Here is a 144179-nt window from a genome sequence, read left to right as displayed (position 1 = left end):
ATGTGGAATCTTCAGCTGATAAGTTCTTCCAATTGATGAGATACTCCGAAATTGATTGATTTCGTAGCTATTGATTTCTTATTTCTGTGACTGCTTCCGGTTCAAATATGATTTTTCCTTCCTTGTCAAGTTCTGGCAATATTGTTTGAACTGGGAGCTTGTCACCTATAACCTTCTTTAAACATGAAACATGGAAAACTGGGTGAACTCGGGAAGCTGCAGGAAGCTCCAATTTGTATTCCATAGTACGAATCTTTTGCAACACCTTGTACGGACCATAATACTTTGGTGATAATTTATTATCCTTCTTAGCTTGCTTTAGGGACATTTGTTTATATGGTTGTAGCTGTAGGAATACCTAGTCACCTACATCAAAACTTCTTTCGTTGCGATGTTGATCTGCCTGTTGTTTCATTCTATTCTGTGCCAACGTGAGGTTATCCTTTAAGAGTTGGAGAACTTGTTGTTGATGCTCGATGTGATGTTCCACTGCTTGAACCTTAGAATTTTCTCTTAAATATGATGTGATGGATGGTGGATGATATCCATAAAGTGCCATAAATGGGGTCATTTTTGCTGCAATATGGAAGGAAGTGATATACCACCATTCAGCCAGAGGCAACCATTTGACCCATTGTGTATGTGTATCAGATACAAAGCAATGAAGATATCCTTCCAAGCATTTGTTTACTATCTCAGTTTTCCCATCAGATTGAGGATGATAAGATGAGCTATGAGCTAACTGATTACCGAGACAAGAAAATAATTATGTCCAAAAATTTCCAGTGAAAATGGGATCTCTGTCGCTTACAATAATCTTTGGGTTTCCATGTAGCTTTTGAATTGTTTCCATAAATACAGTAGAAACTGTACTGGCTTTAAATGGATGTGATAATGCACAAAAGTGTGCATACTTGGTAATTCTATCAACTACCATCATGATGAGACTCTTTCCTTCAGACTTGGGTAAACCTGTGATAAAATCCATTGAAACCTCCTCCCAACGTTGGCTTGGAATGGATAAAGGTTGTAATAGACCTGGGGTCTTAATTGTTTCAAATTTATTTTGTTGGCAAACCAAAAATTCCACCACAAAATTTTGAATATCTGATTTAAGGCCATCCCAAAAAAACTCCTTCTTAACCTTGTGGTAAGTTTTTAAAAATCTTGAGTTCCCTCCTAAGGGAGAAGTGTGAAATTCCATAAGAATCTTTTGTTTGAGTTGGGAATTCTTACATAGGTATAAGCGATCTTTGTACCATAACAAATCATTTTTCCAGCTAAATGTATCAGATGTACTGGGACCTTATTGTATCTTTCGAATGAGTGCCCACACTTCTTCGTCATTCTTCCATTCCTCCCTTGCTTCGTTTATCCAATCTAGTTGGATAATAGAAATGGCGCACAACATTGTTTCCACATCCTCATCCTTTCTTGAGAGTGCATCTGCCACAACATTTTTCTTCCCTTTTCTGTAGATGATTTCAAAGTAATAACCCAACATCTTTGTGACCGATTTTTGTTACTTTTCAGAGGATAATCTTTGTTCTAAAAAGTATTTAAGACTATCATGATCCATTTTTACCTTTAAGTGTCTTCCCATTAGGTAGGGTCGTCATTTCTTAAGTGCATGTAGTATTGCAAACATTTCCTTCTCATAAATAGATTTGTGTAAATACTTTCCCTTGATTGGACGACTTCCGAAAGAGATGGGTCTTTCATCTTGCATTAAAACAACACCAATTCCATTTCCTGAAGCATCACATTCCACAATAAAGGTTTTTGTGAAGTCCAGCGTAGCTAAGACCGGTGCTTGGCACATTGCCTCTTTAAGATGTTCGAAGGCCTTTGTTGCTTCTGGAGTCCATGAAAATGCATCTTTCTTCAATAATGTTGTTAGAGGTGTTGCTATTCTCCCATAATTCTTAACAAACTTGCGATAATACCTTGTCAACCAGAGAAATCCTCACAGATGCTTTATGGATGTGGGGATCTTCCTTTCCTTAATGGCTTTAATTTTTCTAGGGTCTACCTTAACACCTTCATGAGATACAATATGACCTAGATATTCCACCTCTTGTACTCCAAAGAAACATTTGAAGCTTTTTGCATATAATTGTTTCTCCTCCAATAGTTTGAGCACCCTGTCAACATGTTCAACATGATCCTTCCAAGACTTGTTGTAGATTAGTATATCATCAAAAAATACTAACACAAATTTTCTAAGGAAGGGTTTGAAAATGGAATTCATCAAACCTTGAAATGTAGAAGGTGCATTGGTAAGGCCAAAAGGCATGACCAAAAATTCATAATGACCCTCATGAGTTCTAAATGTTGTTTTCGGAATGTCTTCAGTCTTCATTTTGATTTGATGATATCCTGAATGAAGATCCAACTTGGTGAAGTAAATTGATCCATGCAATTCATCCAATAATTCATCAATGACGGGAATGGGAAATTTATCTATAATAGTGAGCTTGTTGCGCTCCCTATAATCCGGACACATGCGCCATGATCCATCCTTCTTGTGCACCAATATTGCTGGAGCAGAGAAAGAACTTTGACTAGGTTGAATTATACCAGCCTCTAGCATTTCTGCAACCTTATGTTCAATTTCACTCTTTTGGCCATAGGGATATTTGTACGGCCTGATGTTTGGAGGAACACTTCCAGGAATCAAATGAATAGCATGATCATGATCACGAATAGGTGGGATACCTTTGGGAGTCTCAAATACCTTGGAATGATTGTCCAAGACTTTTTGGAGATCTGGAGAAACAGATGATTTTAATGTGGGAACCTCTAGCAAACATAATTGTGCAATTACACCTCATTGTTCCTTCTTTAGAAGCTTTGTCATACCGTTAGAGCTGACTATCTTTCCCGATTTCCCTGCAATACCCCTTAATTCAACTTCCTTTCCTTGCGCACAAAATTTCATGAAAAGTTCTTGAAAATTAAAGGCTATTGTACCCAAGGATTGTAGCCATTGGACTCATAGTACAACATCAATACCACCCACTGGAATGGAAAGCATTGGGCTATTCAATACATATTATCCCATGGACAGATTGATATTATGGCACTTTCCAGAGCAATTTATGGTTCCTCCACTTGCAACCATCACTTGACACTTTGGTGTTGGATATAGGAAGCAATTCAATTGCTTTGCTATCTTACAATGAATAAAATTATGGGTACTTCCTGAATCAATCAACACTATTACCTTTTTCTTCTTGATATGTCCTTCTATCTTGATAGTTTGAGGAGTGGTAATTCCAACCAATGCATTACAAGATATGGTCAGATTCATTTCTTCTTTATCTAGGGTTTGTTCCTGGAATATATCCTCTTCTTTTGACATTTCTTGTTCCTTTTCTTCCTCCTCTTCACAATCTATGTAGAATAATTTCTTCTCGGCACACTTATGACCTTTAGTGTAGTTTCTATAACAACTGTAACAAAGCCCTTTTGCTCTTTTTTCTTCCAATTGTTGTGGTGTCAACCTTGTAGGTTGTGGAAGGCTAGGGGAAACAACACTTCCATCTTTATAGTTGTTAGTGGTAGGCTTCTTGGTTGCCATAATTTTGCTTTCCATTTTTCTTGCTAACCTGAAAGCCTTCTCCAATGAATCAGGTTCCCAAAGGCGAACATCATGTTGGATATTATCCTTTAAAGTCCCTATAAACACATCAATCCTATGCTCCTCTGGAATATATTTTACCCTTATGTTCAATTTTTGGAAGTCCTCAATGTGCTTCCTCATTGAACCCTTTTGTTCGAGATTTATCAATTGGATAAGAAAGGTGTTGCTTTTTGTATCCTCATAATGTGTTATCATTTCTTCCGTAAAAATTTCCCGAGTAACAATTTGTTTACGAGAGCAAAGCCATCGATACCATACAAACTGATTTGGTTCCAAATATAAAGTTGCAATACGTACCTTTTGTGTGTTTTGCACATTATGGAGATCAAAAAATTGCTCCATCTGTAGTATCCATGTTCCGGGATCCTTGCCATCAAACTTCCTCATATCGATTTTTGGAACATGGTGGGTCTTCAATCCAACATTAGAGTCTATGAAATCATGATTAACATTTCTTTTGTTCTCATCATGAGTTTCCTTTACTACCCTTTCACCATTAGTGACCATTTCTTGTAGCAACTTATTCAAATTTATCTTCAATTCTTCCATCTTATCATCCATGCCATTCATCTTAGCGTCCATTCCATTCATCTTAGCTTCCACGCCATTCATATTGGCTTCATTTACCTTTAGTGAGAGTGAAATTTGTTGTACTTGGTCTTGTAATTTTGATATATCATGTTGCATTTCTTCCTCTTCTTCATGAGTCATGCTAGATCTTTCAGGTTGCTTACTAGGTGTTTCCATTTTCTTTCTTCAGGGAATTAATTAATGCTAATAATTCTTCACTATTCCCTTTGAATTCCTTCAAACTAATTTTTCAAACCAATCTTATGCAAAATTTTAAAAAAACTACACACCTTTTTTTCACTTTGTAAGAGCTCGATATTGAATCTGTTGTATCTCTGTAACTGCGGATCTCGAATATCTGAAATCTCATCCTACGGTAGCCCTTTGAGTCCTCTTTCTAACCCTGCAAGTCTGATCAATATTGGATTCTCCAAGGAAGAGTTATGCCAAATCTCCCACGGTGACCTGATTATAGACTAGTTCAGTAGAGAGAACTTGTACGACGTGCCACGTGTCACTGTTTCGACCTTAGTACCTGAAATTGATACACAGAAAAATACAGGCCATCCTCTTTCTGAAACTTCTTACGGAATTTCAATATTATGCTCAAAATAGATGTTATGACGATTTTCCCCAAGTCACGTGTCTGGAATGTAATTCGAGAGTCTGCAAAAACCCTAAATTACTCAGATCAAATCTCCACAAATATAGCGAGAAAAGCTCTGAAATTTGGACCCGAAGTTCAGAACGTTTTCGGCTCAAATGGGTTTTTTTGTAGCTTCTGAAACATCGTAGAAAAAAAGTTATAGCGAAAATTCTATGATGACCTATTTGGAGCAGCGAAACCCTAGAATCCAAAGCTCTGATACCAAATGTTAGGGAACCAACTCACAAAAAGATAGAAAAGATAGATCAACGCCTTATAATTCAGCCTCTTCGAGGGGGAAACCTCCTTTACATTACACAAATGAATAATTCTTGGATGATACAAATGACTAAACCTCCCTTCTATATATAGGATTCTAAGGGATCACAATATAATCAAGCCGACATAACAGTAATAACATAAGGGCACAAAAATAACAATAGTGGATTTCTATGGGGCATACAAATAACAATATGGGGACAATAAGGGCACAATAATAACAATAAGGGATACAATGACAATAATAATGGGGGAATCACTAGTATTATAGGGGCCTAACAAAACCAGAGGTAGGGGAGGTCATAACTCTAAGGACCTTATCAATGGAAAGTTATCTGCCTTGAGCTACACCCAATCTAGCTTGGATTATAGCCTTTTAGATATAGGAATGTCTTCCTCTAGTAGGTTTGGTGGTTTTAGGAGAGGGAACAATGCCAATACTGCAACAATAATCTTATGAATATTTGACCAGGAATCGAAGGAGGTATGGATGACTCGGTCAAGAATCATTTGAAGTCTCAGAAGAGGGTGTAGTGATAGGGGCATCAAGGATGACAGGGGGGGTATCAGAGAATGTGGGAGGAAAGGATAAAAGGGAGAAGATAAGGGGGGAGTGAACAAATGCAGGAGTTGAGATGCAACATGATGAGAATAAGAAATAGAGGCAATAAAAAGAGGGAGAGAAGAGGAAGCATTACCCGAAGTGATGCCAGCCACAGTCGTACGTAATCTGGTGATGCGAGGAGAGGGTGGTCGAACAGGTTCCTTGTTCGGTCCATGCATCTTTGTTTTTGTCTTTGGGGGGCACCCAACAACCTTTATGGGCCTCTTATCCTGAGATCCCGATGGAATATATGCTGCATTGTTATCAGGCTGAGATATAGAAGCAGAGTTGGAGGCAAGTTGTGGATGATCCTTGTACATGTGTCCAATATTATGGCATCGGTGATATTTGTAGGGAACCCCCTCATAATCGAGAATCTATAGGTGACTAGTGTTCCTCCACTGTATATTTAGGTATTCCTTCAAACCTTCACGAGTATCCAGATGAACCAAGATACAAGACATAACCATGATTCCAATGATAATATAGGATTTATCATAGTCCAAAAAAGTCCCCAGTGCATTCCCGATGCGCTTAAATATGTCCTCGGACCATAAGTGTAGCGAAAGACCAGGCAGACAGGCCCAGATTGGGCCAACCCCCATATGTTCATGTTTCGGGTCAAAAAGAGGGCTCAATCTCTTAAGTAAGGTCGGAGCTAGTTCTATGTGCCAGAATTTAGATAAAACACAGGGTACATATTCAGGGCACTGAAAGCGGAGTGCGAACCATCCACGGGATAAAGTGACCACCAAAGGTAGATCTTCTATCACTTGTCCCCAAATCTCCAAAATCTGTTGCCTAAGACGGGCAACACTATAGGAACATCCCCGAACCCGATTAACTAGAACCATGTCTGTGGTGTCGAGCACGTCTCCCATCTGTAAGTCATCATCAAGTGTTAACGAAATATTTTTATTCCCAACCTTAATTCCCTTGTACTTCTTCACGGTCCGAGGCGCTTTTGCAATGGTAGGATTGATAGGATCATCAGAGGCAGTGCCTTGTTCTTCACGAACCATAGATACTTCTCCCAAGTTAGGTAACGATAGGGAGGAATCTTCAAAATAGCCAAATGTGATAAGGATGGACACCTGAGGTGGGGGGACGGGAGCAGATGGAGCCGATGAGTGAGTGCAGAGAGGGCCCAGATCTAGAGCGTTATATACGTAAGGAACCACAGAGGAGGGGGTACGCGAGAGATCTGGTGTATAAGTGGATGCAGATGGGTCCAAGCAGGTGGCAAGGAACTGAAGGGAAGTTAGAGAGGGAGGAGTATAGATGGAGCTTGCCAAGAAGAAGGATGCATCAGTGAGCCAAAAACTGACAAGGAGGAAGAAGAAGGTCCGACTGGCAGTGCAAAATTTTGATCTGGAGCACAAGGGTGAGAAAAAACGGATGTCAAGAAAACCCTAGGGTTGCCCGCCATAGTTGTAGGTACCTGCAGAGAGATCGAAGAGGTCGTGACTAGAAGATGAGGTGGAGATACCGTCTAGATGGGCACAGAGTTGAAGGGATCCTCAGAGTAGTCTACCATATCAACCTCCATCTCAGCTGACAGACAGCGATAAAATATGCGCAAGATATTCAGGTTGGCCGACAGTTGCCAAGACTTCAAAGAAAACTGCGTCGATGTAATCCTTAGGTGTTAGAAAACTGAAGGTGGCCAGAAAGTAGCTATAGTCACCATGGGTGGATGGAAACTATCTTAACTGCAATCACGAGAGAAGGGAACCCTAGCATTATGCAGTAGCAGTATGAATCTCATGGTTTACATCATACTTCATAACACAATGATCGCCAATGAAGTCACGCTAGGCTTTAAATATTCCAGGTTTAATATAATAATATTTTCTTATTTTTTTATTTAATTATATATGCCATTTTAGAATAATTTAGGTTGAATTATGTAACAATAACTATGATATAATGTTAAATGGAGTTTGTGGTGTTGTAATTTATAGTAACAATATTGTTGTTAATTATGTGATGTGAAAGTCAAAGGGATTACTTTGTTTTGAGCAAAATGAGAATTGAAATGCTCTAAAATTTATCTGAAAATTTATTAATTTTTTTTTTAATTTATAGGCATGGACTAAGTTTAGATAGATTTTTTCGGTATCTTATCAAGTGTAGTCTAACTAAGAGATGAAAGATGCTTTTCAGGTACTTTTTGGTCATTTTTACCAAAATTCGGCAATTTTTGCACTGAGAGGTGCTCTACAGCCTACTATAAGGGAGATGTGTAGGCATACTATAATGTAAGTATGTCAACATTTTTTAAAAGTTGGGGAAAAATGTGAGCTTCATATTTTTTAATTAATATTCAAATTAAAACATATATAGATGTAAAATGTAAAATGTAAGGTACAAAGCGACCAATTTGATGAGAAGAAATTGGTCTATCTATAATGTAAAGTTAACATACTATTGTTTATTTAACATATTATTTCTTTATACATTAGTATTGGTATAATAATCAATAATATTGATTATTATTATTCCAATATTTTATAATAATAATCATCTTCATTATAAGTATTATTATATTAGACCTTACATATATTATTGATTACACAAGGTGACGATTCTTGATCATATGGATAGAGAGGGGGTGGGGAGGGAAAAGTGAGAGAGAGAGAGGGTGCAAGATAGTGACAAAGCTAGAGGGTAGAGAGAGAGAGAGATGGAGTTGGAGGGGAAGAGAGATGGAGGGAAGAGAAAAGACAGAGAGAGATGGAGGTGGAGAGAGAGAGGGAGTGATAAGGGAGAGATGGAGAGAGGGTAGGAGGGAAGGGAGAGATAAGGAGGGAGACAAAGGGATAGAAGGGGAAGAGAGAGAGAGGGAGACATGGAGTGTTGGAAAATCAAAGGAAATGGAGATCGTGATTGATTTTCTTTACTTGGTAATTACTTTTGAGATTTAATCTTCTTCTTTTGTTATTTATTGTTCTTTCTTCATCAAGAAATTACATAAAATTATTCTTCCAAGATTACAAAGAAGCAAAGGCACACCAAAATTTAGGCTTTCAAGCCAAGGCAAAACCCCTCAAAGGGGAAAACTCAACAATCCTCTTCTTATTGAATCAAATCAAAATTAGATATTCAAAACCATATACAAGACAAGTTTTCCACCCACTGACCAAGTCGAATCCTCTTTCAAGTAACCTTAAGTGGTTCAAGTCAACACCTTCAAGTCACCTCAAACAATCAGAGTCAATGCTAGTCAATTTTGTCTTCAAACTATTTAATACTCACATATCTCAGATTTGTGATTAGGAGGCCGAAAAATGAGACTGTGGAACTTCATAAATTTTGTTCCTTGTCACAAAAAAACGCGAGCTTCTTCAGATTAAGGTTTGGTCATTCTTTTGGAGTATCCTTATGTTCCAGTTCTTCTCCTTTTAATATCTCTTCTACTTTGCTTAGCTTCAAATATTTATTTCTTCTTTGCTTAGTTTCAAATCTCTTTTCTTCTTTGCTAGATTAATTGTCTCAAGATAATTTTGAACTAGATGTATATATATACCTGTCAAAAGGATAACTACATGTCACTTGAAGGGTGAGGTCGACTTAAGGGTTGACTTGGTCAATCCTTGTGGACTTAAGACTTCAACAAGAAAAAAATATTTTCTTTCTTTTACAAATGTCAAAATAGGACATGACTTAAATATAATTTTTCTTTCTTATTGACCATGAAGAACATGTTTGATAAAAAATAAAATAATAACAACAAATACATAAACAATTATTTTTCATTATGAAGATTGACACTAGTTACATTTTCAACGCTCCCTATTAACTGGGGAGGTATTCATAATGACTCAACAAGACTATCTCAAGTTAAAATATTCATATAAGAAAGGATCCAGATTGATAAGCATAAATGATGATAGTGTCATCATAACTATCATTGTCACAATACAAAGGCCTTGATAGGTACATTGTATCTCTTCACAAGATCAGAGCACAATGTTGGGAGGCATTCCATGAGACAATGCACCGCCTCTCTGAGGTACATACTCCACCAAGGATACCCAGAGTGTATCCTCCATTAGACCATTTCTCGCAAGGAAATGTTTGTCCACCGAACCATTCTTTATCCAAGTCCATGTACTTGACTTAGGATCTCCATCCTAATCCATCACAATACATGACTCGAGAATGTTTGTCCAACATGCTTATCCAATCCACCATTCTCCTTATCCATGTCTATGTAGTTGCCTTAGGATATCAATCCCAATTTGCCATAGTACATGACACAAGGAAAACCGTGTGTCTTAACTCCCTCTCAACCTGAGAGGAGAAGTCCATGCTCACTTTCTTTCAAACATGGAGATTTAATCAACAAGCCTCAAATTCTGTCGAAAGTAGTCATACTTCCCTTACATCAACTACATGTTATTGTTGTAGCTTCCTCAACCAACCCTCTTATTACTTATTTTTCTCAACTTGTGTCGGAAGTACTCATACTTCCCTTACATCAGCTACATGTTATTGTTGTATCTTCCTCAACCAACCCTCTTATTACTGATTTTTTCCAACTTGCAACTTCTTCAACTAGGGCTCCAAATATGCCTCCTAATAGTTAATGATCATGCACCAGAGGTCTTCACCTATTGCATCCTATATTGTGTCCAACACTACTTCCTACCTTGAAGATAGTCCATCACACAGTTCCTTCAACTGATTGATCATCACAGTACCAAGATAGCCAATACACTTGTCCAATCAACCTTGAACACAATTTGGTTTTCCTTTCCAAATTGCAGTTCTTCAATCAACCTTCAACGTGGCTCAGTATACTCAAATAATTTTTCTCTCTAGTTGCTTCTCTTGTTCCTCCAAGATAGCCAACTATTAGGGACTTCACCAAACTACCCTTTAACATAGATAAGGATACTCCACTATCTCTCCTCTTAGGATCTTCTTTTTCTACCTTTTCACAATCACTTTGTTGCCTCAAATATGATTGTACACTAGTTCTTCAATTTGTCCTCGTACTCTTTCTTAGATGCTCCAAGAATGATAGACCTAGGGCTTCCACACTCAACCCTCTAAACAACCTCTCAACTGCTATGAAAGATTGTTTCTTAGGGTTTGCAAATCAACCCACACATCAATTTTATGCCTTCTTGCATCTGATGAACTTAGGGCTTGTCAACATGCTATGCAAAACACTTTAGGACAAACTTCTTGCAACAAACCATACCTCTACAAATTGTCTCACAATTATATAGAACTTAGGGCACATCAATAAGCCATATCATAAGGTCTATAAAGGTTTGATCTTGGGGAACATTTAATATTCCATTTAACAATGCTTTAACACCTAGTAGCACTGCAACTAGGGTTGTTATTCTCACTGTCTAAACCAAACTACATCACCTTAACATTCATTAACATAAGGAACAATCTACATATCTTTTCAAGGCTCCCAACATGGTCTAAAATTCTCAACCATGTGCAAGTATAACCCTGGGATTTTTTACCCTCCTTTAGGGCTTCTATAGTTGCTTCAAAATAGCCCTAACTTGGCCTGATATATATCCAATTGTTGAGTGTAACCTCCCTTGTAGGGCCTATTTCTTCTATGCATTATCACAAGGGAGTTTGATCTTCATATCAACACTCATCCACATCATTGTTTAGCTGATAAAGGGACTCCATCCTCCCTGATGCAACATATATAATTTAGCCTTAATCACAGAAGTACACCATATGCATATGCACCTAAATCATGCTCAAACATTCGTCCAACATACTCCCTAACTTTGCCAACCTAGAACATAGAAAAGAGACTCTAACTTGTCCTTCTTCACTTCCTACCTTGACTCCTTTATATGTATGCAACTATCTCAGGTTGTTTTCTTCTTTGATGAGTGCACTTGTGATGTATTTCTACTCCTTTTCAATGGTTCAGGAGTTAAATATCCTTCTAAACATGTCTTCAAATTTCTATTCACATATGCTTGACTATCTTCTAAGCTTTATGCTACAAACCTAGTGCATGATACACCAATCATCATCTTCATTATCTCTCAATAAATATCTCTAGGATCTTCCTTCTGGTTCTTTCAAGGTTCTTAATCCTCAACTGTTGACGCTTCATAACTTTCCTTCCTTTTATTGTTCTTAGGGATCCTAGGACAATCTGCTTTATATTGTCCATATTCATGACAACCAAAGCACTGGACTTTGGACATGTCTCTATTTTTGTTTTTCTTCTTCTTATCAAAATTCTTCTTTGATTTAGTTGCATAGGCTTGAGAGGCTTCATTGACAGGTTGAGTGTTACTTCTAGCCTTTATTTTGGATTCTTCTATTGAACATTGATCCCATAATTCTTCAAATGATGGAGCTTCTTTTCTTACACAGATGCTACTTGCAAAACCATCCACTCTTTAGGTACAACATTGATTGCCACTGTAATTAATTATGAATAAGATATTTTCTCACCAGCTTCTAGAAGTTGATCTTTAATTTTTTATAGCTTCATGAAATAATAAGCTATAGTGTCTTCTTTTGTCATTTTTTATTGATATAGTTGAGTTCTCAGGGCTATCATGTGACTTATTGTACTGACGGAGTATAATTTCACCAAGGTATCATAAACTTCTTTAGATGTAGATAATTCTGATACAAAAGTGATAAGGTGGTCTTTGATGGACTCAAAGAGAATTATTTGAGCCTTAATTTCCCCTTTTTCATATTTTTCCATCTCTTGAGCATCCTTCTCATTTGGTAATGGAAATTTCCCTTGAACGAATTTCATGACATCATTCTCTCTAAGGACTACGTCAATTCTCTTTTTCCATGCTTAGAAGTTGGATGCTCCTTCTAGCTTATTGTTCTCCTTGCATACAAAAGCCACTAAATTAGACACATAGGATTGGAAGAATGTTGCTATAAAGATGATCTTTTATATTTTTTCTAGTTATAGTGTCTCCTCTTCACCTTAGCTTTGATACCATGTTAGAAAATCAAAGGAAATGGAGATGATGATTGATTTCATTTACTTGGTAATTACTTGTGAGAGTTAATCTTCTTATTTTGTTATTTATTATTCTTTCTTCACCAAGAAATTCAACAAAACTATTCTTCCAAGATCACAAAGAAGTAAAGAGACACAAAAATTTAGGTTTTCAAGCTAGGGAAAAACCCCTCAAAGGGGAAAAACCAAAAATCATCTTCTTATTTAATCAATTCAAAATGAGATATCCAAAACCAGAGACAAGACAAGTGTGCCACCAATTGACCGTGTTGAATCCTCCTTCAAGTAACCTTAATAAGTCCAATTCAACACCTTCAAGTCACCTCAAACAATCAGAGTCAATGCTAGTCAATGTTGTCTTCAAATTGTTCAATACTCAGAGATCTCAGATCTATGATTAGGAGGACCAAAAACCAGACTGTGGCAGATTTAGAAGTTTTGTTCCTTTTCACAAACAAAAAATGTGAGCTTCTTCAGATTAGGGTTTAGTCAACCTTTTGGAGTATCCTTCTAATCTAGTTCTTCTCCTTTTGATCTTTGTTTTCCTTTGCTTAGCTTTAGATCTTTCTTTCTTCTTTGCTTAGTTTTAGATCTATGTTGTTCTTTGTTGGATTAATTGTCTTAGAATAAGGTCGAACTAGATGTATATATGTACCTGTCATAAGGCCGAGTATGTGTCACTTGAAGGGTTGAGGCCAACTTGAGGGGCGACTTGGTTATTCCATATGGACTTAAGACTTCAACAAGAAAAAAAAAAATTATTTCTTCTACAAATGTCCAAATAGGACATGACTTGAATACAACTTTTCTTTGACTCTTATTGAGCATGAAGAACGTGTTTGATAAAAAATAAAATAATAACAAATACATAAATAATTATTTTTCATTATGAAGACCGACACTAGTTACATTTTCAACATAGAGATGGAGGGGGGGGAGAGAATGAGAGAGGGAAGGAGATAGTGACAAAGTTGGAGGGCACGAAGAGAGAGAGAGAGATGGGGGGAGAGAAAGAGGGATATGGGAGATAAATGGAGAGTAAGGAAGGAAGAGAGAGAGAGGAGAGAGTGGGGAGGGAGAGATGGAGTTGGATAGGAGAGAGAGGGAGGGAAGAATAAACACATAGAGAGGAAAGTTGGAGAGAGAGAGGAAGAAAAGTGGGAGAGAGAGGGGGGGGGGAGATAAAGAGAGAGGAGAGGAAGAGGGAGGGAGAGACAAATAGTTATGGAGAGCGAGTATTTATGTTTCAAGGGTGAGATAGCGAGACAAAGGAGAGATGGAGGGAGACATAGATATAGATGGAGGGGGAGAGAGGGAAGAAGAGAGATAAAGGGAGAGGGAGGGAGGGAAAGATAGATAGATATGGAGAGAGAGAGAGAGAGAGAAAGAATTTGTGTTTGGGGGGTGAGATAGAGAGACAAAGAAAGATATGTGTGTGTGTGTGTCTGTGTAGAGAGAGAGAGAGAGAGAGAGATGGAGGGGAGAGAGAGGGAAGAAGAAAGAGACACATAGAGACAAATACATATGTTATATAATATTATATAATATTGAACATTATTAACCATAGAGGAAGAGGAAGTAAGGCTTTAACAAAAGGTAAGAAAAGTTGGATTTAGAAAGCCATGAATATTTTGGTTTTTCACTAAAATAGATGCATTTGTTTTAGTGTAGATATTGATTCCTAATCCTATTTGATTGATTGTATTGAATACATTGATTTCATTGTAGTTGTTTATTTCTAATGTTATTTGATTGCTTGCACTAGATGCATTGATTTAAGTGTAGATGTTGATTTATAATCCTATTTGATTTTTTGCACTGATATCCGTGTAGATGTTGATTTCTAATTCTATTTGATTGCTTGCACTAGATGCGTTGATTTTAGTGTAAGCACAAAAAAATTATTGATGATGTGCACTGATTTATGTGTTACACTAATTCAACCACATATTAAATACTTGATTTTTCATCTTAAATAAAATGTTCACTTACCTAAAATGTTTGCTTCATGAAAATTTAAACTATTTGTAATTGAATACATTCTTGTTATTCCCATTTTCCGTCATTCAATAATGTTAGTCACTTTGCGTTCAAACAAAGTAATAGAAAAAAACTACCATTGAAACTTGGGATTTAACACTCCATAAGTCACAATGATTGACTTTGGAGAAAGCTAATATTAACATTAGAGTGCAAGAGAGGCAAGGTATGACGTTTACTTCAATAGATCGAGTTAAAGCATTGAATGGTCTATTATTTCAACTACCCTTTTCATATGATCGATATGAAAAGATGGCAAAACTAACATGCATGACAATAAGAACAACATAAGCAAATAGTTTGAGATTAATCACAATGAAGACTATTTGTAATTGAATACATTCTTATTATTCACATTTTCTATCATTCAACACCGTTACATTCATTTTGCATTCAAAATTTGTGTTTCATCATTTTTCATGATTTAAGTTATTAACAGTCTCTATCTCAACAAATTGAGGTAACTAAGCAAATTTAAAATTAAAATTACCAGATTAATCTTAGACATTTTTAGCATTTTTTAAATGATTAGAATAATTAGATGTTCAACAAATTTTATGTGACCATGCATGACTGAAACTAACCTAGGTCCATCTTAACCCTGAATTTATCAAGCATCGAGAGGGATCGAATCTCTCGAGGTGCAAAGCTTTACTCAAGTTTTGCACTAAAAAAAGAGTTTTCACCTTGAAAGATTTGATCCCTCTCGATGCTTGATAGATCCGTGGTTAAGATGGATCTAGGCTGGTTTAAAATTCATAAGTTTAAGATGTTTAACCTACAAAGTTTGTGCTCCTTAGGGGTTTTCAGGGTGTTGAATCTATTTATGCATTTAATAGTGCTTTTTAAATAACAAGAAACTACAATATTGATCAAAATTGTATTGCCTAATTCCAATGGAAAAAACAATTTCATTTATTAATCAAATTGTGCCTATGAAAATTAAACAAAAATTAATTAAAAAAAATATAATAATTATATTTTATTCAATTTTAAAAATTTATAATAATTTTATTTTATTCTATTTTTTCCATAATAAAAATAAATTCCATTGTTCATTGAAAATAGAATTAGTTAAATATTGAGAGAAATCACAATTTCCACACTATCTTTTACATTCTATGTTTTAAACAAATATTTCAAATTAATTACTAGAAAATATAGAAATTATTTCAGTGTTCATTGAAAATAGAATTAGTTAAATATTGAGAGAAATCACAATTTCCACACTATCTTTTATATTCTACGTTTTAAACAAATATTTCAAATTAATTACTAGAAAATATAGAAATATTAATTTCTTTGAATTTTTTTTATGAAATAAATCAATTTACATTTTAAAACACTATTCACCATTCTACATTAATTATGTGTTTCTGTTTTAGAACAAAGCTTTTATAATTTTAATTTAATTATCAGGTGGATAACATCAAGTAAGCATAGACCAAGTGGTTGAGGTGGGTTGGTAACTCCCTCACCACCCAAGTTCGATTTCTCTAAATGACATGTTTAACCTATATTGATTAAGTTCAAGGAGTAGGTGGCATGAGGGAGTTTTCACACCATTCGTGGTCAATATACGACATTTTGGCTCTTGCTTAGTCATTGGGTCATTATTGTTAAAAAAAATGATTGGGTGGATGGTATCCATTTAACCTCCGTGGAATATTCTTAGTAGTAGTCAGGGATCAAAGGTTAAGATTTATATCAAAAGTAGTTATACCATTTTTTCCATTTGATTGTGCTAAGAGGCGCTCTTTAACCGAGTATGGTAGAGATGTTGTAATGCAATGTCTTGTTAAACATTTTGACCTCCAATTACATAAAAATAAGAAATAAAATTAACAATTATAATTATCAATAAAACATTTTGACTTGGTCAAATTACATAAAATTAGAAATAAAATAAAAACACAAATTAATAATTATATTTAATTAATAATTAATAATTAAACCATCCTAGATCCCTCTTAACTTTTTATATACCAAGTGTTGAGAGGGATTTAATCTCTTTAATTAAAAAATGTTGCATGAAATGAATTATGGTTTTTTGGGCATGTGTTATTGATAAGCCATGATATCGGCTAATATTATAGTAAGACAAAATATTTACAAGTTCATAATTTCCATGGTAAAGTGACGATGAATCACCATATTTAAGAATCGTATTACATGTTTTGATATATATATATATATATATAATTTTTATGATTTGTTTAATATTTGGCAATGTGATATTTATCATGAAGTAAGTGTTTTGACGGTTATAAGGGATCGATGTTTATGAATTTTTATCAACCATTTAATTTATATGGCTCAACTTGTTACTTATATAGGTATGTCTATTTCAGAATAGGGCTTCCAAAATTTTAATTTAATTATCAATAAAAAATTAACCTAAATTGATTTATTTTTTTTCATTTATGTCATCAAATCTTTGTTTGGGGGCAAAGCTATATAGTTGATACAAAAATTGATGGCCTTATATGTTGGTAGGCAAAAGTTAAAAGATATAAACATTAACTTTCAAAACAAAATTACACTTGGAATGTATAAAAGGGTGTCTCCTATAACTAAAGTCACTAAATTATAGATATGCGAGTAGATTCCAACGATACATACATATTTGTATAACATAAAAATAAAGATTATTCATTCTCGTCATCGAGAGGAACCGTTCCTATTACCGGATGAGCTTCATTTACATATTTGCAATGGGGTCAGTCAGAACAACATGACATGTGTAACTGGTTCAAGTCACTACCTGAGTGACCAGGGCTTTCAACTCTTCCACCAATCTTTTAAATTCCTTCAAGTCATCCTCCAACCTAATAACCCAAACCTGCGATGATAACCTCCAATGAAATGGTGGAGGAACTAGTGTCAATTTATTGATTATTCACAATTTATTTGATGTTTTCCAACATAATTTGTTTATGATCTCCTATATAGCTTGGAATAGAGTGCCCCAGAACATTGCCTCTCTAACCAACCCGAAGCCAAATGTCCTGCTGAGGAAGAGGGAGGACCCATTGGTTTACCGAATTTGACCCAAGTTGAACACCTAAGCAAAAGACTTAGCTTGTTTTGTCGAGCACCCAAAGGTTCAAGCCAATTCAAGGGAGAAGAGATAAGGGACCCTGACACCAAAAATAATCAAATCTACCCCCATTGTGTAATACCCTAATAGACCCACCACCAAACAGAACCAGTCTCAATTCCAACTTTCCCTATTGCCTAACTTAACCAAAGAGCGTAGAGAATATTACAAAGACAACGGGGAAAAAAATTAATGTACTTGAAGAACTGCCATAATGAATTCAAGTAGTGATTTGAAGACTTATTCCTAAGTCCCAGTGCCTCCCTGTGATGCCCATGGTTCACTAGAGTAGTTCATCACCCAAGCTCCAAAATAGTTGAACTAAGGAAGGCTTAATCACCCATATATACACCATCGATTTAGGACCTTCTGAAGAAGAGAAAAACCCTAGGCTGAGAGAGATAACGGGATTTGCATACACCCTCCTCCTTTTAACACAACATTTCATGAGTTAGGTATTGAAATCAGAATGAATGTCAACCAACGACGCTATCATCCTTAATGTCTTGTGCAATAAAATGAAATGAACTAAATTGACATGCCTTCTTTTCCTAATCCCCTCATCATTCAAATTGCATCTAATGCATGTCCTCTTGATGTATGCACTAATAAAGCTTCCACTTACCAAAACTGAGTTGAGAGTCCACCTAAGCCAAACATGATTATCCTCATTTGTAATGCAGCTTGTGCCCCTCACAAAGTGGGCTATATGATTGTAAAAAAGCATGAAGAGTTAAGGAATTGGGACAAAAGAGAAATACTTCCCACTCTTTAATGTCCCTGCTATTAGGATGGACCCCTCATTAGCGAGGTAATCAACCTCCTTGTTGTTATGTCATTGTACATGGGAAAAAGGTTTAACATGGAACACATCAAGAGCTTGGTATATCTTATTAACAATACTTTAGAGATTGATTTCTGGGGAAAGTGATTTGTTGACTAGGATGTTAATTAGGATTGTTGAGTCCCCCAATATGAAGATCTCGTGGATCCATTTCTCTGCAACCACTTGTAGTCCCTGCAGAAGTGCATAATCTTCCACTTGGTTGCTAATCCCAACCCCCAAGTAAGCGAAGCTTTCTAATGGTCCTTGGGGTAATTAATCATCCCCTTGCTCCTACTACCCCTGGTTTATTTTTAGCCGCACCATCAAACTAAAGGATAGGAGTTGACTGCTCTAATCTAAATTTACCAAATTTAGGTTTTGAGAGTTTGATTTTCCAATTAACCAGAGAAGATTGGGGAGAGGAAAGGGCCACATGAATTCCCAATGCGTTGAACTAAGTTTGCTCCACTGACTCTAGAGGCTAAGAAGGTTTAAGCTTGATATTTTTAAAGATGAATGACTCCTTGAAAAGAGTTAGAACATTTCCATTAGTATTCCTATGGTTCATATCTTCCCCTTGAAATATTTTCTTGTTACGAGTGAGCTAGATCTTCCAAACCTCGTACTTCAGGAGAGCTAGCCAATCCCTTATAAATAGTGGTTTCCCTAAAAGTTGCCACTATAGCATGAATCTCATGACCCTAGTAGCTATTATATAACAATGGAGATTCTCATATGATCGCTTAAGAAAAGAAGCATGTTGGACCATACCTAAATCATGAAGGGACATGAGAGGAAAATATGGTTGATTGTTCCTTGTTCTTGCAGATATCACACCTGAAGTACCAAAAATTTCTCTTTTGACCAAATTCTTCGTTGTTAATATCTTCTTATGGGCTATACCCAACATAATATATTTATTTTCAAGAGGTTTTCACTGTTCCAAATTAGAGCGCAAATTTTTTATTTAGGTGGGGGGGGCGTGGCTTATGGGAAAATAGTCACTCCATAACCTTCTTTAACCAAATATGTCGAATTGCAACAACCTCTCTCATCTTCTTCCTCCAAGTGAAGGGGGGCCTGACATGCAAGGATCAACTAGAGCTCCTCACATTTCAATCTGAGATGAGGGGAAGGATGACCCCATTGCTAACCTTTCCATTTTCCCATGCTGGACCATGAGGAGATGTCAAAAACCATCTTCTTTGCTGCTCGATTCAGTCAATCCTTGAGTTGGCCATATTTAAAGATCAGATCAATTAGGGGCCTCCCTAACACGTTTGCATTCCAGATACCAATCTATCTGCCATTACTAAGGCACTGTGTTAATTTATATTTAATGAGTGGTATGGATGCTGATATGAATTTCCATATGCTCGATCCCCACTATGACTGAAACATTATCAAAGAATGTCTTTCTATTACCCTAGAGATATTTGTTGTGGAGGACTAATTTCCACCATTCTATTGACCCAGAAATGATTCTCCAAGCCAAATCTCCTCCCATAACGAGATTAAAATGCTAAGGGTGTGTAATGTTGAGGCCTCCTAATGTTTTTCTGGTGCACACCATATTCCAATTAACCAGGTGGAATTTTCTGGTATTTGATTCCCCCCCTTGCCACAAGAATTTATGTATCTCTTGGGGCATTTTAATGCAGACGTCCATCGATGCCAACTGAGTGGTGAAATGGAAGAGGGGAAAATAAGAAAGGATTGATTGTACTAAAACAAGTCTTGTAGCGGGATTAATCCATTGCACCCCCGATTGAGTAAATTGAAATTTGATTTTATCAAATATTTTCACCCATGACAGGTGACATGATGGTTTAAGACAAATCGACATACCGAGGTATTTGAAATTAGTCCAACTATGCCCAACACCCTGAGGATTCAACTTTGATGACTCCTACTGGCGTTCCAAGCATATAATGGCTTTTCCATTCATTTAGAAAGCCCCCTGAGACATGAAGGAATTTGTCAATACTCTATTTGAATCTTTAGGTTATTATTGTAGAGGCCCCTCCAAGAAATATGGTATTGTTCATGAATTAAGCGTGGTTTATGCCCTTGACACCTCAGACAAACCTAATGCCAAGTAGTTGATGACCATTATGCTCTGCTTCTAATTTTTTACTTAGATCCTTTGCCACAATGATGTAAGGGAAGGCGGAGAGGTGGTAGCCCTAGTGCAACCCTTGTGAGGCTGTGAAGAACCCCATAGACATGCCATTGATAATAGGAGCATTCCAAGGACCAATTATGCATGCTAAGAACCAATTGATGAATTTAGAGTAGAATCCAAATCTTTCCAGAATAGAAAACAAGGAGTGATAGACCCTATCAAAGGCGTTGGATATTTCAAGTTTGATACCATTCCTTTGTCCCTATGGGATTCACTAGAATGAATGGTTTCTTGAACAATAATCACATTATTCACTATCAAAAACCCCCTTGGTTGTTGGAGATTAATTAAGGAAGCACTGATCTAATCCTAAGAGTGATTATCATGCAGATAATTTTGTAAGATGCATTACAAAGAGAGATGGGTCTGAAATGAGAGAAGGAGGATGAACTTACCTATTTGGGGATGAGGACGGGGAAGGAGGAGTTCACTCCACTCCCTAACTTTCTTGAATTTCTTGTGGAGTCCACCAACTGGAATAGGTTGAATTTTCTGATGTTATAGCACTTTTTGTAGAAGTGGCTTATGAAGTCGTCTGGGGGAGTGGCCTTGTCGGTACCAAATGACTTTCTTAATCTCCTCCTCAGAAATCAAGACCACTATCATTACATTGAGATCCTCTCCTATATTTTTGGGTATATACTATAGAAATTCCTCCATATCCCTCTTTGGGAAGTCCTTATCACCCTTGGATAATCCGCCAAAGTGTTGTATTGCAACCTCCTTAATCTCTTCCAAAGAAGTTAGTCAATTTCCTTCTATTATGATTGCATTGAATTTTCTTTTCCATTCACTCATCTTGGCATGTCGATGGAAGTATATGGTATTTCGGACTAGAGGCTCCTCAACTTTAAATTCCATGCCTCTTGCTCCTCCCTTAGTTCTTTATGGGGCTGACTGAATACTTTTCTTTCCTTTGAGAGTAGGTCCTCCAAGGCCTTGGTATCCTCAAGTTGACTATAGGTCCCATCCAATTCATTCATGTGCAAGTTCATCCTTACTTTCTTGATCTCTTGCCACTTTTTAACCCAAGCCTTCAAATCTTCCTTTAATGCTTTGATCTTCCTCTCCCAAATGTAGGATGGGGTCTCGTCTATCCAGATGGACCATGCCTTTGAAACCCTCTCCATGAATCCAAGCTCAATTAACCATTGGGGATTGAATTTTAATGGGAGGGATCTGAGATCCACAGAAGGCTAGATCTATAAGGAGATTAGCCTGTGATCCGAACCTCCCCTAGCTAGATGTGAGGACGTAATAGAAATCCATTGTTCCACTAAGATGCTATTGAAAAGAATTATGTTGAGCCTTTCTATAACATACCCCAAAACTGGCCTTTTATTGCTCTAGATGAATTTTGAGTTGGTCAGCTCGATATCCAAGAGGTCCCACTAGGAGATAAAGTCCTTGAGTGTGCTCATCAAAGGGGTCTCTAACTCTTGTCCCTCCTTTCTTTTCCCAAGGTTGGATTACAATGTTGAAATCTCCTTTGACAATGCATCTTACAACTTGGAGGGATGTTCATGAGGGAGTCCGAGTAGTGCATATTCTCCGAATAAGTTACGAGCATGTACAAATCGATGACATTGAACACTTTATTTGAAGGGAGATGAAGGAGGCTTAAAGCCAACCAATTGGCATATTTTCCCTCCTTTAAGAGACTGAAGACTTGAGAAGACCAAAGGGTGCATAGGCCCCTAAATGCTTCCTTGGATTTGGTGGTGGAGGCTCAACATCCTCTCCATACTAATTTTGTCTTGAATAGGGCTTCTTGTTCCCATAGTTTAGTCCCCCGAAGTAGGAGAAAGTGGGGATTTGGACACTTGGTAATGCTTCAAATTTCAAATTCTCTTATGTTGCTTCCCTGTCCCTTGTACTTTCTAGAGACGATATTCATTATTATTGGTTGCCTTTGAGCCCCTACCTACCTAAGGCCCTGTGGTGCTTTGTTTCTTGAGTCCTTTTAGATTCTTAAATCCCTAGGGTCTAATGATGAGCTACTTGTCAACCTCCATATCTCTTTTTGTATGTTGGGATCTAACTGCTCTATTGGTTCTTTGACCCGGTTTCCCAATGGTGTGGGTTTGTTTTTATTATTTTACCACTCCATGATCAAATTAACCTTCATCTAAGGTGAAACCATCATGGTTTACTTGCCCACCTATTGGCAACATGAAGCCCTCTTCGGCCTAAGAGGGCTAGTCTTTAGTGGTTTCCAAGCATACATGGACATATTCAAAAACATACATAGCTTCTTCCTCTTTGTGGGTGGAGTCTTGTTCCTCCAAATGTTGTATGATTTCTAGGATTTCCCCTTCTTCCATGTCATTCGAGGGGTTTTCAACTTCGAGGGGAGCAAAGTTGTTTTGTAAAAGAGGGGTAGATTTACCCTTTTGAGATCCCTGCACTGAGGATTGAGCTTGAGAGGGATGGACTAGGAGTGGGCCCCCCCTTTGCTATTGGGGGTTTTGCATGCATTGCTGCCCTTGTTTGGACCTTTTCTTGATTTAGGGGTTTGCTATTGGTCCCCCTGTGCTTAGAGATTTGTCGGATCTATGCTTTTAGGGTAGCTTTTGGTGAAATGGTCGTGATCATGGTGATGTTTCAACTTGAATGAGAGTTGATAATAATCAACTTCTTAGATAAAGGACCAGTTATCTAGATTAAGTTGGACAACTTCTAGTAAACCCTTTTCAAGTTCCACTTTCACGAAAATCTGAGTGCATGTGAACATTTGAGCCTTTGGCTTCGCTTTGTCAATTATTTTTCCACGAGCATCTTTGATGGATTCGAAGGTTTCAACATTCCAACAGTGGAGAGGGAAGTGAGGCAACTTCACCTAGACAGGGATGACTAAGGGCACATAATTCTATGGATTGAAATTGGGGGTCTAGCAGTCCAAATACAATCGTTAACCCCCATGAAGTAGGGATTGCTCTCAAAGATGAGGTTATGGTCCTCCTTATGCTTAATGAGGAAGGTGAAAAAACCATAACCATAAAAGGAAAACCAAAGCTATCCTTTGATGAGTGGTTTCCAGTTGCGATCTATTAGTGTCAGTCTTGTTAGCCTGTCACCTGGATCAAATATGTTTTTACTATGTTTATCCGGACTTTCAAAATCAAATTTTTTCTGCTACTAGGTTTACACAGCAAATTTGGTCATTGTTTGTTCAGTCTAAAGATGAAGACATTCTTTGGAAATTCACTCATGTTGGTCACCTATCACACTTTATGGAGGTGTCACAATAAAATGGGTCAGTCATCATCATCATTCCATTAGGTCTCAGGCCATCCATTATGTTGCTAGGGTTTCCAAGGTACATCATTTTCATGAATAAAACCAGCAATGAGAAAAACATGACAACGCAACTTTTGGGGAGTTGATATTGATTTTTCACACATTCCTCATACTCTCATGTTCCAAAAGTTCCAGAAAAAGAAGCTCCAGCACTCAGGAAAGTAAAAGACGTCTCAAGTTTGCAATGGTAAAGGTAACTCTGTTTTCATAAAGTGAAATCAGTTTCTAAAGGAGGGTGGCTCCCATTTATTTTTGAAAAAGTGAAGAAAATTTCCATATATAAACTCAAAAGCCATCAAACTCCTTCATTCACATCCTATTCACTCTTTGTTATCAAGCTATCTCGTCCAAAAAAAGCAAAAAAGTCATTTTCCTAGGAGAAATTAGCAAAAAAATTGCAGGTGCTGCACGTAGGAGACCGGCGATGCGCTTAGGAGACTAGCGTTGCGCTTAGAAGAACTATGTTGTGCTTAGGAACACTGCGCTGCACTCAGGAACACTGTGCTACACGGAGGATAGAGTACCCCGAAACCCTTCAAAACTCTCCCAAACTTCATTTTTTCACTTGCAAGCTTGATTTTATTGATTTCTAAGCTAAGGAACACGTAAGTACATCATCATCCTCCATCTTTTGATTTTCCAATTTCATCTCATGTCAATGATTCTTCAAGTTGGGGTTTGTAGCAAAATTTGCATGGGAAATGTTAAGGTCAAAATGGCCATCATGATTTTTGATTTCTAAAACATGTAAAATGATATCCTACACCTACATACATGTTCAATGAGCCATTTTAACCATTTTACCCACCTTAAAACAAATTTTAAACACTCAAAAGCAAAACCCTAGCTCATTCCTCGAGGTTTTTGGGCAAGCTTCATCATAAACCCTATTGTTTCCACCTGCAATCAAATCATTTTTCCACTATTTCTCCACTAATTTTCATATGTTTTCAAAGTCCTCTCACCTCTCGTAAGACCCCTCTCAAGACCCCTCCCATAATTTTGTCAAAGAATCTCCTTCATATCACTTCATTTCCATTCACACCTCACATCTTGTTTTCGCTGCCTATTGCTAGGGATTTGTGTCATCATGGAGGTATAATCTTTGCCAGAAATAAAGAGACAACATAAAGGAGGGAAGATCCTCGGATATGAACCATCATACTACAACACAATCAACTCCTATCCTTTCATCAAACAATGCTTTGAGGATGTCCACTGCTTGGAATTTTGCAAAAGGGTGAGCGAGGTGGGATTTCATGAGAAACTAACAGATTGGGTAGCAACACAACTAAAAGGAGAAATTGTTGTCATTGCTGGTGTTGAGTTTAGTTTCTCAGTGGCTTCTATCTCAATTGCAACTGGGTTACCAGACAATGGTGAATATTGGTTCAAAGGAATGAGCCTAGATCTTGAATACTACAAGCCTTTCTTGAAGACGCCATACAAAGATACACATACTCACCTCATGCCTTTTAGATATTTATTGGAGAAATACTCCCTTTGATGAAAATTGTCATGAGGTTCTTCATTTGTGAAGGTAGATTCTCTCGGTTGTATGCCTACCAAGGATAATTTTAGGGGCGAATGTTCGCCCTTTGGCGAAATTAAGGGGTTTTAAATTTTTAGTGGGCGAATATTTTGTATCATAGTACATTTTTACAAATCACCTCAAATAGCCCACCTTATTTTAAGGGAGAGGGTAAAAAAGGTAAATTTAGCCCTTGAAATTAGGACTTACAACCTTCCATTCGCCCATTTTCAAGAATAGGTTTTATTTAAGTGAATCCATTCGCCCATTTTCAAGAATAGGTTTTATTTAAGTGAATCCTATGGGCCAAATACCATATTTATAAAAGAGGTATGGTAAATTAATAAAAATATAAATAAATGAGAGGTATGGTAAATAAATAAAAAAAAAATTATATTTACTCCCTATGTCACCTTATATACATGTAAGGGTGTAAACAAATAAAAATATAAGTAAAGTGGAGGTATGGTAAATAAATAAAAATAGAAATAAACTAGACGTATCGTAAATAAATAAAACCTCCTTTTATATTTAGTCCATAACCCTCGTTCTATTTATGAAGGCTCAAGAAAGAGGTTTTATTTAAGTGAATCCTATGGGCCAAATACCATATTTGTAAAAGAGGTATGGTAAATTAATAAAAATATAAATAAACGAGAGGTATGGTAAACAAATAAAACATTTTTTTTATATTTACTCCATAAGTCACCTTATATTTACGAACACTCAAAAAATTGGTTATATTTAGGTGAAACTATGGCCAAAATACTATGGGACAAATACCATGCACTAGATTGTTATTAATACCATGCAAAAAAACCATTATTAACCCTAATATTGGAATTAATAAAAATAAAAATGGCACATGGTATTGACCCATGGTATTCACCAAAATGGCACATGGTATTGACCCATGGTATTCACCTGGAATGTAGCCTATTTAAATTGGGTAATTAAACCAACATGTAGTCTATGCTAAGATTCACTAGGACTTTACAAAGTTTTGTTATTTAGTGAAAGACTTGCCAAGATCTTACAAGATTTTATAATTGAGTAAAATATTCTAATAAAAATAAAAATGGCACATGGTATTGACCCATGGTATTCACCAAAATGGCACATGGTATTGACCCATGGTATTCGCCTGGAATGTAGCCTATTTAAATGGGGGAATTAAACCAGCATGTAGCCTATGCTAAGATTCACTAGGACTTTACAAAGTTTTATTATTTAGTGAAATACTCCCCAAGATCTTACAAGATTTTATAATTGAGTAAAATAGATCTTACAAGATTTTATAATTGAGTAAAATATTCGCCATGCCTGGTGAGAGATTCGCCAAAAAATTATATATACATATTATATTATTGATAAAATCGCCTTCCATTTTTCCTATATACCATGGAGATTCGCCCATTTATTATATTTATAAATTTAGGGGGGGTTCTTAAAATTTTCCCTGATGCCTACCATATTCGCCTCCTGATGCATTTCACCTCTCAAAAGCCACTCAACATGTGTAATTATCTATTCATGAGCATTTCCAAAATGTCTGATAAATACAACTAAAACACAAAGAGCACTCCCCAAGCTTGTTCCAACATAGTCTCATCAAAACCATTGTCCTTCACCAGCTGGCAGAGAAAGGTATGGCTTGGGAAGCCTTTTTGGAAGTAGCCTTGAAATGGCATGAGAAGAATGCAACATCTTAGTCTCCTAGTGCACCAAAACAACAAATAGAGGTGGGGTCATCTAGCAAAACCATGGAAAAGACTTAGCTACCCAAACCTGAGGTGACTAAAGTGTATAAGAAGGGGTAGAGGCTTGTGTTTTCTTCTCACAGAGAGAAAAGCGTCGAGCCTTCTTCAACAACAAAGTAGGAATCAACAGCAAAGGATAAAGACACAGTTGAGCATGAGTTTGAACTAATTGATCCAGAGACTGAGGATCAGACCACAAACATGAGACAGACTATCAGGGATAAGGACTACCAAATCAAGGAGCTAGCAATCAATTTGGAAATGGAAAAGTATGTTATATCATTCCTTGAACAGGAAAACAGTCAAATCAAAGCAAAGGAGTTGATCCTAGAAAAGGAAAAATCCAAGTTAATGCAGCAAGTTTGCAAAGGTAAGGAGATCATGAAATCAAGCGAGCCTGAAGCATCAAAGGAGAGAGGAAAAAGGAAAAGACCAAGAACAAGAGGCCTCAAGAAATCTTTGCAAGAGGAGTAAGAACAAATTATGCTAAATGAGGACCTTGACCTAGAAGATAGGATTGCCCTAGAGATTCATCAAGATAAGGAATATTTGCTCAATAGGGTGAATGAAAACTTGGCGAAGCTCCTTGAGAAGGCAAACAAAGACAATCGGTTTCTCAGACACATGGCGCACCACTACCAAGCTCAAAACATGATCACCAATGTCAAGGTAAAACAACTTGAAAACAATCTCAAGGAGGCCAAAAAAGACCAAAAGGATGAGGGAAACTTGGAGATGCTTGTTGAAGAATCCATGAAGCTATAAGAAACATATTTTTACACCTTCCCTCCAATTTTGAGCATTTTGAGTTTTTTGAGAATTTTTTGTCTAAGTTCATAAATTCAACTACTCCAGAGGCACTGCGATTTTCCTCAGGCCTACATTTGAGGAAAGGTCTACATTTTTGGAAAGCTCTTGCCATCCTCTAAAAACCCATTTGCTCATATTTTGCAGGGGTGGCTTAGTTTTGGAGAAAAAGGCAAAAAAGTGGCAAAAAACTAGCATTCTTGACCATTTTTTGATAGGCGCTCTGCTTCTAGAGCGACCTTGGGAGAATGGATTTTAAAGGTCTTCCCATGCTCAAAATTCAAAAATTCAAACTGTTCTAGAAACTAGACTTGAAGGGCTAGTTGACCGTTCTCTCAGATTTTCATTTTGACCCCTGGAAGGCACCTAAACATCAGCTCAAAGTCGGTGCCACGCTTCTGCGCTTTTCTATGTTTCAAATTGTAAATTTCACTCTGCAAATTTCTAGTTTCTATTTTGACTTAGTCAAAATCGAGATCCTCTATGTAATGGCACTAGTTACGAGGCTAGGTGATGTAGGCATGAATAAATGTACATCATAGGTAGTTTTTTATGTTTATTAGGCCTCATAAAAGAAGCAAACTCCTAAACAAACTCTTCATGAAGTGTTTGAGTTTCACCTTCTCACTCTCACCTGTTGGTTGAGAGAATCTTGGAGTCAGTTCCTCCACCAAGGAATTCGACTCCTGAAGGCGGGCAAGTGATCTAGGAGAGTCTATATGTATCATTTCACTTCAAGAGAAGAAGGTAGGAACTTTTTGTGAAGGAGGCTTGCATGTAATCATCTTGTCAACTAATACAGAGACATGTTGCAACTATTTTCAAGGAACTCCAGCCCAGTGAGTTCATGGTGCTTGTACTTCATTATTTTTGTTTTCTCATGGTCTAAACACCTTTATCTACATTATATCTCTTCTTTCTATGAATGCCTTGTAATAAAATACTCATAATTCTTGTTTTTCAAGCTCTGTTATCTGGTTTTCATAGTTATGTGTATTGTCTTACTAAGCTAATGAAATCATGTTTATTTATTCTCATTAGTTTCTTACACACTATATCCTCTATACTACACTGATAAATACTCAATTTACACCATGGCTTCCGATATCTAGCTCCTTATGTTTTCTCCTACACTCCCACAACCTAGACCTACTTGTGGCTCCAAACCCTAAGTTCAGCAAATCCTAAAAAACCAAATTTTCACAAACAAACAAACAAATACACATATCTAGTTTAAAATTCATTTGATTTAAAGTCATATCACTGATAAGAGACTTAGAGATACCTCTCTCATGCTCAGTAGGGCTAGCTACTGAGATGAAGTGGTTTGAGGTTACCCTTCTCGATTTCCTTTTCGGCCTAGTTGATTGTAAGGACTAACATTTTTGGCGCCGCTATTGGGGAACGACTGTTAAATCATTCTGGGAAATATCTAAGAGCTTTCAAAGAACTGGTTCTGTACTTCTCAGTTTCCAGTATTCAAATATAGGCTAAATTCATAAATCTCATCAATTTAGGGTGTATACATTCTGGCTTCCAAAAGGCATACCAGGTCAAACCCTAACCCAAATCCACCCTTTATTGTTGAAGACTGCTCAAAAAACTTAGATTACCCATCACTAAAAGTGCAGTTCGTAAAATTTAAAGAACTACCTCTCTGCCTAAAAATATGTTCGCCTTTGAGCAAATCCCTTTTGAAGAGCAGATAGAATTATCACTTACAAGGTCCAAGTCTGACTCTTGTATCTCTGAGATAACATTAGAACCTTTAAAGGTTGAAACTCACTCTTTAGAACCTTTAAAGGTTGAAACTCACTCTATCTCTTCAGAATCTTTGTCTGCTAAGACTGATCATGAACTATGGTTAAATTTTGATAAGCTTCAAAGTCTTGCTGACCAACTCCAGATCACTACTGAAAAAGATTTTGTTCAATATCAACTTGAATACCTAGCCATAGCTTCATCTTCTATTTCACCTCCAAGCACATCTGCTACATCTCCCAAAGTTTCAGTTTCATCATCTTTCCTACCTCCCCCATTCGTTCCATCTTTGCCTCCACAACCAATTTTAGTAGTTCCATCATCCTCATCAGCATCACCACCCTTACTTACATAATCCATTGTACCACCTTCACTATCTCCAGTAGTCATGGCGAGATTTGCACCTCTTTTACTGCCTACTCAACTTGTTGCTTTGCCTCAGAATTATGGTCAAAGACTCCCTTTGTTTGATGGAAGTGCAAAAATTACAACTCAGCAGCATGTTGACAAGTTAATAGATTTCATTGATTTAGAAGAAATTGATGAGGAGAATGCTAAGATGAGGATTATAGCTCAGAGTTTCTCAGGAGATGTTAAGAAATGGTTTCGAAGTATGGCTGCTAATTCTATTAACAATTCTCAAAGATTGATTGAATTATTCTTAGCTCGTTGGCAAGAGAAGAAAAATCCATTATAGATATTGGCTGAGTATAATTCAATGAAAATGAACCCAAATGAAATAGTTTAAGAATTCACAACAAGATTTAATAGAGTGTACAATTCCATACCTGATGATATGAAGCCTCCTCTTGGTTTGGCTCTTCTTCATTATCATGATTCTTTCGATCCGAACATGGCCTACCAGCTCAGAGAAAGAGACCCCACTACTCTTGAAGAGATGCACCGGAATGCAATCAGTGTCGAAGCCAATTTGCTCATTAAGAAGTCAAAATCAAAGCCAGAGAGGGTGGAGAAGAAAGTTGTCTTCAAAGAAGAGCCTGCATCATCTTCTGATGCAAAGCTTGACAATCTAATAAAAACTATGGAGAGGATGATGGATAGAATATCCATAACTGATCGACAAGCTGAACCTTCAGTGAGGAATCCTAACTTTTGCGGACAGCGACAACAGCAATTCAGAAATTGACAAAAAGAGCAGCGAAATCAAGATCCCCAAGGTCAAGTAAGAGCTCCATTCCAGCAAAATTACACTAAAGGTTAGGAAGAAGATGAAGAAGAAATTGTAGAAGCAAATCACTTCTTTCAAGAAGATGAACTGCCTACTTTCCTAACAGAGGAAGATCAGTTTTCTGAAGACTCTCTCATACCAAGTGATCAACAATTTGTGTTCGCAAGCGAAGATCTGTGGGTTGTTTAGACTGAATAGTACCAAAGAGGATATCATAATGCCTTCAATCATCTCCAAAAGAAGTACACTTTTAGGAATAGAAATGTACTTGTCACTCTAACTCAGGAAAGACAAAATATACAAAAGGACGCACCAAGCAAAGAAATCACTCCTGCAGGCCAGAATAAAGACAAGGACATTGTCATACTGAATCGAGATAGAACAAATGAAGCCTCCACCAAAAATGTGAGGAAAGATGAAGAACTGCAAACTGAAAGTCAAAGGAAGGAACCTCAAGCTAAAGGCCAAACAGAAAGGAAGGACATCGCTTCAAAAGAGGTAGATAAGCAATCTAATCTTTTTAGTTTGGAGAATGAAATTTCTAAATTGAAAATCACCATTCCCCTCACCGAATTGGCAAGGAATGACAAATATAAATTTCAAATTGCAAAGATGCTTAAGGTTTATAAGATGTCTGAAACAGTTAATGTGGTTGATGATGAGCTAGCAATCCTTTTTGGTCTAGCCTTAGAAGGAGCTCTTGAAGATAGTGAAATTCCTCCTTTTTATCTGAGTCTTAAGCTTCATGATTTTATCCTTCATAATGCTATGTTAGATTCTGGCACCTCCTATAATCTGATGCCTAAATCCATCATGGATAAACTAGGATTGAGTATCACCTGACCTTACCATGATATTTATTCCTTTGATTCTGGAAGAGTGAAATGCCTTGGCCTTATTAAAGACTTGGTAGTGTCCTTGGACCAAATCCTAGCCAAACATGTACTCATGGATGTCATTGTTGTTGATATTCCTCCTAGGTTTGGAATGTTGCTTTCAAGGTCTTGGGGAGAAAAATTAAAGGGCACTCTGTAGCTTGACTTTTCATACGCCATTATCCCTGTTTTTGGACAGATCCGAAAGCTTTATAGATAAAAGAAGATGAAATTTATGATCAGCAGTAAGGAGAAGCCAGCCAATCATCCTATACATGTTGTTCATATTGATCTTGACTCTTTGATTTTGTTTAGTGATATGAATTATGTTGATGATGAAAGTCAGCCAGTGGAAATTTCAGAAGTTCCCAAGGTAATGGGCATCATACATTAAACTATTACAATAGAAGATAAAGAGGTTGGTGAAGAATATCAGCAGCCTGCAAATCCTATTGAGGAAATTCAAAGAATAGTGCAGAAAACATAAAGTTTTGAGATAGTTGTTCAAAATCCTAAAAATCCAGGAAAAATAAGAACATGGGACTGCAAACTCTAAAACCCTCGGTCGCGTCCGTCCAGCCCATCAGAATCGTGACCCCAAGCGATCAGGAGGGCAGCAAGGAACTTGCCTCCGCCATGGCTGATCGTCACGCGGGTGATCCCACTGCGTACCAGGGTGCGGGCGATCTTGAACGCCCGGAGGATAGCGAAAGCAAGGAAAAGGATGGCGCGGAGAGCGAGAAGGGTGGCTTTCGAAATAATTTGATGTCCGGGCTGGTGGTTTCTGGGTCAATGCACAGATCTAGATCGGGCGTCCTGACCATGGATGGCAGTCAGCTGCTCAGATCTGTCGTTGAACCAACAGATCAGAAGCCCAGAAGAACAAGAAGCCTTAAAAAAACCCAGATCTGTGGGCAGGCAACCGTCAGGCGGCAACCTCAGACGGGCACAAATCTGAAGCAGCTTCCTCTCTTGAACCAGCCAGATCTGCCTGAAGAAACACATGCATTTCAGATCCAAGTCAATCTCTCGGGCAAAACAACAATGCAATGGGTATGCGCAACAGATCTCGTGCAGGATCTTTTGCAAAAACTCGAACGCCGGCTAGGGATCCCCTCCTCTTACCTCAGACTGCTATATAAGGGTAAGCAACTTATGAATCCCCTTCCTCTCTCCTCTTACAACATTCATAAGGACGCTTCTATTGTGGCTACCTTTCATTTAAGAGGTGGTTCCTTTAGGCAGACCTCCTCTGCCCCTTCTTTCTCTTATAAAGATGCAGTCTGCAAAGACGTTGCCCAACCGCAGCCCTCTACGAAAGCAGCCCAACCATCTGGGGCTCCAAAGCCATTTTTGGTAGACAAATCAGAGGAAATTCCTTCCATCAATCTCTCTCATCCTGGGATTGACGATCGCTATCAGCTTTTTGCAGAATCCACACTCATATGCAGATTTAATGGGCTCTGGCCTCGCACATCAGATCTATACCAATGGATCCATACCAATTGGACTAAAAAAAGCGAGATCTACTTATGTTCAAAAGGATTCTTCATTGTGGCTTTTGACTTAAATGAATATTACCAGAAGGCCTTAACGGGAGGCCCTTGGTTCTAGGCTCGGCTGGGCTTTTTCTCACCCCCTGGTTTCCAGACTTCGACCCTTCTACAGTTGTCATCACCAAGATTCCCATTTGGGTCAGGCTCCCGAATCTTCCGGCACATCTATGGCATATCTTTGTCTTCTTAGCCATTGCAGACACCTTAGGACGCTACCTGGCTGTAGATTCTTCACGGAAGGAAAATGGACTCTACACCTACGGTAGAATTTGTGCAGAAATAGATATTAGCAAAGGACTGTCGGATCAGATTAATCTCAAGTATGGAGATTTCCACTGGACTCAAACCTTGGATTACGAGAATATAGCCTTTCTTTGCTGCCATTGTCATCAAACGGGGCATCTCTAGAGTTCCTGTACCCAGTTCCTCGATAAAAAGAAGAATCTGAATCGCAAACCCAAATCTAAAAGCTGGAATCCATGTGTGCCTCCCCCTCCTATGGACGATACAGATTCCTCTAGTTTGGATGAGGAGGAAATTGTAGTAGAGGGGCAGAATATTGAGAGTCCACTGGACGCTCCCTTGGTCGATACGGCAAACCCCTCCGCCTCTCAGATCTCTCAGAAACATTCTCATTTATCTTCATCCTCAGAATCTGATAAGGATATTCCGTCGCCGGGGCAGAATAGTCTACAACTTGTCACGGCTCAGCCAAACTCCTCTGGATGGGTCAAAGTGAGCAAGACAAAAGGCAAAAAATGTCGTGTGGCAGTAACTTCCCTCTCAGGGTAGATCTATCTGCTTAGTTATAGCTTTTTGTATTCCCGTGTTTTCTATGGCCCTTTCCTTGTTTATCTCTATGGAGCGAGGTGGATAGCCTTTCACCATTGGCTCCCTTGCTTTTCTGCTTCGCTTGCATGCAAGCTTGATTGTACTATATTTTTCTAATCTTAATAGAATTAGTCTTTATTCAAAAAAAAAAAATCCTAAAAATCAAAAAATTCAGTCTTCGTAAATCCTTTTTCCGAATGAAGAAAATGGTCTTTGGACCATGGAGTTTGATGGTGCATCGGGAAGAGAAGGAGCAGGAATTGGTGTATGGATACATGGTCCATTAAATTAGTTAAATAAAATCCCTCGAAATGTGAGAATGAACTCTTACAAGTTAGTTTTTGAATGTTCAAATAATGAGGTGGAGTATGAAGCATTGATTGCTGGTCCAAAATTCTGCAAAAGTTGGGAGAAAAAATATTTCTGTTTATGGGGACTCTGAATTAGTGATCAAGCAAGTCAAAGGGGAATACTAGGCCAAGCACCCAAGAATGAGAGCTTATCGCAATGATGTACTTGATATTCTCAAGATTTTTTCAGAATATACTTTATCTCTTATTCCTAGAACTCAAAATGTCATATCTGACTCACTCACCACTGCATCAAGTATGGTAAAGATCCCTATTCATCCTAATCATAAGTACTCCATCCATGTCAAACATCGCCCAGCTATCCCATATAATATGAGGTTCTGGAAAGTGTTTGGTGATGATAAGCAAATAGACAATTTTCTGCAATTGGAGAGAGAATTTCAGAATTCTCATATTGATGATGCATACAACTTTGATGATCCAAACATCCACTCATCTGACATTGAAGTATTACTGCTCAAGGAGAACAACATTCCAAGAGGCTTGGTGCCTTCAGAAGAGTTATTTGACAGAGATGATGTCACCAAGAAGCCCACCATGGTTCCTACAGAAAACGCAGTTGAAGATGTAAACATTGGCACAGTTGAAAATCCTAAAATGGTCAAGTTATCAAAGTCTTTATCTCCTGAAACAAAGGGTAAGTATATGTCTTTAATGAAGGAATTTGTTGATGCATTTGCTTGGGACTACTCAGATCTGAAAGTTTATGACAAAAGTATCATTCAACACACCATTCCTATTAAGCCCGATCAGAAGCCATTTCGCCAGAAATTGAGGAGAATCAATCCCAAGTTGGTGTCATCGATTGAAAAAGAGGTAAATAGACTTCATAAGTTTGGGATAATAGTCCCCATTTGGTTTTATGAATGGATGTCTAATCTAGTACCTGTGAGAAAGAAGATCGGGGAAATTCGTCGATGTATTGATTTCATAAATCTCAATAAAGTGTCCTTGAAATATAACTATCCCTTGCCTAAGATGGATCACATACTACAGAGGGTGGTTGGATCCTCTAGGATGTCACTGTTAGATGGATACTCTGGATACAATCAAATTCTGGTGCACAAGGACGCTCAACTCAAGGCAGCGTTCACGACGCCATGGGGTACATTCACGTATGCCAAGATGCCTTTTAGGTTGAAGAATGTAGAAGCTATTTTTCAACGGGCTATGGACATAGCATTTGCAAATGAAAAAGATGTTTTTCTGGTTATCTATCTAGATGATCTTATAGTATTCTCAAAATCTGATGAAGATCACTTGCATCACTTAAGGATTGTTTTTCAGAAATGCATAAAATTTGGCATCTCACTTAACCCAAAGAAGAGCTTGTTCACCATGGAAGAAGGTAAGCTACTAGGACACATCATCTCTAAAGATGGAATCCGCATTGATCCTGCAAGAGTGGAGGCCATTCAGCAACTATACTTCCCTAGGAACAAGAAAGAGATTTAGTATTTCAATGGGAAAATTAATTTTTTGAGAAGATTTATTCCTAATCTAGTTGAGCACTTGAAAGAAATGACAAACATGTTGAAGAAGGACAACGAGGTAAAATGATATTTGTGTTGGAAATAATACTGAGAAGGGGGGTGAATCAGTATTATCTAGCAATTTAATAAATCTTCCTTATTTGATCTTTGAATTATTTTTGCATGTCAGTACCATAAAATAATGAGCATGAACAAAGAAAACAGATAGTCACACCAAAGAACACAAGATGTAAGGTGGAAACCCAATGTGGGTGAAAACCACCTGCTGCAATATGTCTCTATCTTCTTTCAAATTAGAAACTCCTTTTACAATGATTTTGTACTGGTACAGTCCTTTACCAGTACGCAGGCTGCAACCTGCAGAGAGCTACAACTCTCTCTCGTTTTCCAGTCTTCTCCTGGAAGGGAGCTACAACCCCCTACTTCTTTTCATCAAATGATCATCAAGTACATAATAGTTATGGTCCACTACAGTTATCAGATCAGTAATAACAGAACTAACCCAGAACACCTTATCAACAGAGAAATTCAATCAACAGAACATCTTAAGACAGAGACGCAGTTTTCCCTTCTGTGTCCTGCGACCAGACGCAGTTAACCTTCTGATCCCCTGCGTCCACGCGCAGAGATCCTTCTGCTGTATTGCGTGCCCACGCACTGTTACTTGAACTGCACTGCGTCCTGTTGCTGCAGGGACGCACCCAGAAATATTATCGCGCCGCGTACTTTGCTGCAGAGACGCACTCAGAAATGCTATCGCGCCGCGTCCTTTTGCTCCAGGGACGCACCTGAACCTTCGTCGCTCTGCGTCCCCACGCAGATCTCCTGTTACTGCGCTGCGTCCCGGACGCACCTGAACCCTTCTGCGCCTGCGTCCCGACGCACCTGAACCCTTCTGCGCCTGCGTCCCGGCGCACCTGAACCCTTCTGCGCCTGCGTCCCTTCGGGCATAGATGATTTCAAGACTTCAAGAGTAACCCAAACAGTCAGATCTATAGATCTGATCATGCGCTAAAGAGATCTCAGTCTTTCAGAAGATTCGCCTTTTTAGATCTAGACCAGAATTAGCCTCATAAGATATTCAACCAAAGACATCCATAAACCAAATGATCTCCTTTGCTTTATATAGGCAAGCTCCTCCTCAAATCATGGAACAATACCACGAGCCGACACCATAGTAACACAATACCGTCGGCTAGATACCAAGAGTAAAACACAAGAAACCCCCACGTGTGCTTTTATCTGCCTTAAAATGTGTGCACTGGGTGGACGCACCTCCTGAACGGCTGGCCTGCGTCTCTGGACGCGGTCCCTGCATGGTTTACCTGCGGGTACGCACTTTCTGTAAGGTATACCTGCGTCCTCCTTATTTCCTTCAATATTTGATAGCTGATCATCAACCTCTGCTGCTGACTTGAAGTACAGTGACCTGTCACCTGAATGGGTTGCCATCAAGGACAACACTGTAGCCATAATGCCAACAATCTCCCCCTTTGGACTTGATGGCAACCTCACAAACTTCAACTTCATTCTCCCCCTTTGACATCAAGGGCAAAGGGGTATGCTCCCCCTAAGGACATGCTCCCCCTGAATATGAACCAGATCTGCAACAAAGAACCATAATCCACCATGAAAGAGATAGAGACATATTGCAGCTATTTCCAAGATCTCCTTCTGACCATCCTCCATAATGCCAACAATGCATTATATGCTCCCCCTGAACCTGTACCATCAATCAGAAAAGATTCAACAATAAGATGATGCATCAACAACCCCCAGCTTTTGCCCGAGGTATTCAAAAGTGTCCCTGGGCAAAGGTTTGGTGAAAATATCAGCAACTTGTTCCTTAGAAGGAACATACTCCAACTTGACCTTCTGTTCAAGCACTTGTTCCCGGAGAAAATGATACTTGATTGGTATGTGCTTGGTTTTTGAATGCATAACCGGATTCTTTGAGATGCTGATTACACTTGTGTTATCACATAAGATGGGGATAGGTGGTGTACAAGTGATTTGAAAATCCTGCAAAATCTGCATCATCCAAAGAAGTTGGGTGCAACAAGATGCAGCAGCAACATATTCCGCTTCAGCTGTAGACAAGGCAATCGAACTCTGTTTCTTGCTGAACCAAGATACCAGTCTGGAACCCATAAAGAACGCACCACCACTTGTGCTTTTCCTGTCATCCACGCTTCCGGCCCAATCTGCATCTGTATAAGCATGAAGAGTAAGATCTGTATCTCTAGGATACCATAAGCCATAATTTTGAGTCCCTTGAAGATATTTGAAAATTCTCTTCACTGCCTGAAGATGAGTCTCCTTCGGATTTGCCTGAAATCTTCCAACTATTCCAACTGCATGCATGATGTCCGGTCGGGTACCTGTCAAATAAAGTAAACTTCCAATCATAGATCTGTAGGTTGGTTGATGTACTGCTGCAGATTCATCATTTGCACTAAGGCTACATCCTGTGACCATGGGTGTACATACTGGTTTTGCATCTTCCATACCATATTTCTTCAAAATCTGTTTGAGATACTTGGTTTGAGATAAAAAGATTCCTCCTTCTTTTTGTTGGATTTGCAGACCAAGAAAATATGTCAGTTCTCCTAGTAAAGACATTTCAAATTCTTTCTGCATGACCGAGGCAAAGCTTTGACTCATAGCTTCTTCATTGCTCCCAAAAATAATGTCATCTACATACACAACAAGTATTAGCAATTTGTCCTTTTCAACTTTTATATAAAGATTGCTATCTGCTGATCCTTTTGAAAAACCTTGTTGATGAAGATATTTGTCCAAACGGTAGTACCAAGCCCTTGGAGCTTGTTTGAGACCATAGAGAGCCTTTTTCAATCTGCATACAAGATTTGGATCATTTCCAAGAATGAACCCATCTGGCTGTTCAATGTACACTTCTTCTTCCAAGTCTCCATTCAGAAAGGCTGATTTCACGTCCATTTGAAATACTTTGAAGTTTTGAAAACTTGAGAGAGCAAGGAACATTCGGATGGCCTCAAGTCTTGCAACAGGAGCAAAGGTTTCTTCAAAGTCTATTCCTTCTTGCTGCGCATATCCTTTACAAACAAGTCTGGCTTTGTTTCTAATTACTTCTCCATTTTCATTCAATTTATTTTTGAAGACCCATTTTGTTCCGATTACATTCTTATCCTTTGGTCTAGGAACCAGCTCCCAAGTGTTGTTCTTTTCGATTTGCTCAAGTTCTTCATCCATTGCTTTCACCCAACATTCATCTTTGCATGCTTCTTTCACATTTTGTGGTTCAGTAGAGGAGAGTAATGCCAAATAGCTTGAGGCTTCTGCAACTGTTCTTCTTGTTTGTACACCTGCTTCTTTCTGCCCTACAATCTGAGATTCTGGATGATTCTTCTGAACATATCTGGATGGGGTTTTCTCTTCTATTCTTGTCTGCTCCTCTGGTTCTTCTTGAGGTTCTGCTTGAGGTTCTTCTTCTTCATCATTCTGTCTTTGAGGGTAGCCTTCATCTTCTTCTATGTCTTCATGATGTACTTGCCTTGGAATGTATCCCTTCTCATCAACCACTACATCAATACTGTCAACAATTCTGCCAAGTCTTTTATTGTAGCACTTGTATGCTTTGCTATATGGAGAGTAACCAAGAAGAATGCCTTCATCTGCTCTGGGTTCAAGTTTGCCAAGCTGCTCATCAGTATTCTTGATATAGCATTTGCTCCCAAAGATTTTGAAGTGCTTTACCGAAGGAGTCCTACCACTCCAAAGCTCATGAGGAGTTTGAGTGCTGTTCACCCGGACATTTGTTTTGTTGAGAATAACAACCGCAGCATGTGCAGCTTCACCCCAGAAAGTTGCGGGAGTTCCTGATTCATCAAGCATAGCACGAGCCATTTGTTGGATTGTTCTGTTCATTCTTTCCACAACTCCATTTTGCTGAGGAGTTCTAGCTGTAGAGAATTCTCTCCTTATCCCATGTTCATCACAGAAATCGAAAAATTCATTTGAAGTAAATTCCCCACCTCTGTCGGATCTGAGGCACTTAATTTTGTGACCTGATTCATTTTCAACCAAGGCTTTGAAGGATTTGAATTTTTCGAATGCTTCATCTTTGTGCTTCATAAGTCCTAACCAGACAAACCTGGAGAAATCGTCAATGAATAATATCAAGTATTCTTCTCCTCGAGGTGTCCTTTTTCTGAAGGGACCGCATGTATCTGTATGTACTAGCTCAAGAGGCATGCTAGCTGATCCTTCTTTCTCTGGAAAGTTAGTTCTGGTTTGTTTTCCAAACTGACATGATTTGCATATGGTGTTGTCAGGAATTTTAATATCTGGAAGATCGCGGACTGCCTGATATTTGCATGCTTTCCTTATTTGTGAGAAGCTTAGATGTCCCAATCTCCGATGCCATAACCAGTGCTCTTCATCCTTGCTCAGATAGCATTGTTGTTGTCCTTCTTCAAATATGTACAGATTATTTGGAGTTCTTTTGCCTTTGAGCACTGTTTTACCTGTATCAAGATCACGAACAAGACATCCATTCGATCTGAATATAACCTCGGTTCTTTGATCACACATCTGACTGACACTTAGAAGATTATGCTTCAATCCATCAACATACAAAACATTTCCAGCCTTGACCTTTTCTTTTAACTGAGCAATGCCGTTTCCTTTTATAGTCGCAGGAGTATCATTTCCAAAAGAGACTTTCTTTCCCTTTTCTAGAGAAGAATAAGATTCAAGTTTTTCTTTATCACCTGTCATATGCTTCGAACATCCACTGTCAATGTACCATAGATTTTCCTGTCCCTCTGCATAAAATGCTATCCCACATCTTTCTGTTTGAGGTTACTTTATTCTCCATGTTTTGGTGCTTGAGGCTTGTTCCTTTTTCTGCTGGAACCTGCTCCTGCATTCAGAGTCTTCATGACCAAAGTTATTGCAAATAGAACATTCAACTTCATTTTCAAGAACCGAAAAGTTGTTATAGGTCCTTTTTGTAATCCCTGTCATACTTCTTCGTTTTTGAGCTTCCCTAGTCATGATTGTTTTATATGCAACACATTGAGCTGCTTTGTGACCAAAGTTATGGCAAGAAAAGCATTGTCCATTGAAGAAACTTCTGCGGTTATCAGATCTACCAGCCAAATGATTGTAATTTCTATTGTCATCCATTCTTGAACCAAATTGAGAAGATTTCACCTGTGGCTGGTTGTAGCTTTTGTTCACCCTTAAGATGGATTGCCCCTGATAGTTTCTGTTTGTAATTCGTCCCTGCTTTACCTGATGATCTTCATTTTGCTTTTGCTCATTTCTTCTTGCTGCATCAAGATAACTTTTTGAGGTGGATGCTTGAGAAGTTTCTCCATTATAGCCCAGACCTGTCTTGTTTAGAGGAGATCGCTGCACATTGATAATCTCATCCAAAGTTTCAGATCCTTTGACAAACTTGAGATTAATAGCTTTTGTTTTCTCAATATCTTTTCTAAGACCAACAATTTCACCTTCTAATTTTTCAAGATGTTTTTCCTTTTCATCAATTTGAAACTGTAGAGTATCAATGATCATGTTCTTTTCTTCTATACATCTCTTGAGTCTAGTAATTTCATCATAAAGGTTATCCACATCTACAGCATCCATATAATCATCATCTTCAAATGCCATTAACAACTTATATTCATTACCTTGTTCATCTTCATCACTGTTTGATAGACCATCACTATCTTCATGAGTGTAGTAGCTTTTCTTATTTGCGTTCTGTTTCTTGTTCCATCTAGCAGGTTCCTTTCCTTTATCCTTATAAGAGCATTTTGCAGCATAATGACCTACTCTTCCACAAGCAAAGCATTTAAAAGGTAACTTACCTCTGAACCTTCCAGAACCCCTTTGAAGATTTCTGACAAAATTTGATTCTTCTTCCTCTTCTTCTGGGACGTGGCTTGCTTCATAATAATCTCCTTTGCCTGATGCCTTGAAAGCAGCTTCTCTTCTGTCTGAAGGACCTCCCTTTCTCATTTCATAAGCAGTTAGAATTCCATGTAGCTGAGACATAGTAAGAATTCGTAGATTTTTCTTTTCTTCTATAGCAGATACTTTAGATTCAAACTTGGGAGACAAAGATCTTAGAACCTTTTCAACCACTATAGCCTCTCTTATTTCTTCACCCAAATTTTTCATACAATTAACAATCTCATCTACCCGAAGAAAATAGTTAGCCACACTTTCATCATTATACATCTTGAGAGTCTCATACTGAATCCTGAGAGTTTGAAGTTTAGCACGCTTTACCTGTTTATCTCCTTCATAGCTTGTGACAATTTTGTCCCATATTTCTTTTGCGGATTTGTAGTGCATTACCTTCATGAATTCCATTTGGGATATACATCCTAACAGAGTACTGACTGCTTTTGCATTTGTTTCATACTTCTCTTTCTCAGCTGGATCTGTAGGAGTAGCTGAAGGAAAAGCATAGCCTGTTTCTACAATGTCCCAAACTTCTGTACCAAGAGATTGAAGATATGCAGTAACTCTTACCTTCCAATAATTGAAGTTTGTCCCATCAAAAACTGGTGGCCTGATTGATGCTTCTCTCTCGTAGTTGCTCATGATGAACGATCTACCTTCAAGCGATCAAGCTTCTCTGAAGGACCTGCTCTGATACCAATTGTTGGAAATAATACTGAGAAGGGGGGTGAATCAGTATTATCTAGCAATTTAATAAATCTTCCTTATTTGATCTTTGAATTATTTTTGCATGTCAGTACCATAAAATAATGAGCATGAACAAAGAAAACAGATAGTCACACCAAAGAACACAAGATGTAAGGTGGAAACCCAATGTGGGTGAAAACCACCTGCTGCAATATGTCTCTATCTTCTTTCAAATTAGAAACTCCTTTTACAATGATTTTGTACTGGTGCAGTCCTTTACCAGTACGCAGGCTGCAACCTGCAGAGAGCTACAACTCTCTCTCGTTTTCCAGTCTTCTCCTGGAAGGGAGCTACAACCCCCTACTTCTTTTCATCAAATGATCATCAAGTACATAATAGTTATGGTCCACTACAGTTATCAGATCAGTAATAACAGAACTAACCCAGAACACCTTATCAACAGAGAAATTCAATCAACAGAACATCTTAAGACAGAGACGCAGTTTTCCCTTCTGTGTCCTGCGACCAGACGCAGTTAACCTTCTGCTCCCCTGCGTCCACACGCAGAGATCCTTCTGTTGTACTGCGTGCCCACGCACTGTTACTTGAACTGCACTGCGTCCTGTTGCTGCAGGGACGCACCCAGAAATATTATCACGCCGCGTACTTTGCTGCAGAGACGCACTCAGAAATGCTATCGCGCCGCGTCCTTTTGCTCCAGGGACGCACCTGAACCATCGTCGCTCTGCGTCCCCACGCAGATCTCCTGTTACTGCGCTGCGTCCCGGACGCACCTGAACCCTTCTGCGCCTACGTCCCGACGCACCTGAACCCTTCTGCACCTGCGTCCCGGCGCACCTGAACCCTTTTGCGCCTGCGTCCCTTCGGGCATAGATGATTTCAAGACTTCAAGAGTAACCCAAACAGTCAGATCTACAGATCTGATCATGCGCCAAAGAGATCTCAGTCTTTCAGAAGATTCGCCTTTTTAGATCTAGACCAAAATTAGCCTCATAAGATATTCAACCAAAGACATCCATAAACCAAATGATCTCCTTTGCTTTATATAGGCAAGCTCCTCCTCAAATCATGGAACAATACCACGAGCCGACACCATAGTAACACAATACCGTCGGCTAGATACCAAGAGTAAAACACAAGAAACCCCCACGTGTGCTTTTATCTGCCTTAAAATGTGTGCACTGGGTGGACGCACCTCCTAAACGGCTGGCCTGCGTCTCTGGACGCGGTCCCTGCATGGTTTACCTGCAGGTACGCACTTTCTGTAAGGTATACCTGCGTCCTCCTTATTTCCTTCAATATTTGATAGCTGATCATCAACCTCTGCTGCTGACTTGAAGTATAGTGACCTGTCACCTGAATGGGTTGCCATCAAGGACAACACTGTAGCCATAATGCCAACAATTTGGAGGCTAAGAAATCATTTCATGTTGTAAAGTTTGCATTATCTATTGCTCCTATTTTGATTGGCCCAGATTGTGCTTCAGATTTCATCATCTTTTCATTTGCTTCTGAGCATACGTTAGCAACAATCCTAATGCAGAAAAAGGATTAGAAAAATGAGCAACCTATAGCATTCTTCAGTCGCACTATAAGAGATGCAGCATTGAGATACAACATCATTGAGAAGCAGGCATTGGCGTTGGTAAAATCCCTCAAGGATTTTCGAGTTTATATTCTACATTCTCATACCATTGCTTATGTCCCTACTACTGCAATAAAAGAAATTCTTGTGCAGACAGATCCTGAAGGTAGAAGAGGAAAGTGGATTGCAACCATGCTGGAGTATGGCTTGGAGATAAAGCCTACAAAGCTCATCAAAGGACAAGGGTTAGCCAAACTCATGGCTGAATCAAATTTACATGCACTAGATATCAATTTGATTGCTGCACTGTCAAAAGAACAAGAAGAAGACAATCCTTTCCTGCAGGTATCTGATATGTTCATGTCCTCACCTTGGTATTCCGACATTGTCTATGTCTTGCAGCACTTGAATCCCCCTCCGGAAGTCCCCAAAGGTAAAGCTAGATCACTGAAACTGAAAGCTTCAAAATATTGTATTCTAGATGGTGTTTTATTTTGGAAAGATCTTGGAGGTGTGTTGCTGAATTGTTTGGTAGAAAATGAAGCTAAAGATATAATGAAGGATTTTCATAAAGGAGATTGTGGTGGTCATCACTTTTGGAAAACTACAAAAAACAAGATCTTAAGAGCTAGCTTCTATTGGCCCACCCTCTTTTCCGATGCATACAAAACAATCATGAGTTGCCATGAATGTCAAATTTTTCAAGGAAAGAGGAAAATTTTGCCATTACCACTACAACCCATTTTGATTTCAGCTCCTTTCTAGCAATGGGGTCTTGATTTCATTGGCGAAATCCATCCTTCATCTTCAACAAAACATAAATGGATATCAACAGTCACCGACTACTTTACAAGATGGATTGAAGTTATCCCAACCAGGCAAGCTACTGATTTTGTCATCATTCAGTTCCCGGAGTCTAATATTTTGTCTAGATTTGGCTGCCCATAGAAAATAATTATAGACAATGCTGCTGCTTTCAAATAAAAAAGAATGGTGGACTTCTGTGCCAAATATTATATTGTGATAGGACATTCAACTGCTTATCATCCGCAAGGGAATGGTCTTCTGAATCTTCCATTAAATCCTTGGTTAACATCATCAAGAAGGTCCTGGAGGTAAACAAGAAGAATTGGCATAAAAAACTCATCAATGCCTTGTGGGCGGACAGGGTCAACACCAAAAAATCAATAGGTATGTCTCCTTTTCAGCTGGTATATGGAGTTGATACAATATTTCCTTCATCTCTTGTTGTCCTAGTAATGAAAATTCTACAGGAATTGGATAGTGAAACTAATGACATACAAAGGAGGATAAATCAGATGATTCATTTACAGCAGACAAGAGAAGAAGTTTTTCAGAATACATCTAAACTCCAGGAAAAGATGAAGAAGATTTATGACCGCAAAACCAAGGAAGAAAATTTCAATATGGGAGATGTGGTTCTTCGATGGGCTGCTAGAAATGAAGACAAAGGCAAACATGGTAAGTTTGAAAACTCATGGAAGGGGCCCTACTGAATTTTTGCCTTCATAGGAAAGAATGCTTTCTTGTTGGAAGAAATGGATGGAAGAGATTGTTCAGGAGGGGCGACCAATGGTAGGCTTCTCAAGCACTACTATGTCTAAAAAGTCCTGAAAATTCATCATCATTGTACATATTGGTTTGTACTTTACTTCTAGCATTTAGATAGCTGCCATAGGAGTTTGAAGCCCGAAGTGAAGGCCCTAAGGTTCTTCGAGTCAGCACTATTTTCACTTTTTATTTTTCAGTTTTTCTGTCACATCGAAAGGTCAGTCAGTCTTAAGTCAAAAGTCAGTTTTTATGCATGTTGATTCCATTGCCCAATGAATAAGGCTACTTGGTCTACGATGTTCTTTACACCTCCAAGGAGATGCCATCCCCAATTGGAGCTAATGTTAGTGTCAGTCTTGTTAGCCTGTCACATGGATCAAATATGCTTTTACTATGTTTGTCCAGACTTTCAAAATCAAATTTTTTCTGCTACTAGGTTTACACAGCAAATTTGGTCATTGTTTGGTCAGTCTAAAGATGAAGTCATTCTTTGGAAATTCACTCATGTTGGTCACCTATCACACTTTATGAAGGTGTCACAATAAAATGGGTCAGTCATCATCATCATTCCATTAGGTCTCAGGTCATCCATTAGGTCGCTAGGGTTTCCAAGGTCCATCATTTTCATGAATAAAACCAGCAGTGAGTAAAACATGACAAAGCAACTTTTGGGGAGTTGATCTTGATTTTTCACACACTCCTCATACTCTCATGTTCCAAAAGTTCCAGAAAAAGAAGCTCCAGCACTCAGGAAAGTAAAGGACATCTCAGGTTTGCAATGGTAAAGGTAACTCTGTTTTCATAAAGTGAAAATCAATTTCTAAAGGAGGGTGGGTCCCATTTATTTTTGAAAAAGTGAAGAAACTTTCCCTATATAAACTCAAAATCCCCCAAACTCCTTCATTCACATCCTATTCACTCTTTGTTATCAAGCTATCTCATCCAAAAAAGCAAAAAAGTCATTTTCCTAGGAGAAATTAGCAAAAAATTGCAGGCGATGCGCATAGAAGCACTACGCTACGCTTAGGAGACCGGCGCTATGCTTAGAAGAACAGTGTTGCGCATTCAGAACATTGTGCTGCACGCAAGACAAAGTGCCCCGAAACCCTTCAAAACTCTCCCAAACTTCATTTTTTCACTTGCAAGCTTGATTTTACTGACTTCTAAGCTAAGGAACAAGTAAGTACATCATCATCCTCCATCTTTTGCTTTTCCAATTTCATCTCATGTCAATGATTCTTCAAGTTAGGGTTTGTAGCAAAATTTGCATGGGAAATGTTAGGGTCAAAATGGCCATCATGATTTTTGATTTCTAAAACATGTAAAATGATATCCTACACCTGCATACATGTTCAATGAGCCATTTTAACCATTTTACCCACCTCAAAACAAAGTTTAAACACTCAAAAAGCAAAACCCTAGCTCATTCCTAGAGGTTTTTGGGCAAGTTTCATCATAAACCTTGTTGTTTCCACCTGCAAGCAAATCATATTTCCACTATTTCTCCACTCATTTTCATCAGTTTTCAAAGTCCTCTCACCTTTCCCAAGACCCCTCCCATCATTTTGTCAAAAAATCACCTTCATATCACTTCATTTCCATTCACACCTCACATCTTATTTTCGTTGCCTACTGCTAGGGCTTTGTGTCATCATGGAGGCAGAATCTTCACCAGAAAGAAAGAGACAACATAAAGGAGGGAAGATCCTTAGATATGAACCATCAGACTGCAACACAATCAACTCCTATCCTTTCATCAAACAATGCTTTGAGGATGTCCACTGCTTGGAATTTTGCAAAAGGGTGAGCGAGGTGGGATTTCATGAGCAACTAACAGATTGGGTAGCAACACAACTGAAAGGAGAAACTGTTGTCATTGTTGGTGTTGAGTTTAGTTTCTTAGTGGCCTCTATCTCAATTGCAACTGGGTTACCAGACAATGGCGAATATTGGTTCAAAGGAATGAGCCTAGATCTTGAATACTACAAGCCTTTCTTGAAGACGCCATACAGAGATGCACATACTCACCTCATGCCTTTCAAATATTTATTGGAGAAATACACCCCTTTGATGAAAACTGTCATGAGGTTCTTCACTTGTGAAGGTAGATTCTCCTGGTTGTATGTCTACCATATTCGCTTCTTGATGCATTTCACCTCTCAAAAGCCACTCAACATGTGTAATTATCTATTCAGGAGCATTTCCAAAATGTCTTAAAAAATACAACTAAAGGACAAAGAGCACTCCCCAAGCTTGTTCCATCACAATCTTATCAAAGCCATTTTCCTTCACCAGCTGGCAGAGAAAGGTATGGCTTGGGAAGCCTTTTTGGAAGTAGCCTTGAAATGACATGAGAAGAATGCAACATCTTAGTCTCCTAGTGCGCCAAAACAACAAACGGAGGTGGGGTCATCTAGAAAAACCATGGAAAAGACTTAGCTACCCAAACCTGAGGTGACTAAAGTGTATAAGAAGGGACAAAGGCTTGTGTTTTCCTCTCACAGAGAGAAAGGGGCCAAGCCTTCTTCATCAATAAAGCAGGAATCAACAACAAATTATAAAGACACAATTGAGCATGAGTTCGAGCTAATTGATCGAGAGACTGAGGATCAGACCACAAGCATGAGACAGACTATCAGGGATAAGGACTAAGAAATCAAGGAGCTAATAGTCAATTTGGAAATGGAAAAGTATGTTATATCATTCCTTGAACAGGAAAACAATCAAATCAAAGCAAAGGAGTTGATCCTAGAAAAGGAAAAATCCAAGTTAATGCAGCAAGTTGGCAAAGGTAAGGAGATCATGAAATCAAGTGAGCCTAAAGAATCAAAGGAGAGAGGAAAAAGGAAAAGACCAAGAACAAGAGGCCTCAAGGAAGCTTTGCAAGAGGAGCAAGAACAAATTCTGCTGAATGAGGACCTTGACCTAGAAGATAGGATTTCCCTAGAGGTTCATCAAGATAAGGAATATTGTCTTAATAGGGTGAATCAACACTTGGAGAATCTCTTTGAGAAGGCAAACAGAGACAATTAGTTGCTCAGACATATGGCGCACCACTACCAAGCTCAAAACATGATCGTCAATGTCAAGGTAAAACAACTTGAAAACAAGCTCAAGGAGGCCAAAAAAGACCAAAAGGATGAGGGAAACTTGGAGATATTTGCTAAAGCATTGATGAAGCTATAAAAAACATATTTTTACACCTTCCCTCCAATTTTGAGAAAATTTTGAGCATTTTGAGTTTTTTGAGAATTTTTGGTCTAAGTTCAGAAATTCAATTGCTCGAGAAGCGCAACGCCTTGGCGCTGTGCTTTTTCCTCGGGCCTCCATTTGAGGAAAGGTCTACATTTTTGGAAATCTCTTGCCATCCTCTAAAAACCCATTTGCTTAGATTTTGCAGAGGTGGCTTAGTTTTGGAGAAAAAGCAAAAAAGTGGCAAAAACCTAGCATTCTGGACCATTTTTGACAGGTGTTGCGCTTCTGGAGCGACCTTGGGAGAACGGATTTTTGAAGGTCTTACCATGCTCCAAATTCATAAATTCAAGCTGTTCTAGAAACCAGACTTGAAGAGCTAGTTGATCGTTCTCTCATATATGCTTTTTGACCCCTGGAAGGCACCTAAAGCTCAGCTCAAAGTCAGCGCTGCGCTTCTACACTTTTCCGTGTTTCAAATTGTAAATTTCTAGTTTCTAGTTTGACTTAGTCAAAGTCAAGATTATCTATGTAATGGCACTATTTACGAGGCTAGGTGATTTAGGCATGAATAAATGCACATCATAGGTAGTTTTTTATGTTTATTAGTCCTCATAAAAGAAGCAAACTCCTAAACAAACTCTTCATTAAGTGTTTGAGTTTCACCTTCTCACTCTCACCTGTTGGTTGAGAGAATCTTGGAGTCAGTTCTTCCACCAAGGAATTCGACTCCTGAAGGTGGGCAAGTGATCTAGGAGATTCTCTATGTATCATTTCACTTCAAGAGAAGAAGGTAGGAACTTTTTGTGAAGGAGGCTTGCATGTAATCATCTTTTCAGCTAATACAGAGACAAGTTGCAGCTATTTTCAAGGAACTCTAGCCTAGTGAGTTCATGGTGCTTGTACTTCATTCTTTTTGTTTTCTTATGGTCTAAACATCTTTATATACATTATATCTCTTCTCTCAATGAATGCCTTGCAATAAAATACTCAAAAGTCTTGTTTTTCAAGCTTTGTTATCCGGTTTTCATAGTTATGTGTATTGTCTTACTAAGCTAATGAAATCATGTTTATTTATGCTCATTAATTTCTTCCACACTATATCCTTTATACTACACTGACAAATACTCAAATTACACCATGGATTATGATATTTAGCTCCTTCTTATGTTTGCCCCTGCACTCCCACAGCCTAGACCTACTTGTGGCTCCAAACCCTAAGTTCAACAAATCCTAAAAACCCAAATTTTCACAAACAAACAAACAAATACACATATCTAGCCTAAAATTCATTTGCTTTAAAGTCATATCACTGATAAGAGACTTAGAGAGATCCCTTGTTATGCTCTTGACCTGCGAGAAGATGCCAAAATACTGAATATACGAAGAAAGACAACTGAGAAAACATAACAAAATAAGAAATAACAACATGTATTTTATTATTCAGAGATGAAAGCAATGTTCACTTACCTCTTCGAGGGGGCAACCTTGAATAGAGCAGGGCTCGATTACAAAATAAGACATGACGTTCCTCAATGGGGAGTCTCTATCCTTTATATAGGATTCATACATGCAATACCATGGTTCTCTTAATACCATCTATCTAATACCATGGCCCGTTTGCAACTAACTGTGGTCCCTTTATTTAAATGCGGGTCAACCACTTACAATTATTAATATGAGCTTTATTGACTCCTTAACTAACTATAACTATGACTCGACCCTATTACATAAATAAGGGGGTTAGGGTTGGACCCTAACATGCCCTCCCCCATAAAAACAACCTTGTTCTCAAGGCTGAAGCTGCGGAAGCTGCTGAAGAATAGTGGTTGGTTCCCAGTTGCATCTTCAAGAGAGGTGTCTTTCCACTTGACGAGGACTTCCTTGATCGTGCGGCTGCACAGATGTCGTTCTCGCTTATCAAGGACCTATTCAGGTTGGAGAGAGATTGAACCTTCTTCATCCAATTCAAGTAGACTGGTTTGAATTTTGCAATTGTTCCCCACCACTTTCTTGAGGCATGATACATCAAAGACGGGATGGATTTTTGCAGTGGGTGGCAAGGCTAGCTTGTAGGCTACTTCGCCAATGCGCTGAAGTATTTGATATGGTCCATAGAATTTTGGAGATAATTTCTGACGACCCTTGTCTTTGAGAGATGTTTGCTTGTATGGTTGCAGCCTCAAGAATACCTGATCCCCTTCTTGAAATGTGCGCTTTGAACGATGTTGGTCTGCCTGTTGCTTCATGCGATTCTGAGCTTGATGGAGATTATCTTTGAGACGGGCTAGCATGGTTGCACGGTTTTATAGGAGTTGATCCACTGCTTGCACCTTAGAGCATCCCGGGATATAAGAAGTAGGTGAAGGGGGGAGTTGACCATAAACTACTTCATAGGGAGTCATCTTGGTGGCAGCATGATAGTTAGTATTATACCACCATTCAGCTAAAGGTAACCACTGTACCCATTGATGTTGCTTTTCTGAAGTGAAGCACCTGAGGTAGGTTTCCAGACATTTGTTGATGGCTTCAGTTTGACCATCAGTTTGGGGATGATAGGAAGTACTTAGTTGTAGTTGGGTGCCTTGTAGCTTGAAAAGTTCCTGCCAAAAGTTACTGGTGAAGATCAGGTCACGATCAGACACAATGGAAGTGGGCATGCCATGCAATTTGAAGATTTGGTCCATGAAAGATTGAGCCACCAAAGTGGGTGTAAAAGGGTGGGGTAGGGGGCAAAAATGAGCATACTTAGAAAGTCTGTCCACAACCACCATGATGACTGACTTGTTGCTTGACTTCGGAAGACCAGTAATGAAATCCATAGAAACATCCATCCAGATTGAGGTAGGGATGGGCAATGGTTGTAAAGTGCATGGGGACTTGACTGTTTCTCCTTTGTGGCGCTAACACACATCACATTCAGCTACAAAAGTAAGAATGTCTGTTTTCATGCCTGTCCAAAAGAAGGAACAACGAGTGCGAGCATAAGTCTTCTGAAAGCCTGCATGGCCTGTAGTGGGAGATGAGTGCAACTCTGCCAAAATGTGCGTTTTGAGGGTGGATGTCGGTGATATCACTACTCTGTACTTGTAGCAAAGAATCTCATCCTTCCAAGAGTAGCCTGCTGTGGAAGTAGGATCTACTCGCAAGTTATTAATAATTTGGTAGAGCGAAGGATGTGAAAACAATTCCTTGCGAGCTTCTTCAATCCAATCTGGAATGGGAATAGATATTACTAGAAGGGTGTTGTCCTCCTCAAATTGGTGTGAGAAAGCATCCGCTACAACATTTTTGCGCCCTTTCTTGTAAATTATCTCATAATCATATCCCAAAATTTTGGCTAGCCATTTGTTTTGTTGTGGCAAGGATAACCGTTGCTCCAAAAAATATTTAAGGCTTTGATGGTTTGTGCGGATTTGGAAATGTCGCCCCAATAAGTATGGTCACTAGGTATCCACTGCATGTAAGATGGCCATCATCTCCTTCTCATAGGTAGATTGTCCCAAATTTTTCCCACTTAGTTGTTGGCTGGTGAAGGCCAAGGGTCGGCCTTCCTGCATTAAGACAACCCCAATACCCATACCTGAAGCATCACGTTCAATCACAAAAGACTTGGTGAAGTCGGGTAGTGCCAATACGGGAGTGGAACACATGGTTTGTTTGAGAGCTATAAACGCCTGTTATGCTTCATTAGTCCAGAGGAATGAATTTTTCTTGAGAAGGTGAGTGAGGGGTCTAGCAATGTGGCCATAATTGTGGAAAAATTTGCGATAGTAGCCGGTGAGACCCAAAAATCCTCTCAAACTCTTCAAGGTCTTTGGTTGGGGCCAATCCTGCATTGCCTGGATCTTTTTGGGATCCACCTTCACACCTTCACACCCCATAATGTGGCCCAAATACTCGACTTCTTTCATGCCAAAAGAGCACTTGGACAATTTGATAAATAATTTATGCTTCCAGAGCAGTTGCAAGAGCAGGTCTACATGCTGAAGATGTTTTTCTAAAGTGAGGCTATAGATGAGAATGTCATCAAAGAAAACAAGGACAAATTTTCTGAGATATGGTTTGAGCAAGTGATTCATGAGGCTCAGAAAATTGGATGGGGCATTACAGAGACCAAATGGCATGACCAGGAATTCATAATGGCCTTCATGAGTTCGGAAACCAGTCTTCGGAATGTCTACTTCTTTCATGTGTATTTGGTGATAGCCCGAGAGAAGATCTAGCTTAGTAAAGAATTGAGCCCCATTTAGTTCATCTAGCAAATCATCAACAACCAGGATGGGGAATTTATCTTTGACCGTAAGCTTGTTGAGGGCCCTGAAGTTTGGACACATGCGCCATTCCCCATATTTCTTAAGCACCATGACCACAGGTGATGAATAAGGATTGATGCTAGGACGAATGACACTGGCTTCCAGGAGTTCCTTGATGATTTTTCCAATTTCATTCTTTTGGGTGAAAGGGTATCTATATGGGCGCACATTCAGTGGTTGTGCCCCGGGACCAAAGTGATGCTATGATCATGTTCCCCTCTAGAGGGTGGAAGCTCATGAGGTTTGTCAAAGACCTGCGGGTGGCTATTTAAGACCTGTTGCATCTCAGGATGAATATGAAGAGTAATGGGCTCGAAGGCCTGGATGGCATTAAATTGGGCGATAACTCCATGGTGGCCCTTTTTTAACAACTTTTCCATTCGATGCAAGTTCATGATAGAAGGAGTACTTGCCCAGAGTCCACGGAGGGTATGCATGTGGTCCTTTTGCTTAAAGCTCATATATAACTCCTGGAAATCCATTGTGATTGGGCCGAGTGTGCAGAGCCATTCAACACCCAAGACAATGTCACACCCACCCATGTTGATGGAAAACATGTGGGTCTTTAGGTGGTAATCTCCCATCTGAAGTTTGATATTTTCACAACGGCCTTCACATTTCATTGTCCCCCCATCAGCAATCTGGACCTGGAAATTAGAGACTGCTCTGACAAAATAATGCACAACTTCTGCAACTCTCTGATGGATAAAGTTATGTGTGCTACCATTATCAATCAATACTACTACAGGGCGATGTTTAATAAAACCTCTGATTTTGAGAGTTTGGGGAGAAGAAATGCCTGCCAAAGCATGGAGCGAGATAACTGGTTCTTCTAGAGTATCTAGGAGCTCATTGTCCTGTTGGTTGTCCTCATCTTCCTCCTCTAGTCCCTCAAAGGGTGGGGCTTCCTCAGATGAACTGGGATCAGTAGCGTCAATTTGAAAGAATTTGGGTTCCTTGCATTTATGACCCGGGGATTATTTGTCATCACAGTAGTAACACAATCCTTGCTTCTTCTTTCAGCCATTTCTACGGGGGAAACCTTTTGAACCTTAAGTGTTTGGGTAGCGCCCTGAGCGTGGGTGGGGTGTCCTTTGGCTATGAAATTTGGACGAGGCGACTGGGCCACTAAAGCATGTTCCACTTTGATAGCCTTTGTGCAAGCTTCCATCCATGTGGCTGGGTGGTGCATCCGTACGTGGGCTTGGATGGCGTCTTTGAGACCACTTATAAAACATTCCAAGTAGAATTCATCTGCTAGACCTGCTGTGCGGAAGGCCAATTTCTCAAAGGCTGTAATATAGTTGTTTACTGTGCCTGTCTGTTTGAGCTTAGTAAGACGACCCAAAAAATTAGATTCACGGTCAAAGCGGTCACAAATGGCTTTTGTGAACACCTGCCAAGTAACTGTCCTTGGATAGCATTTATAATGCCACTGCCACCATTGCCATCTTTCTTGGTCCAAGTAAAGGCCTCCCACACGTAGTTTAGTTTCATCATCTACGATGTGATTCAGAGTGAAATATTGTTCCATTTGTGCTACCCATATTGACAGATTAGAACCATCAAATTTGTACATGTCCAGCTTGGGAGGTCGAGGGTGGGAATGTTGGTGATTTCCATGGAAGTGAAGATGATGGCTAGATTCTCCTTCATGGTCTTCATTAAAAGCATATGCCTCTGATTGTAACGCCGACTTGCCCTTTGTGACAGTGTCTTGTAATGTCTGGATCTGCATCGTTAACTCTGACAACTTTTTTTCAATGGTCTCCATCTTCTCATTGGCCATAGCTTGAGCTCTGGTTTCTACCATACACAGATCCTGGTCACTTGTCGTCACTATGAAAAAATTTGGGACCACCTGAAAATTGAAGCTGATAAATGAATGGTACCACCACGCTCAGCTCCTCGTCTAGATTCTTAGCCAATCCTTATAAGCATTCGAACAGAGTTTCCCTGATTCTTAGCCAGTCCATAAAAGCGTCCTTATAAGCAGTTGAGGGTTTCGCAGATAGATTTGACCATTTGGGCAGGGAGGCTTGTGGCTCCTATACGCTGGGGCGATTCTCACAGGACATTGGTTAGGATTAACTTTTCTGGAAATTGGCTACTACAGTATTGATAAGCGGGGAGTAAAACTCCATTCAAACGCTTATAAGAGACTTAGCCCAATCCTCGTTTAGCCAGTAAAACAAGTTTAAACAATGCAAATCAAGTAAAAAATAATGAATTCAACTATTCTACTTTCCAAATTATACCAAGAAATATGTGAGAGATAGCATCTTAATGGATATAATAAGTAAAACTCATGAATTCAATTATTTTGCATTCCAAATTAATTATATCAAGAAATATGTGAGCAATCGCATCTTAACAGATATAAAAAGAAAAATTGAACTAACAAACAAATTGGTTGCATTTCAAACCAGCCTAATCTATCATCACCTCCGATTTACCAAGCTTTGTTGAAAATGATCAAATTTCTTAAGGTAGATATATATATTATTTCTTGTTACATAAGAATATTAGTGGTAAAATTTGGAGCCCAAAATCACTAGGTAATTTGACTATTTTCCCTATTTTTTTAATTATTAATTTTATTGTCTTATTTATTTCAATTTTTACTTTTAATTTAATTTTGTAATTGTTATTTTTATATAATTTAATGAATTCAAAATATTTACAATGTTTACAGAATAGTTAGAGCATAACATTACAACATATGGAACTCTCGGCCCAATTAATCACACTAAGGAATGTGAAAGAGCTATCATTTTAGTGCATATAAATGGAAAAACTCAAGTGAAAAGACTTGAGGGGGTTAGATGGCCCCTAATAGGACACGAGTTATCAATGTGCGACGCATGGCGAGTTTGGAAAAAGAATATCCTTTGGTCGCTTGATCAACTACCTTGCCTTGTTAGCTAAATATCCCATTCAATATGTCGAATATGAAATGAAATGATATTTTAATGCTGTGTTTTAATATGTTGAATATCAAATGAAATAAAATGAAATGATATTTTAATGTTTACCAGATTAACTATAGGACTATTAGTTCTATAGGACCATCAATTCTGTTTTTTTTTTTTTACAATTTTATTATTATTATTCAAACTGATTTTCTTATTCAAATTGATGATGAGCTGTTCTAACCTTCTAAGTTCCTTGTTAGTCTTCTACCTGAAAAGATAATACAAAAAAATTGAAAAGATAATACAAAAAAACCGATACTAACATATTCCTATAACTTTCTCAACTCATCACATTCAAAAATAAAATGTTTTTCAAATTCTTATGGTGATGGTGGCTAGTGAAAAGCCAAATTTAGATGGTGGCTAGTGAAAAACCAAATTTTTAGATGGTGGCTAGTGAAAAGCCAAATTTAAGTATAAAACATGCATTTAAGGCACGTCAAACTATTCATCTTTCTCGCAAATACATGCCGAATTTCAACTTCTAAAATCAACACAAACTCTGATATTTTCCGTAACTATATTATTTTGAATCACATAGGAGGAAATACGATGGACCACATAAAGATCTGAGAGAAACATGCAAGTCCAGACCAAATAAATACTTTCGATTACCAAGTAGTTTTCACGAATGACGCCATTCACATTGTGATTAGATCATACAAAACCAATGGAGCTTAATATTGTCATGTCAATGATCAATGTTATCCCAAGGCCTAATGCAAACCTAAGAAGAGTAGTATACTCTGAATTAGGAAGAGGATGGTCTAAATTCAGGGCTATGCCGGGGTCTTTCATTTGCATTGAAAAGTTTAGAAAATATTGGCAGTGAGGTTTCTCTAATCATTCTAGGATTATGACTAGAAGGTCTAGAAGAGATATGCATTATTCACCTAGATGCCATGGAATTACTTCTCAATCAGGAGGAGCCATGCCTGAGGATGCCCACTACGTGAGAATGTGCATTAGTCTGGCCAAAAAGGCGTTGTGTTGTACCTCTTCCAATCCCATGGTGGGGTGTGTGATTGTCAAGGATGGACACATTGTTGGCCAAGGATTCCACCCCAAGGCTAGAGAACTTCATGTTGAGGTATGCTCTTCCTCTCTATCTGAACTCCTATATGCACACTTATAAAGATTGTAAATAACAAGAATTCCAATTGAGTTCACCCATTGTTACCAAAAACAAATGTAATTGCTCATACAAAGTGACAAATTATTTTACTTTCTAATACAATCCGCAAAGTAAAAATCTTAAATCAAATCCATGGTTAAGGAAATCATAGTCGTGGTATTCATAAACAACATTGGTCCCTAGATTAGAAATTGAATCTTTATTTAATTGGGTTATTTGTAAAGTAGAAACTTTGGCTTGCCATACTTGACCAAATATGATTTTTTGTGAAATAACAGTCGGTCACAGGGTTCTATTTTACTTTGGGCAATGTTGCCCCTACTTTTTGTTTACTCTTCTAAAATGAGATTGGAGGACCACATGTTACCCATGTGAAAGAATCTCATTTGTTAAGTAGTTGCAATACTTAATAAAATATTTACCAAGGTTAGCTTGAAAGCTGATACATTGCATGTGAAATATCGCTGCCGAAGATGTGCTTCTTGCAAAAATATGATTGAAACAACTCATATTCAATTATTTTTCTAACATTTAGTGCATGAAATTTGTTTGCAATGTGTAGATGGAGTGCTTTCACTTTTGAATGTCTTCATGAGTGTTAACAAATTGGCTTGAGACAGTCAATTATTTTTCAGGAATATCAGAGAGTTGCAACATGCTCTCCATATATAGCTTTGGTGGGAAAATATCTATGTTGCACAAGTTTTTGGAACGGGGTATAGGACTGGGCATAAATTTCTTGCGGAAGATATATATATATATATATTTGAAATATTTAAAATTCTAAAACAAATTTAAAGATTTAAAAAATACTAATGTATTGGGCTCAGTCCAAGGGTTAGCTTAGCTAGTTGTCACCAATGCTTTTGGGAATTTGCTTAGCTTGTGTTGGCAGATGCCTGGTTTAAGGTGCACTAACCTATGGTAATGGGTTTACTAAGAATGACATTCATGAATGTGGGGAAACATCCTTTAGTGCCTCTCACCAAAAAAAAATTATTTGAAAAAACAATTGGAGGGGATATATATATGCACTATATTCCAAGGAATTAGTCAGCGAATTTATTTATACATAGTGCATTCCAGGGAGCTAATTAGTCGATCAAAGGTTTTAAGCAAAACCTTAGGGCTTTTTTTGATCAATGGTTTTAAGCAAAACCTTAGGGTTTTTTTGTTTTTGTTTTTGCTTTTCATTTTAGGTTTCTAGGTTTTTAGTTTTATGTGTCATGTTGGTTCCTTTTGGGCCCACAGTTGGATGATAAAGTGTTAAAACATGCCATTTACAAGATCTTCTGAACTCTTGCAATGGGGCCCAAGCCGCGTGGGAATGCCTTGGTGTCTTATGGCTTGATGCGAAGTTTCTATATGCTTCTCAACAGGACAAGAATGCCCATTTTTCTTATTCCTTGTTGAGGGGCATCCAAACACTCAATAGGTGGGAAAGTCTTAAGGATGTCACTGAAACAGATCCAACACTATGAGGAACATCAGGACCATTCTCAACCCTTATACAAGTTTGAGATGTTTCATTCTTGTCCTAGGTTTATTGGAAATGAGAATCTTAGATACAAGTTCGTTGAGAATCTTGAGTATAGATTATAGGACCTTGAGTGTTTCTTGTGTGGAAAATATTTTATGGCAATCTAAGTGATTGTTTGAAAATTATTGACATTAATATAAATAATGCTAATTTATTTAACATTTAAAAAAATTTAAAAAATGGTATATTTGTATTAGAAAAAAAGGCTTGAACTATGTAATACAAAATTTATACACAGGAACATACAACTATGTAATACGAAATTTATACACTTTTGGTCAAGGCCATTTGTCAAAAGTGGTGACAAAGTTCATTTTTCCCTTCCTTCCTATTATATGACTACTAATACAGAAATGACTGGGATATTGCGTTACATACTTCTATTATATGATAAATGTTAGGCTTTTGCAATATAAAACGACATTGCTTAGACTACTAAAGTAAAAAATTAAAATGTTAGTCCGGCACAACTTCTTCCAGCTTCTTGCTGTTGGCAATGATTTCAACATTTCCAGCTTCTACCTTCATTTTCTCCCACGGAGGAGTGATCATTGCTTCATTTGCTTCCATTACCTTGACCTTCATCATCTACCTGGTTGCTTGTCTCATCGTTCCCGCAGCTGACTGTACGTCATCGACGTCATTTAGACTTAGACAATCAATTATGTTATGTACTTTAGAGCCAAGGCATTGAAGGGTTAGCTCCATTTCATACTGCTTCTGTCAAGTAGACTGCATGAAGGCCTTGACATTTATCATGTTCATATATTTGTCCATGTGTTCCTATCCAATTTTCATTCCAATCTTCTTCTAATTGTTGTCTCTTGATTGGTGAGTGCTGAGGGTCTCCTCTATTTTCCTCTCAAAATGCAGAAGCCCTCTATTGACCAGCACTAATTTATGGATGATGCAACAGCATCGGTAACGCTCCATCGGAAACACGCAAAAAGGGTTTACTGCCAATACGACAAAACAGGGCTCTCGTTGGCACCTTCCTCGTCTAGATCGCGGATGAGGCCATCTTGGATAAGAGGCTAGGGAATCCTTCTTGAAACAACCAAATATCAAACAGCAATTGGAGGATAATGAACCCACATTCATCCTGAAATCAACACCAACCCTGATATCTGCCGTAACTTTCTTATTTTGAATCACAGAGGACGGAATACGACGGGCCACATAAATATCCGAGAGAAGCATGCGAGTCTGGATCAAATACATACTTTGGATTACCTAGCGGTTTTCACGAACGACGCCATTCGCATTGTGATTAGATCATACAGAACCAATGGAGCTTAATATTGTCACGCCAGTGGTCAATTTTATCCCAAGGCCTAATGCAAACCCAAGAAGAATCCTATATTTTGAATTAGGAAGAGGATGGTCTAAATCCAGGGCTGTGCCGGGGTCTTTCATCTGCATCAAATCTTGGCAGTCAGGTTTCTCTAATCATTCCAGGATTATGACTAGAAGGTCTAGAAGACATATGCATTATTCACCTAGATGCCATGGAATTACTTCTCAATCAGAAGGAGCTATGCCAGAGGATGCCCACTACGTGAGGATGTGCATCAGTCTGGCCAAAAAGGCATTGGGTTGTACCTCTCCCAATCCCATGGTGGGGTGTGTGATTGTCAAGGATGGACACATTGTCGGCCAAGGATTCCACCCGAAGGCTGGAGAACCTCATGCTGAGGTATGCTCTTCCTCTCTCTCTGAATTGCTATATGCACACTTACAAAGATTGTAAATAACAAGAATTCCAATTGAGTTCACCCATTGTTACGGAAAACAAATGTAATTGCTTAGACAGAGTGACATTATTTTTCTTTCAAATACAATCCGCAGAGGAGAAATCTTAAATCAAATCCATGGTTCAGGAAATCATAGCCGTGGTATTCATAAACAACATTGGTCCCTAGATTGGAAATTGAATCCATATTTAATTGGGTTATTTGTAAAGTAGAAACTTTGGCTTGCCATACCTGACCAAATATGATTTTTTGTGAAATAACAGTCGGTCACAAAGTTCTATTTTACTTTGGGCAATGCCACCCCTACTTTTTGTTTACTCTGCTAAAATGAGATTGGAGGACCACATGTTACCCATTTGAAAGAATCTCATTGGTTAAGTAGTTCAATACTTAAACAAATATTTACCAAGGTTAGCCTGAAAGCCGATACACCACATGTGAAATATAGCTACCGAAGATATGCTTCTTGCAAAAATATGATTGAAACAGCTCGAATTCAATTATTTTTCTCACATTTAGTGCATGAAATTTGTTTGCAAACAGCTCGAATTCAATTATTTTTCTCACATTTAGTGCATGAAATTTGTTTGCAATGTGTTGATGGAGTGCTTTCACTTTTGTGCTTCAGACGGTCAATTATTTTTCAGGAATGTCAGAGAGTTGTAACATGCTCTCCATATATAGCTTTGGTGGGAAAATATCTATGTTGCACAGGTTTTTGGAACAGGGTATAGGACTGGGCATTTGCAAGGGTGGGAAGATCCCCTCAATTTTCCTATGGAATATATATATATATATATCATTTTTTTTGAAATATTTAAAATTCTAAAACAAATTTAAAGATTTAAAAAATACTAATGTATAGGGCTCAGTCCAAGGGTTAGCTTAACTGGTTGTCACCAATGGTTTTGGGAATTTGGTTAGTTTTGTGTTGGCAGGTGCTTGGTTTAAGGTGCACTAACCTATGGTAATGGGTTTGCTAAGAATGACATTCATGAATGTGGGGAAACATCCTTTAGTGCCTTTCGCCAAAAAAAATTTCATTGGAAAAAACATTCCAAGGAATTAGTTAGTGTTAAAATTGGCAACTAGAGCCAACTTCCACCTTAGGACAACTCATATGATGGAGATGATTATTGCAATGGATTCCTCTTTTGGAGAGGTACAATTTTGATATAAAGATCATCTCATTTTGACAAGCAGAAATGAAATTATGAATTTATTCTTCTTATGGACAAATTATCAAGGTCGATCTCAGTGAAATGTAGGCTCATAAGCCCAATGGATGGGTCTCCTCACCCTCAACGAATTGTATAAATAAGAGCGACCCTTCTCTCATTTGGAAATCACATCATCTCTTTCTTCTTTTGTTTGGTTCGTACCACTTGGAAGCAACCTCTCCCTTTTTCGCACGTGTGGTAGGAGGCCGAGTTTTTCTGGGTCAAAACAGGCTGAAATTTCAGAGCTTCAGTCCAACATTGACCCACGTTGACCAAGGGAGATTTGACTATCTTTGACTTCTATTTTTGGGCTAGAATTCCGATTTCGCTAGGCCGCAATTATTGGCACAGAAATCGAGGAGTTTGGGACAGTTTGACCAGCGTTGACTTCAGGTTGGCTTCAGATTTGACCGCAGAAAATTACAACAGTGTTTCTTTCTCCTTTGACTGGGTTTGACCGAATTGTTTTGGGCTGAATTTGACTCTCTTGGAAAGCCGAATTGGATTGTTGTTGACTGAACTGCATTAAGGATGTGTTGCTGCTATTTTGACCACCATTGACTTTCTGGTTAGGGCTTCATTGACTGCTGATTTGGCAGATCTGTTTTGGGCTTGTACTTATGATATTTGTACTCTCTCTCTCTGCTGAACTATTGAAGAATAATAAGAAGATTTGATCAAAGGGTTTCTGCACATTGGGGTTTGTCCCTGGCATCTGTCACATCTTGTGTCCTCTTGTCTTGGCTTGTCTTTTGTATATGATTTTATTTTCTATCTGCATTTACTGTCAATGTTTATAAGTTAATGTGATTGCTACTGGATATAATTGGAAATTGTCTTTGGCTGCTAAAGGAACATTGAAGTAAATTGTCTTAAGCATAGAACATACCATTGTTATAAAAAATTAACATGGTATCAGAGCTTAGGGGAAGACTAAGTCCAAGCAAGAGTGAAGCAAAGCAATCACTAAGGAATCTGTTGGACAAGGACTTGGAACTAGTCCCATGACGACTACATCTTTTTTCAAATCTGAGGACAAGCTTAAGGATGAATCCAACTATCATGCAGGGAAGATGACTTTGGATTTGACATTAGAAGAGAATGATGCCATGAATTATGTCAAAGGAAGAATAGCAGAGCTTCCTTCAAATGGATATGTTGCTGCACAAACCAAGTACAAGAAAGGTGAGGTTAAAGCTAAGAAGATTATTGGTTATTCTATTCTTAAGCCTTTGGTTGCATATATTTCTGATTGGGAAACATCTAAGGAAATGTATGAAAAGCTGGTTGGGATAGTCAAAGTTAATAATGCAAATCAAGTTCTCTTTCTCAAGAACAAGTTGAAAGACATCAAGATGGATAGAGGAGAATCCATCCAATCCTACTTCATGAGGATTACCGAGATCAAGAATGATCTTCTACCTATTCGAGAGGTCATTGGTGACCGAGAGCTCACTCTTATTGCTCTTGGACGTCTTACAAGAGATTGGGATGTGTTCAACACTACCATTCGCGACAATGACGGGATTCCGGGATTTGATGAACTATTGGCCAGATGCACTCAAAAAGAAATAAGGATGATGGAAAGAGACAAGCCCTCAAATGGAAACAATCCTACCGCCTTCTCCGCTCATTCTAAAAGAAGGAACAATGCTAGTCCAAGGAATCAAGGACAAGGGTTCAAGCCGGCATTCAAAGAAGGAAGAAAAGGAAGATGCTTCAATTGTAACAGGTTTGGCCACTTCGCTAGAGAGTGTCCCCACAAGAAGGATACTCCAAGAGATGATGACAACAATAACAACAACTTCAAATGGCAATCAAAGGAACAACAGGTTCAATAACAAAGGAAAGAGGAATCCTCCCGCTACTCGAAATGGAGGTGGTTGTCCTCCCAATAAGTCGAGAAACTCCAGGTATGATGAAGTTAATGTTGTAAAGCAAAAAGAATGTTATCTTATTTCTGCCCTATCCACCGCCTCTCCTCCGGATACATTGGACCATTGGTTGATTGATAGTGGTGCCTCAAGGCACTTCACTGGTACAAAGAAGCTCTCTCTAACTTCACTGAAAAGAAGACAAATATGGAAATTATACTTGGGGATAATGCCACTTATCATGTGAAAGAAATTGAGACCGTTACTCTTCACTTAAATCAAGGTCAAACCTTTCATTTACAAGAAGTGTTGTATGTACCTGATCTGAAAAAGTACCTAGTCTCTTTTTTTTGCAATGGAAGATAAAGGTTTCGAGGTGACGTTCATTGATGGGACGGTTTGTGTTTGGCAAAGGAACCCAAGAGATGCATTCACTCTTGGATTCAGGGTTGAAGGTCTCTATCAGGTTAGAGGAAGTCCGTTGGGAGCAATGATTTGTGACACTTCTCTTCAATCTGAATTATGGCACCGAAGATTTGCTCATCTTCATTTCAAAGCCTTACCCGATGTAAGGGAGATGGTCACAGGGATGCCCAAATTGAACTTGAATCATGAAGTTGTTTGTCAGGGATGTGAAGCTGGAAAACATACAAGGGGACCATTCCCCTCAAGTGAGACTCAAACTACTGATATTCTTCAATTGGTCCATTCTAATCTATCAGGTGTGTTGCCTGTGACATCTTTGGGTCAATATTTGTACTATGCAATTTTTGTGGATGACATCTCTCGCAAAACATGGATCTATTTTTTAAAGAAGAAAGACAAAGTGTTCAAATGGTTCCGCTCTTTTAAAGCCTTGGTCGAGAATCAAACAAGGAGAAAGATCAAAATACTGAGGACCGATAATGGGACCGAATATGAGTCAAATGAATTCAAAGACTATTGTAGAGAAGCTAACATTAAGAGGGAGACTACAACCACATATACTCCTGAATGAAATGGTGTTGCCGAAAGGAAGAATTGTACTATCATAGAAGCCACCCGGGCTATGCTTCATGATCAAGGTCTTTCGAAGTTCTTATGGGGAGAAGCTGCCAACATCGCTGTGTATGTCCAAAACTGATGCCCACATCAAGCTTTGGACTTCAAGACACTCGAAGAAGTATTCACCAGTAAGAAACCTGATGTTTCTCATTTTAGAATTTTTGGTTGTCTCGTATACTTTCATGTACCAAAAGAGAAAAGAAACAAACTAGATGCATCTGGGAAGAAAGGAACATTTGTGGGCTACAGTGAAACTTTGAAGGCATATAGAATCTATGTGCCTGGTCAAAGGGAAGTGGAATTAAGTCATGATGTCACTTTCGATGAAGATTTTGCTCTTAGAAAGATTCAAGATCTTCCTATTCCTAGGAAGGACAATGATGATGCTGATGCAGAAAAGCATGATGAACCTCCATCCGATGAATTGATGCCCGATGTTGAAAGTCCGATGGATCTCATTGATCCACCTCCTAGTGAGCCCTCTACTTCAAGGAAAAGGCCTTTATGGCTCAAAGATACTCTTGAAGATGCCGAGAAATACATTGCACCAAGGGGGACATTTCGTGAAAGCAAGAAGCCGAATAGGTACTAAGGGTACTTAGTTGCCATGAGTACCGTTGTACAATCTGAGCCTTGTACATTCGAAGAATTTGTGAGGCAATAGGTTTGGAAGGATGTGATGAACGAGGAGTATGAGTCGATCATGAAGAATGATGTTTGGGATGTGGTTCCTAGACCCAAGGATAAGTCTGTGGTCACTTCGAAATGGCTCTTCAAGATCAAACATGGAGCTGATGGGAGTGCTGAGAAATTCAAGGCCAGATTTGTAGCTCGAGGCTTCTCTCAAAGGGAAGGAGTAGACTACGATGATATATTTTCACTAGTTGCCCGATATACCACCATCCATTCAATCATAGCCCTTGCTGCCTCGCAAGGATGGAACATTCACCAGATGGATGTCAAACTTGCCTTCTTGCATGGTTCGCTTAAGGAGGAAGTGTATGTGGAACAACCTGAGGGGTTCGAGGTTCAAAGTCGTGAGACACATGTATGCAGGTTGAAGAAAGCCCTCTATGGGTTGAAGCAAGCCCCTAGGGCTTGGTATGAGAAGATAGATAGCTATCTTATGAAGCTGGGATTCACAAGAAGCGATGCTGACCCGAACCTATACTTCAAGATTGAAAATGACAGACCTCTCATTCTGGTCCTCTATGTGGATAATCTCTTTCTTACAGGTGATGACCCTCTCATTCATCAATGCAAGAGGGAGTTGGCTTCCGAGTTCAAGATGAAGGACCTAGGATTGATGCATTATTTCCTATGGTTGGACATCTGGCAAAATCCAGGTGAGATTTTCCTTTCTTAAGGAAAATATATTGTGAAACTACTTGAGAGATGTGGGATGGTGGGTTGCAAGTTCGTGACTACTCCGATGGAACTCAACTTCAAGAAGTTATGTGGAAGTGCTGTTGGGCCTGAATTGGCGAACCCTACCGAGTATCGTCAACTTGTGGGGGCACTGATGTTCTTGGTCAACTCCCGTCCTGACATATGCTTCGTTGTGAACACGTTGAGTCAATATATGGTCGAGCCTCATCACATTCATTGGATTGCTGCCAAGAATCTTTTGAGATATCTTCGGGGCACAATCCACTATGGACTGAGATACACTGTCGGGAATTTGAGGCTGCATGGATATACAGATGCTGACTAGGCTAGTAGTGTGGTGGATCGTAAGAGAATGTCTGGGTGCTGCTTCTCCTTGGGATCTGCCTCTATATCTTGGATGAGCAGGAAGCAAAAATTGGTTGCACTAAGCACCGCCGAGGCTGAATACATTGTTGCAAGTATGGCCTGTTGTGAAGTAGTTTGGTTGAGGAAGCTCTTCAGTGAGCTATCTGAGCACGTGCTAGATACCATCGTGATCTTCTGCGGCAACCAAAGTGGGATTCGTCTATCATAGAATCTCGTGTTCTACGACCGCTCCATGCACATTGATATCAGGTACCACTTTATCCCGGATATGGTACAATGGGGAGCAGTTAGGCTCCAACGCATCAGGACAGATGAGCAGGTTGCAAACATTCTCACGAAGCCTCCCGGGAAGGTCAAATTCTTAACGTTCTAAGAGAGACTTAGAGTCGTGGAACAACCCACTTATGAGGGTCCCGTATGACTTGGACACAGAGCTCTGGGAGCTCCTGGGGGCATGGGGTACTTCTTGGAGCTAGCTATGAGCGACCATAGGGTGAGTGGTTCACCTTCCCCTACCCGGACACATGCATGTAGGGTGAGTGGTTCACCTTCCCCTACGATTGACATATGCATAGGATGAGTGGTTCACCTTCTCCTATGGCATATGAGCAGGATGAGTGGTTCACCTTCTCCTGTTGATGCCCCAACACACATCCTACCCATAGAGTCCGGGACTCATGGGAAGTACCTCTCATCTGGCCAATGAGTTGGGAAAAGTTGGTTAGGGACCATAACACTATCGATGGACGCATTGTGTATTGTCGTACTCCCTATGACTAGGATGCATGGTGTTCAACAACTTGATCTGGGATCAAGGATTGACTTTAGTCAGTGGAGAGTGGTATGATACACTCTCGATCACTTCTTCATTATTACTTCATGGTTCAACAGAGCAGAGTAGTACAGGATAGTGATGGCATGATGGTTCAGGATGACAGGTTGGCATGATGATGGATTGACAGGTGGAATTCTCCCTAGTTGAGAGGGAGTGTTAAAATTGGAAACTAGGGCCAACTTCCACCTTAGGACAACTCATATGATGGAGATGATTATTGCATTGGATTCCTCTTTTGGAGAGGTACAATTTTGATATAAAGATCATCTCATTCTGACAAGCAGAAATGGAATTATGAATTTATTCTTCTTATGGACAAATTGTCAAGGTTGGCCTCAGTCAAATGTAGGCTCATGAAGCCCAATGGATGGGTCTCCTCACCCTCAATGAATTGTATAAATAAGAGTGACCCTTCTCTCATTTGGAAATCATCACACATCACATCATCTCTCTCTTCTCTTGTTTGGTTCGTACCACTTGGAAGCAAACCAAAGCTTTTAAGGTTCGGGATTTTAGACTTTATCATTCAACCCTAAGATAGGTTTTCCTAATCCTACCAAAATTCCAAGCATGACATCATCAATAAAACTTGAAATAGTATTTCACAATATCCCTAAGCAATTTTAGCGTTTCAGACATTCACATTAGCATACCCTTAGGTTAGGGTTTTCCAGAACTTGTCTAATGTTCTACACAATCAGTTAAGAATATGAGTGGGGTGGGTAGATTTATCAAGTTATGAATCACCCAAAACAAGAATCACTATGATTCAATATAGCTAGACATAACAATGTTAGTAATAGATTGTCAAATGAATAATCCTTTCAATATAAAGAAATATTTGTATTTAAAGCATACCTCTGTTCCTTGACAAACCTTGTCTTGAGAGGTCCTCCTTCATATTTCTTGCAGATGTTTTCCTAATCAAGACAATAGAGGGAGAATGGTGATTAGTATTTAATATAATCAAAACAAGATGAGTACATGAAACCAAAAACTGAAAGGAAATGAGATACTTATCTTTGGGAGTTGTTGGGGGATCCCTCCAAAGCTTGAGGGATACCTACAAACTTATAAAAGCAATAAAAATGTCTTTTCCAAAATATGTTAAATACCTATAAATTCTAAAACATATAAAACTAGATATCTAAAGCTATAAGCAAAGGACTTAGTAGTGTAAGTCCCTAATGTCAGATTCTTCGGGCTTGACTTTCTTTGGGTCTCCTTCTTCAACAAAGTTGGCTTGATCTCTTTCTCTCTTCTTGTTTCTTGGATTTTCGGGACAATCACTCCTATAGTGACCTTTCTTATGACATTGATAGCATTTGACCTTAGACATGTCAACTTTCTTCCTTGGTCCTTTCGATTTCTTTCCTTTATGTTGAGCAATGTAGGCATTTGATACTCCTTCAGGATTGGCAACTAATGAGATCCTTAATTCTTCCTGATTGCAGGCAGTCCATAGTTCTTCAAAGGTGGGAGCTACCTTCCAACTGTTAAGTCCTGCAGCAAATGCACCCCAAGTAGGTGGCAATCCTAATAGGGTAGTGATCATGAGTTCTTTGTCTGGAACAATTTCATCAATGGCCAAAAGATCATCCCTGATTCTTGCTATCTTCACAAAGAAGGATGCCACTGTGTCTTCTTGAGTCATCTTTGTGGTCCTTAGCTCATTCTTCAAACTTGCTACTTGACCAATGTTCTTAATAGTAAATAACTTTGACAAGGCTTCATACATTTCCTGAGCATGATCGATGTTAGCTATGAATGGGACAAGGTTGTCCTTTATTCCTTCTACCATCAGAGTCATGGCCACCAATTCTAGTTCCTTGAATTTCACTTTGTCAGCATCACTGGAATCCTCTGTAGGCTTCTTTACTTTTCCTTTGACCAAGTCTAGTACCTTGTTCTTTTCAAGGATGAGGTCAATCCTCTTCTTCCAGGACCTGTAGTTTGAGGCTCCTTCAAGTTTATTCTCTCCCTTGATTGTGTTAGACATCTTCCTTGAATATAGTAGATTCCTTCCTTGAGATAATCCTTTTGAATGGTTCCTTGATCAAGTGCTTGAGACTGCCTTTTTCTTCCTTCTTCACCAAAGCTCTGATACCATGTTAGAAAATCAGAAAGGTAGAAAGATTTTCTTATTCTTGATAATTACTTGTGATGTTTCTTGTTATTACGATTCTTTATATCTTCTTTCTTTTAGTTCATCAAGAAATTACCAAAGCAGTAGCACATAAAACAATAGACACCAGATGTAGGCACATGCTAGGGTAAAACCCCCTTCGAGGGGAAAACCCAGTCAAGATAATTTTTCCTTTTAATAGTATTCTTTGAGACTCTTCACCCTAGACAAAGACCAGACCTTCCCTCCACACCAAGTCAACCTGCCAGATCTTCGACCCCTTTTAGCAACTTCTACTAGGCAGCAGCTTCAGGCAACAAGTAGCTTTCGACAACAGTGAAACTTGGAAGACTTCAATTTCTCAATCTAGGGCACGAAACAGAGAGAGAGAGGCACCAAAACTTTGATTTTATTCTTCTCCTTAGACTTCCCCAAACTAGCACTTCCTTCGGCTTCCCGACAACAGACTTCGCACTTCTCCAGCTACTCTTAAGATATCGAACTAGCTTGAGATGTGATGATCCAAATGACTTCGACTAGCTTGTATTTATAGGCTTCTTGTGGGTCGAAGTAGGGTCCTTAGGCCGACATGGTCTGGATGATACATAAATCATATTTGACTCAATACTTAACCTTTTTACATGATTCAAAAGCCCAAGAAGGGTCTCTTTAAAAGTACAATGACTCTATTGACTTAGAATAATAAATCCTAGAAGTCCTTAATGGGGACTTTGACCTAAAACAAGGTGACCCAAGCATGAAACCCATGCTTTAATAAGTCACAATAATAATAATAATAATAATAATTCTTTCCTTTATTCTGACAAGTACATTACAACTTACAAGATGACTCAAATACATTAAATGAAGACCGAACCTAGTTACATTTTCCAACAATTCGATCCTCAAGAAAGGCTATAAATACAGGGAGCGTGACCTCATTTGGCACACTCATCCAACACAAGTTTGATCTACATTAGGGAAGGAGAAAAAGAGCTAGAAAGGACGAAGAAAAGAAGTCAAAGTGTCTTGGGATCATCTCTCTCTATCCACACGTGCGAAGTTAGGCTTTGTCACTGCCAGTTGTAAGAGGCCGAAATTCTAAGGTGCAGTTGTAGGGCCGAAAATCTGCGACGAAGTTGCAGTAGGTTGAAGTTTGGAAGCTGCCTTGAAGAAGACTTTGCTGGGGGGCGGACTTGGTGCTTGGGAGGATGTTGGGGTTTGGTGTTTGGGTCTTGGAAGTCTCACTGTAAGAAGATTCTATAAGAAGAGAAGCATTCTTTCTGGGCTTTCCCCTTGGAGGGGTTTCGCCTTGGCTTGGAGCCTATATCTTGTGTACTTTGTCTTTTTGCGATCTTCATTTTTTTTAGTAATTGTTTGATGAACAAGAACAATAAAGTAATAAACAACTAACATATATCACAAGTAATTATCAAGTTAAGGAAAATCAATATAATCTCTAAGTATCCTAATTTTCCAACATGGTATCAAAGCTTAGGTGCAAGAAGGAGACTGAAGATCACATCCTAGTTGGCACTATGACAAGGGTTTTGAAGAAGGGTTTCAAGGTTCTTGGGAATCTCGCTACATCCATCAAGGGTTACATATTGAAGATCATCTCCAAGCTAGCAAAGAAAGTAATAGATGAAAGTTTGTTCTTCGCTTTATTCGACACTTTCAAGAACGAGAATGTATGGGTTATTGATAGTGGTGCCTCCAAATATATGACGGGAGAATGCAGTCAACTTCAGACTTTGTCAAAAGGAAACTCCTCTCACTCAATCGAACTTGGAGACAAGAAGAGCTATCCAATGAAAGGAATTGGATCTACTTCGTTGGAGCTCGAGTCTGGTGGAAGTATTCAACTCAACAACATTCTATATGTTCCAGGTTTGAAGAAAAGTTTACTTTCTATTTCTTGTCTAGAGGATAAGGTTGATAGAATTGCTTTTGTTGATGGCAAGGTTTTGGTTTGGGGTAAGGGCTCTAGTATTGACAATGCTAGGGTGATTGGGATTCGTGAGGGACATTATATAAACGTTTTGCACCTCTATCTCAAGTACTAGTCCACTTGGATGTGTCCTTCTGAACGATGGCATAGAAGGTACAAACACCTTCATTATAAGATTTTTCCATCTCTAAGTCAAATGGTCAATGGCATCCCCAAATTGAAGGAAGAACATGAAGGGACCTGTAAGGGGTGTGCTCTAGGCAAAAATGTAAAGAAACCATTTGCAAGAAGTGATACCAGATCTAAGGAAGTTTTAGGTCTCATACATTTAGATGTATGTAGACCTATGGCCATAAAATCTCTTGGTGGGCATCAATATTACGTAACCTTATTGATAATTTCTCAAGGAAAAATTGGTTATATCTCCTCAAGAACAAAGATGAGGTATTCGAGAAGTTTCAAGAATTCAAGAATGAAGTAAAGAATTTGACTGAGAGAAAGATCAAGACTGTAAGGTCCGACAATGGTGGAGAATACACCTCCAAAGAATTGATAGCATTTTGCAAGGAAGCGGGGATTAAGGGGGAGCTTATTGTTTCTTATAATCCAAAACATAATGGCGTGGTTAAAAGGAAGGACAAAACTATTGAAGAATGTGTCAGGGCCATGCTACATGATCAAGATTTGCCTCAATTCCTATGGGGAGAGACGTGTGCGACAACTGTTTACTTGCAGAACCGAAAGTCCTCAGAAGATTCTCAACAACATGACTCCAAAAGAAGCATTTATAGGGAAGAAGCCAAGTGTGGATCGTCTTCGTATATTTAGGTGTCCTGCGTATATACATATACACAAGGACAAAAGAAAAAAGCTGGATCCTACCAGTCTAAAGGGCATCTTTGTTGGGTATAGTGCTTCATCTAAGGTGTACAAAATCTATGTTAAGGAGGATCATCAATTTGAAGTAAGCAGGGATGTCATCTTCGGTGAAAGTATAACTTACAAGAAATCAAAGGATGTTCCAGTTGAATGATGAAGAAGAGATACCTATCTTTGAGGATATCTCAAGGGACAATGATGGTCAAGATTGGACATCTACTCAGGAAGATGTTGAAGGTCCTACTGAGCCTGTGCAACAAGTCAATAAATTGAAAGAGGCCTGCTTGGTTGAGAGCTACATTACAAGAAGCAAGACACACAACAAAGGGGACCTTCAGAGAAAGTAAACACCCAAAAAGGTATTATGGTTATGTTGCATATATGACAAAGCTCATTGAAGCAGAACCTTCCTCCTATGAAGATGCAACTTAATATTAAGAATGGAGGAATGCAATGCAGGAAGAATACTGGTCTATCATGAAGACCGATGTTTGGGAAATTGTCCTTAGGCCAAGTGACAAATCTATAGTCACATTAAAATGGATTTACAAGAAAAAGCATGCTGCAGATGGGAGCATTGATAAATACAAAGCAAGGTTTGTAGCAAGAGGCTTCACACAGAAAGAAGGGATTGATTACGAGGAAACCTTTGCTCCCACAGCTAGCTATACAACAATAAGATCGCTTGTTTCGTTGGCTGCTACTATGGGATGTGTTGTCGCACAGAATGTCTAGGCACCGCGACAACAACTCAGATTGAGGGTTGTCACTCTGATCCCCAATCTCTTCGTTTAAGTTGTCTCCCAACAACAAGCTAAGGGGGGTAGACCCTACAGAAATGGAATGAAGGAGAACTAGTTGGGAACCAACCAATTCGGGAGACACAGTCAAGTGACCAAGTACTTTTTTTAGATTTAGCAAGACTTATAAGATTCAATTAGATTTAGATGATTGACACCAGTGCCTTATGGAGTTAACTATCTTGCTAAGAAATTTAGGACCAAATAATTGATGAGTAACTGCTGCTTGGATGAATGCTATCTTATATGAAATGCAAATCCTAAAACTAATGTGAGATGCAGGAATCTTGGTTAATTTTAGTTAAATTCCTATCTAAGTTTTAACCCTTCGATCCTTTCTATATTGAGCTTGATTCCGTAATAAGTGGCAAAGAGAGGATAAGGTGAAGCACACTAAGGTGTGATTAACGATATCTCTCCTGAAAATCTAACATACCCGGTGCCTCCGGCGCTGTAGAGAGCTGTGGCTCTGATGACTGCAAGGTCACTGTTTTAAGTACTATTAAAACCAGGCTTCTCAAGCAAAGATGGATGGGTACCTATCTTTCTATCGACCAAGCTTATGCTTGGAAGTAAATTTTAATTATGCAAGGCTAACCTAATATGCAAATGCACGAGACGATTAGAAGATGGAAAGAGATGAAGCTAGATCAAGGATTGAAAGCGCTTATGTCACGATTTATTTCTGAGTTATATATCAAAGCCCTTAATCGCCCAAATAAATATTCACTTCACTAGACAAAGACTAAGAGATAAACTTTTCAGCAATGATATCACAGTGTAATGCCCAATTAAATCACAAGCTTAAATTCTTTCCAATGCAATTATAGCTCAAAGAGAACAATTGTTTTTTCACAATTCTTCAATATCATCATCAAGATAAATGCCAATTATATAGATGCTCAAAAAATACTTAGCTTAGGAAACAAAAGACATGTAATTTACTACAATTCCATGAAAGAGTACTTAATCATTACTTGAAAAATCATCAAAATTTTAATATGCAATAAATATCCAATAATTCAAGTAATTAAAACCACACTTAGAGTTAATTAAATGACGAGCAATCTCAATAGATGTCAAGCACAAAAATATTCAAAACCCAATGTCAATGATTATAAAACTTAGCATGCAAAAGACTTAAGCACTTAAATTTTGAAAATTAATTACCATGAAGAACCATGAAATTCAAATGCTAAACACTTCAAACAATTCCGAATTTAAAATAATTTTTTGAAGTGCTCCAATCCAGAAAAAATTATTGTTTTCCTATAGTCAAACTTTAGAGATAATTTAAAAAATTTAAATGTACCTTGACTATAGAAAAAATTTCTTAACCCCACAAAAAATTTCCCCTTTAAAAAATTCAAGTCCCAAACCCTTAACACAAAAAACCCCAAAAAGGAACTTTAGATAAAAAAATAAATTATATTATTCCTTTGGCAAGTTCAATTAAAATTTTAATGTGGCAAATATGAGAATTAAAAAGCTTAGTTAATTAAATTTTTAATGGGCCAAAGGCCACATAAAAAATTTAATTCGAAATGTTAGAGCCTTGAAAATTTTATTTGGATTTAATTCCTTTTATAAATCAAAGCCACACCTAAAAAAATAAGAATGAAAATCGAAATCATAAAAGTTTGATTAAGGCAAAGTCGAGAGATGGAAACCTAAAGGAAAAGGTGCTAGGATTAGGAATACATGTTGAGGAAGCAACGGAAGGAGGTCGAAGGTTTGCAGGCAGCAGAAAGGAAAGAGACGTAACGAACGAGGGAGGAGCTAGGATGCGGAAGAGAGAGCAGCGATGGGTAAGGAGGAGGATTGAGCTAGGGCTGTAGAAGGGAGAAGATGCAGACAACAAGGAAATGAAGAAACAAGAGAAGGGAAGGGAAGGGGTTGCGGAAAAGAAAAGGAGACGTAGGTAGAGAAGGAACCGAAGAGAGATGAGGGAAGGAAACGCGGAGAGCAGAAGGATTAGGTTGAAGAAGATGAGGAAGAAAGGGACGAAATGCTGCGGATAAGAAATGAAGACGCATAGAGGAGCTAAGTAGGAGCAACGAGGATGAGGGAGCTTGGGCAATTGGCAGGGATGCGAACAAGAGGGGAAATGCAGAGAAAATAAGCAGAAAAATGAGGGCAGAAGGAAAAAGAACTGTGATTTGAGGGAGCAGAGAAGGAAAGTGGAATTTTTGCAAAGAGAGAAGAAAAAACACAATAGAAAAGAGGAGCGATTTTTGAAGGGCTTAAAGGCAACAAATGGTAGCCCAAGAGCCTCAAAATAAATCCTAGAAATTTATATATTAAACCGATATATTCCTGCTTCAAATTTCCTCTCAGGAAAACTTATGAAATTCTCATATCTAAATTTGACACCCTTTAAATATCTTTTATTATTAATTTTTTGAATAATATTCCCTGCTAATTTTTTGCTGAGGCCAGATCTTTCCCTCTAGGGTCTAGATTGGCTCTAAATTTGATTTTTCCTTTATATCCACACCTGCAAAAAAAAAATACCAAGGTCCCTATATATACAAAAATAAACAAAACCCCAGAAACCCAAGTTAGAAAAACTTAAAATCTATACAAAACATTTACAAATCTATGCATAAGAGTTATAGATTTTTCATATCTGAGGAGTACGGATCCAACTCTGCTTCCAGATCTGAAGATCTCAGGCTTTTACTAGCCAGATCTATCAATTTTTCCACATTTTTTTTTGGTTTTTTAGAGAGGTACTAGCCCAAAAACACCCTGCAGGAAAAAATTAATCGTTAGATAAATCGTGAAGCTTATATGAGGTAGGCTCTTAAAAAAATATGTGTTGAGAGGTCGCAAGTCCAATCGAGGACTATCTCCAAACGCTCAATGAAAACCTGAGAGATTTTCTGCAAACACTAGATCAACCATCAAACCAAGTAAATAAATAGAATAACAATAAAATTATGAAGAAATAGAGATACGTGCTAATTCAATCAAAATTAAAAACGTTACCCTAGATCCAACAAATTGAATAAGATACCTGTATTTAGAATGTTCTGAGAGAGCTATTGATTGATAGTTTTCACATAATATTAAGCAGAAATTAAAACAATGTTACCATGGATTCATGAAGAGGAACACCACCGCAAGTTGAAACCCCGAAGACTTTTGCATTTATTCCCGAAAATATGCAAGAGAGCTTAAGAGCTTAGTACACGATTCAAAGATCGGATGAAAAAAATAGATTGACACTGACCTCTAATTTATAGATAAAATATCCAACGGCTAGTTGGCTTGATACTTGTCAAATTAATCTCGATCGTTCATAAAGGTTTAATTAATCTTTAATCATTATTGTTGAAATTATTTATTTTTTGAGGAAAAATCGAATTTTTCATTTAATTGATTTTTAATTAACTCAAAGTTAATTATTTTGAGTTAATTTCCTCAAAAATTTAACTTTGACTTAACCACCAAGGTCCAAGAGTCCAAAATTTCTTGATTTCTTCAATATTCCCTTGGCCTGGGACCTCCAAAAATTAACTTCTTTAAAACCCACAAATTTCACCATTGGAGAATTTAATTTTACCTAGACACAAAATTAATTAAATTTCTGGCTTAGGATTTTAATTTAATTTTGCTAGAAAATTTAATTAATCGACTGATGAGGGGATTAATAATCTTTCCAACCCTCTAATACTTAGCCATGGTGTCTAATTATGAGGAACCATGCACTACATATTTTTTACATCAAGATATTACAATTTAATACATGAAGGGGGAACACCCGTTCTTTATAGATCCTCAACATTTACCCATTTCCGCGACACAAAAAATATAATCTAGTAGACCAAGTGACTTGTAATAAAATAATTTAGCCAATTAGCTAAAATGATTCCCAAGTCACTTTTACAAAGACTCGATCTAAAACAATAGGACTTGTCTAAGATCTTGACGACATAAATCCACCTTAGCTTTGAGGTGAGGATGGAGGGAAAAACACTGCCGATCATTTGTGTCTAGAGACACAGATGAATCCGTGAGAGAAAAAAGCTCATAGAATGGAGATCGTCACCAAAACCATAGGTTTACCTAGGCCGTTACATATAGATGCGGTCATATTGAGATTATTTACATTTTACATACGCAGAATGGGCTGACATATTCAAAAATTGCTGGCTGATGATGAAGTTTGAATGGCACAGACACTCGAACATGATGGATTCCTTTTGCAAAAAAAAAAGGTGTACTGCTATGGGGTCGTTGACACAAAGTGGTCAATAGGATGGAACATCCATTAAATGGATGTTAAGACAACTTTTGTGAATGGGACTATTGATAGAGAGGTCTACATTGAAAAACTTAAAGGATTTGAAATAAATTAGAGGGAGTCTCATGTCTGCAGGTTGAAGAAGGCTCTATATGGCTTAAAGCAATTACTTAGAGCTTGGTATGCAAGAATGGATGCATACCTATTGAGACTTGGTTATACCAACAGTACTACATAACCTAATCTATACATTAGGGCAGTCTAGGGTGAACCAATCATCATACTCTTGTATGTGGATGATCTACTCATTACTGGTGTAGAGCATCGAATTCAGGAATGCAAGAAGCAGTTAACAACCAAGTTTGATATGAAGAATCTGTTGGAAAATGTAACTAGGTTAGGTCTTCATTAAGTGTATTTGAGTCATCTTGTAATGTACTTGTCAAAAGAATAAAGAAAAGAATTATTATTATGACTTATTAAAGCATGGGTTTCCTGCTTGGGTCATCATGTTTTAGGTCAAAGTCCCCATTGAGGTCTTCTAGGATTTATTATTTTGAGTAAATAGAGTCATTGTGCTTCCAAAGAGACTCTTCTTGGGCTTTTGAATCATGTAAAAAGGTTAAGTATTGAGTCAAATATGAATTTTGTTGTCTCCACACCAAGTTGGCCTTGAGATGATGAAGTCGGGCTCAAAGGAAGCTTTTCAACCTCACCAAAGGGCTATAAATGAAGCTATTCGAATTCCATTTGAAGCACTCTCACTCACAAGCAAGTTTGACATCTCTTGGAGCCGGAAGAAGTGTGAAGTAGAAGGAGGAGGAGAAGGAAGTGCGAGTTTGGTCTAGGAGAAGGAAAAAGGGAAAATCGAACCTTTGGTGCAACTATCTCTCTCTCTCGTGCCCTAGTTTGGAAGATTGAAGTTCTCTTGTTGATGCTGTAGCCAGTTGCTGTCTGATGTTGCTACTAGTATAGGTCGAAGTTGCTGGTGTTGGAAGCTGCCACCTTAAGAAACTGTATTGGGCCAAGATCGAAGGTTCTAAGTGAAGATCGAATTCTCTAAGGCAAGGTCGAAGTTGTTGGGTCGAAGAAAGTGCTGCCACTGCTGCTAGGGTAAGAAGGATCATATGCAAGTAAGGTAGAAGGCTGACTTGGTGTGGATGATAATTTGTGTCAAGGTCAAGAGTCTTGGAATATCTCTGGAAAACTATTGAAGGAAGAATTACTGACTGGGTTTTCCCTTGACTGTGAGGCTACATTTGGTGTCCATTGTTTATGTGCTATTGCTTTGGTAATTGCTTTATGAACTAAAAGAAAGAAGATATAAAAGAAACCTAATAAGAAGTCAAGAACATCACAAGTAATTATCAAGTATAAGAAAATCTTTCTGCCTTTCTAATTTTCTAACATGGTATCAGAGCTTTGGTGAAGAAAGAAGAAAAAGAAAGTCTCAAGCACTTGATCAAGGAACCATTCAAAAGGGTTATTTTAGGGAAGAAGTCCACTATATTCAAGGAAGATGTCTAACACAATCAAGGGAGAGAACAAACTTGAAGGAGCCTCAAACTACAGGTCTTGGAAGAAGAGGATTGATCTCATCCTTGAAAAGAACAAGGTACTAGACTTGGTCAAAGAAAAAGGAAAGAAGCCTATAGATGATTCCAGTAATGTTGACAAAGTAAAATTGATAGGATTAGAATTGGTGGCCATGACTCTAATGGTAGAAGGAATAAAGGACAATCTTGTCCCATTTATAGCCAACATCAATCATACTTAGGAAATGTATGAAGCCTTGTCAAAGTTTCTCACTATTAAGAATATTAGTGACAAGCTTGAAGAATGAACTAGGGACCGCAAAGATGACTAAAGAATATACAGTAGCCTTCTTCTTTGTGAAGATAGCAAGAATTAGAGATGATCTATTGGCCATTGATGAAATTGTTCCAGACAAAGAACTCGTGATCACTGCTCTATTAGGATTGCCACCTCCTTGGGGTGCATTTGTTGCAGGACTTAACAATTGGAAGGAAGCTCCCACTTTTGAAGAACTATGGACTGCTTGCAGTCAAGAAGAATTGAGGATCTCTCTAGTTGCCAATCTTGAAGGAGTATCAAATGCCTACACTAAACACAAAGGAAAAAAATCGAAAGGGCCAAAGAAGAAAGTAGACATGTCCAAGGTAGAATGCTATCAATGTCATAAGAAGGGTCACTACAGGAGTGATTGTCCCGACAATCCAAAGAATAAGAAGAGAGATAGAGATCATGCTAACATTGCTGAAGAAGGAGACCCAAAGAAAGTCAAACCCAAAGAATCTGATATAAGGGATTTACACTATTAAGTCCTTTGCTTTTAGTCTTAGATATTCTATTTTGTATTTTTGATGTTTAGAATTTATAGGTTTTAACATGTTTTTGGAAAAGACTTTTTCTTTTGTTTTATAAGTTTATAGGTATCCCTCAAGCTTTGGAGGGAGCCCCCAACAACTCCCAAAGATAAGTATCTCATTTCCTTTCAGTTTTTGGTTTCATGTACTCATTTAGTTTTGATTATATTAAATACTAATCACCATTCTCCCTCTATTGTCTTGATTATAAAAACATTTGCTATATTCTCAAGAAGTATGAAAGAGGACCTCCCAAGACTAGGTTTGTCAAGGAACAAAGGTATGCTTTAAAACACTGGTTTCTTTATAATAAATGTTTATTCATTTGACAATCTATTACTAACATTGTTGTGACTAGCCATATTGAATCATATTAATTCTTATTTTGGGACATTCTTCACTTGATAAATCTACCCAACTCCTATTCTTAACTAATTTTATAGAACCCTAGACAGGTTCTCTAGAAAACCCTAACCTAAGGGTATGCTAATGTGAATGTCTGAAACCCTAAACTACTTAGGGATATTGAGAAATGCTATTTGAAGTTTTATTGATGATGTCATGTTTAGGATTTTGGTATGATCAGGAAAACCTAACTTGTTAGGGTTGAATGATAAAGTCTAAAATCCCAAACCTTTGGAATATTGGTAATCTTGGGTTTTCTATGTTCCTATATTGAAACCCTAACTCATTAGGGTTTGGTGGAATGTGTAAGCAAGACCCTTATAATGTCTTAGAATTGATTTCCTTAGTATGTGTGTGTTTGTCTGATCAAACCCTAGTCTAATCAAATTTGTTATATGTCTAACTTTTATTGATATTTGTGAAGTTGGGTTTGACTAACACATGATATGAAACGCTTATGCATGATGATGAAGTCCTATATGTACGAGTTGACCTGTTTGTCGGTGGTCATGAATCCGAGGGTTTGGAACTAAACCCTAGTCAAAGTTTGTCTTTCTAGAATGATAGTGAAATTCTAGGGTTTTGAAGTTAAACCTTAGTAGAAATGAAAATCTTTGATATATGTTAACAATGTGATAATTTGAGATTTGTATAAGATTGTTAATATCCGAGTTTTAGTTGTGATTGATGTTTGATTGGAAAATATAGGGTTTGCAACTAACCCTAGGGGAAGCTGGTCATGTTAATGACTACGCTGTGATTGGTTTTGATTGATTTAATTCTCTTCTATGAAATCTAGGATTCGTATGAAACCCTAGTGGAAAGTCTAACATATGAATTCTGAAAGTTGTTAGATGCCTTGCAGACCTATATTTGTTTGAATTGTTTCTAGGGTTTGCTATATGTTGTAATAAGGTATGTCATAGCTTTGAAAGAAACATTGAAACCCTAGATGTGATGAAAGTTGTTATGAAGTAGTCTAGGGTTTATGACAAAGTCCCTAGCAAGATTTTGAAGAGTATGTGTCTCCTTTTTATAATTAAGTTTGGGTATATGATATATATAAAGTTGAAATGCTTCTGTAATTTTGATATGGCTAACTTCATGCTTCTATAGATTTGGTTGTGCTTGCTATCTAAGTTGTGCAAGTACACTATCTTCAATATGGTGAAGATGTTCGTTGATGTGATAAGCATGATGTGAATGATGATTAACTCTGATGAAATGATTGGAAGCCACAAAAGATTATCCGATGTCGAGGAAAAGAAGTTGATCTCCCTGAGATTAAGAGGGAGTTTGGATAAAAAGATGCTCCCTAGTTGAGTGGGAGGGCATAGCATAGTTTTGATTGGAGAATGAATTTTGAAGCATATTTGCTGCATGAGAAGTAGGAAAGGAAAATGTGTAATTGAGGAATCTTCTGTCAAATATTTGGTTGATAGTCCTACTATGAAAGTTGAGAAGCAACATCAAGTTGTTTGGAAGACCCCAAAGGTTTGTATTTGATTATGTACATGTGAAAGTATATTATTGGTTGGGGTTGTGTTTGTACAGGTGAATCTCTCAAAGGTTTTGATCGCATGCTGGTTACCAATCAGTTTGATTGGGAGAGATTGGTTATCCTTGATCAAGGAGTGTTGAGGCTTTGTGAGTGAAGCATTGCCTGGGAGGACATCTGGCCGACACTTTGTGTTGATGTCTAGGTCCCAAAGTAGGGAGGGTGGTGTGGGTCATAGAGCTCTAACCATGGATATGCACCTAGGTCCCTGGGTTGATGGTTAGCAAGTAAGCCTGATGGTACCTAGAGAGGCTGAAAACTTGAGTCGATCTTAGTCCCACCCGGATAGATTGCCCTGGTCAGGAATCTAGTCCGTGGCATTGCGGTGCCTAAATTGAGAGACCAATGGATAGATTGTCCTGATCAGGAATCTAGTCCATGTCATTGCGATGCCTAAAGTTCTTCATGGTTCATATAGTTGAGATCTTCCTTGTACTTGTATATGATGAATACCTCCCTAGTTAAGAGGGAGTGTTGGAAAATGTAACTAGGTTCGGTCTTCATTAAATGTATTTGAGTCATCTTGTAATGTACTTGTCAAAAGAATAAAGAAAATACTTATTATTATTATTATGACTTATTAAAGCATGGGTTTCATGCTTGGGTCATCATGTTTTAGGTCAAAGTCCCCATTGAGGACTTCTAGGATTTATTCTGAGTCAATAGAGTCATTGTACTTTTAAAGAGACCCTTCTTGGGCTTTTGAATCATGTAAAAAGGTTAAGTATTGAGTTAAATATGAATTTTGTTGTCTCCACACCAACTCGGCCTCAAAGGAAGCTATTCAACCTCACCAAAGGGCTATAAATGAAGCTATTCGAATTCCATTTGAAGCACTGTCACTGACAAGCAAGTTCGATATCTCTTGAAGTCGGAAGAAGTGCAAAGTAGGAGGAGTAGGAGAAGGAAGTGCGAGTTTGGTCTAGGAGAAGGAAAAAGGGAAAATCGAACCTTTGGTGCAACTATCTCTCTCTCTTGCGCCCTAGTTTGGAAAATCGAAGTTCTCTTGTTGATGCTATAGCCAATTGCTGTGTGATGCTGCTACTAGTATAGGTCGTAGTTGCTGGTGTTGGAAGTTACCACCTTAAGAAGCTATATTGGGCCAAGATCAAAGGTTCTAAGTGAAGATCGAAATCTTTCAGTGAAGATCGAAGTCTCTAAGGCAAGGTCGAAGTTGCTGGGTCGAAGAAAGCGTTGCCATTGTTGCTAGGTCAAGAAGGATTATATGCAAGTAAGGAAGAAGGCTGACTTGGTGTCCAAGATAATTTGTGTCAAGGTAAAGAATCTTGGAATATCTCCGGAAAATTATTGAAGGAAGAACTACTGACTGGGTTTTCCCCTAGAGAGGGGTTTTGTCCTGGCTGTGAGCCTACATCCGGTGTCCATTGTTTATGTGCTATTGCTTTGGTAATTGCTTAATGAACTAAAAGAAAGAAGATATAAAGAAACCTAATAAGAAGTCAAGAACATCACTAGTAATTATCAAGTATAAGAATTTTTTCTGCCTTTCTGATTTTCTAACAGGATCTTGGGATTATGCATTATTACTTGGGACTAGAAGTTTGGCAGAAGCCATGTGAGATAGATCTTGGTCAAGGTAAATATGTGATCACGATTCGTCAGAAGTTTGGCATGATGGATAGCAAGCCTATGATGACTCCTATGATTACCAATTTAAAGAAGTTAAGGAGTTTAGAGTCTAGTCCGGTGGATCCTACTTGCTACAAACAATTGATTGGGTCCTTGATGTATTTGGTAAATACAAGACCAGACATTTGTTTTGCAGTAAATGTTCTCAATTAGTTTCAGATGGATCCAAAACATGATCATTGGATTGCAGCCAAGCATATCCTAAGATATTTGCATGGAACCATACATCACTGCCTTTGGTATACTGGTAATGAAATCCAACTCATGTGATATATAGATTTAGATTGGGGTGGTAGTGAGACAAATGGAAGAAGCACAACAGGTGGATGCTTCAGCCTAGGATCTTCCATGGTCTCATGGATGAGCAGAAAGAAGGATACAACTGCTTTGAGTAGTGCTGAAGCTGAGTACGTTGCTGCTAGTGAAGTCTGTCGAGAAGTTGTTTGGATTAGGAAGTTATTCTCAGATTTGTTTAGGACGCTCAACCCTACACATACACATTGTGATTATGAAAGTTGTATTAGATTGACAAAAGACCCGGTGTTTCATGCTAGGATGAAGCATATAAATAATAAGTACCACTACATCAGAAGCCTGGTACAAGATGGGGTCGTGGAGCTGCACTATATACCTACTGATGGACAGGTAGTAGATATTCTGGCAAAAGCGTTACCAAACAAGAATCTTGAGTATTTGAAAGACAAGTTTGGTTTGGTGGACATCTCTTCCATAATTGAGAGGGAATGATGTTGGATAGTTCTTACCTTTATGGGTCAGGCACTAGGCTAGGACTAACAACTGTAAGTCTTAGTGAAGGCCATAAAGAAAGAATGAAGTCCGAAGGATTGGATAAGCATCTTAGATTGGAACTTCTTATGGATTGTAGAATCTAGTAAAAAGAAGTTGTTGACCAATACTCTTTGAGGATGAGGTAGGGCATCCAAGATAAGAGTAGTTGAAGAGGACCAATATTCTTTGAGGATTCAGGATTGGAAATCCAAGATAAGAATAGTCCTAAAAGGACATACCCGATGAACATCTGGATGGGGTATGTGCCTTAGAGGTAGTGTGGTAGCTCACGCAAAAGCCTCCCAACATAATGCTCTCAAATAAGGATGAGCTTGTCTAGTTAAGGCCTTCAAGGACAGTGTTGGTTATGATAAAGATGCTTGACAAAGATGGCTTATCAATTTGACTCTTCTTATGAGAATGCTTCAAGATTGAGATTCCTTGTACCATGTAATGGGATTATGAATACCTCCCTAGTTAAGAGGGAGTGTTGAAAATTGTAACTAGGTTTGGTCTTCATAATGACCTAATTGTAATCATGACATTGTATATTCTTTATAAAGAAAGAAAAAGAAAGAAAAAGAGTTTATATTTTATTTTGGGAGTATGGATTTCATACTAAAGTTTGAGTCAAAAGCATGTTCTTCATGCTTTAGGTTTTCTAGGTCTTTCTAGGATAAAGAATAATATTGGTCATGTGTCATAGTCCCATTTGGACTCATTTTAATAAAGAAAGATATTTATTTTATCAAGAAAAATCCATTTTGTATCCCAATACCAAGTCGGCCCAAAGGAGGGTAATTTGACCCTCAAGAAAGACTATAAATACAAGGAGCATGACCTCATTTGTCACACTCATCCAACACGAGTTCGTTTTGCAATAGCGAAGGAGAAAAAAAGCTAGAAAGGACGAAGAAAAGAAGTTGAAGTGTCTTGGGATCATCTATCTCTCTGCACATGTGCGAATTTAGGGTTTTGTTGCTGCCAGTTGCAGGAGGTTGAAATTGCAGGGCCGACTTTTTGAGGTGCAATTGTAGGGCCGCAAATCTTGGACGAAGTCGCAGTAGGTCAAAGTTTGGAAGTTGTCTTGAAGAAGACTTTGCTGGGGTCTGACTTGGTGCTTGGGAGGATCACGGACTTTGGTATTTAGGTCTTGGAAGTTTCATTGTAAGAAGATTCTATAAGAAGAGAAGCATTCTTTCTAGGTTTTCCCCTTGGAGGGGTTTTGCCCTGGCTTGGAGCCTATATCTTGTGTCCCTTGTCTTGTTGTGATCTTCATTTTTTTTGGTAATTTCTTGATGAACAAGAATTAATAACGTAATAAAAGGCCAACATATATCACAAGTAATTATCAAGTTAAGGAAAATCAATATAATATCTAAGTCTCTTGATTTTCCAACATGGTATCAGAGCTAAGGTGCAAGAAGGAGATTGGAGGCCACATCCTAGTTGCACTATGACAAAGGTTTTGAAGAAGGGTTTCAAGACTCTTGGGAATCTCGCTACATCCATCAAGGGTTACATATTAAAGATCATCTCCAAGTTAGCCAAGAAAGTAATAGATGAAAGCTTGTTCTCCTCTTTATCCGACACTTTCAAGGACGAGAATGTATGGGTTATTGATAGTGGTGCCTCCAGACATATGACGGGAGAATGTAGTCAACTTCAGACTTTGTCAAAAGGAAACTCCTCTCACTCAATCGAACTTGGAGACAAGAAGAGCTATCCAATGAAAGGAATTGGATGTACTTCGTTGGAGCTCAAGTCTAGTGGAAGTATTCACCTCAACAATATTCTATATGTTCTAGGTTTGAAGAACAATTTACTTTCTATTTCTTGTCTAGAGGATAAGGGTGATAGAATTGCTTTTGTTGATGGCAAGGTTTTGCTTTGGGGTAAGGGCTCTCGTATTGACAATGCTAGGGTGATTGGGATTCGTGAGGGGACATTATATAGACTTTTTACACCTCTATCTCAATCCCTAGTCCACTTGGATGTGAGTCCTTCCAAATAACGACGTGGAAGGTACATACTCCTTCATTATAAGCTTTTTCCATCTCTAAGTCAAATGGTCAATGACATCCCCGAATTGAAGGAAGAACATGAAAGGACCTGTAAGGGATATGCTCTAGGCAAGAATGTAAAGAAACCATTTTCAAGAAGTGATACCAGATCTAAGGAAGTATTAGATCTCATACATTCAGATGTTTGTGGACCTATGGCAGTAAAATCTCTTGGTGGACATAGTATTATGCAACCTTCGTTGATGATTTCTCAAGGAAAACTTGGTTATATCTCCTCAAGAAGAAAGATGAGGTATTCGAGAAGTTTCAGGAATTCAAGAATGAAGTGGAGAATTTGATCAAGAGAAAAATCAAGACTCTAAGGTCCAACAATGGTGGAGAATACACCTCCAAAGAACTGATAGCATTTTGCTAGGAAGCAGGGATTAAGAAGGATAAAGGACGAAGAATGTCAGCCTAGAAAGGACGAAGAAAATCTAGGCTGTGATGCCTTTCAAAAATTTTACCCAACATGCCCCCAAGCTGGCGTAGACACTGTGTCTCATGCTAGAAAGGATGAAGAAAAGCTAGGCTGAGATGCTTTTCAAAAAATTTAGCTTAGCTGAAACATGCTTTAGGCACATTTTGGGGGTTTCGTACCAAAACACCGCTGGTATGTGGGGGGGTTCCACGTTTCCTGCAACTTAGTCACTAGGGTTTGTAAGAAGAGACTCTTGTTCCTCATCCTCTTCATCAAGGCCATCTTCATAGAAACTGCCCTAAAAGACTCTGTTTCCCATTTAGATCAAGGTACTAGTCCAGTAGGTGTTGATCAACCTTTTCTCTATACTTATTTTCTATCTCTTCTGTAATTTATTGGTATCTAGGGTTAGGGTTTTTCTTGAAGTTGTGCTAAATAGTAATTTTGCTTGATATGTTATTTCCCTCTTAAAAGGGATTGCTTTTAATAATTTGAAAAAGGAAAAATCTAGGATTAATTGCATGGTAAAACTGTGTAAGTATGGCTGCCATCATCTATTTTATTGCTGTTTTATGCATGTTACAACCATAAAAGCTCACTTGCCTATGCCTAATTGATAGCCTTGTTCCTTTATTGATCTATCCTTGAAAGATTATTTCTTCTAGGTGTTATATGTCATTGTATGCAACATCATTGAATATCTTTCAAACCCTAACTTATCACAGATTGCTAATCTGTTTAAGAGGTCTAAGGAAAGAGTACTTGAACCTTATCTTGGCCTTCTAGGCTCCACTAGTACCTTATCCCAATCATTTGAACCTCACTTCAGCTTAAACCATTCTTGTTGAATATCCTTTAGGTGATCTATATAGGGAAGCCTCCCTTGTGGGATTTAATTCACCACTAAACAGTTGGAAAAGGCCGCCAAGGTGACAGTGGTGGCCAATCTCTTGTTGCCATAAGGTCTAGATTTGCCTAGTGGGGGGTTTGCACTAGGACTACTAGATTTTTGTAGTAACGGTGATTTCTACCTCTTCCCCTTGGAAGTGGAAGTGGTAGTTAGAGAGAGCATGCTTCAACATTTTGAAGATCATAACCTTACAAAATATGGGTAGGGCACCAATATGTCTCTGTAACCCATCAGGTGAGGAGGCCAAGAGAATCACATCATTAACAAAAAGAAGCAAGAAGATTAAAACGTGTTGTAGAAAGGAACTATCTCCATCCTATATATGCTTCCTAAGGAAGGACTAGAGCTCAATACGTTTGTCTCTAAGTTTTGTAACCAAGTCTTCTTGATATGATTTCATGGGAATGTAGTTTGTAGTTTTCCTGTTTTAATACGAAGGTTCATTTGCATAATTTTTGTGTACTTGGCTCCAGAGTGATTTCTGGACAGATAGATCCTTGCCTTTGTTGCCTTTGTGATGATATATATATATATTCAGTTGGCACATCTTTTCTTCTGCAATCTTTTTCTTCTTGTGCAGTGGAAGTTGTCATATTATTTCTGTCACTCTTTCTCGCACATGAAGAGCTCATGATTCATCCAATCAGGGAAAAGAACCACTCCTTTAAGCAGAGGAAAACCCTTAAGGTTTACCCTTCTTTGCCAACTTATTTTTGCACAACAGGAAGGAGTCGAAGTTCAAACATCAAAAAGTTGTGCAACGACTAACTGTTGCCAATAATTTAATGCATACCACCAATGGAAATCAAACTCCATAGATAAAGAGGAGTTGTAATAGTACTATGTTGAAGTTGCTCCGAGGCTTCCATTATTATTATTAAAGTCATAAGCAGCTTTGAAAGAGATTCTTGCCGAGAATCTGTGTAAGATAGAACCCCTGTGGATATCGAAAAGTTGATTTTGAAACCTTTAATTCCTCCCCAACTTATTTAAGATCCATTCTTTCCAAGCATACGTCTAGCTGCTTGTTAAATGTCTGAATAAGGTAGCACAAATGGGGTATGCTTCGTTTTCCAATCTCTGATGAAATTCTAGCCTTTTTTGTCCGTTTCTACCTAGATACTCTAAACTTCTCTTAAAGTTGAGAATCAAAGCCCTTCTAAAAGAATTGCAACGTGGTCAAACAGATTTTTTATTTAAATTTATGAAAGCCCTATTATTCATTTCTCTAGGAATCAGATGTAGTTTCTTGATTTGCTATGCTTTTGGGATGTCACAGGTCTTTGCACTACGGGAAGCAGGGGCAAAGGCTGAAGGAGCCACTGCTTATGTGAGCCTAGAGCCATGCAATCACTATGGAAGAACTCCTCCATGTACTCAAGCTCTCATTCAGGCAAGAGTAGAACGTGTGGTTGTGGGTATGGTTGATCCAAATCCAATTGTAGCAGGCAAAGGTGTGGCAATGCTGAGAAGTTCAGGGATTGAGGTAACAGTGGGTGTTGAAGAGCAATTATGCCAGAGCCTGAATGAGGCATATATTCATCGAATACTCACTAGAAAACCTTTCATCACATTGAGGTAAATTATATCAGTATGGTTTTTTTAGATTTGCTGCTGAAAATAAATCTTTCAGATTATATATCCATCTTCAGTCTGTGTGCTTATCATTGATCACATCATGCATGGTTTATTTTTGTTTAAATATGTTCTATTTATAGTGAATATAGAAGGTTGATGCTTTATTAGTTTGCCTCATTCTTTACCTAGATGTTCTTTATCTTCTGGTGGTATGGCAGTAAATTAGAGTGATGTCTTAAGATTCTAACCCAGGAGAAATTTCCAATTATGGTGAGCAGTCCATTTGTTGAGTTTTGAGGATTGCCAAAATATGGAGGCCCTTGCTTGCTGATATTAAAGAGTCACAAGAAAGTTTCTGGAAGTATACTTTGGCAACACATGGCCATTTTACGTGTGATGAAGCATTTGCACTGCTCTTCTTTTCCATATGCATTGCTTTGTTCCCATAAATTATATAGGATTTTATTTGTATTCTCCTCTTGAGAATCTATCCATCCATCCATCTATCTATCTATATATCTGTGTGTGTGTGTGTGTTTGTAAACTTTTAGTTAGTTTCACAACAATCTATGTAGATACTAGTAAGTTTTGGATTTAATGAGTTTTATAGGCATGTTTTCTCTATTTCTTTCAGTTGATCTTGGTTGGAGGAATCTACCTGCAAGGATTGCTTCCCACTGCATAGATGCTTTAAAGGCAGAAATAGCTGTGAACTCTTAGGATTTCTTTCTAATAGGCCTGGAATTAGTATGCTGTTACTGACCTACTTATCATTTTTCAGTGGCTAGACAGCTACTACTAATCCAGTTTGATTCACCTTTGCCACTTCCCTCAGTTTCAACTTTCCAACTCACTCATTAGCAATTGTGCTGACAAGCTATCACTGCTCATAAAGAAAATGATAAAAAACTAATTAAAAACACCTGGATTGCATTATATCTCCAGTTTGTGTCTCATAGCTTTTGCTTTTAGCTGTATAGCAAGTGGAGCATTTTAATCAATGATGTTTAATAGTTCAGATGCAAATAATTAGAGCCATGAATTATGTTTGGAATATTGATTGCCAAGTTAATGCGTATATCTAGTTTGATGGATATGTTGTTGACCTTCAGCCTTCATTTCATGTTTTATGGAATTTCGATAGTAACAGAAAAAATTTATGCTCTGATTGTTTGCTTTTTGTTTTCTGAAATCAATAAAATGTGTAACTTCCTTTGTCATTTGCACTAGGATAGGAGGTCTAGGTAGTGAGGATTCAATTGAATATTGAATTTTGGTTGTATTGCAAAGTTAGTTGATTGTATCATAGTATTGAGCCGACGATAAAAAAAAAGATGTTCCTGTTGTCCCAAAATCTCGCAGGCCTTGTGAGAGGCCTCACAAGGCAAAGGCTAGACCTTGTTGCAACAATGAGGGAGATTGCCATTGTCACCTCAACAATCTTCGTCCCGCGCTTTAGTGAAATTTCACAAGGGAGGCTTACTAGTGATCACCTAAAGGGTAATTTCAATTTGTGTTATATGGCTCAAGGTGATGTAAATATAGACTAGGTAAAGATACTCTTCAATGGACAAAGACACATTCTTTTTGTATAGGAGCAACGTATCATATACCAAGCCCTAAAAGAGGCACATGTGACCTAGGGTTTCAAGATATAGATCAATATAGGAATATCTAGGCATACAAGAACCAAGGAAAGGCTTTGCAAATGATGTAATCAACAAAGGAGAAGGAAAATCCTCAAATTAAGTCCTAAGTTGAAGCCCTATCTATGTTAGGGTTTTGTATGGCACAAATTACTTAGTGAAGATGATGTCATCCCTTCTAGGGCAATTGAACCAAGTAAAATGCTAGATTTTGAGTGACAAGGACCAACAAGGTAAAATCCAAGCCAATTAAGCTCTAATGTCAATCCAAGAAAACCGTAATTGAATCCGGCCCTATAAAATAGCCCTAGTGACTTGCCTTGAAGGAATTAGAAGATGAGGAACGGGGAAAATTTTGAGGTTTTTATAAGTTTTGACCAATACAAGAATTCCGAGTGCTTATTCCTACTTGGTTGATGGAGTTTTTAGGGCTAAATTTTAGAGAATGTGAATTAATGCTGGACTAAGGGGGGAAACCCTAGTTTTCACTTGATAAACCCTTGCTATCCTCTTTGTGAGGGGAGAAATTAAATAGGGGAAGCTCTCTAGGAGGTCCCTTATGGATTTCAAGGAAGATAAATTTAACATACAATAATCAACCAAGATTTTCCATAAATAATATGCATTTAGACATGGAATAAGAAACACCATAGCGTTAATTAATCATATGAAAAACAAATAAAATCTGATATTAAACTTACAATTCTTCCATGAAATAGCCTTCTTTCAATCCCAAAAAGACATCTCCAAGACAAAAATCAATCTTCAATTGCAATAACCCAAAAAAGATCACATCTCCACAAGTAGCAAGTTATGCTAGGCTAAGTCAAGCTCTCTAAAGGAGGCCGAAATCCATGAGTGATGGTGAGGAATAAGAATTAAGTGATCCTCTATTTATAGTAGGTCAATCACTCTCCTTAATTTGTTTAAAATCCCTATGACAAGTTCAATTTTGAGTGTAAATGAAGAAAATTGGTTACAAGCCAACACAATAGTTCAATGCAACAAAATAAGCCACTAAAATCCCACACAAGTGGGTCTAAACTCCTCTCAATCACGATGTCATGCCCTCTTAAGAAAAATAAAGCTCCAAAAATGCAAGGAATGGATAAGATGCATCTCCAACCATCATAATCATCTGAGTGATCCAAGGGAAGCCCTCAAATGAAGCCTCAAAATGTCTCCATATGTCAAAATCTAGCTCTGGGTGCCTTGCATATCTCCAATGGGGCCATCAAGACAACATGGTGCAATCTTTCTCAAGTGTTAGAGCTACATGAGGTGGTACAAACCCTTCATAGTCATCATGAGGATTGCCATCATGATTTGGACTCCGGATCAGGTAATACCCATCAAACAATGTCTATGCCATCTTGGGGGCATGTTGGGTCCATTGGTACATCATCAACAATCTCCAACATTAAGCAAAGTGAGGTCAACGTTTTTGCATTTGGGGATGCTCTCAGGTGTCAATCAATTGCTGGAATCATCAAAGTGTCCAACGCTCTGCTATGGAGGGGCGACACTGCATCTGCAAGGTCACTGCTCTCTAGAATTGTAGTACGACTTGGGCACCATGTGGAGTACAAGCATGAAATGTATGCCCTCGAGGCCTTTGCTGATATATGAAGGACCACAAAACCATCTCAAACTCATGCGAAAGTAGCCATTCATTAGAGACAATGAACATAGATGCATCATAGTGGACCATACTTAATTGTTAAGGGCATAGTAAGACTTCTAATTAGGATCACCTTCAAATATACAACTAGACCAAGTCCCATAAAAATGTTCCCTACATTTGTTAGGGGTGGTTAAATATTCAATCGTATTAGGTGCTTTTAGCCCCTAAGGAGAGGTGACATGTCCAAGATCAACCGTTCGATTCATAGGTGTTTATGGTAGTAGTGGCAATGGAGGGGAAAGGCTTCATGGCTTGGTGCCATGGCCATGGGACCAACTGATGGAGGGCCATCATCTTGACTATATAGATGCATGGAGATTGTGGAGGCATGAGTTACACCTTTCCTTGGCCTTCTTTTTCCACTCATCTGTTGCGCCTTTTACTTCTTTTTGATAATACTTTGATAAGGAGCATGGCTTAAGTGTCCAAGCTTGCTTATAATAATGTAGCATTTATTTACCCCTTAAGGATGAGTCGGTTTCTCACTTATCAAAGTTGGGACATGGAAGGGCTCTTTTATTATATAATGGAGCATCTAGTGCTCAGGATCCGGGTGATGGATAATGAGGGGGGTAGAGCTCATGCTAGCCTGTTGCTATGCGCTAATTATTTTTTTGACCATCTTTTGCATTTTATCTTTCTTTCTCTTTGTTGTGGCCATGTTATGCTTTTATCTTTCTTTTAGCTACATCAACCTCCATAACAAAGTTTTATGGCCTTGACTCAATGATGTGGATATGAGGTTGCCAAAACCCAATGAACCAATGAGAGGAAACCTGAAGGATGGATGTGGAGTCAAGGGAGTGATAAAAGGTGTTAAGTATGAAATGGTTATGGACACACTACTTCAATCCAAGTTTCCCAAGTAGTGCCCCTCCTATAACCCTAAGGCTTTCGAGGAGGTCCCATTGAACTAGGGCTAAAGACTAAACCCCTTGGTAAGGTGAGAGAACAAGTTTATAGTCAAGATTGGTCACCCCTTTGTTCATGTTAGAATGCCCAAAATATTAAGTAAAAGAACATGATGTCATGTCCCTTCTCAAAAACATTAGTAATAGGGTGTTGCCACCCAATTTTGCACATTTTTGACTAAGGAAGAGGACCCCACACTTTCGACTTAGGGAGTAAGGGGCCAATTCCACTTTATTTAGCAACTAGTGGAATGTGGGGGCCACCCACATGGGAGTTCGAATTAGCCATTCGATATGCTTGGAGGGAAAATCGAATGGGTGGATGGAGGGGCCCACATGAGGCTAAGGAGGCCCAAGGAGCTATAAGGAGAGATCAACTCTCATTTTGTTTTTCATCTTTGACATTTGCAAACAAACACTCATCTGTACACTTTGCTGTTTAGCAAGTCTACCAACTGTTTAGCCACGAGTCTCTCAAGCGGGAGATTCAACCTCTACTTCGGGGGACCATCCGTGCCCGCCCTAGGGAGGCTATTCAGCAAGAGATTTTAGGAGTTCCAGGGCAGTGACATACACCAGCAGCCAACGCAGAAGAAAGGAGTGCATATTTCTGGGCAGCCAAGAACACGCAGAGGGAGATTGAGGCAAGCAAAGATGTGATTGCTTGTCCGGGAGTTGGGGAGCTGAGGTAGCAACATTAGATCAATGTTGTTGCTAGGTTTTACAGCTAGCTAAGCCAATATTCCAGCAATTTGAATTGCTGGGTTGAGGGACAACACAAAGGCCACACAACAGATTTTCCTGGTACTTGGGAGCAGCTGAGTTGGGCCAAGAGATCATCCGGGGAGTGAGGGATTGGATAGCACATGTGAACTCAACATTTTGGGGGAGTTTTTAGGTGGATTTATAGGCAGTTTCCAGCAAGTCGAAATTGGCAGCTAGAGCTGTGGTGAGGCTCCAAGGGGGTCGAAAACCAGAAGTCCAAACCAACTAAAATCCGTTTTGGGTTTTTCAAGGTTTTGGCCAAAGAGTCCGGGGTTAAAAGCATATAAATTTATGGGCAGTTTTAGTGCACCTTCTAGCCATTCGAACTTTAGCAGAGCAACAGTTTTTTGGGCATCACAGCGTAGATTGGTGCAACAACTGGGTAGCCTTCAGCTCAACCGTTTTCCTACCTGAGTTTGGTCCTGCTTGTCCTTTGAGACGAGCCTAGGTGCACCATTCCATCATCTATTGTATTTGAATTGCATAAATATAATAAAATGGCTCAGAAGTTCTCCATTTGCAGCTTTTATATGGTTGTTTGCTGAATATTTCGTTTTTGTAATTTGATGCATGTATTATTTGCTTGTTATCACTTGTATTCCTATTTAGGATCCTTACAGTGGTATCAGAGCCTAGTTCTTGGCTCAGCTATGGGGATTGTCTCCTATGAGAGAAGGGGACCAATAGAACATCACCTACCAAAGACAAAGGTATAGGAGCAGATAAAGGGAGTTAGAGATTACTTCAGAGGCAGAGGACAAGGGAAAGCAGTGGCAGAAGAGGAGGAAATGGCAGAACCCAAGAGCAGGGAAGAGATGGATTTCGACAGTGTTTTGAGGGCCCCGAGTGACTTGGCCAAGGGACAGAAAGACATGTTGGAAGAGATCGAGTCATAGAATAGAGAGAGAACCACACCTAGAGGGTTTTTGTGTGGGGAAACTTCTGGGGCCTCTCAGCCATTCGATCACCCCTCACCAGTGGCGCAACTCCCTTCAGTCAGTGTGCCAACTTGTGCCACACTGCCTTCCTTCGTGCCAGTGGCACAAATTGAGCCTGCAAGGGAGGAAGAACCCCCTTAGATGGGAGATTACTTCAGAGAGTGGCAGTCTATGGATGAAGACTTTAAAGAAGCCCTCTCCTTCAGAGATTACTGCAAGCTCAAGCAAAGTGAGAAGAACAAGGGGTATGGAGGACAAGGGACCTAGAACTACGAGCTGCAGAGAACCATAGGGAGGATGTATTTCCCTACTTTCGATGGCACTACCAAGTGCACGACCAGGGCTTGGGTTGAGAAGATGGACACCTACTTCCAACTCAACCGGATGACAGAGCAGGAAGCCATTAAGATGGCCACGCTGCACATGGAGGGGGAAGCCCATGATTGGTGGTTTCATGGCTTGACCACCCTAGGGCATGCCCACATAGTTTCTTATGAGGACTTCACCAGGAGGGTGGTGGAGCGATTTGATCAGAGGGATCCAGAGGCTTATTTTAGAGAGCTGACCCAACTGTGCCAAACAGGCAACCCAAAGCAGTACTTCTCAGATTTTTTGCGGGTGTCAGTGATGGTCTCGGATCTATCCGAGGCAAGGAGGGTGTATACCTTCATTGAGGGCTTGCTTGAGCCCCTGCGTGGACTGGTGAAGTCACGTAGACCCTCCACGCTACAGGAAGCAGTGTTGTGTGCCAGAGATCTGTAGGGGGCCATCCCTAGGACTAGAGCACCATTTCTTGCACGGACCCCTTTCCCACAAAAGGGGCATGAGACCAGACCTCCACCTCAGAGGACCACACAGGGGAGGGGGCAGTTAGATGAGGAGACACGGAAGGACCTCCAGAGGAGGAAGCTGTGCTTCACATGCAGAGAGCCTTGGGCACCAAGCCATCGGTGTATTGCTTGGAGAGCACACTACATTGAGGTTTTTTCTGATAGTGACCAGGAGGACGAGGTGGAGCAAAATTGCGGTGGGGCAAATGGCGAGAGTCCGACAGACAGAGGCCACTACCACCACCTCCACAGGGTGGGGCTTCCCTTGCCCCAACAGGGGGAGTTCTCGCTTCCTTGTGTGGGATTCCCAAATTTTTGACACTGAGGATCAGAGACACTGTACAAGGATAGACGGTGTCAATGATAGTAGACAGTGGGGCTGCCCACAATTTCATAGATGCCCAGTTGGTCCAGAGGAGGGGCCTCACCACACCAGAGTTCGAGGGCTTCTTAGTCCTAGTACCAGGCGATCGTATCATACAATGCACTAGATATGTGCCCTCCTAGACAGTAGTTATGGGAAACTACTCGATGTCCGACCATTTCTTTGTGGTTGATGTGCCAGACACCAACGTGGTGATGGGTGTCTAGTGGTTGTATTCTGTTGGGCGAGTCACAACAGAATGGAGGAAGCCGGAGATGGAGTTCATTGGGCTGGATGGCAAACTGGTAGTCTTAAAAGGTAGGTAGTCTTATCCACCTCACACTGTTTTGGCCCACCGGATGGAGCCAGATTTACGACATGGGGACATTGCATGGGCAGTTGAGCTGAGGATCTCAGAGGCTGGAGGACAGGCTCAGCCACCACTGGCAGACATACAGGCCTTGCTGGACAGGTACGCAGTAGTGTTTGGGGACATTCCACTAAGGCAACCACCAGACAGAGGGTTTGAGCACACTATTGAGTTGGAGTTGGGTGTGTAGGCAGTGATCACCACTCCTTACAGGCATCCCAAAGCCTATAAGGACGAGATTGAGAAGGCCATCCAGGAGCTGCTAGCATTGGGCCATATCAGGCCAAGTTCCAGTCCTTTCGCTTCTTCAGTGGTGCTGGTGAAGAAGAAGGATGGAACCCTTCGGATGTGCATTGACTACCGGGCCCTCAACCGGAAGACACTAAAGAACTGGTACCCTATTCCTCGCATTAATGAGTTGATGGATGAGCTTAGAGGAGCCAAGTACTTCTCTAAGATTAATCTGCATTCAGGGTACCACCAGATCAGGGTGAGGGATCAAGATATCCCTAAGACAACTTTTTGGTGCCACTATGGGCACTTTGAGTTTCTGGTCATGCCATTTGGGCTGACCAACGCTCCGGCCACATTCCAGTCATGCATGAACCATGTTTTTCGGGGACAGTTGAGGAGGTTCGTGCTAGTTTTCTTCGATGACATACTAATTTACAGCCGAACATGGGAGGAGCACCTCCAACACTTGGAGGAGGTATTGTGCATTCTAGAGGAGCAACAATTTTATGCCAAGCTCTCCAAGTGCGTGTTTGGGTTGACAGAGATGCTCTACCAATGGCATATCATTCGAGCTGATGGGGTGAAGGTCCACGAGGAGAAGATTCGGGCCATCCAGGATTGGCCAGTACCCCGAGATGTGACTACGCTGAGGGGCTTCTTAGGTATTTGCACCTACTACAGGAAGTTTGTCAAGGGGTTCTCACAACTGGCAGCACCCTTGACCGACTTGACCAAGAAGGGGGCCTTCGCATGGACTGATGGAGCACAGGTTGCCTTCGATCGCCTCAAGGAGGTGATGAGCAGTTGCCCTGTTTGGCACTTCGAGATTTTTCCCAACCATTCACGGTGGAGTGCGATGCATCCGGGGTAGGAGTTGGAGCAGTATTGTCACAGGAGGGGCATCACATTTCTTTCGAGAGTTGAAAGCTCCTACCGCATGAGTTGTCATATTCCATTTATGACAAGGAGATGTTGGCCATTATGCATGCATTGGCCAAGTTCTGCCAATACTTGGTGGGCAACCGGTTCTGAGTGAAGACTGATCACAACAGTCTTCGACATTTCAGGGGGCAGCAGGGCTTCAATGACAGGCAACGGAGATGGGTCAGCAAGGTGTAGGCCTATGACTTCGATATAGAGTATGTGCGGGGAAAGCACAATGTGGTGGGTGATGCTCTATCTTGGAGACCAGCTGGGTTATCTCTCATGAGCATCTGTCATGATTGGAAAGCTCAGTTGTTGGTAGAGTACTCCAAAGATAGGAGGGCATGCAAGATATTGGAGGGTACCCATGCAGATGAGCATTACCGTGTGATGGATGAGGTTATCTATTACAAGGGGTGCATTTACTTAGTGCCCAACTTGCAGTTGAGAGAGAGGGTACTCCTGGCAGCACATGATTCACCACTGTCCGGGCACCAGGGGTTCCGGAAGACTTATATGGTTGTCCAAGAGAGATTCACGTGAAAATGCCTCAAGGAGGACGTGCTGCAGCACGTATGGGAGTGTGAGTCTTGTCAGAGGAACAAGCGGGAGCTAACCCACCCCGCAGGATTGCTACAACCACTTCCCATTCCGGAGCGGAAATGGGAAAGTATTTTGATGGATTTCATCATAGGGTTCCCCATAGTACAAGGGAAGGATTGCATATACGTAGTGGTCGATAGGTTGACCAAATTTGCCCACTTCTTTGCCATCCCCACTAGGTACACAACTGCTCAGGTTGCTAAGCTGTTCTTCCGAGAGATTTTCAGATTGCATGGACTCCCTAAGAACATAGTGAGCGACAGGGACATCAGATTCATGGGAGCCTTTTGGCAGGAACTCTTCAGGTTGGTTGGGACGGAGCTCACTCCTAGCACCAGTTATCACCTCAGGCAGATGGCTAGATGGAGAGAATCAATCAGTGGTTGGAGGGGTATCTGAGGAACTATGTGACAGGTCAACAAAGGATTCGGTGGTTGCATGTGGGTGAGTATTGATACAACACCACGCACCACATGTCCATCAGTATGACTCCTTTCCATGCCCTTTATGGATATGATGCATTGTCTTTTGATGATATTGTTTTTGGAGACAGTCGGGCCCCAAAGGCCAAAGACTGGGTCCAAGAGAGCCAAGATATCCTCAAGGCTCTCAAGGATAATTTGGTGACAGCCCAAAATCAACAAAAACTTTACGTAGACTGACACAGGACAAAGAGACACTTTGAGGAGGGGGACTTGGTATACCTCTAGTTGTAGCCTTACAGGCAATCCACACTGAAGCAGAAGGGGGCCGAGAAGCTACAACCACGCTTTTATGGGCCCTACCGGGTGATTAGACGAGTTGGGGAGGTGGATTATGAGCTGGAGTTGCCTCAGGGGAGTAGGATCCACAATGTTTTTCATGTCTCATGCCTTAAGAGGGTGTTGGGACAACAGGTGACAGCAACAGCTGATATACCCCCATTAGATGACGAGGGCCACTTGGTGTTGGAACCGGAGGCCATTTTGGAGAGCAGGGAGAGGAAACTGAGGAGAAGGACCATCAGGGAGTTCTTGGTGCACTGTAAGAACTTGCCGGATGAGGATGCCACCTGGGAAGGTGAGCACATATTGGAGCACCCAACTTTGAGGTTGCTTCAGGGCAAGGAACATTTGGGAGGGGAGGACTGTCATGTCCCTTCTCAAAAACATTAGTAATAGGGTGCTGCCACTCAATTTTGCACATTTTTGACTAAGGAAGAGGACCCCACACTTTCGACTTAGGGACTAAGGGGCCAATTCGACTTTATTTAGCAGCTAGTGGAATGTGGGGGCCACCCACATGGGAGTTCGAATTAGCCATTCGATATGCTTGGAGGGAAAATCGAATGGGTGGATGGAGGGGCCCACATGAGGCTAAGGAGGCCCAAGGAGATATAAGGAGAGATCAACTCTCATTTTGTTTCTCATCTTTGACATTTGCAAACAAACACTCATCTGTACACTTTGCTGTTTAGCAAGTCTACCGACTGTTTAGCCACGAGTCTCTCAAGTGGGAGATTCAACCTCTACTTTGAGGGACCATTCGTGCCTGGCCTAGGGAGGCTGTTCCATAAGAGATTTCAAGAGTTCCACCGCAGTGACATACACCAACAGCCAGCGCAGAAGCAAGGAGTGCGTATTTCTGGGCAACTAGGAAACACATAGAGGGAGATTGAGGCAAGTAGAGATTTGATTGCTTGTCCAGGAGTTGGGGAGCTGAGGTAGCAGCATTAGACCAACGTTCTTGCTGGGTTTTGTAGCCAACTAAGCCAACATTCCAGCAATTCGAACTACTGGGCTGAGAGACAGTGTAGAGGCCACATAACAGATTTTCGTGGTACTTGGGAGCAGCTGAGTTGGGCCAAGAGATCATCCGGGGAGTGAGGGATTGGATAGCACGGGTGAACTCATCATTTTGGAGGAGTTTTCAGGTGAATTTATAGGCAGTTTCCAGCAAGTCGAAATTGGCAGCTAGCGCTGTGGTGAGGCTCAAAGGGGGTCGAAAATCAGAAGTCGAAACCAGCTAAAATCCCTTCTGGGTTTTTCTAGGTTTTGGCCAAGGAGTCCAGGGTTAAAAGCATATAAATTTCTTGGTAGTTTTAGTGCACCTTCTAGCCATTCAAACTTTAGCACAGCAACAATTTTCTAGGCAGCACAGTGCAGATTGGTGCAGCAGCTGGGCAGCCTTCAGCTCAGAGATTTTCCTACCTGGGTTTGGTCCTACTTGTCCTTTGAGACAAGCCCAGGTGCACCATTCCATCATCTATTGTATTTGACTTGCAGAAATAGAATAAAATGGCTCAGAAGTTCTCCATTTGTAGCTTTTATATGGGTGTTTGCTGAATATTTCTATTTTGTAATTTGCTGCATGTATTATTTGGTTGTTATCACTTGTATTCCTATTTAGGATCCTTACACATGATTGCAAAATGGTTAAAGTATCTGTCAAGTGGTGACCCACCTCCTTTCAAGGGGAATGCCTGATGGTGAGAGGTCTATGACCGGTGCAGATGGCAAAAAAATGTGGCATATTATCATAACTGAGCAATGTATAGGGTTGTTCGCTCCTTGGCTGTCCAAGATAGGATACTTTTTTTCTCTTATGGGGTTACCCACATTGTGGGTAACAAGTCTCACCAATGCAAGGATAAGTTTATATAGGTTATAAGTTGTTTCATGTTTTTCATACTAGTTGCCCTAAGAATTCCAAATATATCCACATAAATTGCTAGTAAGAAAGAATTTCTGTACTTTGCTCTAAAAATATGATAAAATCCCAATTCCACCTACAAATATTGTTAACAAAGGAAAAATTCACAAGATTGTGTCAACAACAATCTCTAGGTTATCTATTCATAAAGGATGAATGTTAATTGTTAAGAAATTTAATTTGAATATTACAAATATTAGTTAATGACTTATGTTGTGGTCTTTAAAAAATGTTAATTTGTAGCAAAGATCTGTAGTAACCCCAGATTATCAAGCACCAAGAGGGATGAAAAACCCCACTTGCAAACCTCTTGTTGCATAAAAGCTTTGGGGTTAAGATGGATCTATACTACTTTAAATGTAAAAGTTCTCTTTTTTATCTTTTCTTTTCTTGGCATTATACATTGGATGTTAGGCTTTTTTTTTCTTATTTTATTTTGTTAGTGCTATACATGTGTGTGACCACAAGTGGCACACATTGAAGTTTCCCACCGTGGATTGTCGAGTGCACATAACTTCTATTGGTGCAATGAGTAATTGTAATTAAATAGTTTGATCATCCAACAATTGTTGATTTTGTCTTTATTTAAAAATCCTACCCAAACCCATGGAACATTTTAATATTTTGATTGTTACACAACAAATCCTTGATTCTCTCTGTTAAGCACACATGGGCAACAACAAATAGGAAAGATAAAACATGACAGTACATCTTTTATTAACAACTGATATACATTTATAGTACATTGTTTGACCGTTGGGTTTCACATCCCAAGGTCTCTTGGACTTCTTTTTGTCTATTCAGCTTCCACACTAACCCATTGAGGATTAGGTGTCCAACATTCCCCCCCTTAATCCGAAGGGTTATGTATGAGTCCAAGAAGAGAGCTGTAATACAAAATGTGCAAAAATGCAAGGCAGCACTAGGCTGAATGTGCTCTCTGAAATGTTGGTATAAAGGGTGGTGGTTTAAGGATGACCACCAACACTGGAACGCTTAGTGCAGTTCCCGGAACTCTTCCAAAACTGGCAAGAAACTGAAGTCGTCTGCTAGAGGAAGTGTCCTCAATTTTGTTCCTGGAATTCTTCCAAAACTGGCAAGAAGCTGAAGTCTTCTGCTAGAGGAAGTGTCCCAGATTACCAACTGAAGGCATGTTTAGGGGCATCTTTGTTTCTGGCTACAACTCTGAAATTGGTGTGGCAGGTTGTGGCTCAGGCTCACTTGATGTGGCTTTGAAGCTTGTAGATGACCATCATTTCCCCCCCTGTCAGATACAAGGTGAGATGATGGAGAAAACTCAACTGCAAGACTGTTTAATACTCTAGAACAAGTTCTGACATGTGATTGGAATATCTTCTTTGCTGTTGATGCCCATTGCCAAGAAGCGATCCATCCAAGATGAATCTTTGTTCTTGCAGGAGGCTTGTTTCTGAAGCATCTGTGTGAAGAATGGGTGGTTTTATGACAGTGCTTACATGGATGAAAATCAAAACAGTGATCTTTCAAATGGCCAACTTGGTCATAGTGTTGGCATTTCACAATCTGTTGTTGTTGTTGTTGCTGTGGAAGAGGAGCAGAATCTGGAACAATTGGATGTGAACTGTCATGAATGAATCCAACACTCTGAAACTGAATGGGCTTTGAGTAGTCTGGAATATGAAAGGACAAGTCCTTGTCATATCCAAGACCGGTTTTGTGCTTGTTGTGGACAAGCTATTCCCAAGGTTTGATGATGGGCTTGGGAAGTGCAGACTGAGTTTCTGCATTTGCATGTACAACTACTGCTTTATTGGGTACTAAATCTGAACCAACTGTAACATTATTGACTTGCTTCTGATGGGTTGCAGTCTCAATGTTCTGAACAAAAACATGTTCAGAATGATGACTCCTCTGTTTTAATTCTTCTTGCTGTAGCTGAGTTTCAAGCTGCAAAAAATCAATTTTCTCTTGTGCATTTTGTAGACAGACTTGAATGTCTGTGAGAGAAACTTTGCTGACTTTTAATGTATCATGATTAGTAGACAATATCAGAGTTTTAAGGAACTCTAATACTTCACTGATTCTGGCCATTTTTTTTTTTTAATGTCTGATTTACACCTTAAAAACTGATCACAACTACTACTCAATGCAGAAAAGTAATGTCACTCATAGTACACAGCAATATCCTTTACAAATGTGCAGCAAATGATCAGTGTGCAACCAGCAAGCACCAATTACAATCCATTACATGAAAATGACCAACACTATGTTCTGATAATACAGCCGACTAAACTTTTCTCCACAAAAGGTTACTTTTATTTGTCAAAACAATCACAGCCTTTATGTAGCCCACCAAACTCTTATGCAGCAGTCGAATCAAGGAATCAATGCATAAATATGTAGACAGAAACTATAGTGAGTTTTAAATACAAAGCCACAACTGGGGCAGCAACAACTGCAAACTTGCTTGGATCCTTCAAATACTCCTTCACTTTTTCGGCCAGTGGAAAAGAATAGTCAAGTTGAATAGCAATTGCTAATACATTCTTGTAACCATTGATGATAGCATGTGGAACAACTGCAATTGTGGGATTACAGATCGCCAGAGAAAGAGATGTACATAATCTCATAAACTGCAAATTGCTTGCTGTGGTGTGCCAAAGATGGTCTTCCAGAACTATTCGGACACACGCATATGCCCAGTAGTTAATTCATGCATCATATGATACTCGGTCTTCAAACTACAAATACCAAATATAGCCCTTCCAAAATTTCAACACAACATGCTAGAAGTTATGTATGGACTTGGCTCCATTCCAACACACTGCCTTCAAAATGTATAGAAGTGCTCGGCATGCACAATGATGTTGGAGATTCTTCAACGCAGAAACACAAATCACGCTCCAGTATTCAATCACAGAGCTAAATATTCATCATGTTCCAACATTCATTATAATGTCTCTTTTATTTAGTACTCAATGCAAATCAATCACGGTATAACCCAACGCGCGTAGAGAATAAATAATGGAGTTCTAGATCATATATAGTCGGTTGTCATAACCTATACATAATTACTATGATTCTTCATAACCAACACACGAACTCCAACATAGATTCAACATCGTAAGCTATTGTTTCAATGCTTCTAAGTTCATAACCAGCGACATGCATCATTCAAAACTCAATGCCCATGGAATTAATCGCTCCAATGACAATTGTTTTCCCTTCAACCAATGTAGGAACCTAGCATTCGAGTCAATCTATCGGCTTCACCGCAATGTGGTGTACTGCTTGGGCTTGAACTCAGTGATTGAAACAAAACAACTAGCACATTGCAAACTTCAACGAATTTTAAAACATACCATCTTTGTCCGGTGTTCAATTTAATGTAGTCAGCGTTCACCGCAGTTCTAAGAGCGACCAACACGAGTGGGGCAGCGTATGGTGAGTGTAAATACAATGTAATACACAACGTTCAATATATGGTGAGTGTAAATACAATGTAATACACAACGTTCAATGTAACCAGCGTTCAAGAAACTATCACCATTCAAGAAACTATTCAAACTTCAATGGAACCAGCGTTCAATGGAACTAGTCTTCAAGAAATATATATGGATGGGGCAGCGTAAACATATGGTGAGTAACTGTGTATATATATGGCAGCGTTAAACAACACATTCAATGTAATATGGTTGTGCATATATCACATGGAAGAGCTTATATCACATGGGAGAGCGTACATTCAATGTAATATGGTTAGCGTAAATATTTAAATCCTGGCTTGCAAAACCCTGAGGATTTTTTTTTTAAGTGTAAGAGCAAAATGTATATATATTCATAAAGGCAAGAACATGAGCTTGGAACCAGAAGCAGACACGCTGTTAGACAATGCGAAGACTAGGCAACGCAGTGAAAAATACAATGGAAGACCTTTGAATAGCCGGCCATTAAAAACCGTTTTAAATTCCCAAAGTCTCAAGGTAGGAGCTCAGCAATAAAATACCGTGGATCTACTTAAGCAATTGGAGGAAAGACGGTCTTTAAGTGCTGTTGTTGTGTGAAGGTCCTGCACCATTAGAATTTCTGAACCACGTCACAGCGCTCCAAGCCGAGGTATGGAGCAGCGTAAATATCAATACTAGCCATATCAAATCGGACCAGATTCAAGTATGCCATCTCAGCACATAATTTTCCATTCCGTAATGCATAAGTTCAAAATTCCATATGCAACATATTTTCCAATAATTCACCAATCACAAGATTGAACAATTCTTCTGAGATTACCTTTTCTTTTCTTTTTTTCTGCTTTGGAGGTTGAAGCACCACCCTGATGGCTGAATCAAACACGAATTTGATATTCTATTGTATTTTTGAACGACACTCTATGTATGCAGACGCACCAATTTGCTTCTTGAACTCTTCCCCTCGAGCAGTTGTTATAGGAACAACAGTTGTTTCGGCGTTAGAAATTCGTTCTTCCCATTGAATTTGATGGACCAAAAGGGTTTTCAATCAGGCGATATGGAATATGGTGCAGACAATGATTATGGTAGAGAGCCCAGAGAGCGTAGAAAGGAAAGGAAAATTATGCACAACCTAGGGAGCGCAGAGGGCGCAGATAATGTCAGAGATTTGCAGCGTTTAAACAGTGGCAGTGTTTAATGGGCAGCCATTGTGGAGGGGGCAGTAGACAGACTGACCACCGCAGAGGTTCTTGAATCATTTCAGGTTCCATATGAGATAACCATTGTATCTGCCCATCGGACACCTGAAAGAATGGTAGAATATGCTCAACAGACTGATGAAAGAGGTGTTAAGGTCACCCAAGCATTACCCATTATCACTCAGAGAGCAGATTATTAAGACTGAGCAGATTCAGAATGGCAGAGAGATAATTTGATGAAACCGCTTGGTGCATGTAAGTAGTAGACCAGATAGACAGAGGTGGCAGCTAATGGCAGACAACGGTTATGGCAGAGAGCGCACAGAGCGTAGGAAAGAATATGGCGCAGAATGAGGAATAAAATGCTCAATAAGGTGGCAATTTTGATCAACTCTGATTAGGAGAAAGGCAGAACTGACATGTATATAGAGACCACAAAACAAGTGGCTCAAATTTGAGCAGGACCAGCAATTGCTCGCTCCGATACCATGTTAAACACACATGGGCAACAACAAATAGGAAAGATAAAACATGACAGTATATCTTTTATTAACAACTGATATACATTTATAGTACATTGTTTCACTGTTGGGTTTCACATCCCAAGGTCTCTTGGACTTCTTTTTGTCTATTCAGCTTCCACACTAACCCATTGAGGATTAGGTGTCCAACACTCTCTTGTCCTACCTACTACATAGTGGGTGTGGACATGAACTATTGTTAATTTTAGGTATGTTCTATGCTTAGAGCAGTTTTTTTCATTTTTCACAGTTAGCTCAATATCTTTTCCAGATTAACAATGACATCAGCGTTAAAGTAAACTACAGATAGAACATAAACATAAATCGCAGAAGACAAGCCAAGACAAGAGGACACAAGATGTGGCGCTAGCCAGGGACAAACCCCAATGTGGGGAACCCTTGATCAATTCTTCTTATATGTTCAGCAGAGAGAGAGAGAGTACATTTACAACAGAAGTCAATATTTTGACTTATCTAGATAAGAGCATAGATCATCTCTAAGAAGATGATACATGAGATCAGTTGAAGACGTGCTGCTTCAATTGATTTTCCAAGGTGACTCCTTCACCTATCATTGTGTTGCATCTCGTCATCATGCTGCACCTCACCGGGCTGCACCGTACTGCACCCATCATCACAATGCTAGACCTCATGACCATGCTGCACTCATCAAACTGCTGCACCTTATGCTGCCACTGTTATCCCATGTGCCATTGCTGCACCATGCTACCACCTTACTACTGTCCAATGAGTTTGCAGCACTGTGCCTTTGCTGCTGTCCCATTGTAGCCTTTGCTGCCATGTCATAGCTGCTGTCCCAATTGTGCCTATGCTGCCATGTCATAGCTTCTGTCCTATTGTGCCTTTGCAACCATGTCATAGCTGCTGTCCTATTGTGCCTTTGCTGTCCCATTTAGCTGTCCCTTTTACTATGCAGCTCCATGCTTGCCACTGCTGCCTAGTTATAGTGCTGTAGCTGCTGTCCCTAACAGTCATGCTATTCCCATTGTGCCATTATTGCACTATGCTATTGCCATACCTTGCTGCTGTCCAATAGCCTTGCCATACCTTGCTGTTCATGACTGATCTGGTTAGGGCATTCCTCACACAGTGCTCGAACAACCCTCAAGAAAACTGTGGTATACTCTCATGAGACACCTCCCCTAGCAGCGGCAGTTCAGGGCATGATTGAACCCTCAAACTCTCCACGCTGTCCCTGTCTCGAGATGGTTAGGACTATAGCCTACCACAGTCCCACGCTGTCCCTGTCTCGAGATGGTTAGGACTATAGCCTACCACAGTCCCACGCTGTCACCTATAGCCCACCTTTTCGCTGCCCCAAACAACCCTTCTTCAACTCGGTCTACGCTCGGCCTCCTTCCAGTAGCTTGGTGCCTTGTTTTAGGCCTTAAAACAATCCTCCTTTTCAGCCGCATTAGGCCTGTGTCTAGGGCACCATAGGTATGTTTAGGACAACGTCTATCTTCATCTTAACATCGGCTAGGATACCCTTGAGACAGCGTAGAGGATAGGGCATCTCTTCATGACTGCGTCCTCTAGGTTAGGACTGCGTTAGGGCTGCATTCTAGGACTGCGTTAGGGCTGCCTTCTAGCACTGCGTTAGGGCTGCCTTCTTTTCCTCCAATGTCTAGGGCTTCCACTCCTAGATTTCTCTTCCACTAAAACCCAAAACAAGTGGAGAGAAATCAAGAGTGAAGTGTGTAGAAATGACTATCAAGTCACCTCCTTTTATACTAAAACGTTGAGCACATGTGTGGGTTATTTGGTTGCTGGCCTACCTTGACGAATTGTCTTATAACACAAATAAATTCATAACTTCATGAATACTTATTGGAATCGGATGATCTTTAGATCAATCCTACACCTCTCGATGAGAGGGATCCAAGAAAAATATCAACTGCCATAAATAAGATGACCCACATGGAGTTTGGCCCTAGTTGCCAATTTTAACAACTATCCCTCTTATTACATTGCATATTTAACACTGACATTGCATGCCAGACATTTTTGTTTTTTTGTCATTTTATTTTATTAGAGTTAGACGTGTGTGACAACAGTGGCACACATCGAAGTTTCCTACCTTGGGCTCTTTCACTTGTTGGTGCAATGAGTAATTGTAATTAAATAGTTTGACAATCCAACAATTATTAAATTTATCTTTATTTAAAATTCCTAGTGAAAATCATGGAAGATATAATATTCTGATTGTTACCCAACAAATAACTAATTCTCCCTTGTCCTACCTATTACGTAGTAAGAGTGGACATGAGAACCCCTAAATTTTTACCTTGTAGATATAGAGGGTTAAGGAACAAGTTACAACGCATTTCATTAGGTTGGAGGTTCAAAGATAGATATAGATACAAGTTGGGGGTTGGTTCCGAGGATGACTTGTGATAAGATTGATTCAGTAATGACTTAGACACATTTTTTACACAGGTTCGAGAGAGTTACTATTTTCAACAAGTTCCATACTTTGTAGGAGAGGGAGTTCTAGGGAAGATACAACAATATGGATTATACATTCAGAGTCCTTATGAACTTAAGATTCCAGTGAGACCCTTGTTGAAAAATGTAACTAGTGTTGGTCTTCATAATTGTATTTGAGTATAATGTAATGTATTTATCAAAAGAAAGAAAAATATTTTTTATTTTAAAAGAAATTGACTTATTAAAGCATGGGTTTCATGCTTGGGTCAATGATTAATAGGTCAAAGCCTCCATTGTAGGCTTCTAGGGTTTGTGTCAAAGAGTCCTTGTCATTATGTAAAAGACCCTTCTTGGGCTTTATCAATTAAGAAAGAAATTTATTTTTATATATTTTGAGTCATTTAGGCCTCCTACACCAAGTCGGCCTCAACCTGGACAAGTCGGCCTAAATGGGACGCAGAATCCACTATATAAAGGTAGCAACTGAACCTTATTTGGAGCACGTCTCAAGCAAGTTCGATCCGTAGTAGCTGGAGGAAGAAAAGAGAGCGAAATCCCTAAGAAGAAGGAGAAAAACCTAGCGATGGTGAAGGGAGTCTTTGTCAAGTAAAAGAAGTCGAATTTTCTCTCTACTATGACACGTGCGAAGTTTCTGGGTTGCTGGGAGGGCTGAAATTGCAGGCCTGAAGTTGGGCCGAAATTCTGAAGCAGTAGGGCTAAAATTCTGTCTTTGATGCAATATTGATGCAGTTGATCGATGAAGTTTGGAAGGATATTTTGAGGGCTGACTTGGTGGAGTGAGGAAGGTCTTTTGGTTAGGTCTAAGGTCTTGGTTTGTCTCAATTTGATTTGAATTTATTAGTGGAAGATTTTCACTGGGTTTTCCCCTATAGAGGGGTTTTAGCCTTTGCTGAGTGCCTATATCTGGTGTCGTTGATATTCATGTTTTGATTTGATGATTGCTTGATGAAAAGAAGATAAAGAAAGTTAATAAGACTACAAGAATATCACAAGTAATTATCAATATAAGAGAATATTTTTACCTTTCTGATTTTCGAACATGGTATCAGAGCTAAGGTGAAGGAGGAAAAGGAAAACACAGCTTGAAGGTCTATTGAAAGAAGGGTTAAGAAGGAAGGAACAAAAAGAAGAAAAGCCTATTATTTATAACAAGTGAAGGAGATATTATAAAGTCTATGGAAACCTCAACAAAGACAAAAAATAAGCTAGAAGGAGCTTCCAACTACAGGGCATGGACGAAGAGCATGGATCTTATTCTTGCTAAGCATTAAATTTTGGATTTTGCTCAAGGAAAAGTTAAGAAACCTACAGATGATGTAGGAAAGGAAAAGTACAGGGAAACTGACATCTTGGCCATGAATCTAATAGTAGATGGAGTGAAGGACAATCTAATCCCATACATATCCAATATAGACTCTGCACAAGAAATGTATGAAGCCCTCTCCAAGTTGTTTACCATCAAGAACATTGGTTAGATAGCTAGTCTCAAGAATGAACTAAGAACAATAAAGATGACAAAAGATGATACTGTATCATCATATTTTGTAAGGATCTCTAGAATAAGAGATGAACTCCAAGCTATTGATGAAGTTGTACCAGAGAAAGAACTCGTGATTGCTGCACTACTAGGTCTACCAAAATATTGGAGCTCTTTTGCATAAGGAATTAGCAATTGGAAAGATACACCAACCTTTGAAAAATTGTGGAATGCATGCAGTCAATAAGAAATCCACATCTCATTCGTAAGTGACAAAAAGGAGGATGCAAAAAACAACACTTCAATTGCCTACTCTGCTCATCATAAGAAGAAGGGAGTATACAAGAAGTTCAAAGGACCAAAGAAGAAGGTTGATTTATCAAATCTTGAATGCTACAATTGTCATAAGATGGGACACTACAAAAGGCAATGTCCTGAAAATCCAAAAAATAAGAAGAGAGAAAGAGAACATGCAAATACTGCCGATAAAGCTCCACCCAAGAAAAACAAGACTGAAGAATCCGAAATCAAAGATTTATTTGCTAAAGTCTCTTAGGGATACTTTCCCTTGAATATCCTTTTAAGTCTACTATTTTAAGTTTTGCAATGCTTTCTTTTATGTTCTGATTTCTAGAGTTCATAGATCTAATATATCTTGTTAGAACTTTTTGGATTGTTTAAGTTGTAGATATCCCTCAGAAAGACTAGATTAAGAGGGAGCCTTCACCATTTTACTAAAAGATAAGTACATTGTTCCTTGTTTCCACTTTTATGTTTGATTTCCTCCTCACATTGAGATTTGTTTATACATTATTCTTTGTACCCAAGTTGGAACTGGTTGTACACCTTAGTTTTGCATTAGAGTGGCCACATTTTTTTTGTGAGATTGTCCCAACTTATGAGTTGAGCTTGTGCACATTTTGAAATGATGTCTAAGCATAGTATTCCATGAGAAATTTGCGCCTTTATGAGGATCTTTGAGATGTACCTGTTATTGCAAAATCTAGTAACCTAGTGCAAAGTCTCACTAGGAAAACCAAAGTCTTATGGCAACAAAGAGATCAACCACCATTGTCACCTCAGTGGCCTTTCTCTTGTTGCTTTTTTGTTGGATATTATCCCCCACAAGGGAGGATTCCTTGGCAAGGCTTAAAAGATAGATGATCTAGGTTTACTAAGACAAATGATTCTATAAGGATCTTGCTAGCAATATCATCTAGAAAGATCTTCAATAAAGGAAGGTTCAAGTGTGATAAGAGCTTAATGGTTATGGAAGAAGGTACTAGCAAAAAACCTTGGAGGTCAAGATATGATTTACAAATGTTCAAGTACACTTTCAACCAACCCCGATGGACTAAGCGAAGGTTGTTATAAGTTTGGGTTTCAATGATGGGAAAATTTACAACATGCAAAACCATATAAGGATCTTGCTAGCAATATCCCCTGAAAAGATTTTCATTAAAGGAAGGCTCAAGTGTTATGAGAGCTTAATGGTTATGGAAGAAGGTACTGAAAAAAACCTTGGAGGTCCAGATATGATTTACAAATGTTCAAGTACACTTTCAACCAAGCCCGCTAGACTAAGTAGAGGTTGTTATAAGTTTGGGTTTCATTGATGGGAAAATTTACAACATGCAAAACCATATAACAATCAAGAAATAGCCTACAAACTATGTTACCTTTCAGGCTGTCACGTACCTACTTCTCCCCTATCGTGTATTCTTCGTGTTGGACATGCCACTATTGTTGCATGTGTCTGACATGGGTTTGACTTGTGTCCAATGCATAGGACACGAGTCAAACTCATGTTAGACACCATTCACACACGTGTCACGATTTTTGGACATGTGTCCATGGAAAAGGGACCTTTGTGTGCTTTAAAACTTGTTTCTGCCTTTGTATTTCACTCATTTGTTGATTTTTTGGAGATGTGGGAGGATTTGGAGTGTAAGGGAGAGTAACAAGTATTAGAGGAAGTTCAAAGTGAAGTGGATTTTCCATCCATAATCCATTTTTCCTACAACAATTTGTTTTTCTTACAACAATCTGATTGTTTTTCATATCAAATCAATCATGGCTCAAACAAGGGCAGCTACAATACAATTCTAGTATCTATTTTGTTTTGTATTTTCCATTGGCATTCCCACCTATAGTAGTAGTGACTCAATGAGTTAGTAATAAGTATCTATCGGAATACATTTTGATTTTGATGACTTAATGATAAAACTGTAGTTTATGATTTTAATTTCTTCTTCTTTTGTCAATTTATTGTCTTTCATGTGGCACTAGTTGTATACACGATTGAATTTGTATCATCATCATGTAAATGTTTTAGCTTCTATACTGAATCTTTGTCTATATTTCATTTTTTGTGTGTAATTCACTAATTTGTTGTATTTTTAATGTTTTTCTTCAAGGGTCACATGTTACATGTCAGATACTTGTATTTTCATGTCTTCTATGTCTTGTGTCATTGTGTCAAGCGACTTAGCTTACAAAAGTTAATATCAACAAAGGATTGAAGGCTATCAGAGAGGTAAGCAAGGGATAGGTCAACAATAAGTTTTTAGTGGCTAAAATGCACAAAATAGCAACAAAAGCTTATGAAATCATCCCTAAATTTGGTAGTGAAACATGTAATAAATGATAGATTTTGCTTTTAAAACATTAATAAATGCAATTCTTACATAAAGGTCAATAACATACAGGCATAAAAATGCTATTAAATGGATATTTGATGAAACCTTAATGCTAGCTCCCATGACAAGGAGAAAAGATAGAAATTTAGAGTGATCAACACAACAAGACTAGTGCCTTTATTCAATTGGGAAATGGAGTCAAATAGGTCGTGATTAAGGTAGAAGGAACTTGGATGAAGAAGGGTGGAAGACAATTCACTTTCCTTTGACATCAAAAGGATCTTGAAGACTTAAGGAATGAGTTAAAACTTGAAATCCAAAATGGTCACCAGGCATCTATGAGCTCTGTAGATAAAAAAGATGCCAAATTGCTAATTTGGATCTACTAGTAAAGGAGTTGCAAAAGAGCAATGTTGATATCAATGTTTTCAAATCGGAGGCCCTTGATGTGAATGAGAAGCTAAAGCTAACTTAAGAAGAGCTTTATCGGAATTTGAATTCTATTCAGGTTCAACACAATTTGTTGAATAACTTTTCTCAAACAATCACTCAAAAAGAATTTTAGCATGCATAGGTGCAAACTAACTTCAATAGATTGCTATCATGGCAGTCTAGACAAAAGATGGTTCTAGATTCCCTGTCTAGAATCTTAGAGAGTGATAAATTGAAGATCATGATTGCATTGGACATTTGGAAACATAATCTCAAACGCTTTCAGAATTTGGTTAAAGATGCATAAAAACACTGCGCTACACTAATTGATGGAGCTATGGACTTGATTATTGACTTTGATATGCCCTAGTGTCTAGTTCAATGTTACTTGGGAGCGGGAGCGAGAGCGGGGAGCGGGAGCGAAAACGGGAGCGGGAGCGACATTTTCAGAAGCTCCCAGTTTGGGAGCGAATCTCGGAGCGTTTTATATATATATATATATATATATATATATATATATTTTGATAAATATATGTCAACAAAAACATGTAGAATAATGAATTAGATATAAAAAACATAAAAAAACATAGATTGATCCATATAACAACAATCATCTAGAAGTTATAATTTTTATCAACCATGTCCACAAGTTAGTAACATAGTAACATACAACATATTGAGTCTCATGATTCATCAATCTTAAAGTTTCAAGCTTTCAAAATTCAATATATAACATTTATCATCATTGATCACCAAAGTTGTATTTGTAAGCTAAATGTAACCATTACAACAAATAATATCTAACATGAAATGAAATGAAACAACTTTCAACTTTCATGAAGCATCATATTCATAATTCATTACTAATGAGTTATAATTGCCAACTTCAAACTTAAATTGTCATATATTGTTTAAAAAAATATCATAATAAATATGAAAGAGTCAATAGTTATAAAAACTACTAGAAACTAGAAAAGAGAAGTAAATCTATTATCTATTTCTTATGCTTGGGCCTCTTGCCACCACGAGAAATGTCTAATTTTTTAGTCTTGTTGGAAAATCAGGATCTTTGTCATTAATATCACCCTCTAAGCATTAATATCGAGAGGCATCTTTGTCATTACCTCTGTATCTGTATAGGGATCTTTGTCATTAATATCACCCTCTAAGCATTAACATAAGATTATCTGAAAAATCATAGCATGTCAAGTCAAGATTTTGTTTGAGTGATGCATACATTTTTAGGAGGGTCATGATAGAGGAGTTCGACAACCAATGTCACTAACATCAAGGTACATAGAGGGATTGGTGCTCTTGATTAAATACGAGTTCCATACCCTAATACATGACAAAATTCAATGGAAACATTGCAATCCCCCAATCCTGAAATCCTGAAAAACTGATAAGTCTGCTCGATTTTGAATGAAATCTAAAATTCTACTTTTTCCATATGAAATCCAATGAGGCGGAAACCACTCTCAAACATCCTGAGTCATTTCATGGTAATGTTAAAAATTTAAGTAAAAGTGACATTCTCCTTAATCTTCATTTCATTTTCATCCTTTAAGGAGAATGTCACTTTTACTTTAAGAATTTAACATTACCATGAATAGCATATCAATACTAGGGACATAGACTTGATCATTAAGCTTCCCCACTCAAAAATTATTTGTTTCTTTAAAAAAAATTGCATTTCAAACATTACTACAAAAAAAAAACTGCAAAAAAGGCAAAACGCTCTCGAAAAGGCAGGGAGCGAAATTGTTTTTAGGGAGCATGCTCCCGACCCGCTCCCGCCTGGAGTGCAAATTGGGAGCGGGATCGGGGGGGGGGGGGGGCGCTCCCCCGCAACATAGGTCTAGTTCATGGGTGGAATCATTAAAGGAGATTCATGTATTGCAACAACATCGAAAGGACCTTGAAGACTTAAAGAATGAGTTAACACTCGAAATCCAAAATGTTCAGCAGGCATCCATGAGCTTTGCAGTTGAAAAATATGCTCATATTGCTAATTTGGAACTACATATAAAGGAGTTGCAGAAGAGCAATGTTGATATCTGTTACGAACAAAGTTAGTTTGTGCTCTAATACAAATGTTATGAACAAAGTTTGCATATTCAGCTCTAATACCAATGTAACGAACAAAGTTTGTACTCTGCAATAATCTTTAGAACACTTGGTACACGAAGACATCCATTGAGGATAAGAAATATATATATATATATATATATATATATATATAGTGTATAAAATAGTTGATATGCGATATGATTGTTACAAATGAGGGCCCACTTATATACTTAGGCAGGTGCCCCTTTGATAGGTCCCTATAATACTAGTGATTACCCCATTACTATTGTAGTTGTATCCCTTATTAATATTGTTGTGCCTCTATTGTCCCCATATTTTTATGCCGTGCCCCATAGAATCCCTCTATTGTTATTTTTGTGGCTTTATATTATTATTGTTAGGTCGGCTGAGTTATATTGTGACTCCTTAGACTCCTATATATAGAAATGAGGTTTTGTCATTTCAATCATCGAAGAATTGCTCATTTATGTAATGTAAAGGAGGTTGCCCCCTCGAAGAGGTTGAGTTCTAAGGCGTTGATCTATCTTTTCTATTTTTTTCTTGAGCTGGTTTCATAACATTTGGTATCAGAGCTTTGGATTCTAGGGTTTCGCTGCTCCAAACAGGTCATCGTGGCATTTTCGCTATAACTTTTTTTCTGCGATGTTTCAGAAGTTAAAAAAAAACCCCATTTGAGAAGAAATTACGCTGAATCTCGGGTCCGAATTTCAAAGCTTTTCGCGCTATATTTGCGGAGATATGATCTGAGGAAGTTGGTCTTTTTGCAGACTCCTGAATTACATTCCAAACAGGTGACCTGGGGAAAATCATCATAACTTTCTTTCTGAGCATTGGATTGAAATTTCGTAAGAAGGTACAGAAAGAGGACGGACTGTAGTTTCTTGTATATATTTTTCAGAGCCAAAAGTCAAAACAGTGACTCGTGGCACGTCGTACAAGTTCGCTCTACTGAACTAGTCTATAATCAGGTCACTGTGGGAGATTGTGCATAACTCTTTCTTGGAGAATCCAATTTGGATCAGACTGGTGGCATTGGAAAGAGGACACAGAGGGCTACTACAGGTCGCAATTTCAGAATTGGATGATCCGAAATTACAGAGATACATCAGATTCAATATCAGGCTCCTACAAAGTGAAAAAAGGTGTGTAGTTTTTTTTAAAATTTTTGCATAAGCTTGGTTTGAAAAATTAGTTTGAAGGAATTCAAAGGGCATAGTAAAGCATTATTATCGGTAATTGATGCCCCGAGGAAAGAAAATGCAAACACCTAGTAGGCAACCTGAAAGCTCTAGCATGACTCATGAAGAAGAGGAATAAATGTAACATGATATATCAAAATTACGAGACCAAGTGCAACAAGTGTCACTTGCACAACAAGGAACAAAATCTAAGATGGATGGTTTAAAGAAAGGCGTAGAAGCTAAGATGGATTGTTTAAAGAAAGGCGTAGAAGCTAAGATGAACGACGTGGAAGCTAAGATGGACGATTTGAAGATAGATTTGAAGACAGACATGGAAGAATTGAAGATAAATATGAATAAGTTGCTACAAGAAATGGTCACTAATGGTGAAAGGGTAGTAAAAGAAACTCATGATGAGAACAAAAGAAATGTTAATCATGATTCCATAGACTCTAATGTTGGATCGAAGACCCACCATATTCCAAAAATCGATATGAGGAAGTTTGATGGCAAGGATCCCACAACCTGGATATTACAGATGGAGCAATTTTTCGATCTCAATAATGTGTAAAACACACAAAAGGTACGTATTGCAACTTTATATTTGGAACCAAATCAGTTTGTATGGTATCAATGGCTTTGCTCTTGTAAACAAATTATCACTTGGGCAATTTTTACGGAAGAATTGACAGCACATTATGAGGATACAAAAAACAACACTTTTTTTAGCCAATTGATAAGTCTCAAACAAAAGGGTTCAATAATGGAGCACATTGAGGAGTTCCAAAAATTGAACATAAGGGTAAAAAATATTCCAGAGGAGCATAGGATTGATGTGTTCATAGGGACTTTAAAGGATAATATCCAACATGATGTTCGCCTTTGGGAACCTGATTCATTAGAGAAGGCATTTAGGTTAGCAAGAAAAATGGAAAGCAAAATTATGGCAACCAGGAAGCATACCAGTCACAACTATAAAGATGGAAGTGTTGTTACCCCTAGCCTTCCACAACCTATAAGGTTGACACCACAACAATTGGAAGAAAAAAGAGCAAAAGGGCTTTGTTACAGTTGTGATAGCAAATACACTAAAGGTCATAAGTGTGCTGAGAAGAAATTATTCTACATAGATTGTGAAGAGGAAGAAGAAAAGGAGCAAGAAAGGTCAAAGGAAGAGGATATACTCCAGGAACAAAGCCAAGATAAAGAAGAAATGAATCCGACCATATCTTGTAATGCATTGGCGGGAATTACCACTCCTCAAACCATCAAGATAGAAGGACAAATCAAGAAGAAAAAGGTAATAGTGTTGATTGATTCAGGAAGTACCCACAATTTTATTCATTGTAAAGTAGCAAAGGAATTGAATTGCTTCCTATATCCAGCACCAGAGTGTCAAGTGATGATTGCAAATGGAGGAACAATAAATTGCTCTGGAAAGTGCCATAATATCAAGCTATCCATGGGAGAATATGTATTGACTAGCCCAATGCTTTCCATTCCAATGGGAGGTGCTGATGGCTACAATCCTTGGGTACAATAGCTTTTAATTTTCAAGAACTTTTCATGAAATTTTCTGCGGAAGGAAAGGAAGTTGAATTAAGGGGTATTGCAGGGAAACCGGGAAAGATAATCAGCTCTAACGGTATGAAAAAGCTTCTAAAAAAGGAACAAAGAGGTGTAATTGCACAATTATGTTCGCTAGATGTTTCCACATCGGAATCATCTATTTCTCCAGATCTCCAAAAAGTCTTGGACAATCATTCCAAGGTATTTGAGACTCCCAAAGGTCTCCCACCTATTCGTGATCATGATCATGCTATTCATCTGATTTCAGGAAGTGTTCCTCCAAACATCAGGCCGTACAGATATCCCTATGCCCAAAAGAGTGAAATTGAACGTATGGTTGCAGAAATGCTAGAGGCTGGTATAATTCAACCTAGTCAAAGTTCTTTCTCTGCTCCAGTAGTATTGGTGCACAAGAAGGATGGATCATGGCGCATGTGTCCGGATTATAGGGAGCTCAACAAGCTCACTATTAAAGATAAGTTTCCCATTCCTGTCATTGATGAATTATTGGATGAATTGCATGGATCAATTTACTTCACCAAGTTGGATCTTCGTTTAGGATATCATCAAATCAGAATGAAGACTGAAGACATTCCAGAAACAACATTTAGAACTCATGAGGGTCATTATGAATTTTTGGTCATGCCTTTTGGCCTTACCAATGCACCTTCTACATTTCAAGGTTTGATGAATTCTATTTTCAAACCCTTCCTTAGAAAATTTGTGTTAGTATTTTTTGATGATATACTAATCTACAGCAAGTCTTGGAAGGATCATGTTGAACATGTTGACAGGGTGCTACAACTATTGGAGGAGAAAAAATTATATGCAAAAAGATCCAAATGTTTCTTTGGAGTACAAGAGGTGGAATATCTGGGTCATATTGTATCTCATGAAGGAGTTAAGGTAGACCCTAGCAAAATTAAAGCCATTAAGGAATGGAAAATCCCCACATCCATAAAGCATCTGCGAGGATTTCTCGGGTTGACAGGGTATTATCGCAAGTTTGTTAAGAATTATGGGAGAATAGCAGCACCTCTAACAACATTATTGAAGAAAGATGCATTTTCATGGACTCCAGAAGCAACAAAGGCCTTCGAACATCTTAAAGAGGCAATGTGCCAAGCACCGGTCTTAGCTACACCGGACTTCACAAAAACCTTTATTGTGAAATGTGATGCTTCAGGAAATGGAATTGGTGCTGTTTTAATGCAAGATGAAAGACCCATTGCTTTTGAAAGTCGTCCAATCAAGGGAAAGTTTTTATACAAAGCTATTTATGAGAAGGAAATGTTGGCAATACTACATGCACTTAAGAAATGGCGACCCTACCTAATGGGAAGACACTTCAAGGTAAAAACGGATCATGATAGCCTTAAATACTTTTTAGAACAAAGATTATCCTCTGAAGAGCAACAAAAGTGGGTCACAAAGATGTTGGGTTATGACTTTGAAATCATCTACAAAAAAGGGAAGCAAAATGTGGTGGCAGATGCACTCTCAAGAAAGGATGAGGATGTGGAAGCATTGTTGTGCGCCATTTCTATTATCCAACCAGATTGGATAAATGAAGCAAGGGAGGAATGGAAGAATGATGAAGAAGTGTGGGCACTTATTCGAAAGTTACAACAAGATTCCAGTACATCTGATACATTTAGCTGGCAAAATGATTCGTTATGGTACAAAGATCGCTTATACCTCTGTAAGAATTCCCAACTCAAACAAAAGATTCTTATGGAATTGCACACTTCTCCCTTAGGAGGGCACTCAGGATTTTTAAAAACTTACCACAGGGTTAAGAAGGAATTTTTTTGGGATGGCCTTAAATCAGATATTCAAAAGTTTGTGGCAGAATGTTTGGTTTGCCAACAAAATAAAGTTGAAACAATTAAGACCCCGGGTCTATTACAACCTTTATCCATTCCAAGCCAACGTTGGGAGGAGGTTTCAATGGATTTTATCACAGGTTTACCCAAGTCTGAGGGAAAGAGTGTCATCATGGTGGTAGTTGACAGACTTACCAAGTATGCACACTTTTGTGCATTATCACATCCATTTAAAGCCAGTACAGTTTCTACTGCATTTATGGAAACAATTCAAAAGCTACATGGAAACCCAAAGATTATTGTAAGTGACAGAGATCCCATTTTCACTGGAAATTTTTGGACAGAATTATTTTCTTGTCTTGGTACTCAGTTAGCTCATAGCTCATCTTATCATCCTCAATCTGATGGGCAAACTGAGATAGTAAACAAATGTTTGGAAGGATATCTTCGTTGCTTTGTATCTGATAAACAGACACAATGGGTCAAATGGTTGCCTCTGGCTGAATGGTGGTATAACACTTCCTTCCATACAACAACAAAAATGACCCCATTTATGGCACTTTATGGATATCAGCCACCATCCATCACATCATATTTAAGAGAAAATTCTAAGGTTCAAGCAGTGGAACATCACATCGAACATCAACAACAAGTCCTCCAACTCTTAAAGGATAACCTCGTGTTGGCACAGAATAGAATGAAACAACAGGCAGATCAACATCGCAGCGAAAGAAGTTTTGATGTAGGTGATTGGGTATTCCTACGGCTACAACCATATAAACAAATGTCCCTCAAGCAAGCTAAGAAGGATAATAAATTATCACCAAAGTATTATGGTCCGTACAAGGTGTTGCAAAAGATTGGTACTATGGCATACAAATTGGAGCTTCCTGCAGCTTCTCGAGTGCACCCAGTTTTCCATGTTTCATGTTTAAAGAAGGTTATAGGCGACAAGCTCCCAGTTCAAACAATATTGCCAAAACTTGACGAGGAAGGAAAAATTATATTGGAACCGGAAGCAGTCACAGAAACAAGAACTCGACAGCTACGAAATCGATCAATTTCGGAGTATCTCATCAAGTGGAAGAACTTATCCGCTGAAGATTCCACATGGGAGGATGAGAATTTTATACAGAAGCATCCAGAACTACCCAAGCGTTGAGGACAACACTTTTTTGAAGGAGAGGGGCATGATAGGTCCCTATAATACTAGTGATTACCCCATTACTATTGTAGTTGTATCCCTTATTAATATTGTTGTGCCCCTATTGTCCCCATATTTTTATTACTGTGCCCCATAGAATCCCTCTATTGTTATTTTTGTGGTTTTATATTATTATTGTTAGGTCGGCTGGGTTATATTGTGACTCCTTAGACTCCTATATATAGAAAGGAGGTTTTGTCATTTCAATCATCGAAGAATTGCTCATTTATGTAATGTGAAGGAGGTTGCCCCTCGAAGAGGCTGAATTCTAAGGCGTTGATCTATCTTTTCTATATTTTTCTTGAGTTGGTTTCATAACACCCTTCATGAATGGTCATGTCCCCTTAGGCATGCCTCTTCAGTACTAATTATTATTTAATCAATTATTATGGTGACTTAATTGTTTATTTATATATATTTTATTCATAATAATATCAATTTTTTCAAAGAGGAGGTCCTTGATGTGAATGAGTAGCTAAACCTGGTTTAAGAAGAGTTTTATCAAAATTTGAATTCTATTCAGGTTTCAACAAAATCTATTGAATAAATTTTCTCATACAATCACTGAAAAAGAAATTGAGCATGCATAGGTGCAAACTAACTTAAATAGATTGCTATCATGGCAATCTAGACAAAAGTGGCTTCAAATTATTGTGAAAATTTGGCTAACCCCGAATCCTATTGCAACAATTGATGTTAATTCTTCTATTTGTTAATTTAATTAAACAAATTATTTGTTGTGTGCTATGGCAAATATCGAAACAAATACATTGCAACCTTCACAAATAAAATACTGCAGAAGAAATAAAAACGCTGGAAGAAATAGATGCACACATACAAAATACATTGTTATTTTTGGACAAAGTCCCCGGAAAAACCCAACTCGGGAAAACTGGTGCAGCAACTGAGGGTTTTAATATTATGCAGTAGTGAAAATCTGAGTACAAACTATGGATGCCCAAACTGGCTATCCAAATAGAGGAAAACTAGCAAAAATAACTAGTGAGGAAAATTCCTCACTCCACAGGCGATTCAACATTGACCTCAGCTCGAAACTGACCCGTCCCTTGCTACCTCTGCGTCAACCTACACAGTCACTGCGTCCCTCTAGCTTGGAACTGTGTCACCTCTCATTGTCTCGTCAGCTGCTGTTTGGAAAACTGATTCTCCCGGCCTCTGGAACCTCTATCTAGCTTATAGCTTTGAGTCTCAACTTCACCCCAACAAAACGGAAATCTCCTCTAGAGGGCTTTGCGCTGCCTCTTTGTGGCAATCACTGCTTCTCTGCAATGTACTTACCGGAATTGGAAAAGCTTCCTCCGACCTCACTATCTCTGCCCCTCTCTCACTGCTTCGATCTCACTGAATCACCTTTGACAACTGAACGCTGCTACTCTAGAGATCGATTTCCCAGCAAAATCAAATGCTCAACTGATTTGGTGTGTCTTCTCCAAGCCCCATCGACTTCTTATAATCCTCCGTTGAGACTTCAACGACCACGATTAAATCTTAATCGATGGCTAGGATTAACTAGAAATCGATCCATGTACTTTTCTAGGACATTCTCACCATGACTTAATTTATTCTGATTAATTAGTCATATTCTCTAAGTTTAGACTTAGGAAATATTTAAAAACTGATTAATAATCTAATTAAGTCGTCTCTAGGTGGAATTTCCAGAAATGATTTATGGGTATTGGAGAATACATGTATTCTAGCCTCTCCACCAAATTTCGTGGCTAGAACACATCCGATGCTACATAAATCAACAATTACATGTCTAGAATATCTAAGAGTGACATACTGAAGACCAGGATTGCATTGGACAACTGGAAACATAATCCCACATGCTCTTAGAATCTGGTTAAAGATACACAGAAAGACTACGTTGCACTAATTGATGGAGCCATGGGTTTGATCATTGACTTTGATATGCTTAGTGCAGTTCATGGGTGAAATGATTAAAGGAGATTCATGTATTGCAAATGTATATAAACAGAGAAAATGTGCTGCAGAATTGATCAATGAATTGAATAGAGTTGACATTGTAACGACCTATCTATAAATATAGAGAACGCAAGAATAATAGTAGGCATACAATGCATGCATATGATAGCTACATATGCATGTGTCGCATACACCGCACTAGTATTTATATACTAAATTAACTATAAGTACTAAATATCATGACACTTCTTCGAATAGAGGTTCTACTCATCCATCAACACCCATATTGCTTAATGTATCATGATTAATGGGTAAATACTAAAAGAAGGCTATATAAATTATATATTTCAGATTATTAATAAAAATTATATTAATAAATTAATAAAATAATTAAAATATATATATATATATATATATATATATATAAGAAATTAATTAAAAGGGGTACTTAGTATAATTTTATAATCTTTATAATAAAAGGAGTACGTTCATAAAACATAAAGAAAGACAATTTATTAAATCATAAAGTATATATATACGTGACCTTAAAAGAAATATGGGAGATGATACGTGACATGGAAGGGTGTCACCAGGAGACTAAGTAGTGGGCTGCTGGTGGAAGAGCGGCCACTGCCAAGAAATCCGATAAAACCACCGAGCAAAAGTTTAGAAGGGGGCCGGGAGGAAAGGTAAAGAACGAAAGAACTGAAGGAGGAAGAAGATCATAAACTAAAATTATCCACAGGAAGAGCGCGGATTGTTTTGAGGTTCTGGGCACGAGGAACAGTCGGTTTCAACTCAGAAGCTTACTGGACTAAGTAGCCAGGTTCTGCGCAGTTTGCGTGGGTGGATTCGGTCTTTTGGTAACCGTAGCAGAGTAGCTGGAGACATCATCAAACGCAAGGGCATAGGTAGGTACCTTCAACAGTTCTGTTAGTTAAATTTGTAAGACTTCAGGAAAATAATTACAGGTTCAGAATAAAATCTCCTTTACTGTTTTACATCTGTTTTACGGTCCTGTCAGACATGGAGTTGGTTAATCAGTTGCTTGCTCAATCACAAAGCTGCATGAAAATCGTGAATAATGCCTCCTCGAAGTTGCATGGCGAAGTGCTGAGTGTGGAATGAAAAGTTTTCGATTGTGAAATTTCTGTTGAGACAGTCTCCATTATTAATTTTTCGAATCATGAACATCCATACTCAATGGAAGGATTACGTGGAAGGATCAGAGAAAAACAAATCTCCTACGCTAGAAGAAATCCCACAATTTTTTTTAAAATTTTCCTTTTATTTATCTTTTATTATTTTGTTATTCATTTTTCAGCTAAAACAACTACTATTTGTGTTTTCAGTTATTTTTAATTTGTATTTAGGAAATCCCTTCAAGTTGTAAAGGATTCACATTTTTTAAAGAAAAGTTTGTGCACTATTGTACAAATGCTATTTTTGAAGAATTAAGAGCAAACAATGATGTTGATCATCTGTGTTTGGAATGCATTGTGTGGTACTGTTATTCACTCAATTCGTTTGGTATGCTTGATGAATGTTACAACTATTTATTTTTCAACCAATCTTTATTATTCATGATTTGATCTGTTGTTGCACTGTTGTTAACTATCAGATATATTCATAATTCTTTCATTGGTTGATTTAGTAACACTGTATGAATGTTGTAGTGTAATATTTCTTCATTTAACTATTTTCATGAATGATATGTTATCTGCAATTTTTTTTATAAAGACTCTTTAGAATAGATGAACTATTTCTCTTTTTGAACAATCTTTCCTACGTAATTCATATCTTGATAAACCATGCTCCTGGTTAGAATTAGATCAACTAAATTCATTTAATATATGCAATTAAAATATAATTAGTTTTAGGTTTAAGAAAAACTTTCATTAAGTCTCCGATCAAGGAGCAAAATACCTTCACTGGAAACTAGGCCCACATGTCGTTGAGGACCACCATCCCAAACAAGTATAGGTCTGATTTGTGACCTTGATCGGGCAGTTTCTCGCATTGTTGACTTGGACAACTTCTGAGAATTAAAAATCTGGCGCTAGAAATATGCATGAAAATATTTCTGCATATAAATCTTTTAGGTCCGAAAGGCCCTAATATAAAGCACTTAAAGGCCCTATTAGGTGCTTTCAATCTGAAGAGGAGGAAATTGGAATTATTCCTAGGCCGACCCATAGATCAGCAGGTGCAAGCGAATAATGGTATGGTGGGCATTTACTCCATAGAGAATGCCACTGTTTGTGTATCAGTTATGAAATACCATCATTTTTGAGCGTTATAATGTCCATAGGGAGCAATCGTGGGACTTGAGTTACCCCTTTCCTAGGCCTATTTTTACCACCCTTCTTTTGCGCCCTTTCTTTAATGATTTTCATTTCCTTGCATAGCTTGTTCTACAAGCTTGATTTATGCATTAATTACCCTTTAAGGATGAAGCAATTCATTGGTCATTAGGGCTGGGATATCAAAGTTCCTTTCCTTTGATTTTCTCATGCATTTTCTAGGAACTGGGTGAGGGCTAATGAGGGGGTAGAGCTCAGTCTAGGCTTTTGTCCACACACTTTCTTTATCCCAGCCAATATTTTGCATTTATATTTATGGCTCATGCTTTTTCTTTTTTTCCTACTACATCATCCTTTGAGGGCAAATTTCCAAACCCCTACTCAAGAATGAGGAAATCAGAGAATCCATACTGGTCATAGATAACAATCAACCCAAAAATTGGGACACCATGGGTATGCACCATCAATCAGTGCCTTCTATTTGTGCCCCTCGTGGACAATGGAAACAAAGGCCTCAAAGAAGGTGACACGGTCACACTAGACTAGGAGCAAATGGTAACCACCAAGGTAAAGCATGGGAACAAGAATACAACCGAAAGCGGTCAATCATCCAATTTAGTTCGTGATTCATACTAATATGTCCTTAAACATTAAATGAAAGCACTTGATTACAAAATGATTAATGTACCTTATAATGTATGGTCCACCTTCATCTGATAACTAAGCTAGATGTCACAAAGCATTGACTAAAGCATATATGGAGGGCCTTTGAGGCTAGCTATCTGTAGATCACATAAGGCTGCTGGCTGGCAAGCTGAACAGAATGGGAGAAAGCTTTCTCCTGCTGGTCACCCAATTGGGTGGGTAACAATGCCCATATACAATTGTGAATCATAATATCCCTATTTACAAGTAATCTTACATGAACATATGTTCTTCAATATAAAATAGGTTGAGTCATGAGAATACCTACTTCTTCAACTATATCTTGAATGGTTGAGTTTAGGTTATTATATGGTCAAATTTCATTCCTTCGTTATAGATTATTGTGAATGCAATGTTTGACTTATAAACGTGTAAAATGTTGTAAATGTTCTTCAATCTCAAATATATATGGCAATATCAACCATTGATAATGTCAAATAAATCTTTTCAGAAATAGAAGTATTTATTAATTGATTGACGTCTATGTTGCAATAATAATTCAACTATTGTTTTTGGTCCATAAATATACAGTCCTGTTTACCATTTCACTGTATTGATGTCTTCTGTTCGTGTAGGTGCTCAATGTCACTAGATGGTGGCATGTTGGATGTTCTTGGAGATGGTGCAGCTGAAGAAGGGGGCTACTACTCTAAAATGTTACAACAATATGATGGTGTAATTGTTTCAGATCAAACTCTGTATGATAACCTGAAAGTTGTTTCTTCTGAAGCTGGGGCTCAGCAGCCACTTCGAATAGTAGTTACTCAGACACTTGACCTTCCTATTGATTCACTTATTTTCAACACTGACCTTGCTCCAACCTTGGTTTTAGCAGATGAGAAAGCTATCGTAGATAATCTGCAGACTGCTGGAAAATTGAATGGTCAAACTATGGACATGCTTTTGAGACAAAAAGGGGTGGAAGTTGTCATCCTGAAGAAGCTAGAAATTGACTCGGTTCTTGATATCTGCAGTCAACGTGGCTTATGTTCTGTTGTTATTGATTCTAGAGGTTTGGCATATGCTGGTCTAGATATTGGCAAACAGGCTTTGGAAGAGGAAGTGGTTCAGAAGCTAGTAATAGCAATTTGTCCAATGATATCTGGTAACAAGCGAACTGAATTGAATTTTGATATTCCTCCTGCCCAATTGAACAGGCTGACAACAAAATTGTCAAAGGGTGTAGCAGTGGTTGAGGGATATTTTCCAGTGAAACATGAATCTCCGATCACTCGCGAAGGGTGTAGCAGTGGTTGAGGGATATTTATTATTTTCCAAGATACTTTCGTTGATATTGTGTAGCTTGAGAGGAAATTTTGTCAAAGGTGTTTACTTGGTAAGCATGCAATGTGCTAGCACATGTAAAATACAAATATTCAATTCAGCATGATCTTCATGGAATGTTTTAAAAGAATAAAGACAAACTTACCTGTATTACTGTATGTCATAACGTTGTGATAATATCTTTTCTATAACTGCAGGTTACTGCTATGAGGTAGAGTCTCAACTTCATCTTGGTAAACAAACAATAAAATTGAATGGTTTCTACGATGATATATTTTCATGGATGGAATAACATCGAACATTGGCTAATGATATCTTCTGGAGTTAACATTGGATGGAACCCTATAGGTATTTCAAGGACACCACAACTCTACAACATCGACAGTTTTGAGGTATCTTGTTTAAGGATATGAAGTAACTTGAACTGTGGAAGCTCATGCAAGTCATCCACTAGGGAGATTGCAGATCATATTTTACTTCAAATAATGAAGTCTAGAATGTCTAAAGCTTCTTCTGTAAGAATTTTAGCTCTCTACAGTGCTCTTCTCAAGTGGCCATTGTCAATTCCCATGCTTATGTTCATGATAACCAAGATAAGGCTCTAGGTTATTATTGATATATAAAATGATATTAGAAAACGGAATCGTATCACGGATTACAGTATTGTATTGAAAATTAAAAGAGTGATGGGTGGCTGAAGTTGTCAAACAATTCGGATAGTTGCTTGGTCAATTTGATTTCGTATTAAAATTATTCAATATGAAAAAGAACAAGGTCCGGGAAGTGGGGGGATTTGGCCTGGGCTAGATGGTTTGAGAAGCAGGGTGGCAGGTTAGGATGGGCAGGGGTCCTTTGGTCTTTGCCTGGATGGTTTGAGCAAGATGAAACATCAAGATTAGAATGGGGATCTTAGATATAATGGAAATTAACTGTATCCAAAATTAGTCATATATTTACTCTTTATATGCCAAATATACAATCTGTTATACAAAACTAGCTTAGCTCAAAAAAAATTGAACACGATAAACTTTGTGTTACTATGATTATTACAAGTTTCTTGTAAAGGAAAAGTTCTAATCCAACTTACCTGTCAATTGGATGTAGTTTGGGTGGTTATGAGGAATGTTGTTATCCTCCCCATTTGGGTTCAGTGCTTGCCTGTGACATGTTGATCTCAAAATGAGTATATCCTTGCAATGGCTCCGAGCCTTGTTGCCTAAGAGTCCTCGAGAACCAAAACATGTATATTCTTCATAAACATTGCCACAGTTTAAGGCTATTTTTTGCCAAAATATTCAACTTGTTATTCTTATATTCTGGGCTTGATGGGTGCTAGTCATTGTAAGTGCTTAAAAAACATAGGAAAGATACCAAAATGTAGGGAGATAATTAACTTGTCTTGTATTATTATTATTATTTTTATAAATAAAAAAGCTGCCATGATTTTTATTGATATTATTATTATTCTTCCTTTTCAATCAGCAATTTGATTTTTTGCAAGCGTCATGTGGGAATTGAATGACCCAATTAAGTGTTAGGGAACCAAGAACACCACCATCTAGGTCAGAAATGACTTGTTTCCATATCGGGTAACATCTAGGGAAATGATCAAGAGACAATATAACAATTGACTCAAAAGCTTTTTTAAAGGAGTTTTTGAGTAATTTTCGAGGAATTTTGATTTGTGGGGAATGAGTTTTCTGCAACTCAGTTACAGATGTTTGGGAAAGGATTTTTGGGTATTGGTATATAATTTAATTAGTAAATTTTATAACAAAGTTTATAAACTATAATAATTTACAACAAATTATTTAATTTTACCAGTCATGGGTTTATTGGATTAGGAATAAATTCAGTTCTTTAATAGAAAGCTTAATTTTGAAAATTTCAATGTTCAAAATTTCACTGCAACCTTAATTTTGACCTTAAAGTACAATTAAAATAGTGTCCTCAATTGTAACATTTTGTCTATCAATTTATGAGTTTGTTATGATCTTTTCACAATCAATTCTCTCTTTTCCACTAGTAAGTCACTTTTGATCATTATTTTTTCCATGCTAGAGTGCAAAAGATATATTTTTTTTTCCATGGGAAAAAACCATAATTTTATTCAACTTGAAGCAAAGAACAAAATTACATTTTGTAGATGTATGCATTCAGTAAGATAAGCCTCTTGGCTTATGAGCAAGAAAAAAAGAAACTGGAAAAATTACATAAAACCTTTCGAATTTAGGTGTGATAATAATCACATATTTTTTTTTTGGACCTTTTACCACCCCCTTGTATTGGGATCAACTAGAACCATTGCCAAATTAGTTCTCATTGTCTTTGGTGGGAGTTCTTTGTCTAAGTTTGAGCCGTCATAAACATGAGCTCTATTTGTACCCCCGCCCCGTTTTTGATGTCTGCCTCTTTTTTCTGCTGTTGTGGTGCTTGGATCTCTTGTTATTCAATGCCCTGTTACATATGGGTTGTGTTGCCATTCTGTATTGGGGTGCACCCTTTGCGTGGTTTGTAGGGTTCTCTGTGGTTTCTTCTTCTTCCTCTTCTAAGGGGTACTGATCAAAAAACTGTTATCCTTTTGTTTTACGGGTTTGCCTCTTTTTCTTTTTTGGGATCTTTTTTGCTTGTGGGCATGTGTTCTGTAAATGTTCTATTTAGTAACATATTCGTTATCTAAATGTCGTATTTCAATAATCCAACAATTGGGTCCACTGAACATTTTTATGTCTTCGCTATATATGATTTGGAAGGCCTTTTGCCAAGGTCTATTTCTACACATATTGTAGTGAAGATCTATTTTTGCCAAGGTCTATTTTTACACATTCTAGCCATTTCTTTTTTCTTTCGAGGTACATCTTTTTGAATGATCACGAGGTGTTCTTGATTTCCTCTAGAACCTTGTGGTGCTAGAAAGGAAGAGGGAGGTTTTGTAGTTTCACACATATCGACATTGTTGATACCACCATTGTCGTGGCATCAAAATTTGGGAACCATGGGGCGATGAAGAGTCCAACTCTTCCGACCCATCATTTAGAACTTTCTCCAGATCTTCCTGAGTATCAAATTGAACAATAAAAAAACCTTTGGAGCATAAGTAAATATCGTAGTTTGGGGTCTAGGTTGAGAAGACCCATTGGTGTAATGCATCAGATTTAGGCTAGAAGCTGTTGAACCTGCAAATCACAGTGCTAGATTGGAGTGCAGAAAAAAGATGGTTTGTCTCTGGTAGATTGACCTCCATGGCAAGCACTTGTTTCATTTGTTCTACAATGTAAGGTCCTGGGTTGTATTGAGGTGGATCTAAAGGTTTGGAACCCTTCCCTTGCACCACATCATTGTAGGAGATAGATCCACCTAGGTTTTTGGATCCCTGTGCACCGCCGCCCAACCTCGGATTTAGAGATATAGTGGGACTTCTTGAAATACAATAGTTTTGTAGCTGAGTTGGATCCTGAAGCTGCGTTCCTTCAAAGAGAAGGTGTTGTATATTTGCATGATAACCCAACTGCTTCTCAATTTTCTTCTTTAGATTTGCCACTAAATCCAAGCCCTTGACCCAGAAGATGAAAGAGCTCCCATTTAAGGGCTTAATAAAAATATGGAATTTCTCTCGATTCACCTTGTCCCTCTCTCCATATGACCCGAGACAGTGAGCACTGGGGGAGTTTTTTGGCAGATCTACACTATATGGGAGATTGTCGAGATTGTAAGTGCAAAGATCTTTGCATTCATTCCAAAAGACCCTGAGAGATAAGACAATTTTGGCTTGTTCCACTTCCTTGACGCAAATATGCACATAGTTAATGGTTTTCATATCACGGGAAATGTCTAGCAGGCCCATATCGATGAAGGGAAGTCCCTTGCCATAGAAAAGGATGCCCGCCGCAACAAACTTGGGCTTAGAAAAGACACGTAATGATCAACCTATTGAAGATTGGGGTAACTATGGGATGACTTTCCCATGAGACACCCAATTACCCCAAAAGAAGCCCATCTTGCCCCAAAAGAATTCAAATTGGACAAAAGAAATATTATTTCGATACTCCTATTATTATTTGATGTGTTCAAATCAGCATGACTCTCTCTCATTATTATATTGATGTGACCAATTTTGGGCAAGCAATTTGGTAAATATATTTAGAAGAATTGTTTATTAATAGGTTGTGGGCAAAATGGTGTAAAGTTCAACTCGACCTTTGTTAAAAGTAGGCAACTTGGGGACAAATTTCCGTAAAAGAGACTCTAATGCCCCCCCTTGTGTCCCATAAGAAATTATTGATCAAAATTATTAATTGAATAAGTATTTATTAAAAGGAGAACAAATATTTGGACAAATGATTATGAAGATTTGAAAAATCTATATTTAGATAATTTGGAAATTTTAAATAATTCCCTCCAAACATTTTGAGTTGGCTTCAACAAAGGTCATATCTTTTGGTCGAAAGAAAATTTATATTTAAAGAGGTTAATGAGCATGATCACAGTATTTCTAAGATCATACTTCTGCAATGACAAAAGAGTGTGGCTCAATTTTGATGACTCACATCCTCTCTTGCACGAATGGCTACAAGAATCTTGACTTGGTTTATTTTTGATCTCTGCAATATATTTGATCCCTATACATACTCGATCTCTACGCTATGTATGGTCTTAGGGCATTGCACAACATATGGTATGGTCTCTCAGCACACGGGCATCGCACAGTCGTATGTCTCTGTGTTTGGCATCGCATGGTCTCAGGGCATCACAGAACATATGCTATGGTCTCTTAGCGCATGGGCATCACACAGTGGCATGCCTCTCTGTATTTGACATCACATGGTCAAAGGGCATCACATAACATATGGTATGGTCTCTCGACACATGGGCATCACACAGTCGTATATCTCTTTGTATTTGGCATCACACAACATATGGTATAGTCTCTCGACACATGGGCATTACACAATCATATGTCTCTCTGTATTTGACACCACATGGTCCCAAGGCATCACACATCATATGGTATGGTCTCTTGGCATCGCACAGTCGTATGTCTCTGTATTTGGTATCACACAATCATATGTCTCTGTATTTGGCATTGCATGGTATCAGGGCATCACACAACATATGGTATGGTCTCTCGACGCATAGGCATCACACAGTCATATGTCTCTTTGTATTTGGCATCACACAACATATGGTATGGTATCTCGACACATGGGCATTGCACAGTCGTATGTCTCTGTAGTTGGCATCAAATGGTCTCAGGGCATCACATAGCATATAGTATGCTCTCAACACATAAACATTGCACAGTCTCTTTGTATATGGCATCGATCTATATTATTCTACAGTATGTATGTCATCTCGATGCTCTACAATATGTATGAATGACACGTTCCTTTGATACACAGTATGTATGTTTGACATCATTATATATATGACAACATATGCAATATTTGTTCGACATTATAGAGCAGTGCATGTTTGGTATTATAGAGCGACATGTGTTTGGCATCATAATGTTGTCTGTATGGTCACAATGGTCTGCATTAAGAATCTTCTTACTCCAGTAATATGTTTTGTATAGTCTTGACTCAGAGTAGTGTGTCACCATATTTGCAGTAGTGGTGTGAACATTATATATTGCAACAATGATAGTGATGTTGCACTAAGTACTTCATGTTGCTGGTGATCTTATTTGTATTCAAATCTTGTTCACAAATGAAGCTGCGAACAAAATCTGTTTAGGCCTTAGGTAACCTGATGTGATGGATAATGTCTCATATTATTGTACTTTGTATCACAACTGAACAATTGATGAAATCTAATAGAAGAAGAAGAATTCTAGGTTTTCTCCCTTGTGTGGTTTTTCCCTAGTCTCCGACCAATCCTGATGTCTCTTTGTGTGCATGCTTTTCTTATTAAGTTCCTTTTTGTTGTTCCTCTACATTATTGATGATGTTGTTTTTTATACATAATTGCGTATGTTGTAATAATGTTATAATGTTGTGGGCTGAATTTAATGTATAAATGATGTAATGCAATTATCTAAAGCAAAGAACAATCACCCCTAAGAAAAACTAACATGTTATTAGAGATGGGTTGAAGAAAAGTTATGGATATCACCCCTATGAAGACACCGTTGATGGAATCAAGTAAAGATGACATAGACCTAAAATAATGCCAGGGTTTGAAGGAAAACCTTGGCACCCTTGTTAGGTTTAAATGGATAGCATTAGATTAGGGTTTGGAAGAAACCCTAAAGTATGGCTTGGAAATGTTGAAGGCTTGAAGTCTTGAAACCTTAGCTTGATAAGTACAAGCACTTGTGCCAGAATCAATATATTTCTAGATTCACTCTAGGAGACAATATGTTGATGGTTGAGGCATCTCCTCCTATATTGATGTCTATTGATGACCTGTGGCACCTCATGATTAAGAAAGGACTTGGAACAATGATTTTGCGAATGGTTGCATTTCTTTTATAAACTCTTGGTGACAAGATCATCAAGAGGGAGTTAATCTCTTCCTTCAACCCTCGTTAAAGATAAGAACCTTCTAGACTTAGTTCTTTATGACACTGCTCTTGTTTTAAATTTATTGTTTTGATTATTGCTTAGCCTTCCTACATATTTGAGCATTTTAAGACTTTTACTTTCTAATGAAGTAGTGATAAGTAGATCCTTCTTAAGGATCATATGGATAATAAGTGGTGCAGGAAACGAGAGATAGTACAGGGAGTACTGGAAGAAGTTGGTGTAGGAAAAAGGAAGTTGGAACATATATGCAATTTGACAAAGCAACTATAGTATGCATTGTTACCGCTGCCAATGCAAACAAATACTTCAAATTGCTAAAGTATTCGAATGTTACAAGGTATGTATAATATATTGTTTCTGTGTTTTGATTTAGCTACAATGTTGGATGACAAGACAAACTTTGAGGTATGACAAGAATATCATCCTCAGTAGTAACTTGATTCATGCATGTCAGTCTCATTCATATGTAATTAAGTTTGATTCTTGATACATGTGATATATTGGTAACAATTAATATGATCTCACTGATACTTGACAAGCATTTGACCTGTCATGTGACCTTGTTTAATATCATGATTTTGTCTAAGATAAAGCATAGCTAGAAACATTGACTTAATATACGGTAACTGGATATTGTTGTCAATACTTGTTTTGAGTATGGTAACCCTGATGGCATTAATGTGGTTATAAGATTGATACTTATGATTTTCTATCCATCTTGTTGATCTTGATAAGGCTTTGATAAGTTGTTACTGCTATGATGACTTATCAACATAGTAATTTTGACAATATGACAAAATGAATGCCCTGATAGCGTTAGAATTTGATGATTATATAATGATTTGATATTGTATGACATTAAATTTTGATGAATGTTTGATGACATGTTCATATGTGATAATGAAGCAACTAATGATGACTTGTTATATATATGAAAGTCTGATGTAGTTTGAATATGTGATTTGACATTTGATATATGACAACAATATGATAGATAGGTTGATGTCTTATTTGATGATGATTAAATAGGCTTCCCATTCAGAGGGAGAAACCCTTGATGAGATCCCAACATCTATTATTATTTTGAGTCAATGAATAGAGACTTTTGATTGGAGATTAAAACAAGTCTTCTGGACTTGGTTTGATGGTCATTTGATATTGTCTTTGCTAACTAATTTTATGAGTTAACAATTCTTTGTTGACAGAACTGGTTTACTCCATGTTGTATCAGGTTCCACCTCTCATATAAAAGTGATTTTGTGACATGCTAATGGATTATTATTGCTAGATTTGGTGGATACCATGATAAGCAATCAATTAGATGGATTCTTGTATGCACTCTGAGCTAGAAAAAGTTTGATCATATATAGCTGGGACAAAGACATCCTCATGAATTAAGATGATGCTGCTATATGAAACAAGCTTAGGCTTGTGGTTACTGCCTCCCTACGTGAGAGGGAGAAAAGATGAATATGGTATTATTTCTCTTTATGTTATATATTTTTGCTCTGACACTTTATGTCCTATATGAACGGGAAAATAGAGAACTGCTGCTCTTGGTAATGCATGACGCAGAGTGATTGAATTCTTCAGTGAGATATTTAAGACAATGCTGGATACAAGCTCATTGATATGTTTATGATCCTCAGAGAGTAGTATGGATTGATGGATGTGACCCTCCTAAGTAAGGGTCTTGACTGATCGAGGACACTGAGCTAGCTCCTCTCCCCTTTTTGAGCTCCCAAGGTGAGGAATTGAGCCAAAGGCCTCCTGGGGTTGAGGGAACTTTGGACAATAGGTGTGCATGACTCGTACTCTTGCAATAGGTTGGGTATCTCCCCTATTGTCAACCATAGGGTGTGTGTGATCCTTGTTCGTTTTGACAAGTCAGGTATCTCCCCCTATCTTGGTCTAGCATAATATACCCCAGTTGGCATCATAGCCACAAGCCGGGCTTGTTGGGATTGCCCCTCACTGTTTCACCAACAAGTTGAGGAGGCTTGGGGGTGTGTGATCCTTACCTTTGGTAAGTCAGGTATCTCACCCAAGCTCAGATTATGATGCAGGTGTTCTACCACTGATTCTTGAGGGTTGAGTTGGGAAGATCAACATATAATAGGATACGCATGATCCTTACCTCATAAGGTAAGTCGTATCCCTCCTATTATCACCAGGTAGTGGGATAGGCTTGATCCTTACCTCATAAGGAAGTGGCATCCCTCTCGTTTTCTATTGATTTCTAGGGTTGTAGCATTGGCTACCACTGGCAGAGATTCCCGGTTAGTAGCATGGGATCCCCAATGTTATTTCAAGCTGAGCAGGGCTCCCTGATGTTGTTCCGGATTTAGCTAAGCTGCCTGATGTTGTTGTGGGTTGAGTTGGGCTCCCCTATGATGTCACATTCTTCTTCAGATTCAAGATTGTTCAACAGATGGAGATGAGCGAAATGAGTTGAGACGAGATATAAAATGACCATATGGAAGTATGATGTGGGTTGAGCTAGGCTTCCCTATTATAATGTGGGTTGAGATGGATTCTCCCTTGATGATTCTTCTTCAGATGACCATATTGATTATTGGATATAGGGTGGAAGAAGGATGTTTCCCTATGATGATGATTGAGTTTAAAGGGTGGTAGTCGAGCTCCCCTACAATTCTTCTTCTTCTTTAGATCGATATTGTTCAACTAATGATCAAAGGAAATTGAGATGAGATTTGATGAGATGGATGTCTTATTGATATAACTGTGGATTTATCTTTGTGTATAGTAGGGTTTGGAAGATTGATCTTCCCTACCATTGATTATCGATTATTCTTCTTCTATGTGATGAGATGTGGTAATAACACAACTGCCTGCCTTCTTATATTGAGTCATGACATCCGACAGTCACTTGGTCAAGACATGTGTTGAATATGGAAATTCCTCTCTAGTTGAGAGGGAGTGTTAAAAGTAGGCAGCTTCAAGACAAATTTCCGTAAAAGAAACCTTAATTCCACCCCTTGTGCCCCATAAGAAATTATTGATCAAAATTATTATTTGAATAAGCTTTATTAAAAGGAGAAATATTATTTAGACAAATGACTATGAGGATTTGAAAAATCTATATTTAAATAATTTGGCAATTTTAAATAATTTCCTCCAAACATTTTGAGTCGGCTTCAACAAAGGTCATATCTTTGGTCAAAATTAAATTTATATTTAAGGAGGGTTTAATGAGCATGATCACAGTATCTCTAAGACCATACTTTTGCAATGACAAAAGAGTGTGGCTTGATTTTGATGACTCACATCCTCTCTTACATGAATGGCTACAGGAATCTCGCCTTGGTTTGTTTTTGATCTTTGCGATATATTTGATCCCTGTACATAGTCGATTTCCATGCTACACATGGTCTCAGCGCATCACACAACATATGGTATGGTCTCTTGACACATGGGCATTACATAGTCGTATGTCTCTTTGTATTTGGCATCACATGGTCTCAGGGCATCACATAACATATGGTATGGTCTCTTGGCACATGGGCATCGCACAGTTGTATATATCTCTGTATTTGGCATTGCATGGTCTTGAGGCATCACACAACATATGGTATGGTCTCTCCGCACATGAGCATTGCATAGTTGTATGTCTATCTGTGTTTGGAATTGCATGGCCTTAGGGCATCACACAACATATGTTATGGTCTATCGGCACATGGGCATCACACAATTGTATGTATTTGTATTTGACATCGCATGGTATTAGGGCATCACACAACATATGGTATGGTCTCTTGGCACTTGGGCATCGATAATTGTATGTCTCACATGGTCTCAGGGCATCACATTGTCTCAGGGCATCACACAACATATGGTATGGTCTCTTAGCACATGGGCATCACATAGTCATAACTCTCTCTGTATTTCGCATCACATGGTCTCAATGCATCGAACAACATATGGTATGGTCTCTCGACACATGGGCATCGCATAATCTCACGGTCTTTCTGTACATGTCATCAATCTACATTATTGTACAATATGCATGTGATTTCGATGATCTACAGTATGTATGAACGACACATTCCTTTGATACACATCATTTTATATATGACATCATATGCAGTATTTGTTCGACATTATAGAGCAATATATGTTTGCCATTATAGAGCATCATGCATTTGACATCATAATATTGTATGTATGGTCACATTGGTCTGCATTAAGAACCTTGTTACCCCAACAATATGTTTTGTACAGTCTTGAATCAGAGCAATATGTAACCATGTTTGCAACTGTGGTGTGAACATTATATTTCGCAGCAATGATAGTGATGTTGTAGTAACTACTGCATGTTGCCAATGATCTTATTAGTATTCGAATCTTGTTCACAAAGGAAGTTGTGAACAAGATCTGTTTAGCCCTCAAGTAGCTTGATGTGACGGATAATGTCTCATATTATTGTACTTTGTATCACAATTGAAAAATTGGTGAAATCTAATAGAAGAAGAAGAATTTCGGGTTTTCCCCTTTGTGGGTTTTTGCCCTGGTCTCTGACCAATTTTGGTGCCACTTTGTGTGCATGCTTTTTTTCTGATGTTCCTTTTCACCGTTCCGCTGCATTATTGATGATGTTGTGCTTTTGACATAATTGCATATGTTGTAATAATGTTATAATGTTGTGGGGTGAATTTAACGTATAAATGATGCAATGCAATTATCTAAAGCAAAGAACAATCAACCCTAAGAAAAATTAACATCCTCATCACATAATCCCCTCTTATATTGGAGCTCATTCAAAGACACAACACACATCACATTCTCTTCTAATTTGAGGTTATCATGATCTGAGGTAGCCGTAGGCATTGAATGCCCTAGCTGAGTTGGAGAAGGAGGTTTTTTTTTTGTTTCTTGTCTATACTCTAATTAGATGAGTTTAGGAGACTAGCCGAGCTTGTATGGTGATTTCTGGACAATGATTGAAGCATACTTCCTTGTGATACTTGGCCACAAATGTTTGGTAATATAGGAAAAGGGCTAAGCTCTATCGAAGTCTACTTGGAGAGGGTTGTATGGTCTATTATGGAGGGACAAAATATCTAATTCAAATGCTGAAGTATGGTTGCACTATTTGGAGAGCCAATGAAGAAGTTTAAAGGAAAATTGCATCAGGATTAAGGGCTGCTCAGGTACCCTAACCAGGACCATGTAATCTCAGAGAAAACCAATGATATGTGTTCTAGAAATTATTTATGTTGTTTGAAGCCACATTATCCTAGTAGACTTGTGCAGTGTCTGAAGTAGATTGGAGGCCAATTTGATGAGTTGATATACAAATGTACAATTTCCCTAACTAGGGCCGAAGCCTCTGATATAAGGTATGCAAAAAAACATGTTTTTATAAGTAGTAGTTGATAGTCTCAAGGTATGTAATTGCCTCTTTTATGTTAATGATTTGTGAGGCAGTTTAGAGCTTGTATTCAATGGTGTTGAGAGAGACTTAGTATTGTGATTGAGTGGGAAAAAGATGACACTGTGTATGAGAAGTATTATGTTTGATCTTAGAAGAAGAATATGGGCAGATGGAAAAGTTTATATGACAGATGTTTGAACTAATCTTCAGTGATGTTTGATGGCCTTCAGTAATGTTTGGGTTGATCTTTAGTGCTATTGACAAAGTTGTTTTGAGAACATCTTTAGTTCTTGTGATAGTGATGAATGGGAAAAGATTCTAGACTGTGATTCTTGTAACCTAAGGAAGAGATGTATGGCAGAGTATGAATGTGATGTGATATATAATGTTATGACGCAATGTATGACAATTGACCTAATGACATTGATGTATTGACCTAATGACAATGATGAATGACAATGGTACTTGTATATATGACAATGATGTGTATGACAACAATGTCCCTATGACCGTAGTGTATATGACTATGTTGTTTGAGTAGTGGCTCTTATTCTTATATCAGTAATGTGTGGCAACTCTCTATGACAGTGATATGTGACAATGCCTCTATGATAGAGATGTGTGGCTCTGCGTTATGACACTGATGTGTGGATAGTGATATGGAAGCATCGTTGAGGACCTGCAACTACCTCTTTGATGTATTTGTTTGTTGTCATCTCATTAGGATCTATTATGTCTAGGATTGGTCCTAGATGGCCTAATTTGATTGATGATGGAAAACTTATTCTCATGATATTTGTACATTATATCTCAACTGAAAATTTTATGAATATCTAAGAAGAAGATTTTGGTTGGGTTTTATCTCTTATGGGGTTTTTCCCTGGTCTCTGACCTAAATCATGTTGTCTCTATTATGTATGCTTTCCTTCTATTGTTCCTTACTGTTCTACTGCATGTTGATGTTATTGTTCTCTCTACATAATTGCTGATGCTGTTATGATGTTATGGGGTGAATGTAATATGAAAATGTTGAAAAGTTAAAAAGTGCAATTATCTACAACAAAGAACAACCTAGCCCTAAAAACTAACATGACTGACGTGAAGAGCCTGTCCATCACCCTCTTTATGATTCCATGTCTCTCAAAACTATTGTCTCTAGCATATTCCTAAATGGTATTGTGGAATTTTTGCAAAATTATGGCTATGAGAGCATATGAAACCCTAGTTAGGGTTTGCTGAGATTCTCAACGCTTTCATTCTGTAGACATTTTAGACACCATAACTCGTTCTCGTAGTTGGTATGACACAAAGAATGAGATTCCTACATATTTTGGTCATGAGATCAAGACATTTCTTCATCTTCTTGGCGACCATATGAAATATATCCTTAGAGATGAGAGAGTTATTGTGATAAGGGGTCAATCCAAACACAGTCATGGCAACAATAACTAGGGTATAGAGTGCAAAAGATATAACCCTATTTCATGACTATAATTATAAATGTCAAGGGATTTTTTGGTGTTGGTATATAGTTTAATGATATACCAAAACCCCCACCCTATATATGTGCATGCATAAATATATACTCCTTTAGACAGGAGGATATAAAATTGCACATTTGCGATTTTACATTCAAACATTCCTTTGACTATGACAATAAAACTAAGGTGTATATTTTCCACTAAAGTGGCCTATGGTTTTCATTTGTCCTCATTTTCCAAGATCACATTAGCATGAGAGTCCCCATTAACAACACCTTGAAATTAACACATTAGGAGTTTTTGACAGCTCATCGCTACTTCATGCATCATAAAGGCTTAGTGAATTGCATTTTCATATGGAGCATGCCTATTCAATTTTCAATCTTGATAATCATCATGGAAGTTCCTTCATCTTTCTACTAGAACATAACTTAATGGACTGATTCCCTCGTAACCTATCAAATTAGCAATATTGCTAAAGTCTTGGAAATTTGTTGGATGGGCATCATAGGGCATGGATCCACTGCCACCTCTCTGCAAGGCCTTGCTATTTAGGACCAACAACCTTGAATGGGCAAGAAAGGACTCCCTAATATAGCCTCATGTAACTCCAAAAATATGATTGTTTTATATGGAGTCACCTACAATAGAGGTGTTCGCTTCTATGAGTCGTCTAGTTGTAAAATATGTGATTGCAATAGTAAAAAACTAAGCAAAAAAATTAGTAGCACCAAATCACTCAAAAAATACTGTGTAATTTATGGATTTTGGTCTAGAGGAAAATATTTAACCAAATAGGTAGTTATTTTGTGATTTATGCTGCTGGTTATGAGTAAAAAAAACTTGTTATATGTAACAGACTATGAAATATGTAAAAATGCAAGGACATCAACTGATTTAACTATAATAACCACCCTAAAAGTGTTTTACCATTTTCAGATGATTAGCCTAGGGGTGGAAATGGTGTGAGGGTGAAAATTGCAGCTTTTGGGGCCTCCCCTTAACCAAAATTTGACTGAAAGGTGAACTAACAAGCTACAACTTAGTTTTCAAAATTCTAAGTGAAAACCCTCTTGGTTATTTTACTCAAAAAATTTATATTTAGCTATAAGCTTTAAAAGTATGTGGAAATGACTTGAAAATTACTCTAAATACAAAAAATATTGATTTTAATCCCTATAGAGTAAACGAGGTTTATTGATGGATTTATTTAATTGTATGGTTGAAAATCCATCTGAAATTTGTATATACTGTTTGGTACAACAATGTAATCTTTAGAAATTGTTAAACTTGGCAACTATATGATGAATATCCCCAAGGAGAATCCAAACAACCCCAACGATGAAACACTTTCTTCAAGAGAATTATCAAAATGGTCAAAGGAAAATTACTTCTTTGAGTTTGACAAGTTGGCCCAGTGAAGATGACATGTCAGCCTCAACCCTCCTCAATCTCATATAAATAGGCCATTGTCACCTCACTTGGAGACCTTCCCATCACATCACACATCACATCAAATGTGGTTCGTACATCTCTAAAATTGCAGGTTTACTTCACACGTGCAAAGGAGGTGAAGGATTTCTATTTTGGATGAGTTGAATTTTTGTTTTGGGACTGCGTTGACCAATGTTGACTCTATTTGACTTGGTTTGAATGAATTATTTTCTGTTTTGGGAGGCTGCATTGACTGATATTTTGATCGAGATTTTTTGGGCATGTTGACTGAGGTTGACCATAGGGTTGACTAGGGTTTGAATGCATGTATAACTTGAGATTTTCTCTCTCCTTTGACTAAGATTTTACTACTGTTTGACTGAAGAAGGAAGGTCAAATTCATTTCTAGTTTGACCAAAGTTTTCTGAGTAGTCGGATCGTTGACTTTGATTAGTTAGGGAAATCGTTGACTGTTGTTGACTTTTCCTCCACAAGTCGTATTTTTGCAGACTGGTACCTTTGACCATAATTGATTTTATCTTTCATTATTGACTCATTTTGGATTGGTTGACTTGGGAAGTCAAGACTTTGACTGGTTGTTGGATGTACTATTTGGGCTATGTATCTCATGCTGAATGTTGATTGACTAATAGAAGAAGAAGAATTGATCAAAGCATTTTCCCCTTGTGGGGGTTTTCCCTAGTCTTTGACCAAATATTTGTTTCTCATTATGCTTGGCTATCTTCTATTATGGATTTATTGTTTACTATTCTATCTATAACTTTTCTACTGTTATTGGGGTGATTGAAATTGGAAAAAATTGTTTAAAGTGATTATAACAACATAGAACGATGTGGAAAATCAACATGGTATCAAAGTTGAGGTGAAGATTAACCTAAGGAGACTAGAGAGAACCCCTTGGAGACACTCTTTTTGTTTATTGGTGATCAAATTTTTGGGCAAGATGTCTACCTCCTATTTCAAGATTGAGGAGAAATTGAATGATGCCTCAAACTTTGCAGTCGAGATGACTAGATTGGCTATTACACTAGATGAGAATGATGTCATGGAATATGTGCAGGGCCAAGTAGGTGAACCTCTAGATAATGCCAATGCCAATACCAAGTCCAAGTACAAGGGAGGCGAGATCAAGGGCAAGAAAATTATTATGGACTCTCTTAGAGTTCATATCATTACTTATGTGTCCAAGATGAAAAAGTCAAAGGAAATGTATGACAAATTGGTTGCAATGTATGAGGTCAACAATCTTACCCAAAGCATTTCTTTGAAGAGTCAACTCCATGATATCGAGTTGCCTAAGTCAGAATCTATTACAACCTACTTTATGAGGATCTCCAAGATAAGGGATCAACTTCTTTCTATTGGAGAAATTGTATCAGATAAGGATCTTGTGTAGATGACCCTTGGAGGTATCAGGTGGGCTCCCCATGTCTTGGGAGACTTTCATTACTAGCATTACCTGTAGGAAGG

The 144179-nt window shown here is 38.5% G+C and overlaps 1 protein-coding gene across 2 annotated transcripts; it reads left to right on the top strand.

Moving 5' to 3' along the window:
* Positions 1–59783: 59783 nt before the first annotated feature.
* On the top strand, positions 59784–128715 carry LOC149203914 (riboflavin biosynthesis protein PYRD, chloroplastic-like). 2 transcript variants are annotated; one of them, XR_016253985.1, is made up of 4 exons: positions 59784–61044; positions 89297–89595; positions 127143–127903; positions 128049–128715. XR_016253985.1 is itself a non-coding variant. In XM_089403613.1 (3 exons), exons 1-3 carry the CDS (start codon positions 60637–60639, stop codon positions 127822–127824), a joined length of 1389 nt encoding a protein of 462 aa, XP_089259739.1. In that variant the 5' UTR covers positions 59784–60636; the 3' UTR covers positions 127825–128022. The 2 variants fall into 2 exon arrangements, 1 of the variants encoding a protein (XP_089259739.1); XM_089403613.1 differs by lacking the exon at positions 128049–128715 and having other exon boundaries at positions 127143–128022.
* The last annotated feature ends 15464 nt before the right edge of the window (positions 128716–144179 follow it).

The sequence above is a fragment of the Pinus tabuliformis genome, chromosome 2_1, assembly GCF_031772625.1.
Source record: "Pinus tabuliformis cultivar Carrire ecotype Pingquan chromosome 2_1, CPIR1, whole genome shotgun sequence".
Classification (NCBI taxonomy): domain Eukaryota; kingdom Viridiplantae; phylum Streptophyta; class Pinopsida; order Pinales; family Pinaceae; genus Pinus; species Pinus tabuliformis.
Note: the sequence above shows the minus strand (reverse complement) of the source record. Positions and strands in the feature narration are given on the sequence as shown.

Excerpts from the sequence above, each read along its gene's own strand:
- LOC149203914 (XM_089403613.1), top strand. The coding sequence starts at position 60,637 with ATGGAGCTTAATATTGTCACGCCAGTGGTCAATTTTATCCCAAGGCCT. Across the intron at positions 61,045-89,296 it reads CTGGAGAACCTCATGCTGAG|GTCTTTGCACTACGGGAAGC; the intron begins GTATGCTCTTCC and ends GGGATGTCACAG. Across the intron at positions 89,596-127,142 it reads AAACCTTTCATCACATTGAG|GTGCTCAATGTCACTAGATG; the intron begins GTAAATTATATC and ends CTGTTCGTGTAG.